Source organism: Diadema setosum, chromosome 13 (assembly GCF_964275005.1).
Source record: "Diadema setosum chromosome 13, eeDiaSeto1, whole genome shotgun sequence".
Classification (NCBI taxonomy): Eukaryota; Metazoa; Echinodermata; class Echinoidea; order Diadematoida; family Diadematidae; genus Diadema; species Diadema setosum.
The window spans coordinates 21111780-21231224 of record NC_092697.1 but is presented as its reverse complement, the minus strand read 5'-3'; the positions used below and the strand labels follow the sequence as shown (position 1 = coordinate 21231224).

The 119445-nt window shown below is 39.1% G+C and overlaps 4 protein-coding genes across 4 annotated transcripts; 3 read left to right on the top strand and 1 right to left on the bottom strand.

Moving 5' to 3' along the window:
- The first annotated feature begins 8340 nt into the window (after nt 1-8340).
- Nucleotides 8341-40007, top strand: LOC140236970 (ceramide glucosyltransferase-like). Its single transcript, XM_072316915.1, has 9 exons — nt 8341-8567; nt 12462-12600; nt 14736-14838; nt 18247-18348; nt 20295-20407; nt 24043-24221; nt 33103-33189; nt 34092-34281; nt 39596-40007. Exons 1-9 carry the CDS (start codon nt 8341-8343, stop codon nt 39755-39757), a joined length of 1302 nt encoding a protein of 433 aa, XP_072173016.1. The 3' UTR covers nt 39758-40007.
- A 17703-nt stretch (nt 40008-57710) lies between these two features.
- LOC140237108 (transmembrane protein 53-like) lies at nt 57711-58936 on the bottom strand. The gene has a single exon (XM_072317047.1). The coding sequence runs from the start codon at nt 58842-58844 to the stop codon at nt 57954-57956; it is 891 nt and encodes a 296-aa protein (XP_072173148.1). The 5' UTR covers nt 58845-58936; the 3' UTR covers nt 57711-57953.
- A 3270-nt stretch (nt 58937-62206) lies between these two features.
- Nucleotides 62207-76942, top strand: LOC140236703 (acidic phospholipase A2 DE-II-like). Its single transcript, XM_072316625.1, has 4 exons — nt 62207-62324; nt 73918-74131; nt 74859-75001; nt 76710-76942. The coding sequence occupies exons 1-4, from the start codon at nt 62261-62263 to the stop codon at nt 76937-76939; spliced, it is 651 nt and encodes a 216-aa protein (XP_072172726.1). The 5' UTR covers nt 62207-62260; the 3' UTR covers nt 76940-76942.
- Nucleotides 76943-83118: 6176 nt separating this feature from the next.
- LOC140236766 (tRNA:m(4)X modification enzyme TRM13 homolog) lies at nt 83119-108617 on the top strand. Its single transcript, XM_072316696.1, has 10 exons — nt 83119-83322; nt 88699-88745; nt 94850-94916; nt 95848-95910; nt 96611-96680; nt 97956-98141; nt 102235-102326; nt 105270-105426; nt 106486-107170; nt 107961-108617. Exons 1-10 carry the CDS (start codon nt 83137-83139, stop codon nt 108142-108144), a joined length of 1737 nt encoding a protein of 578 aa, XP_072172797.1. The 5' UTR covers nt 83119-83136; the 3' UTR covers nt 108145-108617.
- The last annotated feature ends 10828 nt before the right edge of the window (nt 108618-119445 follow it).

The window sequence follows — 119445 nt, the reverse complement described above, 5'->3', positions numbered from 1 at the left end:
ACTTGTCATATTATGCTCCTCTGCCAGAAGGATATGTGTAGCACTGGTTTGGGGATGTCTGTCCATCTGTTGCAGATACATGTATTACAGTATCACAGTTTCAAAAGAACACGCAGATTTTTCCCCTTGGCAGAGGTATGCTACGTGAGGCATTAATTTGCTGATAATAGTTGGGCAAATTTCTAAATTTCTAAATTTCTAAATTGTGGCTAACCATCTTTTTTTTTTTTTTTTTTTTTTTTTTTTTAAGCTTAATATTTCACCCATGAAAGTCCAGTAATTACACATACTGGTGTGCAAGGTGGAAAGAAAGTGTTACATAAAGTGAAAATCAAAGGTTGTGAAGATCAATGTTCTTTGCCCCCTCCCTGCCCCCCCCCCCCCCAAAAAAGCCAAAATTTGGGTATAAATAAATGAAAATCTGATTGCATCACAGGTACGCGTACAGTTAAATGTCAAGTGTCAGTACGTGTCACTTGTAATAGTCATGACCTTGGTCGGCTATAGGAATGGCAAAAGCCGTATCGGTAATACCATTTTGGTTGCAACAATTGGGACTGGATCTTGTGTGCATGAACATGGTCGTGCAAAATGGTGGTATGTGACAGGTTATGGTCACAGTTCACTGTACGGTACTTTAGTTTTCAAGAATGCCAGTTTTGGCTAGAATTTACATGATACTAGTTCATGAAAGGAAGCAGGGCCTCCCTCGTTAGTTGATGAAATGAAAGGAAGATTATAGGTTAATAACCCACGTGTGAGTTTTGCGTGACCTAAGTCTACCTCGATGCTTAAAGTCAATACTAGTACACTGTACATGTACCAAAGAGTATAGAAGCGCACGCAGTAATGCGCTTCTATACTCTTTTGACATGTACAAACTGATTATGGATCACATGCATCGATAAACAGTTGTGATTCATCGTTGTGGCATCCAATCGAGATCAGAGTCCACCTGACGTACATGTTCGTTGAAGCATGGAGCTACGTCCATACAAAGGGGGAGGGGGGGGGGGGGGGGACAACTTTTTGTACGTGTACGCACGCACGCACGTCCGGTGTTCGACAAACGATACCGCTCAAGCAAGTGATATTGATGAATCTATAATTATGATGATTGCAATAACGCAGGGCGGATTAGGCAAAATACAATGTAAATCAGTAGGCCCTACTTGTTGCAAACGCAGATTCTATATTCCTTTCAAAGTTATACAACACACACACACACACACACACACACACACACACACACACACACACACACACACACACAAACACACACACATAAATGTAACTATAATGTTCCCATGTCTACTGGTATTCACTTTCATTCAATAACAAAAACAACCATTTACTTTTGGTATTATACTGCACAATGTAACAAAAAATTTCATTAATATTTTCACTTGAAATAGAAATTAACAATTGAGAAATATCATTTCATTTTTCATTATCAACAGATGGAATGAAAAAAAAAAGTAGTTACCCCCCCCCCAAATAAATGGAAGTATATCTATAGAATAAAATTCATACCTAAGCCAATTTCCCTACAATTACAGCCTTCCTTATAATATACCTTTACAGCTATACTAGTATCATATTCCCTCCATATAACTTCCCTTCCTATAACATCATATCCCTTACAACACTCTTACTGTCCAAAACATCACTTTCCCCTTTGTTATATCCAACCCAATACCAGACAGACATTTGTTATTCTTCTATCCGCCTTAAAGAGGAAATCCACCAAAATAAACTCTTAAAAAGATGAATTACAAAATCGGGAAAAATCTCTACTGAACGTTCCAAAGACAACAAAAATCAGATACAAAATAAGGAACTTGAGATGTGACATTTGACATTCAACATTTCGTGGAAAACATTTCTTGACCAGTCCTTATGAATATTGAAATGAGAGACCCTTACAATTTTTCATGTATGCTATATAAATTCGAATAAAATGCCATGTTTAGCTAGTACAGGTAAAAGCATATTCCCATACCAGAATATACTAGAGTTTGTGGTTTTGTTTTGTGTGTGTTTTTTTTTTATTATTTTGGGTGGTTTTAATGCATGTTTTATATTCATACAGCTGAGATAGGAAATTTTATCATTTCTGTAATACATATGAAATGATTAAGGAATCGTGAGAGTATTCATCGTCAACTTGCTGATATGAACTGAACTGAACTGAACTGATCAGCTCGAATATTCTAAAGACTGGTCAAGAAGTGTTTTCTGAAAAATTTTGAAATTTCAGAATGTTATAACTTCCTTATTTCGTATCCGATTTTGACCCTTTTTTACTCTGTTCTGCGGGGTTTTTCTTTTTATTAGATTGATGTAATGTTGGAGTGGATTTCTTTTTTTAATTCCAAATCCAAACAACCCCAACCCACGTCCATCAGCACAAACATCATACTTATATTGTGCCGAACTCCCTATATCCTCCCTTCCCTCCACAATTCACAATCCAAACCTAAACCTAACCGGGTGCTGTTCGTTATTCCGAAGGTTCGATATTCCGAAGGTTCGTTATTCCGAAGGTTCGTTAATCCGAAACACGCAAATTCCCTATACCTAGAGGTTCGTTAATCCGAAAATAAAAAAGGGTTCGTTAATCCGAACATTTGTGGCGTTATTCCGAAGGTTCGTTATTCCGAAGATTTGTTCATTCGAAAATGAAATTCGGAAAAACGAACCTTCGGAATAACGAATCTTCGGACTGAAGAGCCTTCGGAATAACGAACCTTCGGAATAACGAGCTGTAACCCCATAACCATTAAACTATAATACGCTATACCTATAAGACATACTATACTCTCATAAAATGCTGTTATACACAATACCTGTAAACAAAAGCTATTGGCATCCTGGATGAATTTATTACACAGCACTTTGCAATGTCCAAATGACCAAACAAGAACTTGTACTGGGGGCCCTAGTATTAGTGAGGAGTTAAGACCAAAATGTGTCACCGTTGCTATGATGGGCAGAAGGGTTAAACACAAGAATGCATTGGGGTGTAAAACTAACTTTACGTAACCATTCCCATATCAGTAAGTACAATTCCAGTTTATTTCTATTATGTAAAGATTTTCTTCTTGTTTTCTTCCTCACAATATGTGACTAATATTTTCTTTAATTCTGTCAATGACGATGTCGATTGTGACTTTACCTTGAATAGTCATGACAATATATTCTATTTTAAAGATAACCGGAGAAGTTCCTTCTATATATACCCACGTGTATATTTTAATTACCAATCTGCATTTCTTAGTTCTTCTAGCTCAAAATTCTCAGTTATATCCTGCCAAAATTGTTTAATATTAGCGCAATTCCAACATGAACGTGAATAAGTTGCTGAACTTTGACTATTATTCGAAAGGAGCATAAGTTATCAACAGCGAAACCAAATTTATGTAGAAACTCAATTTTGGAGCAGATTATTAGTCGTCTACTAGTAGCAGTCTATTGAAATCAGCATGATGTCATCAAAGACCTAACCTTGAATTCATACATAATAATAATGATGATGATGATGATAATAATAATAATAATAATAATAATAATAATAATAATAATAATATTAATAATAATAATTATAATAATAATAATAATAATAATAATAATAATAATAATAATAATAATAATTATTATTATTATTATTATTAATATTATTATTATTATTATTATTATTATTATTATTATTATTATTATTATTATTATTATTATTATTATTATTATAATGATAAGGTCTTTTACCCAGGATAACCATTTCAGCGTTGGCACTGCTCTATACCAGAGGGCCCTGCCATTATCATTACCCTAACTATATAGCGTTGCCAGGTACCCATTTTTACACCTGGGTCGAGAAGGACATAATAATGGTGGGTAAAAGCACCTTGTCCAAGGACGTAGCACTGGGCGGGATTCGAACTCGGTCCTCCGATCGGGAGTCGGGAGTCTTATCCATCTTATGCCACAGCGCCCACACTTAACATCGTTCTTTATATATATATATATATATATATATATATATATATATATATATATGTTTATATTATATTTATTTATTTATTGATTGATTGATTGATTGATTGATTGATTGATATTTATTCATTTATTTATTTGGGGGATTCCATGAAGAGTAAGCTTACTATTTTATCATTAAAAAAAGATAGTGTGACGAAACTGCTCCCGCAATTATGATAGAGTGTATTTTCCTCTTTATGTGATACTGTAAATGCAACAACCTGTACAGATACCTAATAAATGGTTGGCTTATAAATGGCGCTTTGCATCCTGTCGAACGTGTCTCGAACTCGTGGGCCTTCTTTCCATGATAGTGTTGATCTCGTGAAGCTTCTTTTTCCTAGTGTCAAACTCGTGGACTGTTTTGCATGGTGTCGGTCTCGTGAGCCTCTATAGTGTCGAACTCATGGGCTGTACGACTGGTGAGCTGTATAACTCGTCGGATGTATGACTCATTGACCTATTTTCAATGTCGAACCGGAGTCGTGGGCCGTATAACTCGCGGGTGTTGGTCTCGTGGGATACCACCAACAAGGTGTATGATACCGAGCTTTTATTGCTATAGCACCCATCTAAAACACAAATCAACAACAACAACAACAACAACAACAAACTTTTCTGTGTCATACATGGTGTAGCCTACGGTGCCACCTACTGGACTTTAATGCACCCTCCTGTCGAATTTTTGTCAGTGATTCCTGATGCCGTAATATTTCGAAATGAAATTCCATTACTTTTTTTCTATGATATTTCGTGTATGTTTTGGTACCAAATTTATGGTAATCGGACATACGGTACGGGTGTCTAATTATTATTAAAACATGTGTCGATGAAATTTCGCTATTTCTATACATGGACTGCACCTTCGTGCAAAATCAGAAACTTTTGCAAATTATGTAAACGCTTTACTTTCTCAAAAAGTGTACAACAAATACTACTCTCTCTCTCTCTCTCTCTCACACACACACACACTCGCAGCCAAAATAGGTTGAAAAAAGCAAAGAGATTCAGAAGAAAGTGGGGAAACAATAAAATACATAAGAAATAAAAATCACAACCTATTATTTTCTAATTCTGAAGAATTGTAAAACGTTTTGTATTGTACCAACAATTGCTATTCCTAGTAAAGCTTTTTCTCCGTGAGGAATATTAAAACAAAGCTATAGATTTGTCTCATAAATTAGCATAAATTAAGTCATTTATGATAAAAGAAAAGGAATTTCGTAAATTCAGCCATCAGGTTCATCATCTACCCTCACGCAAAATTTTGAGCCAATCGGGCGATTCATGGCCGAGATCTTGAGGGGGAGCTTAAGGGGGCATGATTACGTATTAGGGTTATGACACTTGTATAATTTGAAATCTGTAACTGGTGTTATGGATTCCTCATTCTAGAAAACCCTTTCAAAATTGAATTTTCCTTGTTTTTCAGGTTTCCTGGATTAAAATAATTTGCAATATATTACATATTGTACGTGATATCATGCTAATCACATGGTTATGCTGATTAGGCTAATAATAATAATAATATCAATAATAATAAAAAACGTTGTCCAAGGTTGCCAAGATGGCAGCCAAACTATTATATTTACTTCAATACAGTACCCTTCTGTGTTCTGGAACATGAATAAAAAAAAAAAAAAAACACACACACACACACACACACACAAACAAACTTATACTTAACAACTTTTGCGGATCTGAAAAATTTCTATTGGACTAAGCTGCAGTCGAGCCGATCACACGCCCCCGTTCCGCCGTATAGGCCCTATTCATTTCAAGTATACTAATACGCGTAGTACATACTTGGGCTTATCAATATATACGAGTCGCAAAATGGTTAAAGCCGTCTACAACTAAAAAGATTATGAAAGCACTGCAGGCTTGATTTAACCCTAACCAGGCCGTTTTTGTTTTGTTTTGTTTTGTTTTGTTTTTGTTTGCTTGTTTGTTTGTTTGTTTGTTTTTTGTCTTTTTGGTTTGTTTGTTGTTTTTTTTGTTTTTTGTTTTTTTGCTGTCCTGTGGCCGGATTTTTTTTTTTTTTTTTGGGGGGGGGGGGATTGGGATTGAATCACCGCCCCCCCCCCCCATCTCGGCCGTCGGTCCCGCAATCGCCATGAAAACTGGCACATTAGTTACCTGTGGTATAATCTACTAAACTATTAAAAAAATGAACATTCCATTTTTTTTTTTTACATTCTGTCGTGCGTAAAACCAAATGCTCTAAATCATGAAATAAAGCTCCTATATTATAACTAGAATCCTTATTTTTTGGTGTAAATATTCCTTGTAGCATTCCTAACAATGCGCTTGAATTGATCAAAATCTATTTCAAGTTTTCATATTTCCATTTCTCAGTGATGGGATTACAAAATGATTGACAATAAGCTACAATAAAACAAAAGTACAAAACATATACAACCATATCTTATGTTTGAAGAAAAAAAAGACAAACAAACATTACACACAAATATAAATGGTCATTTTCATCTGAGGATATCACAAATAAATGTCAGAAATATGATGGGGCCTACATAAAAGCAAAGATGCTTGTAAAAACTGTAGGTTCCCGAGTTTATAGGCGTGAAATTATACGGAGAACGGACATGTTTATCTCGACCAACTTAAATTGTACCAGTGCAAAATCAGTATTAAAAACGAACTATCGAATCACATGAATACTTTAGTATCGCTTAAACGAGACTGTACATATTTCGCCGTGTTTACACACACACACTCACACAAAAAGTGCTATAACGGTATCGTCAAATAACTTCTTCTTCTTTCTTATGTAATTTATTGTTTCATAAATTTCTTATTTATTTCTTTGTTTTTCAATCTTTTTGTTTTACTTATTTTTCGCAAAATTTGTCACAGAATCTATTTCAAGCATAATTACGCTAAAATTAATTGATTTCAGTCAATGAAAGTGACAATAATCAAAATCGTGATTTTGTATTGACTTTGATTTTGCATTGACTTTGTACACAAAATCACGTTTTTGAGCGATTTTCGGTCTAACGAACATAAAAAAAGTCATGCTGCGTACGTCGTAACGGTATATAATCATACATGTACCTGATTTTCACAAAAATGGTGTCATAAGACGTGCGAGACTTAAAAGAAAAAAAAGTAAGGCGGGGCGGAATGGTCGTGGAAAATTGTCGAGGGGATTGATTCACCCCCCCCCCCCCGGGGAGTAGGGGCGTTATAGGGTTAAACATCTCGAAAAGGGTTCGTTTTTATACGATTCAAAAACTTAACTACTGATTAAAAAATAAAATATTCATAGCCAGCTCTATAATGCGAATTACATTGCAACCCCTTGTCTCTTGGTCTTTTTTTTGTCCTTTTTTTTTGACGCTGCACATATCAAAGAAAGTACATTACATTTACTCGACAAGTTAATACTTCTGCTGTGTACTTAGTACTTTATTATTCCCGCTTGTACAGGTGCCTTACATAATGTTTGCGCCCGAGTACACTGTAGTTGTACTGGTACACGTGTATTACTTTGTGTCTGTTTTGTTGCTACGTATTTGTTTGTTTGTTTGTTTGTTTTTTTCTTGTTTTTGTTTGTTTGTTTGTTTGGTTGGTTGTTGTTGTTATTGTCGTTGTCGTTGTTGTTGTTGTTGTTGTTGTTGTTGTTGATGATGTTGTTGTTGTTGATGTTGTTGTTCTTGTTGGACGAGTGCCCCGCCCCTAAGTGGAGCGATTTTGGTGGTCATAGGTGGTATCGTGCCTCACCACCGTACACGAGGAGCTGTGTACTAACACGTCCGGTATGCGTGATGGGATGAAAAACATCGATTTGGATTACTAGTTGTACCTCGTACACGCTGGTGCATACTTGTGATCATGTGAGCGCGAGCTACCTCACTACCGTGGACTGCTCGCAACCACAACTCGCAACCTGTGCAGTGCTCGCACGCAACGGACTAGCCTCACCCAGAAACAACAGCGCGTAGAGTACGTAGCGGTGTAAACTCTTTACGGACCGACCGGCACGGCGGCGCGGTAGGAGCAGGCTAGCTAGGAGTGAATACACGTAACGTACAACTAACGTTAATTCTTTGGCATGAAGTGAATGCAGATTAGCTACAGTCAATATTGCCTCTCCATCATCCCAAGTCACCTGTAGAATGTATTGTAAAATTACCATTTTCAGGTTGAATAGCATCACCCAAGCATAGTTATAGTCATAGCCTGAAAGGTTACCCACCGTGTGCTACAAATATCCTGGCTGGATTCTTCCGAAGGACTCTGCAGAACGCCTGATTTCATGGTACGGAATATGTCATCGCCATGTTGTTGAGCGGCGATTGTCCCATCAGCAGTAGTGCCAGTGGTAAAATAGGAATTCCAGTTCTTTTGCGGACATCTTCGTCGAAGCTTGCCTTCTACTCACCTACCATTATGGTCTATTTACCGGACATGTCATATTGGTGCTACCTCATCACGGGCTTGGCAATCGTCTTCATGTTCATCGAAATGCTTCTTTTGACATTCCACCTTATCGGCATACTCTATGCGTAAGTACTAAAAGTACACACACTGGGTCACTGTAACTACTAACGTTACAAATATAAACACGACAAATATCTAGACTTAGAGTTTCTAGCCATAAGTTTAATATTGCTTGCTCACAGTAACAGTTAAACCTAATGTCCATAACGATTAATTCTGATACTCAGGAGTCATAGTAAACTTAGCTCTGATGCAGTTCAGTAGTGCAGACAAGGGCCTTTTATTACTATTATTAGCCAAGGCCCCATTTCATAATGGTTGATAAAAAAAAGTTGATATGATGCCATTCCAGCCAGCAAGAGTTGCTATCCAGTACGGTTATTCCTATTCTAATCCTACCTCCTAGTCTATCCTAACATTAGTATTATAGTAACAACATCTTTATGGGGCCCTAACCACAGTAACGACCGTGTCGCTTCGCAACATACAGCCCTGTGTCAATGTGTGATGTAGGCTGACCTAGTGTAAATTACAGTGTAGCGTAGGCAATACTGAATTAGCAAGGCTGATGATCAGATGATGACGCCCAGTAAGTTGAAGACTTACTAGAGCCAGAGGGTCATTAAAAGGATTCAGTCCTGAGCCTGAGGAGTTCTATGTGATAGACTCTAGACTCTATCCACGGGATGGTGAGTTTGTTATGTTGTGTTTCTAGACGGCCTATTTCCATAGACGGATGGTATCTGTCTCTTTACGTGGGCTAATCTGACGTTGGGGCATTTATGGTCAGCTGGATGGGGGGCTGACCATACATTATGTCCCAACGACTAATGTCAGATAAGAAGCCCAACGTGAAGAGAGAGATACCATCAGTCTACTCGAGATCTAAGTATAGTTGAGTGACCTGCACCTCATAGTTAACGTTTATGCATGTTTGAATCACATTTAATCACTGAAATTCTATGAAGTCCCACTCACAAAGGAAATATGCCGAAGATTCCAATAGAACCACAAGTTCACTGATCGATACTGGAAATTTGCAGCTATCGTCCTCCAACGCGAACACTTATGGGATAGTTGTGCGCTAAGGAAGGAGCCCGCAACTCGTCACTCGCACTCCCATAGGCAAAGCACGTAAAAGACGTGTACGGGTGACCGTGATGCTCCCATAGACAGGCACGTAAAAGATGCATACAGGTGACCGTGATTAACATACTAGAGGGTCTATTCCTAACATGAATTCAAGATTTTCACAAAAGATTGTTCGGTTTTCACCACAGTTTGCTTGGTTGTGGTAACCCTGCCAAGTTTTAAGCGTACTGAACACAGTCCCAGGCATAAATTTTTGTTCAGGGCACTTGTAACAATTTTAAGCAGGGTGACGGTATTAGGGCCCCTGACGAGGTGCGGGCACCTCACTAGTAAGATTTCCAGTGATCATTGAACGTAGACTTGAAGCTGTTAACTGATGTTGCCTCGACAGCTTCTGCACAAAGGCTATTCGAAATATTTACTACTCTCTGACTGAAAGAGTATAACCTTTTACTAGTTTGACACTTTCTTTTGTATAACTTAAACTTATGACCATGTGCACTGTAACTGCATTGATAACAAAGAGAACAGCTTAATCAAAGTCTTCCGTATCATGCAAAATCTTGAACTGTATTGAATCATTCTATCTGATCGTTCAAGTCGATACTCTACTAGGGTCAGGGATGGAATCCCCAAATACTTGAGTTTCTCAGAATCTCTCAGATACCAACTTTGTTGCCCTCCCCTGAACTGATTCAAGCTTTTTTTGAATCACTCTTTGTAAGTCTACCTTCGTTCCATACACAAGAGCTGTACATATTCCAAGAGCGGTCTACCAGTGGCTTTATACAGTAGGACAAACACTTCCCTAATCAGATGAGTGAAAGTCCTTTACCAGACCAAGTACTTTATCACCTTTGTAGAGTCTACTTTGTGTACATGAAGAGTAAAATTCAGGTTAGGAGAAAAGTACACCCAAAGATCCCATTCCTCTTTGATAGTCTCAATAACCTCAAAGATTATCATTCTCGTCATTTGAACGCATCTGATATTGATGCCGACGGTTTCTACGACCATGGTGCATGACATGACATATCCGGTGATTGAATTTGAGCTGCCATATCCGGGACCAGACCTCAAAGTCGTGGATGGTATCCTGCAGTTACTGTTTATTCAAAATAAATTGTTTGCGACCAATGGGGTCAATAAGTTACTGAGACCAGTAGTGAGACACCCTAACCCTAACCCTAACCCTAACCATAACCCTAACCCTAGCCAGACAAACAAACAGAAAATAACACCAAAAGAAATGAAAAAGGATAGAAAGGAGTGTGAAACTAAAATCACAACTTCCCAAGAGCAGGAACTGTCTGCTGTAACAAATCAGCATTCTTCCAGAATCTCGGGTAAGGGTAAAGGTGTTTAAAGCGAAGTAGATCTAGTCGTGCTTTGGAAAAGCATTCTGTTTTTCAAATCCACATGTATCTGTTAATTTTGTAGATTATGAGCAGAGTTGTAGAAAAAAAATGCCCAGCTTTGCTTTGATGTGAATTGTATGACAAATCTACATTATACGATTGTTTTTCTTTCAAATGACACAACCAAGAAAATTTGTTTATTTTAATAGGCAGTATTTAGGACTGTTGGAGGAACCAAATTTTACCTGTCATGACTTACAGTATGACCTAAATCTTTATTTAAAAATTCAAATTAAAAATTATGCATTTTGTAAAGCATACATTTGTATTTCGTGTCAAATACCACCACCCTGCCACCACATACAAGATAGTGAATATTAACATCCGCAGCCTAGTTCTAGCATGTTTTGGCTAAGCTAGAGAATTTTCCATTTTCCAGTCCAGTTAGAAACTAGAAAAGCACTCAGAGAGCATCTAGACCTCTACCAAGCAGCTCATTTCCACCCACATGCAGCATTAGATCATCTATGCTTAAGTAAAGTGGTCCTTATTTCCCAGTGATAAAGACCCCATTTCATAAAAGATGTTAGGATGACAACTCTTGCTGGAATGACAACTTCCCATAGCAACAGCCAATCCAGAAGAGTTGCCATCATATCAACTTTTTATGAAATGGGGCCCCTTTCTAGTGTCTCGACCTTAGCTTTCTGCTGTATGTGCCTGGAGTAGGCACTCAGCAGTACATATAAATAAGTGCACCTGAAATATGTGTACAAGCAGCTCAAATTCCCTCCTGTGTGTCCTACTTGCCAATAATTTTAAAGAAACATTCAAAGAATAATAAAAAAAAAATACTGAATCCAGATTGTGATCTGGATAGTTATTAAAAGATAAAAATCTGTTTCTTGTGTCATTGTCACATTTTCCTGTAAATGTCATCCAAATCTGTTCACAAATTTTTCAGTTATTTTGGAAACAGACAAAGAAAATAGCGCTGGCAAAGACGTAACTCCTTGGCAGAGGTAATAATAAAGTGTAAGTTTGATAGAGGGTAGACTAAACTAGATAGTAATGTATCATACAGTAAATGTTACATTGCATGTTACATCCTGTTTATGAACACGTGCTGCAAGAAATTTTTTTTTATGCCAAGTTATTGATGCATTGCTTCCTGTACAAACAAAATTAAATTGTAGCACAATTGTCACGTGTAGAGTATACATAATAGACTACCACATGACCCTGTTGCATGAAAAGATGTAATAAGGCATAACAAAAAGTCAGAAAATCAAACATACACATCTATGTCAGGTATCAGCCAATCAAATTGAGTATTCACAGACTTGTACGTTGTATGTTTGATGTTCTGACTTTAATACGTTGTAGGTTTGATCTTAACTTTTATGCAACAGGGCCTGACGTTTTGTAAGATTGTCTTTGTGTCCCTCCACTACCCAAACAGGGATTTTTCTAATTTATATTTCTTGTCATGCATTCTCTGAAATACAGGAAGCTGTTCATGTTCAGGAAACCGACCAATGTGCTGCGGGATGAGCTGCCAGGAATTTCCATCCTCAAGCCCCTGTGTGGCACTGATGTCAATCTTCCTTCCAATCTCGAAAGCTACTTCCAACTTGATTATCCCAGGGTGGGTGACAAAAGAAACCTTATGCAGTGTACAAATGTATACTTCGTAGACATGATCGGACCCATTTTAGCAGAGACGTAATGTATCAGGGAGTAGTAATTTATCATTTGGACCTCCAGGGCTTTTAGCAACCTGTCCTTCTGGTTTAAACTCTTACTCCTTCTGTGTCATGTTGAAAGCTTATAATGATTGAGGGTGAGACTATCACAGTACACATCTAATACATGTATGGTTGAGGGGTCTAGATACCGCGCACGAAAATTTGAAATGCTCTTATAATAGAAGTTATTCCATAATCGTACCTGAATTTCTCAATGAATATCACGAAAATGCAGAAAAATCACCTCCCAGAATCTCCTGATGATACGATGACGGAGTAGTGCGCTGTCGCCGTTTGTATGTCGGACTTTTTTTTATGCGTTCACCTTCTCGGGGTATGTAAAGATCGCGCAGCTGCCCTATGTAGTTTCATGCGTGAAAGTGTCTGCCCCTCTCTGCGGCTGTAGCGTGCTTCGGCTTTCGTAGAATATTATCAACGATCGATCGACCAAATTACGAATTCTATCGGCTACGATCATACGAACGAGACAAGCGAGACGACACGTCTGGGCTACAACATCCTTAAAAAAAGATTTTAAGCTAAGGTAGGTAAATTATAAGGTAAAAAATTGGAAATTTAGTGAAAAATTTGTTCCAAAAAATTAGAAATTTAGTGAAAAATTTGTTTGAAATCAAAATTTCTTACCTGCTTTCTTCTCATGTTTAGCGGTTGTCAGGTATTTTTATTCCATGGGCGTATCGGCAAATTTTGCGCTTAGTCCTACGCGTAATATTGCTTGTTATAAAATGGGTTCAAGAATGTAGCCAATTGGAAGCGCTGAAATGAGTCACGTGCGCGTGCATTAATTTCTTCAGGCATGCACTCTAAGAAGAGTCTCTCTTCCACCTCCCTGGCCTGACGTACGTCACAATGTTTACACTAGCGGTGCGCACTCAATCAGTTGTTACAAGTGCGTCACGCGCTACTATACGCGCTGTCAATCCTGTAAACAACTTCTAGTTCGGGCCGCGGGCTGCCACAACAGCCGGCGGCCTTTCTTGTGCATAACAGTACGTGGCGTACGTATACTCTTACACGTACGTACAGTACTTATGTGCGGGATTTCCGAGTGCGACGTGCGTAAATGTTTGGGACGAACATCTTCGGACATCTGACTTTTGAGCGAGTGCTACATGTAGCTGACTGGTATTGACCCACAAAGGTACGTGAATAATGCTGTTAGTTTTCGACCCATTTTATAAAACAAATGATGCACAGGATTATTTCGTGGCGTTAGTGAAGGTGCGGCGAGCTCTCGAGTATTGACAACGGTTGCAAACATGCACTCGGCTGCGCCTCGTGCATGTCGCACCATTGTCAATACTCTCGAGCGCGCCGCACCTTCACTAACACACTCTATCCTGTGCATCATTTGTATACTATACGCAGTTACGCTATGCGCGATCATTACGTCCCTGCGCGAGACCTAGTACCCTTACTATACTCTCAGTCTCATCTGCAAAAGACTCATGCTTGAGAAGACTAAAAATGTATCAATACTATAAAAAAGAAAAATAAATCAAATAGCAATATATGATGAGAGCCTGAGTTTATTAATGTTCACAACCCTTGTGTGATGATCTAATTCAACATTTTAGATGTACCGGTAGTCAAAAACAAGATAGATTCCGTTTAAAACAGGAATGTGGTATCCCATTGTGTGATTAAAATGCCATAGTGTGAGGCTTTGGCCCAGGGAGATGATGATCTTTGGTGCAATTGTGGCCTTATGTTGTGAATGAGCTGTAATGAAATGAAATAAAATGAGACTAGATACTATATTAAGTACTCCCCAGCTCAGCATTGAAAGAGAAGGAGTTTTGCTATGATTTTGGTATTTTCCCAGAGTTGCCATCACAGAATATTTACGTACCCTTTTAAAAATCCTGTAGCACATTGCAGTTGCCAGGAATAGATGTAGTATCAACACATTGGGAATGTTCCCCCCCCCAAAAAAAAAAAAAAAAAATCAATCAATATTGTACATGTATGTTGTAATCCATGCTGTTTTTTGTTTTCCTTTTCATGCAAGCAGTATGAACTTCTCATCTGCATCCAAGATGAAGGGGACCCAGCAATAAAAGTTGTGGAGCCACTTATGGAAAAATACCCTCACATTGATGCAAGACTGTTTCTAGGCAAGTGCACACCCTATTTCTGGTCATTTGAAACAGAGTTGTTAGTTTAGAATTAAGTGTACTATTGTAAGCTGACCTACCGTATGTTGAATTTGAACTACAGGTCACCATCTGAGAATGTAGTCAATAGACGAGGTTCCAATGACGTCACAAAGTCATGCTGAGGGGCAAAAATTGCGTAATGGGACCCCTATACGAGTGGGCAAGCGCGTAAGAGTTACATACATGGTGTAACACGTCTCATGATAGGCAGGCGGGTATACGCTATGCGTACAGCGCGCTTGAGCCATACGCGTAATACGCATAAAATTTATTTTTGCCCCTCAGCCAAAGCGTCATTTGACGTCACGGAACCTCGTCTATATGATGCTCTTCCATTATAACGAACATGGTTATAACAAAATTCCGGTTACAACGATATAAAAATCCAGGTCTCAAAATTATCGGCTCTGTGTTTTATTATTCTTTATTTGTTAGGTTATAATGAAATTTCGATGTAACGAAAGAAAACTGCCGGTCCGGAGGACTTCGTTATAACAGGAGTCCACTGTACCTAATGTTTTGCAGAATAGACCAGCTAGAAGTCACTAGCAGAGCATTTTATCTGTTCTTTATATCATACAGGATGTCTCAGTGAGACATTGGGCCGAATGCATAAAACAAGCAATTGCTTGTAAGCAATTGCTTCAAGCACAAGCACAAGCTCGTCTAGTAAAAGGTCTAGCTCAAGCAATTGCTTAAATCCATATGCATAACATTTTGCTTGTGCTTATACCTTTTGCTTGTCTCGCACAAGCAATTGTTTGTGTTTTCAACAAAAGGGACATCACGCCTGTGCGAACACAAGAACAAAGGCAAGTGTGACTGCATGTATTTGAAAGGGCATGTGTGTGCGGAAACATTTCCGTACATAGCAGAAGAGCTATGAAATAACACTCATAAATGCACACACAGACGCACACACACACGTACTGGCTGATTCCCATCACTGCTTATAGAAGCCCAGATCTGCCAGATCGCACGTGGAGAGAGGTCTCCGTACTCTCCACTGAAGTCAGACATCCTACCTGTTTTTCATCACATTTTGCGTGCTAACCACTGGACATTCCTGTTGTTGAAACGAAAAAGTTTCTTACACTACTTAGGAGTAATTTCTTGTAGATTTATACCACTCCTGCACAAGTGTGGTCTTTCTTTTATGAATATGAAAATGGTACGTAAAAGGGAACGTCCCAGTTAAGCAAAAGCTCAAGCTCATTTTACAGAGCTTGGAAAAGTGGTAAGCATTTGCTAGCAAGAACAAGCAAAAGGTATGTTTTATGCATACGTTTTTAAGTAAATGCTTGGTCTCTAAGCAATTGCTTGCGGGCAGCAAGCAATTGCTTTTGCTCGCTAGCAAAAGCTTCTGGTCGCAAGCAATTGCTTGTTTTTATGCATACGGATTCGAGTAAAAGGCTAGCACAAGCAATTGCTAGCGTTTATGCATCCGGCCCAATGATCAATTGACCCAGTTCAGCAGGAAAGCTATGGCCCTTTTAAACCTCTAATTATGAAGAGTGGCTGTAAAGGGATGGTTTAGTATTGATGGAGATGAGGATTGAGCTTTTGAATATTTGTGAGATACCAAGAAACCACTTAAGAATTGATACAGAGCATACCATTCTAAGAGGAATTCAAAGTTTATTAGATGACAATCCATTTTGGAATGGCTGAGACATCCAAAAATTAGTAGAACAAAGTGATCCTAATAAAAAGTGAGTAAAATGTGAGTCCCACCGTTCATTAGTATTGCTCTGTTTTGGATATCTCAGCCATTTCAAAACCAATTTTCATCAAATAAACATTGAATCCCTCTTGGAATTACATGCTCTTTAATACAGTATTTCAAAAGAGGTTTCTCATTATCTCACCAGGAAAGAATTGTGAATCTCAAATTGAAATGCATTCCATGTACAAGCACTGTAATGTTTTTTCATGGACTTACTACGCACATGGACTATGAACGGAGATCTTTCTTTGATCCAACCTGCATCACCGCCACCTGTTTATGTGCATCTTGATGAGTTCATTCAGATGTTTGGACAATGAGGATTGTGTACCGGTAATCATACATCATTACTAACAAAAGAACCATTTGCCTTATTTCGGTTTTATTTCGCTGAGGTGCCTTTTCAGGCTTACTGCCTTTGGAAAATTAACAATGATGGGGAGCAGCAAACCTCAAATCATCACAAATTTTGTATCACAAAATGAGTAATTACTGAAGTGGACGCTTGTGGACACGCATGTAACGTTACTTAATGGTAAGACATACATGTGTACATGTTGTCTACCATTACTGTCCATGTTTACTCTGAAACAATGTGCGAAAAATGGGGAAAATAAGATAACAAATTACAACCATCCTTCTGAAATACTTGCTTTATCTCGAAAAATACCTGCATTTCGCAAATGAAATTAACTGAGCGATGATTTCCCAATGTGTGCTACAACTGCACATGATGCATTTTTCTTGATTTACGAATGTTATTATCTTCTGTGCATGTAGTTTTTAGATACATCAAAGCGCCATCTTATCCAGACTGGCTGTCGGTGACGCACGATGAGATCAAAGCAGGAAAGCATCTTTATAGAATGTTATTATGACGCTTTTGACAGAAACAGGTGTTTGAATTAATTAACGAGCGATGTATGTCCATGTGTAGTAGGTCCATGGTTTTTTACATGGTCACAACCATCGAGTGTAGACAAATTACATGTATAATGTATTTATGGATCTCTGTTTTTCACACTTGATAACTTGTGATCATCGTTAATCACATCATTTATCACCAATAATTCATGTACAATCACCAACAGGGCAGAATACACAAATAAGTCATACGAGTGAACACAAACCTTGTACTGGTTTTGAGTTGGTTTCATACACGTCAACTTACATCGACGGAGTCAAGATCTTTTGTGTTCGTATCATGCAGTTTCACTGCCTGAATGATTTGTTGAGATTTTTTTGTTTGTTTGTTTGTCTGTTTTTTTTTTTTTTTTTTTTTTACAGGGCATATCAGAGACCAACATCTCATTTATTCTGGAGCACTTACATTGTGCAGTGAACACTTTCAAATGCATTTTTTTTTTTCATTGTAATAGAATGATATGTGTAAATTACATTGTGCTCTGTTGATTTATGGCAGGTGAATGAAATTGTTTCCATAATTGGCTCTTTGATAAGACTTACATAGATCTCTTAATGATGAGACAGTAAACACCAGTCTGCAGTAAAAACATGCACATGCTATTCAAGTCTATATATTACTGAGTGTTGGTATACATTGTACTCTGCAAACTTTTTTTTTATACTGTGTTGTCATAGTTTCCTCCTTTACTTGACCTTCTTTTGCCTGCATGTAGGTGGTTCAAAGGTAGGAATCAACCCTAAGGTGAACAATATGCTACCAGGCTACAAAGCATCCAAGTATGACATCATCATGATTAGTGACAGTGGTATTTCAAGTAAGTAAACCTGATATATCTAGGGTGCTGTAATAATGATGTGATCACTGTACCCATGTATGGCTGCCAGGTACGAGATCACTCCAGGATACAATGTGCACAAGGTGTTATCATCATTGATATAATTTGACTGAAGATTGTGGTACATTGTAAGCCTGGACAAGGGGAGGGGGATGTATTTGTACATATGTCCAGTACACCAGGGTCCTGTGTTCCTGTTTTGACATCCTCACACACTAGAACCTGTTGTAGCAATGATTGCAAGTGCCCAGGTAATTGTAAATGCAGTAAGAGGTAGGAACTTCTGGATATACAAATTGTACATGTATCCTGAAGATTTTAGAAGCTTGTAATGTGATCTTTTAAAGCCCAAAGAAAGTTCTGGTAGGCCTGCAAAAGTTGTCAAATTTTGCTCCAAAATGTGAACGTGTGCCTAGGAAATGTGCGGAATAACGCTGTAATAACAAGATATTCGATGGGTAACGACGAAAATGGGAAATATTAACCAAAAACGTTCAGTCTCAGAACTTACCCGAACGGGGTCAGGCTAGACTCGGACTCGGGGATAACTCGGTCTCGCTGTGCTTGGCGGCGGGATGAGTTGTATTGGTTGTCCCTCTGGATTGTACAGCGTTGTACTATGCATATGGGAGCGGCCTGTATAAACTACATTGTATCGTTCTGGCTACTCGCAGTAATGGTCCGAGTTGTTACAACGCGCGCATCAAAAACCTCTTTGGCGCGCATGCAAAATTAGTGTGCGCCTCAAGCACCTCTAAAAGCAATCAAAGACGCTTGATAAACAACAACAAAAACTTCAAAGACCGCGCGTCTCAGCAACTGAGGTGATGTGCGTATTTAGGCTTGAGGACCGCGCGCTGTCCATTTGTTTTGTACAGGATTAGCACGCACTTTCCTGGCTGCTCAACAAGGCCTTGTTTGGTACCCGTAGTATATTTCAGACAATTTACACACAGTTCGTGATCGCCATGTTCATCAGTATACTGATGAACATGGCGATCACGAACTGTGTGTAAATTGTCTGAAATAGGGTCGAGTTTTCCCTGAGACCGAGTTAGTCTGGAGCCTTCTGGAATAAAAGTCGGTCTACCGACTTTTATTATTTTTCTCAAAATACTCCAAAACGACTCATCATTCCGGCAAACCGCGTCAGCCAGGTAAGTTTCTTTGTAGACTCTTTCGATATATTGCAAGCAAATATGAAATGGTGTCAGACGGGTTCTCAGGCCCTTACCAGAACTTAGTTTTCACTTTAATATTATGTATGGAATGTGCACCCGTACTTCACAAGCAAGGAGTATTTAGATAAACATATTATGCTGGCAAATATGCATTGTGGTATGCATTGTGTCCTTTGACAGAATTTTTTTTGGTCATGTTTGTCATGTTTGATTTAAAGCAAGCCAAAATGTTTCAAGCATTTTTATGATAAGCTTAGGCCCCGTTTACAGTGAGTGAAAAGGCTGGGCTCGGCCGTGGCCGAGCCTGGCCTTCATTTCACTGTAAACGCGCAAAAGGCCAGATGCGGTTCCAAAATCAGCCACGCATTTGGCCAAGCTCTGGAGGTACAACTGTAGTCTTGGCAGCTCCTCGTCCGCGGCCGAGCCCGGCCTTTTCTCACTGTAAACGCAAACTGGGCCAAATGCGGTACCAAATTGCGACTGGCACGCTCGCAATAATAGTCGTTTGTTTACCAGCAGAGCGCCACTACGACAAAATATTGAAAGGTTTGAATTAAAAGCCCGGGCCGAGCCCGGCACTGTAAACGGACAAAATTGCAGGGCCGAGTACCGCAATTGAGGCTGGGCTCGGCCGCGGCTCGGCCCAGCCCTGCACTGTAAACGAGGTCTTAGACTGTAGATGATGTACATTGTATTATAGCCTGATATGATGAATGTTTATTCTTTTCAATTTTTGTACATCAGTTTCACCAACCACACTGACTGAAATGGTAACAAGAATGACCCCAAAGGTTGGCATGGTACATGGGCTACCATTTGTTCATGATAGGGCTGGATTTTCACCAACGTTAGACAAGGTAAGGGGGCACAATATGTTCTCACTCATGTCAGGTTGTTCTAGAGATCAGTTAACATTATTTAATTGTGATAGAGAATCATAAAATTATCTAACAACTAACTTTGGGGGATTCTCCTTTCTGCATACTTCATTACTATTTTTTCGAAACAAGGACTTCTTGATGCCCAAGGAGGTTCAAGACATTCTTATTCTGTGCGATCCATGCTGAAGCTGCCACAAAAAAACAAAAAAATTAAAAAATAAAGAATTTGAAGTATTGAAAAAAAAACCTGCAGCTTTCCCACAGATAGGAAGACAATTGATTCATGTATCATTGCATTATAACCAGCCATTCTTGAAGGAAGATGTCTCTGTGATGGTACAGATGGTAATTACTTTTCGTCGTCCCTACTTCGCTGTAAAAGTTGCATGATACATACTGCTGCACACAAGGGGATGCGCAAACAAAATGATGAAATACGAATCAAAATTACTTGACATGTTTTTGCAGTAATCTGAGATACCAATGAATAAAAAAGTATACTTGAAAATTAAAGGCAGCCGGTCGTCGCAGGCGATTCGCAGCTCAGTAGAAAAGCACGACAAGCTGCTCCTCCCGTTATTGTACCCCCGTGCGTACCGAATGCCGAACACGACGCTACGCAGCGCACCAGCGAAAACCTGATGGGGCACGAGCGCGCCGTGCGAGCTGTCCACTGTAATTTCAACATGGACGCCCGAATACCTACCGAATGGGGCCGAATGGGTGCATGCACAAAACCGCACAACAGCCATGCGCATGAAAATCTCTCCCGGTCCGCGACACAAGAAGTAGTGAGAGCTGTCGGGTGTACGTACGTACGTATCTGGCTCCAGTCTCTGTTTATATGCACTATGGTGCCAATTTCAGCAATCTAGGCAATAATATTTAAAAATGTCTGAAAATATTATATAACAATATCATAAATTATTCATATATTACGTTGTTTAATATTTGGTATTTATAAATATGCTTTGATGAAAAAATATTAAAACTCTAAGCTTCATGTATAGCAAGTTGCAATGCATATGGCCATATGGCAGGTTGTTATGATCTCATCGTGCAATGTTGTCTGCTGCGTCAGCTGCATGTGTTATACGTACAGCTTACAGTACGTTGGGCCGGATCGTAACATAACAAAGTTGATAGAAAGTCGTCGGTACCGGTACTAACAGTATGTCAGTATCAATATTGTGTGTGGTATGCGAGTACTGTTTGCAATAAAAAGTGCTGTACTGTTTCGGCTTAGCCTTGGCTTTGGTTTAGTAATGAAACCTCACAATGGAGATCAAACAGCCGTCCAACTCGAGGCAACGTATCTACTTGTTTGACGCTATCGACGAGTGGAGAACGCAGAGAGACGTGTTCTTAGCTGGAGGACAAGTAAGAGACCAGAGGGGGAGGCTTCAGCGTCAGCGTGCCGATGAAAAATTTGCTTTCCACTTGCTGGAGTTGCATGAACAGTTTTGCAGGAATTTTTATTTAGAATGTGCAAATTCGCGTTACGACATGCACGGTGGAATTGTGTTGCCACGGCTTACGCCAATCAAGCAACCCCAGCTGGCCAAGTCAACAACTTCAAGGAATCCAGATCCAGATGATGTGTAAGTAGAAGTCTACACATGAATCAGTGATTGAAGTGGAATGACTTTTTCTAATCTAGTATCAGTAACTTTAGGGCATTTGCGTTTGATCGACAAGTAGGCCTATTTTTCTATGTATAATTCCACGTTCTCATTTATAATAAATGTCAAATTATGATAATGCCGTAATTGAAATGACATTTGCTGGGTCAGTTTAATGTCATTAGTCCCATTAAATGAGAAGTTTTTCATATCAATCATGTTATGCAAATTCCCCAAGAATATGATTTAGGATTTGCAAATAAATTTAAAAAAATGAATAGATCTATCGCAAGCTCCATCATACATGTAGTCTAACCCAATAGATCTGGTAGAACTCTAACGTTTAAACAGGGGAACTAAAGGTTCAAAGATGACAGATCTAACAATAATAGATTCTACTCGAGTAGTTTAGGCCCTACTTCGACTTGAAGGTATGTCGGTTGGTGCACGGCCCCCTTCTATCACGGCCACAGTTACACTGTGCAGTGCAACTGTGGCCGTTGGCCCTGCACGGGCACAGTCGCTTCCCCGTCCTGAATTTACACACGCCAGGGCAAGTATGGTTGGACCTACTACTAATCGACCGCCTGATGTTTATCTGCTTGATAAGAATATTTAACACTGAAATTTACGTAAAAAAAAACTTGACCTACGTGATTGAGAAAATCCAGCTCTATCAAATGCCGTTGTTCCGTTTTCGATTCGAAGTTTCAGTGCAAAAATATCGCCGACGAACTTGCGTGGCCGCGTTTCAGCTCCCCGCGGTACATCGCGTTATTAGGATCGACCGCTGTTTTTGCATTGACAATGCACGCAAACCGAGTTGTATTGAACACCGTGTTGTACGAAGCTTTTTAGAAGCCTTTTAGAAACTTCCATAGACATTACATAGTGCTGTCATTACGATTCGGTGAAAATATTCATTCGAAATTTTGTCCTTGATTAAAACCATTAATGAACAATGAATTATCGCGTTTTCCCACACCATCCTCATCTACATTCAAAGCCAATCCATTTTTATGTGCTTTGCGCGCAGAGAAGTGCGTACTAAGTGTTCAGTGCACGAATTATACGCGGTCGGTTTCAATAAGGGTGGTCGATATGTATATAGTAGGGCTACACAAGACACGTCAAGGTCTCCGACCCAATCGTCCGCGTTCAGAATGGACAACTCGGCGGTAATATCCGCTACCCATGACGATGTGTCATCGTCCATGATGGCCACCCTACCTATATTTAATCTGATCTGACGATTACAGTGTAGTTAACGACTGACGACGATCGACGGTGCGATCAGAGAAGGCGTACACTGTAGTCGCACGAAGTATAGGCAGCTAGCTACTATAGCTCATGCGAACATTGCATCACACAGTACATACAGTATACCATACATTCAATTCACATTACACAAAACGTACTCCCCGCGCTCAGATCAATCAAGCGAGCAAACGAGATACTATAGCGCGATACATTGCTTTAGGGATGTCTTGCGCACACACACATTTCGCTTCGTAGCAACTTCGGAAGCGAGTTTACGTGCTGCCGCCCGCGGCTGAAATATGTCCATGTATCCTCGCGACTGGGTGTCTTTAACAGTATCATTTGTCAGAAGTGATTGCAAAACTGATGAAATCGGACTCCCAGTTTCAAATGCTTTCACAATATTAATCTCAGATTCACATTTTTGCACATATTTCTGAACAGGATTTACTTTCATTCTATATGCTTAAATATCATGTGAAATTCATTTCATTTAATAAGTAAACTAGAAAATATATCTGACATGGTAGCATTCAAAATGAATTTTCAGATTGCTCAGAAACACCTCAATCATCAAAAGCAGTAATGAATCTTTTTCCTTTTTTTTTTTCAGTGAATCCTTTAGACAGACCTATTGCCCCACAAAAATCATGAATAATGATGTGAGCGCATGGGGTCCCATAATGAATTATCACATAATGTACTTATCTAAATTTATGTTTCTTTCAGGTGTATTTTGGTGGTGCTCATGCCAGGATGTATATCACAGCATGTGTGGCTGGAGTGAACTGTGTCTCGGGTATGCTCAATATCATTAGGAAATCAATTCTTGAAGAGGCAGGGGGAATGAGCCAGTTTGCAAAGTACATCTCTGAAGATTACTACATGGGCATTGCTACATTTAAAAGGTGAGTAGTGACTAGATCAGATTCATTTCTTATTTGAATTTACAAGTATTCAACTCTCCAAGAACAGTTTTAGTAATTTCTGGTGCTTTTCACTGACAAAGTAAATCAACAACAAATACATTTTTTTTTTTTAAATATATAAAGCAAAATGAGCTAATGAGACTAATTCAGTAGATGATTTGTTGTGGAACAAAATATAATGAGTGGGTCCTGTGCTCCAGGATGATCACTATTGACAGAAGAGAGAAGTGGCACATGTGGGTCATAATGTCAAAACTTTAAAGTACACATTGTTTGCTAGAAATGTTCTCAATGTCTTGATGCCCTATATGCTTGTGTGTAATCGGTTAACCAAGGTCACTTCTGTGATTTTTCTTGTTTCTTTGAACTCATAATGTGCTTTTGCTTGAAAGACAAATTGCTCGCAGATGTGCATAGCACTAATGCACATGTGGCTACAATGTGATTTTGACACATTATACAGGACATGTCTCGGAAAGGGTTTATGCTATTTGCAGCTACCCATTATGGGATTAGGCAAAAAATGTGGGGAATAGGTTTAATACCCTTCATTGAAATTTCAGCACAAAAAGTAGGTAAGAATTCAAGACTGAATTTCATGTGTTCCATGTGTGACAGCCTTGGACAGGATCATATGTCAAAAAGTCTCGAGCAAACGTTGAGTTGCTTAGCTGAGTTGTTGTCTTATCGGTTGCTGTAGTGCATGTGTATTGACCAGAAATAGCACAATATGCCTTTTGCTTCAAATACTTTTTCTCACCAGATAAAAAATTGATTATTGTATGTGCACAACAGGTGCCAAAAGTTGCCTGAAATCATATTCCCATTTCTGACATTATTGAAAATAGTAGAATCATAGTTTCAAAACAGTATATATTTTGTCAACATTCTAGCTTTCTATCCAGTTTGACCTGGTGTTGTGATGAAGAAGGGGTTTGATGCTCTAGGAAGAGATTGTATAAATGCTAAGTGCAAGTTGTAAATGAACTAATTCTGTTTTTTGCCATTGTTTGGCACTTGAGTTATTGACATTTATGGACTGCCATGTATTGGTTTTGTTTGCTTTTAGGGCCCCCCCCCCCAAAAAAAAAACAAAAAAAAAACACCAAACAAAAAAAAAAAACCGCAAAACAAAACAAAACAAAAAAAAAACCCACCCAAAAACCCACTAATTTGCTTGATATTGGTCACATTGGTCTACTAGAACATCTGATTAAGAAATAAAAGTATTAGTGAATTCATCATGATCATGAGCATATTTAATTTATTAAAGGTCTTTGTGAGTGTAATAAAATTTGAAGGAACATTGTCTCTGAAGAGACTACATGTTGTATGTAAGTATGCGTACCTTTCCTGTATCCTGTAGCTTTGATGCTCTTTCAGTTATCCCATGGTTTAAAAAAAAAATGTGACCTACATAAATAGTATGAATTGATGTAGAGAAATACTGAACATTTCTGTTCTAATGTAGAATTATATTTCTTCCAAGTAGTTTAGCATACAAATACCATAGTGACTGGTCACGAGTGCAGTGATACAAATGAATATTAAAAGCCATTTGAGACATTCACTAATCACTGTGGGGTTAAAGAACATCTGCACGTATTTTGTGTGCCCAGAATTGTGGTAATATACCAAGCATGCAAGGAGTAGGGAAGGTGTGGATGCTACAATTTCACACGAGGTATAGACAGAGGTGCTCTATTCAATAAGGCGAAGCCAAATTAAATTGAGTGTCTCACCTTTCGTTGAATGTGAAGTCTTGTTCCATTGCACAGTTAAAGGCCATAGATTCTTTGTTTTCTACATCTCAGACGTTAATGAGTGTGGTCCACACTGATTCTTGAATATAGTACAGCATTGGCAAACCATTTTCCATGAAAGGTGAATAGTTGGTTGTACATTTAGTGCCGTTCTCACTGCAAAAATTTCTAAATTTGGGTTGTGATCAGGGTCTCATCTTTTTGATACAGCATTTTCACAAAAAGATTACACAAATTTTTTAGGGTCCCGATTATATGCAAAGAGCTGACCTGCACATGTACATGAATAGTATGCTTAACATGTTATTTCTGTTCAACCCAGGTAACAATTACAAAATTTGAGTCACAATCCTGATCGCAACCCAAAATGTTATTTTGAATGCAACGAGAACAGTACTACTGTATCATGGCACAGCAGCCATACACAAATTTAGCAATCGGTTGAAATTGTTGGCAATGAATATGTGATTGAGTACACAGCAAGTGTGTCTGATTTTGTTACAATATCAGAGGAATGCGATGGTACAAAACTGTAAGTTGACCACGAGCCTTTATCATGGGAGTAAATATGCATGGGTGATGTCAGAGTGCAATATCCAAAACTTGAAAGACAAAAATTGCATGCTCAACATCAACAACATGCAGTGGTACTTCTAACTGCATGTCACATCATGAGTTTTTTTAGGTGCTGAATAAGACCCCGTTTACAGTGCGGGGCCGGGCTCGGCCGCGGCTCGGCCGTGGCCGAGTCCGGCCTCAATTGCGCGGCCGAGCCTCGCAATTTTGTCCGTTTACACTGCTGGGCTCGGCCGCGCTTTTGATTCAAACCTTTCAATATTTTGTCGTAGTGGCGCTCTGCTTGTAAACAAACGCAATTTGGTATTGTCTGGTGTTCAGACCCTTTGCCAAATGAATTCCGTGGCGACGAAGTCGCCGTTCGGGCAAAGGCCTTTGCCGAAGGAAAAAATCCTTTGCAGGACAAAACCACCTTAAACTATACTAGTTTTCGACGTTGAGGGGGATAATATCCTGAATAGCGAAAGATACAGGCAGAGGGTTTGGAAGCCAGACTAAAATTGGCCGCGCAATTGGCCGCGCATTTGGCCCAGTTTGCGTTTACACCAAGAAGAGGCAGCGCTCGGCCGCGGCTCGGCCGCGGCCGAGACCACCTCCAGAGCGAGGCCAAATGCGAGGCCAATTTTGGCCTCGCATTTGGCCTTTTGCGCGTTTACACTGAAGCGGGGCTGGGCTCGGCCGCGGCCGAGCCTCGCACTGTAAACGGGGTCAATCATTTGCTATTGCCTAACTGTCTTCTTGCTGATAGCTAATGTAGAATAAGTCATTCACGTTCAGTTGCAGAATAATGCAATGTGCCTGTTAGTTTAACAATTGGCCATTTTGCATTTGCCACGTTCATGCTTGGTATGTGGTTTGTATAAAAAAAAAAATCAAAAGCTTCAGAATAAAGGAATTGACTCAGTCTTTTAAAGCAGTGACTCTGAAATAAGATACATGCGATGATAGTTGTGCCTATCAGAAGTGTTGAATGACTGATCTTTTCCACATGATGACTTGAGCCACATATGCTTTCATCTTCCCTGCATACCTTGTCACAGAGCTGAATGAGGGCTTTCTAGATGTTTTATCCATTTTTTCATATTTCACTTTGTATAAGAGTATAAGCTGTGAAAGCCTGTCTAGGTAAGATTGATCATGGCATTAAAAATCTCGCAAGGAAACGTATGGTGATGTATAAAATTCTGACACATGCCACACGTGTGAATAGAAACACTTCAGAAGACAGAATGACAGAAAATGCAATTTCAAACTTGAAATTAAAGCTGCATCTTGCTCTTCAAGGCTTGAGAAAAACTTTCTGCCACTTTCCAATGATGTTTGATTATAACAAGTCTAGGATCAATCAAAGTTTAGCACCAGCTATTTTTTTTTTTTTTTTTTGTCACTGTGTTTGTAGGTGAGGAAAGGGAAACATATTGTGTGCCACTGTGTACTCATGCAAAAGTGTAAATTTTATGGATTTCAATGATAGTGTTGGTACTACGTAGTCAAAATGTCATGAATGGTCTGATACAAAGGTTTGATCACTGCATCTTAAATACCAGCCTTGGTCCTCATCAGACTTTATAAGATGTGTTCATAAAGTTACAAAAACAGGATGAACTTGTTCTTGGCCAGTAGGCATTCATTTGTAAAGAATCATTACTTACAAGAGTACTGCTTAAAAAATCTCAACCAGCCGAAAACTTTAGGACTCCAGAGACTCCTTCAAGCTACATGTAGATAAGTTTTTTTTTTTTTTTTTTTTTTTTTCCATTTCATTAAAAGTTGCTATGATAGCAACTCTTGCTGGAATGGCAACAGTCATGGTAACCACAAGAATTAAGCTTCCTGATTGGCTGTTGCCATGGGAAGTTGCCATTCCAGCAAAAGTTAATTTTTAGCTCACCTGAGCCAAAGGCTCAAGTGAGCTATTGCAATCGCTCTTTGTCCAGCGTCCGTCGTGCGTAAACTTTTTACATTTTCGTCTTCTTGAAAACCCCAAGACCGATTTTCACCAAACATGGCAGGTAGCATCCCTAGGGGGTTAGGATCTCAATTTGTTGAAATGGGCACCATGCCCCACCCAGAGGGCCACAAGGGGGCCCCAAACCCCCTCCCCCCCAAATTAAGGAATCTTTAAAAATCTTCTTCTCTAGAACCAGAAGTGATAGAGCTAAGTTAATACTATGAGTTAGTACATTAATGACTGTAGTTCAAAGTTTGTTCATGGCAGATCCAGGGGTGCCCCCCTTGGGGCGGGGGGGGGGGGGGGGGTTGGGGATGTTCAAATGGGGTCTAAATTATACATTTTCATCTTCTTCTTGAAAAAATCTTCTCTAGAACCAGAAGTGATAGAGCTAAGTTAATACTATGAGTTAGTACATTAATGACTGTAGTTCAAAGTTTGTTCATAGCAGATCCAGGCGTGCCCTCCTTGGGGTGGGGGGGGGGGGGGTTGGGGATGTCCAAATGGGGCGTAAATTGTACATTTTCATCTTCTTCTTGAAAAAATCTTCTTCTCTAGAACCAGAAGTGATAGAGCTAAGTCAATACTATGAGTTAGTACATTAATGACTGTAGTTCAAAGTTTGTTCATAGCAGATCCAGGCGTGCCCTCCTTGGGGCGGGTGGGGGGGGGGGGGTTGGGGGATGTCCAAATGGGGCCTAAATTGTACATTTTCATCTTCTTCTTGAAAAAATCTTCTTCTCTAGAACCAGAAGTGATAGAGCTAAGTTAATACTATGAGTTAGTACATTAATGACTGTAGTTCAAAGTTTGTTCATAGCAGATCCAGGCGTGCCCTCCTTGGGGCAGGGGGGGGGGGTTGGGGGATGTCCAAATGGGGCGTAAATTGTACATTTTCATCTTCTGCTTGAAAAAATCTTCTTCTCTAGAACCAGAAGTGATAGAGTTAAGTCAATACTATGAGTTAGTACATTAATGACTGTAGTTCAAAGTTTGTTCATAGCAGATCCAGGCGTGCCCTCCTTGGGGCGGGGGTTGGGGGATGTCCGAATGGGGCGTAAATTGTACATTTTCATCTTCTTCTTGAAAACCCCATGATGGTTTTTCACCAAACTTGGCAGGTAGCATCACTGGGAGGTTAGGATCTCAATTTGTTAAAATGGGCACCATACCCCACCCAGGAGGCCCCCAGGGGGCCCAAACACCCCAAAATTAAGGTATCTTTAAAAATCTTCTCTAGAACCAGAAGTGATAGAGCTGAGTTAATACTTTGAGTTAGTACATTGATTACTGTAGTTTCAAGTTTGTTCATGGCAGAATCATGAGTGCCCCCTTTAGGACCTAGGGGAGAGGGTGAGGAGGGTTCCTAATGGGGCCTAAATTGTACACTTTCATCTTCTTCTTGAGAACCCCATGACCCATTTTCACTAAACTTTTCAGGTAGCATCCCTAGGGGTGTAGGATCTCAATCTGTTCAAATGGGCACCGTGTCCCACCTGAAGGGCCCCAAGGACCAAAACCTCCTAAAATTAAGGAATCTTGATCTTCTCTAGAATCGGAAGTGATAGAGCTAAGTTAATACTATGAGTTAGTACATTAATGACTGTAGTTTTAAGTTTGTTTGATAGCAGATCCAGAGGTGCCCCCCCCCCCCTTGCGTGGGGAGGTCCAAATTGGGGCCTAAATTGTACATTTTCATCTTCTTCTTTAAAACCTCATGAAGGATTTTCACCAAACTTGCAGGTAGCATCCCTAGGGGGTTAGGATCTCAATTTGTTAAAATGGGCACCATGCTCCTGCCCCCCCCCCCCCATCCTCCCAAATTAAGGAATCTTTAAAAAAAAAACAAGTGTTCTTCTCTAGAACCAGAAATGATAGAGCTAAAATTGATACTATGAGTGGGGGGGTCCGAATTTGGGCCCTAATTGTACATGTTCATCTTCTACTTGAGAATGCCTGGTCAAATTATGGTAGAGCTTTGTGTAATTTAGATTAGTCACTGCGTGAAGGGTGAACTTCGGATACTCGGGTGAGCGCTAGACCCGCGGGTCTCGTGTTGGTGTATTGCGATCGTTCTTTGTCCGGCGTCCGGGGTGCATAAACTTTTTACATTTTCATCTTCTTGAGAACCCATGACAGATTTTCACCAAACTTGGCAGTCAGCATCCCTAGAGGAATAGGATCTCAATTTGTTCAAATGGGCACCATGCCCCACCTGGGGGGGGGGGGGGGGGGGCCAAATCCCCCAAATTGAGGAAACTTAAAAAATCTTCTTCTCTAGAACCAAAAGTGATAAAGCTAAGTTAATACTATGAGTGAGTACATTGATGACTGCAGTTTCAGTTTTGTTCATGGCAGAAGTAGGGGTGCCCCCCTTAGGACCCAGAGGAGGGGGTAGGCTTGGGTCCATATGGGGCCTAAATTGTACATTTTCATCTTCTTGAAAACCGATGACAAATTTTCACCAAACAATCTTTCGATTTTCTCTAGAACCAGAAGTTATTGAGCTAAGTTAAAGGGATAGTACAGTATTGATGGACATGAGAATCAGGCTTTTAACTTTTTACGAGATACCAAGAAAGCACTTATGAAATAGTACAGAGCATACCATTTTAAGAGGAATTCAAAGTTTATTTGATGAAAATCAGGGTTTAGAATGACTGAAACATCCAAAAACAAAGTAAAACAAAGCGATCGTAATAAAACGTGGGTCCCACACTTTATTATAATTGCTCTGTTTTGGATATCTCAGCCGTTTCAAAACCAATTTTCATCAAATAAACGTTGAATTCCTCATGGAATTACATGCTCTTTCATATTTCATAAGAGGTTTCTCATCATCTCACCAAAAAATGTTAGAAACCTGAAATTATGTCTCAACCAAAACTGTACGATCCCTTTAATACACTGAGTCAGAATATTGATGACTGTTGTTTCAAGTTTGTTCAAGGCAGAATCAGGGGTGCCCCCCCCCCCCTTGGGACCCAGGGGAGTGGGGTGGGATGCATCCAAATTGGGACTTATAAATTGTACATGTTCATATTCTTCTTGAAAACAGCTTGATGAATTTCCGCCAAACTTGGCAGGTAGCATGCCAGGGGGTTAAGATCTCAATTTGTGCAACAGGGCACCATGCTCCTCTTGGGGGCCCTTAGGGGCCCAAGCCCCCCCCCCCCCCACAGTAAGGAATATTTACAATTCTCTAGAACCAAAAGTGATAAAGCAAAGTTACTATGAGTTTGTACATTGATGACTGTAGTTTCTTAGGGGGAGGGGGGATCCAAATGTGGACGTAGATTATACATTTTCATCTTCTTGCTGAAAACAACATAATGGATTTTCACCAAACTTGGCAAGTAGCATTACTAGGGGGATATGATCTCAAAATGTTTGATTGGGCACCATGCTTTCCTTGGGGCCCCAGGGGCCCAAACCTCCTAAATTAAGGAATATTGATATAATATTGACTGGCCCTGAGGGAGGTACCAGAAAATATTGCCCAAACTGAAAGCATATTGCCCGAGTCGAAGACGAGGGCAATATGTTTTCAGTGAGGGCAATATTTATATGGTACCTCCCGAAAGAAAGGCCAGTCAATATCATAATTATTACGTATCCCCCTAGGTAAATTAAGAAAATATGTAAATACGGCTATACACTATATATGATACAGATCAAGCCACATTTGACTACCTGTAGACCATCAACATGTTGAATAATTGCAAAATTGTTCATCAATGTATATCATCCAACTCCAACTTCAAAGATACATGTAGTTGTGACAGGCAAACTTCAAACTTCTGAACGTTCTTACACTTTATTTTCACTTCTCTTTTAAAAGTTTGAGAGTTGTAAAACTGATGGTCACTGTGCAATTACTGATCACAAATGGACTAGTCATTGCCTAGTGCTGCTGTAAGTAGTCGACCTTGTATGAGTTGATTTATCAGCGTTCTTCTGCGGTGCGTGTAACTGACACCCTGGACGTCCTGGATGTTTTCTTTTCGTGGTCGATCGGTGGGGAGAGAGATTCCACTCTCTCTCTTCCCACCTCCCCAAACCGGAAGATTGCACTGTTTGCACATACTGTTACTGTTACGCACACATTGTTTTGTGTACGGTGTGTGTAACCGACACGCAGCAACGTCGCGAACCCGGCAGAGGCGAACGAATATTGCTTGCTGACCTTTTAACCCTGCAAAATATTAACTGCTGACCTTTAACCCTGCAAAATATCAACCGGAATTGCCTCGCAAAACTCCCTCGTATAGGTAATAATCAGTAATATTCTTCTCTAGAATCAGAAGTGATAGAGTCTTTTTCTTTCCAAACTGCATAGTCCAGCATTCCATAAAGTACAGTGTACATACTGAGCACATGAGCAGATATTATTTTTATGAGTGTGATGGAATATGCAAATGGACACCATACCCCCAGCTCTCAAAGTTGGGACCTAGGTCCATACTTTTACTAATAAATGAAAATGTTGTGCAAGATATTTTAGCAAGATTAACTTCATATGGCATCCTTTTAGCATTCTCTTCTGTGTGTCTGTTTTTTTGTTCCTCAGTGGATATGTACAGAGATTGAGCCCCTTCCCTGCAATGCAAAATTCAGGCAGCTCATCCCTGAAGTCATTCAGGAAAAGAATGGTCAGGTATGGTTGTATGTGTGATTGTAGACAGTTACAATATTGAGACTTTCTGTGTATTATGTCAATCAGGCGAAAAAATGCAAATTCTACTGGAAAAACAAATGTTTTTTACCTTTTCTCGTCTCTGCCTTAGTGTTGTTGGGCTGACACGTAGAAAGGAATGTTAATCATTCATAAATTTCATAACTTAATGGCTGTATTTCAAATATAAACACTCAGAGGATTGATACCAGATGTCATTGTACATGTATCTGTCAATTGTACAGTTATATCATTCTGATTAGGTCTATCATTATTGTCATTACTTGTAGCAATACAGCAGCAGTAGTATTAGTAGTAATAGTAGTAGTGGTAGTAGTAGTAGTAGTAGTAGTAGTAGTAGTAGTAGTAGTAGTAGTAGTAGTAGTAGTAGTAGTAGTAGTAGTAGTAGTAATAATAATAGTAGTAATTTTGTACATGTATTAGAGGTAGTAGTGGTATCATCACCATCAGAAAAATAAATCATCAATTTTTATGATAGTCATAGAAAATAAGAAATATGTGTAATGAATCAACACACATTCATATAAGGGCTTCAAAGATGTCTGTAACCATGTATGAAGATGACACTAGGTTTCCTTATGAAAAACAGATGGTTAAGCCAGTTGTTGTAAGTTTATTTCTTTTTTATACAACATTTCCTAAGTGGGTTAGGGGTTGTGATGGGTTTTAGGTTTAGTTTGATGTCAGTATTGGGATTAGGGTTAGGGTTATGTTTGTGGATGGAATTTATGTTTGGTTTAAGGTGCAGGTATTTCATGGGAACAATTGTCGCTGGAGCAAATGTCATGGAATCCTTGGTGTCAGATGGATATTTCATTTAGTATGGTACTAGTAATATTTGCCATATTTCCTTATAATGGCAGGTGGACTATGGTGCGCATATCTACTGTTCCAACTACCCTCATCCTAGAACCCCTTACTGAGTGCCTCGTCTTGGGTGTGGCTGCCTCCTGGGCAGCCTCCTATCTTTTCAACTGGGATCCCATCATCTTCTTCATATGCCATATACTGCAGTGGTTTGCTCTAGACTACATGCAACTCAAAGTCCTCCAGGTATGTGCTATATGTACTGACACAACATTGATGGTGCAGGCTTATGATCACAGGCTCTGTTAAGTCATTTGAATGAGATTGTGAAACCGTGATACAAATGTAAGTCTTTCATATTTCAGGTTTGAAACTTAGCATACTACATACATGTAAATATCCTGGCCTTTTACATCAGTTGTAAATTTTGATTTTGTTTTCGCCATCCCATAGGAGTAGAGATATACTGGTATTGCCTGCTGATAAATGTCAATGTCAGTGGGATAATGTGTCATGCTCTTTCTCATGTTTGCATGTTTAGAATCCCTTTGACAGGCCTTGAAGTGTATCTGCACCCTGAAGGTTATTTTTCTGACATTGTAGGTTGTTGTACTGGTAATATCCCTATCAAATATAAGAGTGCAAAGTTACTCACATACAGAGATATAGCAATACATAAAGAGAAATAGAGCAATCTCTAAAATGCCAAAAATTACATGCGCCTTGATCTAAGAGTAGTCGCCTGGCGTTATCGACTGCATTTGATTGCATAGTTCGATAATTTTTTGTACGATCAGTGTACTACGATACTAGTGCTCTCAAAACACACAAACGCACGCCAATGTTCACGTACAGTACGCAGCTGGGTTGATGCTGCCGCGCCACGCCGCCGCGCCAGGCCACCAGGCGCGGCAGCATCAGCCGCGGCAGCATCAACTCATGCGGATGCATATCCGACTCGAGAGAGAACCAGCGTGCGAGAGGCCGGTGCAACCGTGCGGCATATTGACCGATTCTGTGACGCGCTATGTGTATTTTTGGCATGGGCAGCGCCATTACTGCGGTGTATCATCCGACCCCCCCCCCCCCTCCTCTCTCCCCACCCCTCTCACGCGCGCAGAATGAAAAACTGATGCATGGTTGTTTTAGCCAATGGGCATCTCGTACTGAGTGCGCGAATGCTTGCTTAGTGCGCGAACCTTTGTTACAAGTGCGCGATAAACATGTTGCCCGTGGGGTGGGGGAGAGCAGGGGAGGTCGGCTGAGACACCGCAATTTGAGCTCATGGCTGCGCCCAGTGCCATAAAATGTCTGCTGCCCTCAACGAACCCGAATCGGTCAATAGTATAGCATGCGTGCAGTGGACCGGCCCAGCGTCTATGCACAGACTCCCGAAGCTGTAACAGTTAGTCCCGTAGTACTACCTAGTAACTGTGCACTCTCAAAATAAAATTGCAAGATGCTCCGATGATGGAGAATATGATTCTGAACACAGTCCCGGGCATAAATTTTGATTCAGTGCGCTTGTAACAATTTTAAACAGGGTGGCGGTATTCGAGACCCTGGCGAGGTGCGGGTACCTCACTTACTGTTAGACGTCTGACGTTTAGTAACTAACATTGTTAGAGTCTATACACAGCCCAGTCGCTATTGCACAGCGTCTGGTCGGGCTAACGTTATAATAGGGGTCTGACGTTAGACACCCAGGGCCCTGTTTTATCAAGATAAAGTTAGCGTTGATTGTGAAATCAACGCTAACTTTATCCAATTTGAAGTCTGCTATAACTTTAAATCAACTGCAAGTTTCCGTTTTACGAAGAGACTTAATAGTCGATTATAGTTATAGCTCATCACCATGACTTAATTATTGATTTAGTCAAAACTAAAAACACGGGACGAGGCTGGTTTCCGGTACTGTCTGCTTAAAAACAAAACAATACATTAAGCAAAACAAACAACAAAAACATGATTGTTTGCCATGGCCACGGATTCGTAGTCTGCTAGTGCGACGCAGTATTAGCGCTATACAACCGCTGAATTAGAAGTATTAAGTTTTGCAACAAAACCGCAAAATACGCCGTTTTGCGTTGTATTGAAATAAGTAGGTCGATAGATCTAGGACATCCCGAGCTCAACGAAAATCTGCGTACGCGTGTACCGTAAAGATTCCGCACATACGTAGGATTACTTGAAGTCTTAATTCAATAGGCTGAAGTCTTGTGTGTTTACGTGTAGGATTATGGAAACTTGTGAGAGTGTGGTGATTACAGTAGCTTGTTTCTACCTCTACATACGGCGCAGATCGGCTTTGTAAAGAATAGATCGCAAGTCTACATCATCAACATGTCGAAATTCTAGAATGCAGTACGCCACTACGTGTTACGGGAAGTACAAACGACTCGCTGAATGTTATCTATAACCAGTTGGGCCTAACGTTAAGCTGGATCTCAAGTTACTGTCGTACTCGGTGCTATATAGAATTAAACTCTTTATTTTCTGTATATGCCTACTAAACTCTTAATTAGTATCTATTGCCGAACTAGCTCTACGTAGGCCTACGCACGTCAGAAATCACTGGTTTCCTCGCATATGGGTTCTTTACTTTGGCAAGATATGCATTACACACAGACGCGGTTCCAGTTCCAGTATTGTATACTCGGTTACTAGTACTTGCTTGCTGGCGATAGCTTGATTGGCGGGCGGACGGTGTGCCGAGGCGCCGGGCGCGCAGGCTGGGATTGCGACTGCTGTCGAGGGTGTTTGTGTGCAGCAGTCGCGTAAGCAATGCGTGCCGATCGTGAATTTCATGCAAGGAAAAGAAAGAAACGCAACAAAATGTTAGAGAAAGGTTAGCATTTGAACAGACAAACATTTGTGACAAGACCCCAGCTAGACTAGGAAAGTGTGACAGTCATCTTTCTTCTGTAAATTGCCTTACAATTGAGTCTACCTAGACTGTTTCTACTTAAAGTTGATATTTATCACCTGTTAAGTTAATCATAGATTTTGAGAAAACTTATGTGTTGATTTTTTAGGAAGTTGGAGTTGATGTCAACTCTGGGTGTCTTGATAGGACGGACTTCAAGTGGATTTGGAAGTTAATCATAGATTAAGTGGACTTAGAGTTGATTTGAGAGGTTAATCATAGATTATTTTGACTTAACGTTAAATTTATCTTTTGATAAAACAGGGCCCAGATCTAATCATTGATAGGTCTAGTACCTAGGCCTAACCCTGTTACTTAACTAAGTACCAGGTACTAGATCTACTAGACCTCTAGACCACACAACAGAGTATACATCTTAGAGTTAGACCTAACGTTAGATCTTCACGGGTTAGTGACAGTTAGTGTTTCTGACTACTCTAGTAACCATTCTAGTGACCATCTCTTTTCAGTGACAGTGCCAATTTCACTTCATCATAAGTTACATCAAAGATAGTACGATCTTTGGTTACGGCTGCCTACCTCAGTAACTTACTATTGAGTCTACTCACAAGACAAACGGGCTTGATGAAAACTGAGGGAATAGCATGCAAATTCAGCCTGATTCTGGTGTTCTGATGATGATATTCTGTACAGTCCAATGTCGACGATGTGTGAAGGTGGAATGGCTGTCGAAAGTCAGCTGGCTTGTTCTTCACACAACCTTGTGTTCGGGTTTACAAGCCGGTGTTCTGGCAAAGTGGTGGAACGCAGATAATAGGCATCTTTAACGTAATTCAAGAGTCGATCGAGTCGTGATCACCAAACGCTAAGCTCCTCGTGGGAGGGCCAGCCAGGCTGGGCTCCGCTGCCACGATGCTGTCTAGTTAGTAGTTTGGTACATACTAGTCATGTCACGCTATCCGGGCATTGGAAAGACACAGTCCCACGTACGTGTACGCGTGTCCACCCAGGCGATACCGATAGACGGTATTCGATATGCTGCGTGCAGACGGAGGCAAACGAAGAAAACATGCACACACAAAAGGTCGATGCGCGGCAGCTATTTTCATTTTTGGTTACTAATGCAGCGCGCATTAGTGCATGCTTCTTTATTAAAATTAATATTTAACAATTTTGGGCATTTTTTGTGATGAGATATAATGTTCTCTAGGGTCCTTAAAGGGGATGGCTAGTAACTGATCAGTGGGAATCAGTGGGAATGGTAGGGATTGATTGTTACAATCCTTGTGGGATTCATTTAAGAGTACATTATGTATCTATTGTTGTCTGAAAATTATTTGCTTCAGAATGGTCTCATATTCAAGTAATGTGCAGTTTAATGTTTCCAGGTTAGCATGCCTGTACAGTGACTGGGCAATTAAACTGCACATTACTTGAATATGAGACCATTCTGAAGCAAATAATTTTCACACAACAATAGATATAAAATTATAATGTACTCCTCAATGAATCCCACAAGGATTGGAACAATCATCCCCCACCATTCCCACTGATTCCCACTGTTTCCCACAGATCAGTTAATTACTAGCAATCCCCTTTAAGACATGCTCTCACACATCTCAAAAATAAATTTCAGGGTGCAGATGCACTTTAAAAGATTTTATTGTTGGGTATATCAGTACTGTGCTAATGATTAAAAGTTAATTGCACTCTATACTGAATGGAATAAATTGTACATTAAGTGAAGAAAGGAAACTGAGCCAAGATTTCATGAGAGATGTCCTTACACATATAATACACAAACTACGCTCCTGTCCTGTGCCCAAATTTTTGTGGCCAGCTCATGGCCCTGCTTTATTCTTAGTTGCTACTGATGGTAAGATTGACATTTATTCATGTTTGACTCTTTTCTGGATGAATGTAGCATCCACAGCAGCATTTTGAAAACAATACACCAACTACCTCTTAAAGGTCCTGTTGACCTTTGGGAGCAGAGATTTAAACAATGTTCAAGATATCACTTTTGATGCATATATATATGTAGGTCAGTTGTATCACAAAACATCCTACCATAAGATTTTTTTTGCAATAAAGCTTAAAATATAAGGAGGTATCTCTATTTTTCCCATTAAACCATAACTGTAGACAGTTTAGTCTGGAAACATTTTTAGTATAACTATTGTTCACATTTTGTATATTTAACAATACTTAACATCGATTATACTGGTTGAAATTTTTACATTGGTAGGTTGTTTCTATTCGTAACTTACGTTTTAGAACTATTTTGAAGCACTAATGCTGGGTTTTTGTTTCATCTGCAAATGGTAAATTATGCCTTTAATCATTATTTCCCTCCCCTTTCAATTCTCTTTCACCTTTACTCTTTTTTTCTTTTTTTTTTGTGTGTGTGTATGTCTCCTTTCACTCCATTGGTTTATCTCGCTTTCTTTCTTTTACTCATACAGATGTTATAATGTGTGCCATAATTTCATTTCAGTTTTCTATGAACAGTATTGTGTATGTTTTTTATTTACTCTAATAATTCAATTGTTCAAATTGCAATGAGTTGTATACTGTAAAAGTCGAGATGAATAAATGATTTAAAGTAAGATATCCTATTACAATGTGGAATCAAGCAGAGTCAATGTTTGTATTTCAATTTCTAATGTTCAGAGAGGGCCGCTCAACTTCACCAAAGTGGATTATGCACTTGCATGGCTGTATCGTGAGGTCATGACGATATTCTACTTCTGGGAAGGTGCCTTTAGTCATAATGTCACATGGCGGACTGGCACATATCGACTGCGATGGGGAGGTTATCTTGAAGAGTGCTGACAGGAGCATTGTCATGTCTGTAGACTACATCAAGTGTTAGGTTGCAGTGGGACACTATGCTGGTGGGTCTTTGTGAAGAATACTAGTCTGATCTGTTTCAGTAAGCCCTTGACATTTTTCAGTGAGGTTTTTCTAAAATCAGGAGTAATGCATGTTTGTTATCAATATTCATTGTTTTGCCTATGTACATTTTGTGTCGTGTCAAAACGGCCATTTTGTTCTTACTGGCAATACAGGGTTTTTTATGTTTAGCAGGATAATGTGTAGACTACTGTTTTGTCTATTTTGACTATTGTCAAAGCCAAATAACAAAATTTAGTATTTTGTTGTTGTTGTTGTTGTTGTTGTTCAGGGATTGCAATATGTTGTCAACTCTTTACCATAGGCTGAGTGGATGCTTTCCAAAAGGGGATTTTCAATTTTTGTTTGTGAATGCATCTGCTTTTCAAAGTAATTTAAACATCAAAATCCATCTCTAAGGTTTCAAACATACTTTTTCTTGATAAAGTATGACAATTATGCACAACTCTGTGAACTCATAAACTGCAAATCATGTATGCATATAGAGAAAAGGAATATTACACTCCCCTCTGAACTGCTCACCTGACGATGTGTTGTGACATTCCACCCATATGAATTTCATGTTCAAAGGATGAAGAGTTGAAGTGCCATGTTTGAATCATCAACTTCAATTACAAAGAAACAAGAATTAATTGGAAGTGGCCACTGTGATCTTTCTGTGGTCTTCATATTATTGATGATATTGAAGGGAATTTTTCACACTGTTTAGATCCACCGACGTGCTGTTAATGACAACTTGCATCCTCTGTTTAGTGATATATATTTCTAGAAAGAGGACTTTTGGGTATCCACTATGTGTAGACTCTGAAGAGATGACTCCTCTGCTGGGCATCTTAATTTAGGGCAATGACCATCACTTGTCTTCAGCTGTGTATCAGTCAATACATGCCACATGTTGGCTTCTTTCTTCCCAGTGATCTCTTCTACACAACTTCAGCCTCTTCTGGTAAGTGGTTGAACAAACTTGCTTGAGTGTAATACTTTGTGAATCTTGTCAAGCATCATTACCCGGTAAAATGTTGTGGAGAGAATGCTGTTTGTTTTAAGTCAGAAGAGTATTGTATGGGAGGACTATGTTCTTAACAAGCCTGCCTATCTCTAAGAATGTGAAGCATTTAGTTGGCACATCTAGGAAAGTGCAAGTGATGGAAACTTTATGTTAAAGGTTTTGCTATATACATGGGTATTAATGTATTACTGTGAAGTGAAGTACACGATTGATGCTCAAAGAAAAACTTAATGCAAGAAAGATGGAGAATAAACCATTGCAATATCTCCTTCATGAAAATAACACATGATATTTAGAGTATATTCCATTTGCAAGAGATCCCACTTTTTGTTCTTATGGGGTCTTTTTTCCTCACCATTGAAATATTTAATAGAAAATACTCTGCATAACCTCAGTGTTGTACATCTGTCAGAAATGTCCACACTCAACATCCAGATACAATCACCATCCTGTGTAGTTGTGATTACATGTCACTTGTTATAGTCATTATGATTTACCTTCCATATTTACAAATGTATATCTTGATTAAGGTACTGGTATTAAAATTTTACTGTAAAGATTTTGTTTATGTGTGTACAAATGAGTACACGGGTCCAGGACCAAAAGATATCTTACCATATCACTGGTCATCCAGCTGTAATCAAAGAGATATTTTTATGGAAGATGTCTGCTTTGTCATTTGAATCATCACTTCTCTCTGAACAAAACCATTGATTAAAAAAATGTTGACATTATCCTGGAAAGATTGAAATAGACCTTCATTCTTTCTAAGCAAACCTTTTAAGCTCACCTGAGCCAAAGGCTCAAGTGAGCTGTTGCTATCGTTCATCATCTGCCGTCCGCCTGGTGTTGTGTGTAAACATTTTACATTTACAGCTTCTTGAAAACCCCATGACAGATTTTCACCAAACTTGACAGTAGCAACCCTAAGGTGATGTGATCTCCATTTGTTTAAATAGGCACAATGTATCCACCCCCTCCCCACCCCACCCGGGGCCCCAAGGGGGTCCTAATGCCCCAAATTGAGGAATCTTTATAAATCTTCTTCTCTAGAACTGGAATTGAAAGAGCTAGTTTATGCTAAATACATATCAAAGTGAGTGTACTTTCAAGTTTGTGTATGACAGAACCAGGGCTCGCCCCCTTGGAGCCAGTACCAAATTACGGGCCAATTTTCACACTTCCATCTTCACTTTAAAGATATATGGTCAAATTTTCACATAAATTTGGCAGGTGATAGAATATGTATTTGGTCATACGGTTTCCTCAAAACCCCAAATTTGAGAATAATGATACAAAAGAATGATGTGAGTGTTCTACCAAGTTTTTTATGGCATATCCAGGGGTGGCCCCCTAGGGGCTGGGACCAAATTTGAGGTCATTTTTCTTATTTTGATATTTTTTTTGAAAACACATGGTCAGATTTTTTCAAAATTGGTAGTTATTATCGCCAGTGTGATAGAATATACAAGTAGACACCATGCCCTCCCAAATGCCCCGAAAGCCCCCCACCAACACACACAAGTTTGCTATGTTCTTCTTTATAGTTAATAGTCTGCAAAAATGTGTGGAAGGTGAACTTTACTCAGATGAGCGCTAGACCCCCTTGGTCTCTTTTGTTGTCTTGCCAAAGCTCATATTCACTGCTTTCATGTTTTATGAACAACATAATTTGTGGTATTTAGTAATAGATTTTGCATATTTATACAATGTTGTTTTTTTCTCACTGGAAAACAGATTTTGAATTCTGTTGTTTAAAGAATGATATTACCTGAAGAGGTCAGTTGAACGTTGTAACTTATAAATACATGCTCATTGTCAAAAATGTGTATATAAATGAGTAAGACCAATGGGTTATTTATCTTGAGTTTTATGATGAATGTAAATTTTTAATAATGACAGTTTTGCTGCACATGTTTTGTATAACTCTTATTTGCCTGATATACTCCCCTAGTGCTAGCTATGTTGACATGATAAAGTGTTCTTGATAAGTATAAAGGAGGATTAGTTGTTCCTTGTGTCATTGAAATGCAGTAATTGTGATGGGTTTATTCTTTTAAATGAATGTGTACCTAATAGGAGATATAATGGGACTGATTTAACATGCTTGGAGAGATACATTTAGCACTTTACCTACTCTCTCAGTATTTGAACTATTTGTGCATTTATTATGTGGACACAAAAAGTTATCTGGGACGGGTTATTTTTTTGGATGGCATTTCAAGACTTTGTTGTCATTCTGCTGCATTGATGCAATGTGCAAAATTTATGTATGATGTGTACAGTGCACTCCCAGTATAATGAGCACCGTTATAACGAAATTCCAGTTAAGGCCGAAATGGTATCCTCTCTTTGTTTATTTATTGTTTGTTTATTTGGTTATAACGAAATGTTGATATAATGAAAAAATACCAGTCCCGAGGACTTTGTTGTAATGGGAGTCCACTGTACTCGCATGGCTATGTACTATGTGACTCTCAGACCAATGTCCTTGCTTCTTAGTTTAAAGTCATAATTTTTTTACTCAGATTTGAATGCTGAGTCCGAGTAGCATGTATCATTGTTAGGAAAAAGGCATAAAGCAAGCCTTCATTTCTTATCTGTGCTTGCTGTTCATCCCACAATTGTTAATGCTCATTTGGGAAATACTCAAACTTTTTGCTGATGATAGAGGATGTTCAACCAGTTTTTATTTGCAATACATATTTGACAGCTGGGTTTTGAAAAAGGTGTAATCCATATGTGTTTAGTGCAAGTCTTTGGGAAGTATTAGAAGGAGGGGTTGGGCCTCCGACAAGAGAGTAGCAGTATAAGTTGGAGTCTTGTGTATTGTTTTTTTAAGGTGTATTCTAGATTTCACCACTCAGCCTTTGGTGACAGTGTGTATTATAATGAGACTATGACCAATGACACAGGTATATCATGACTGGATGTGGCAAGTTCTAATGTTTCTTTCTGTGATCAACTTTGACATGAAGTCTGCTTTAACCCAGATTTATGATTGTCAAAATAACATCTGCAGTTTTCTGTGGGTTACTTCATGTATAGAGAACATGACCAAACATTCAAATTTAAATCATTAAGTGTCTGTGTACATACTGATGTGAAACTGCGCAAATCTGCAAACGCTAGCAACCCATCCTATAAGTCGGGTTGTAATGTTCAGTGTAGCACTGTTTTCCTTGGGAATGTTACTGATTAAGCATTATTTCCAGAGTGTAGTATTTACAATGCCTCACATTATTCAAGAAAAGGCTGTTGACCTTAATGTGCTTTGTTTGACAATTGGCACACATGCTGCAACTGGAGTGCTTTCTTTGCTAATTGGCACAAATGTTCTGACACTAATTGTTGATTAATATTAACAAATCCCCCTAATCTCTATTGTGCCACTATGGTCTTCCTGTTTGATGATTTGCACATTACTGCACCTGACTGGGCTTGCTGATGCTGATGAAGAGCTTGGCAAATTAAGCCAGGGTAAATGCTTAGGCATGCAATGTATAAAGGGTTACATTACTTTTGCAATTTCAAATGAGGTTTTTGTTTACAGTACAACTTTCCCAAACGTCATGGCAGATGTTCTTCAAGGAAATATTAACCATACAAATCACCACTGATATCTGCAGCTTATAACTCCAAATGGTTGCACCTGCCATTTGTATGGTCTTAACCATGTATCACTATTCCCCCTTGGTGACTGCATGATAGCCTTCCTGTCTGAGTAGAAATTGGAGAGAACATTGCCTACAATGTACCTGTTAAATTGTTAGCTGCTTAGTAAAGTACTAATTGGGATGATTGCACAATTCTATTGATGTAAGCTTTTAGTGCTCTTTGTTTGTTTTTTTTCAAGTATACATTGTGACCTGGTTGTCTTTCCTTGTTTTGGCACAAGTGTGAAGCGTAAAGAATTTGCGAAAGCAGAAGTACTTTTCTGTTGTTTCCAATAAGTCTTTATTCACGAGCTGATGAAAGAAACATCTGATTGAAATTTGTTAAGTAGATTTTTGATGAAGTTGTAAAAAAGACTGATGACATTGTGTAGTTGTTACTTGATGGCTTGTGGATTTATTTCTTGAGTGAGACATACATTTGCAGATTTTGAGAATTTGTGGAATAATTGATCTTGGTCTGATGTACTGTATATGCCAAATATTTTTGCGAGGTTTTTATTTTCACGAATTTTGCAAGTTAGACTGTGCTATTTGCAAATTCAAAAACACACAAAAATATGAACTCTCTTCCCAACATGAATGTAATGTGCATGATTACATTTCTCTGTTCAGCACTGCACTCCACAATTGTGAATTTAACCACTTGTGAAATTGTTGGGGAGTCCTGATTCGCAAAAAAAGTTAGACTCACTCACTAAATATTTGGCATTACAGTATTTGGTATGATGATGAAGATTAACATTATATTATCGTAATTATTGTAATCATGATTATCATATTGTTGTTCATATTATTATTACTACTACTACGCTACTACCACTACTACTACTACTTCTACTTCAACTACTACTGGTATCCATAGTACTTGTCGTATAGTCCTTGCTGTCATTGGTTTTTTGTTAGTTTGTTTGTTTTGTTTGAAATTATGCTCAGCAAAGGCTAGAGCGATCAGATTTTGTTATCATTTTGTAAGCAGTAACACTGGGAAAGATTGTAATGTTTTTGGTTTTATTGTGTGTTTGTTGTTACTTTTTTATGTCTCTTCCACTTATTCAGCTTAGCCCTTTGGGAACAAATACCATAATTTATAATCTTTTGATCAGTGTCAAGTGAAACTTACCATAGGTGAATGCTGCCATCTATGGTATGCCAAGGAAAATGCTTTAGATGGCACATCTTTCCCCAACTCCTTCATGTATATGCATCTATCTAACCTGCAGTCAGCTACATACGAATGTTTATGTGACAGTGGTACATGGTTGTTGCCTTGGGAGGTTGAGTGGTTAGATGGAGGTATTAAACTGAAAACTGTTCTTGTGAGTGTTTCTTTTGACCCTAATAACACTGTATCTGTTTTTATTACGCATTCACCACGAAGTGTGGCCAGAGATATGTTTTTGGGTTGTCTGTCCGTCTTTCCAAATTAATTTTGTGGACAGCATAGTTTGAGGCATCCTAATATAACTTAGCATATGTATGTTTGAGTGACAAAGTTGTGCCTATCAAGTATGGGGGGGGGGGGGGGGGGGGCGGCACATGCTCATGGTCAAAGTTCAAGGTCAAATTCTGAAAATTCAATATTTCCACCATATCTATATAATATGTAATGCCTGAAGTTATTTTCTTGAAACTTAGTGTAGAGAGGAATTACCACATAAAGATTTTGTAGGAAAAGTTTCCGGCCATGGGGTCAAAGCTCAGAGGTCAAATGAAAATGCTAAGATTTAACTTAATTCCTCCATATCGGAAATAGCTCAAGGTATTTTCATTGCAACTTAGTACTGCCTGACAGTGATTCTCTTGGGAATATTGGGGTCATGGGGTCAATGCTAAAATTCACTATTTAGTGCTGAAATTACACTCTCTCTCCATACCTTAGAAATTATTCAATGCATAAAACAGAATCAAACTAGGTATCATTCGAGTTACTGCACAATGATTCTGTGGGGAAAACTTTGGGTCACGAGGTCAAAAGTCAAGTGGACATGTTCATATTTTTGGAATCTTTTCCATAAAAAAAAAAGCTCAAAATGTTGTAATGAAAACTGGATGTTACTATATACTGATTATTTGAAAAATTTTGGGTTATAAGGTCAAAGGGCTATTATCAAAGGTCAAGTGAAAATGCTCACATTTTCAAATATTAGCTCTTTTAAACAAGTGAGCCACCTGTCCAAATGAAACCTAGTCAAAGGAAAGTAAAACAACACATTTGTGACAAACTTGTCATTTCAATTTTTTTTTTCCATTCATGTGAAACTGTCATCTCGCATTGTCAAGACATCTAGACCTGTTGGGTAGAACAATGCTATATGGTGGAGGCATACCAGTCGCCATAGCAACATTTCTAATTCATCTCTTTTTTTTAGGTTTAATAGGTACAGTCGCTTTACTCTACTGTGTGTAAAGCATTGGTACATATGAGATACTAAACCCAAAACCTACCCAGTAGTACAGTGCACTCCCGTTATAACAAACATGGTTATAACAAAACATTTTCCTCCCTATTTTTTGTAGTGTTTATTTGTTCGATTAAAACGAAATTTTGATATAACAAAGGAAAACTGCCGGTCCCAAGGACTTCGTTATAATGAGAGTCCACTGTATGTTTTCAGTACATAATACCCAGTACCATGCCTTCATACTAGTATTCTGTCGACACACATTGTTAGAATGTTACACAACATTTACTTTACATGACAAAGTAAGTGATCTATCAGACAGAGAAATGATACTGACATGGAACTGATCGCTGTACTGCTGTCTTAAACCTTGCTGTGGTAATCTGTATTATGGTAAATAAACTAAAATTATACAGTTGTTACTATTGCACTGTTGTATTTCATAATGGAGGATGAGGTAGATAATTGAGCATTGGTAAAATGAGCCTCTTTCCGGCTTTTATTGAGTGCATGGTACATGTGCTACCCTAAGCACCATTGGAGACCAAATTAATGAAGACCTTCCCTGCTCTGGTCTGAATTGTTTGTGAGCACTCTCACAAGAAAAGCCTACAATTCCTGAAGTCAGTAGGGATTTTATGTTGGATGTAGCTCTGGTATAGAAGAAAGTCTCACATGATAGCTCATTTGGCAATGCAGTTTGCCCTGCATTGGTATTATCTTTCAAGTATTTTCAGTTTAGTAAGATTCATAAAATATTTCTTTATAAACTTTCACCTTGAAAGAGTGAGCCTGAAAGAGAAAGAGAGATTGACTGTGTACATGTTTGTAGATAATAACTGCAAAATGGCGGGAAAGAGCCCCCCACTCGTGAAAAGTTGTAAAACTGAAGGCTGTTGTTTGACCTGGGTAAGTGGTGAATTACAAGACACTGCTTCAAAGGACACAATTTCCATGCCTTTCTTCAAGAGCATAGAAATCAGATTTGATGGATAGTGGGTTTTTCAGATAATATTTCCCTGTTACGCTTGTATACATTGTAGCTTGCATAAAGTGTACACTCAATTCGAGTCTCAAGTGCATGCTGGGACAGTTAAAGCCAAAACATAGTTCTGGTTAGCCTGCAAAATTGTCAAATTTTGCCCCAAAATGTACATGTATGCCTAAGAAATGTGTGGAATAATGCTGTAATGACAAGATATTCGTTGGGTAATGACGAAAATGCGAAATATTACTGTATACGCCGAATATTTCGCGAGGTTTTTATTTTCGCGAATTTCGCGAGTCGGGTGCTATTCGCGAAATTAAAGTCATGCAAAAATATTGACTCTGATCCCGACGTGAATGTGACGTAAGCGTGTACACTTCTCCGTTCAGTACAGGACTCCACGATTGCGAATTTAACCACTCGCGAAATCGTCGGGAATTCCTGATTCGCGAAAATTTAGACTCGTGAAATATATGGCATATACAGTAACCAAAAATGTTTGCATCTCAGAACTTCCCTGATCAGGGTAAGGCTAACTCGGACTCGGGGACAACTCGGCCTCGTTTTGACGGCGGGGCCGAGTTGTCCCTTTGGATTATACAGTGTTGTACTATGGAAGCGCTTCTCGTTCTGGCTGGTTGCAGTTATGGGCCGAGTTGAAACAACACGCGCATCAAAGAACCTCTTTGGCGCGCGTGCAGAATTAATGTGTGCCTATCAAGCGCCTATGTATAGAATACAATGTATGGCGATCACGAACTGCGTATAAATTGTCAGAAATAGGGCCGAGTTGTCCCTGAGACCGAGTTAACCTGGATCCTTCTGGAATAAAAGTCAGTATACCGACTTTAACTTTTGATCTCAAAATACTCCAAAACAACTCATCATCCCGGCAAATCGCGTCAGCCAGGTAAGTTTCTTGTATAGACTCTTTCGATATATTACAAGCAAATATGAAATGGTGCCAGACGGGTTCTCAAAACCTTACCAAAACTGTGTTTTCACTTTAAGTTTTATTTGAAAGCTGCAGTGTAATCATCAGATGTCATGGATTCATGTTGATAGAAGTGAGTACCAGTAGCTAGCTGGCTGTTCATGAGTTATGACATGAGTCCATGTCATAAAGTGGGATTTGTGTTTTACAGCACTGGCATGCTGTCGAAAGAGGGAGCAATGGAAATATGAGAGCTTTTTAATATAAATCTAGCTATTTATGGTGTGTACATATATCCAGATATGTACAGTTGAATTGCTTATATAAATTGGACAATACATGTACACTAAACTGCAATGCATTGACATGATGTTGTAAAATATGAGGCTGTGAGAATTCTGGTGGACTCATTTTTCATAATCTTCACCTAACTTAGGCATGGTAATTTTTACCGTATGTGCATGCATTTTACAATGGTTAAACGGGTTTCCAGGTGAAGTTTGTTTTTGCAGTTTTGTATCAATGATGTTTTGTTAGGTTGTCAAGTGCAGAGGTGAGCAAATGTGTGTAAGACATTCTGTATGTTGTGTAGAATGTGTGTATAGTACAATATTGTGCTGACACACATTTATTTTTTGAATTCCATGTAATATATGGTATATATATTGAGAACTTTATCATGAATATATTGCTATCAAATGTGTTCAATTCATATGAAGCTCACCTTTTTATTACTGGCATATGAATTTGACTCATGGAAGGAAATATACTATGTTGGTTTGTTTTTTTGTACATACTGGTTCCTTGTCTGTTATTGCCATGTCAGAGAATTGTACAACTGAAACAGAAGAAAAGGGAAGAAGAGGAAGAAGAGGGAACGAAGTCACAATAGATGTGATACCCCTGAAATACACACAGTACTTGTACACGTGTAGTTTACACTATATAAATTATTCAAGACATGGTGTGTGTATGTGTGTGTGTGTGTATATATATATAAACAATATATATATATACACACACACATTTGGGGCAAATTATTTGTATAGGGCCCCATTTTCTCTCTCTCTCCTTTCGTTCTTTAAAACAACATAATTATAAACAATGCATCTGTTTATGAAAGGCAAGATTTTGTGAGTTGCTGATTTTTTGGATAGAAGTTTTGAAAAAAAAAAAGTTTATGCTGTACAGTACAGTAGTTATATTGAGAGAAATGAAAAAAAATTGAAAGCTTTTAGTTATGTCATCAAATTGACTAATATTACCAAATGGGACATTACTACTTTTACATCATGAATTTACCTTGTTACATAGATACACATTATACATACCTGTTAGAAAAACAAACAAACCCTATTACGATTCTGAATGCATTTTGACATATTCAAGAGTTCAACTACACTAGGATGTAAGATATGACACTGTAGACCTATGTGTAAACTTAGACAGACAGGAACATGTGATATTCTTTACAAGGGTGTGTCCCTTGCTGCCTTGCATGTATTTCTGTAAATGCTTCACAAAAAAAAAAAAAAATGCAGCTATGCTACCAACATAATATACACATGCACAAGCACAATCAAAAGTTCAGCTCCACTAGGACATAAGAGATCACGACACAGTAGGCCTATGTGTAAACTTGTTTTTCATGTCCATGTGAAAAAGCTCACTGTAAAGATATTTTTGCGGCATAGAATTTTCATAAATTGGAGCCGACCACCTTTCTCATGGCATGAAATTCTTGTGAATTGCCACTGGTATTCAATGCTTATATGTAGTGTAGACAAGAACTTTGGCAGGCATTTAATTTCGTGAATCTTGGGTCTCGCAAAATTTGTTAAATTAAAAAGCATGCGGGCATTTCTGGTTTCACAGTAATGCTTCAAATGCACATTAAAATACCCTCCACAATTTCTCTACCTGTCATACATCCCAACATAATGACAAGGAAGGGTGTGACAGTATGCTTCTAATCACATGTACTGTAAAAGTGGAAACTGTTGTAGGGTGGATATTTTGTAGTACGACAAGAAACTGCCATGAAAATACAAGCAACTGAACTATTTACTTGCTGTATGCAATATAATATAATTATTACCTATGTGAGGTAGTTTTGCGGGGAAATTGTAGTTGGTATTTTGATCGGTCGTCGAGGTCAGCGGGCGATATTAGTGGGTATCACCCTACATCCGGGTCTCGCCATTCACTTTACATGTAAACATTCCGGTCAATCACAAAGTGGAGACATTCACAAATCCGCGGGACCCCCTTGAGGGGGATACCTGTATTGCATGAAGTAAAGTCATATTTCCGGAGTCTTCAACTAGGAAAAATGAGATTCTACAACTTGGAAAAATGAGATTCTACAGTACTAGTAAAGGCAATTAATGTCCCCCTGATATTGCCCAATCCATATTATTACTATCAAATGCCCTGTCACGCATTCCAGGCTTGTTGCATGTTGAGATTTCCTAGTACAGTGGATAATTTTATGCGGGCAGACAAGGATTTGAGTGACTTATGCATGCGTTTTACCAGCTGGACACATGCTACTAATATGTTTTACTTGCATGTTTTCCGTGCGACCTGCTTGTCAGGTGTGCATGGGTGGTGTGTAAGAGCTTTGAGACCGATCCGTCTTTAGTTACGGGCAGCATACGGGCAGCATACGGGCACTGCAATGTACCTGCATGGGAGTTGCCTGCAAGGTGCAGTTGCTACCAGCCTCCTACCGGTGTTCTGCATGGACCTCTGCGGGCAATCCCCCTCTACTCACCCGGAACAAGTTTTGAGCATTCTCAAGGGCCCCATCACACCCTTCCGGGCAAGCGTTGTTTGTGACTTGCGGTGAACAATTTTTAGTGCCTGGAGGCCCCTGCAGATAGCCCACACCTGACAGTACCTAGCAGGTATCTTGCCTTTAGTTGTCTGGGGGGCACATGCAAGTCAGATTTACCCAGCCAAGGTTTTAGCATGCTCAAAACTTGTTCCAGGCGAGTTGCTTGGGATTGCCTGCAGAGGTCCATGCAGAACCCCAGTACAACTGTACGAAGCCCGCGACTTCCCCAAGTCACAGGCAGTTAACCCTCTTGAAGTACAGTAGGTACAATGTATGTACTGTAGGTTGTCCATGGATCTGTGCCTATGCGCAGGAAATGTATGTCATCTGCGGGTGTTTTATGAGTATAATATGGGTGTTTTACTGGTAAGGAATGATGTTGATACTGCCAATATCCATGTAGCTGGTCAATTTTGTGGGCATGGAATGAGCTATGAGCAAATTGTGTGCATGCAGAGGGTCAGTTACTGTAAAACGAGGTGAATAGGGACAATTTTAATGTTCTCATGATTGTCATTTTTTTCATGCAGCCCAAAGACTGAATCTCATGTGGGGAATTTATGTCCACCTAAAGTACCTTTAATTTGGTATTACGAAAAAAATATACTAGGGGAAAAATCATGTTTTTTAATAAAATGGCGCTGTCCCTGTTGACCCCAAATTTGGGGTCAACAGGGACAACACTAGTTTTGGTCCAATAAAAAGCTGTTTAAAGGCAATTTTTCTAATCCATACAATAGATTGGATTTAGGGAACACCTAAAGAGTTTAAAGATAATATACAAATATTTCAGAGCAATCCATTCCATTGTTAAATTAATCTTCTAAAAAAATTGCAACAGCCAAACAAAACGAGCTGACATACAAAAATGTGACCCATCAGGTCAAAGGTTAAGAGTGAAAAGTAAGTCCAAACTTTACTAATCCATTGAATTGCACTCAAATATTAACCAAGTTCTTCTCCCAGTGGCAAATCATGATCTACAATGTTATACATACACTGTAGATTCAGAGATACTAAACTCTAATTATGTTGGGTTATTTTGGGAGTTCTTACAGTAATTGTAATCTGGCACCTGAAGTATGGGTCTGACCAAAACAGATGTGTTAATGGCATTAAAACATGCAGAAGACAGAGAAAGGGGTCATGAAATACAAGTGCAAAAGTCCTAGCCTGTCTTAGGCAGTGAAAAAAAAAAATTCCGAGAGGTTGGGTGGGGGTGGGGTTCCCAGACCTTTCCCTCTTTAGGTGGAGTCAAAAAAGCAAAGTTCACTCTCGTCTATGAATACAAAAATGAAGCCACATACATAATATGTATCCCAAGGTCTTATTGCTCTCTTGTCAAGAGATTAAGAATAAAAATTCACACTTTTGTAAATAGCTGGACATAACAAACATTTCAGGGCAATTTATGACATGATAATTAATCATACAGAAAGTTTAAAGGGCCAATCAAACAACACCTTGGTGTCCCTATTCACCCTAGTCAAACTGATTTTTTGCCCAAGAGAAGAAAAAACATGTCCTAATTCCTGTTGGAATAATTATTTCAAATTCTAAGGTGTGGTGTAGGACCTAGGAGGCTAGGTTCATGCACATTTTCAGTGAATTTCATTAATCAATGGCCACAGGAGCAGAAAAGTTTTGACCACCCTGACTTTTTGTGATATTTTTGAAAACTTTTTATTTGGACCCTTAAAGAATGTTTTTTCAAATGAGGTGGACCACTTTCTGGACACTGTTGGATGGTCCTTCCATCCTGTGATAAAAATAGGAAAAAAAGTTCAAGCAAATATGAAACATGCAGATTAAAAAAACTTTTCTCGATTTTGTCCAGGCTATTCACCTCGCCGTCCCTGTTCACCCCCATTTTACAGTACTGCCTTTCTTCTGGTTATGTAGTCGAGGGTTGGCTGGGGGCAAGGTGATAATGCCATTCTGTGAGGTCCTCTGCCACATGAAAAGTCCTTCACAGGGATTCCTTCACAGGGATTCCTTCACCGAGTTGTCAGCCCTCATTCGCCACCCATGCGCCCAACACACAGGTCATAAGGAATACACGCAAGTAGAACGTAAGTAGCACGTGTCCAGCAGGTAAGACGCATGCAAAACTTACCCAAATCCTTTTCCATCCACATAAATTATCCTGCATGCTGGAAAATCCGTACAAGAAGCCCATGTAGCTTGCCCAGAAAAGTGTGACAGGGCCTAAACTTTGCTGTGAGTAAATAGGACTTGCGTGTTCACCTTCGGGCAACTACAATAACTAGCCATCAGCCATTTGCTGGTGCGAAAATGGAGATTGTCTCGATACCTTCAGAAAACCAAGTTCTCAGCACAGGTTTAATTCACTTTAACTAGAAAATAATAATTCACTCTGTAAAAATTGTCTTGACTCTTCCATAATTGACTCAAAATATGTGCAGGTACTTTCTCACAATTGCACACTTTCACAATTTCAGGTCAATCTTCACTCAGTATCAAAATAAAAAAGAAACAGAACTAGATTTCTACAAGCATGCCATCTCTTTTCAACTTTTAGGAAAACAGCATTTTATTGTAACAGGCTTCAAAATTAATGTGCAACACTCATCAAATGGATTACAATGTACATTGTATGTAAGTGGAGAATCTTTTCGTATACAATGTACCATACAATAGTTGTACATTGAAGTACACATTGAAGTACCCAAAGCAATGCAACAATGTTCTACACTGTACAATTATGCATCACTTACAATGTACAGTACCCTGGTTTCATTAAGATTGTACATTTGTACCACCCTTTGTCAACTCATATTAGGCTATCATAATACAGCTGCAGCACTTTTGAAGCACTGATGACACACACATACATGTATGTGGTCAGTTTTATAATATCCATCATAACAGCAGTAATAACAAACACGTAATGATAACTCCAGTCAACAACGTTTTCCAGCAATAGGTTTACGTGGTCCAAATGAACAGCAGCGATATTGTATACCAATTATTATGCTCTATGTATGCTTTCTGATTTTAAGAAAGCATAACATTGTGATGTTACAGCAATTGAGATCCTTTGAAGAATGTATGGCAATGAAACATCCTTATCATCATTATACTGTTGAAAGAAAGCCTAAATACAGATTATGTAAAGTGAGATTAAGGAGTGATGAGGTTTCTACTACTTTTGACCTCAAAGGACATCAACTGGAAGTATACTGTACATGCAAACTGCACATGGCAACCCCAGGGCTGCCAACACTGGAAACTAGCTGAGAGTGAGACTCCCATAGGCCAATGCTATAATTTAGGAGTCAAAATGAGTGAGATCAATAGAAATACAGCATGCAAATGAAATAAAGTTTAAGAGTGAGAAAGGACCAAAATGCGTGAGAGTTGGCAGCCCTGCAACCCTCATACAGCATACTGTAAAAGTGGATATTTTCGCGCGACTAATTTTTCGCGCATGGCCAGACAAAAAGAATTTCGCATGTTTTTAATTCCGCAGAATCAAGACATCAACCACTGGAACATACAGCATGCAAAAATATTTGCGTGCTTTTATTTTCGCGCTTGGTTCTGGTTGCGCGAAATGCGCGAAAATTTCCACTTTTACAGTTACCTGAGATGTCTTTTCATGATGAATCAGGTGAATTTAAATATGACATTGATTGTCACTTGAAGTCATACTTATGAATATGACATACTGGAACAGTATTCCTTTTCAGTCCTTACATCATGTAAACAGTAACAATCATGAGCATACAAATGTATCCAATACAGAAAATCTGACCTGTAAGTGAACATAACCGGAAACTTGCAAACCTTTGCATAGTGGAAATCACTGTACAATTGTATACAACTTGACACTGTAATGTGTATACACAGAAATGGACACAAGAAATATTGTACAAATAGTCTTCTCTTTTTCTGTCTTGAATATACAGCAAAGGATTGTGGTCAAATTTGCAATCACAGAATATCTCCACAAGTATAGTACAGCAAAAACAAATCTGCCCTCAACAGCTTCCTAAGAATACACAACAAAACCCATGGATCCGAGTGTTAACACGTTATGTACTGTACGAACTGAAATTTTCGCGGTGGTTTTATTTTCGCGAATTTCGCGAATTGCCTTCGAACCGCGAAAATAACAACGCGTGAATAACTAAGTTCAGTTAGACCCTCGCAACCGTGAAATTAACAAGACGCGAAGATGTCCTTCAAGTAGCAATTCGCGAAAATATCTGTACGCGAAAATTTCAGCTCGTACAGTACATTGTACACCATGATACCTAATTTGGGTCATGAATCCATCCATTGTGTGTGGTACTGCAATGTTATTTTCTTCAACACATTTTAAGATTAAATTAAAGTAAACATACATGGCATGAAAAAGGAAAAGCAGTCTATTTCTTTTGTGTTTCAAGAGTGAAATATTCAAGGAAATCACAGAAGAGAATAGATTAGATAATCATGAGATTCATATTATGTAATTTAAGCAGTACAGGAATGCTATCTCATTGAAATGCAGTGTAAAGCACAGACATGCAGTATGGCTTAGAAAAGCATATGGCTTATTTCTTTTATCAGTGGTAGCAATGTGAATTCATGTTTTCATTCTTCACTAGTAAAATGATACTAAATTGCCAAAAATACTGTAACAGTTCATCTGCATTTGACTTTCCTACATAAAGATGTAAAATTCCAATTACATTTGTACATGTTGTACTCAAAAAGTTTGGGTGACAATCAATTAACGCTATAACACACAGTGTACTGTACCATTGTATGTACACAGTTGAGGTCATGGGTTAAAGCATGCTTTGTAATTCTACTGGCTTACCACAGTCTTGTGCATACAGTTTAATTAGCCTGTTTCAGTTTCAGAAGATTTGGTGAATACAAATTAAACAACATGAAGTTATAATTTTGGCTTACAAGATGAAAGAAAAATCAATGTTACATAAATGGATAATAATATACTAATCAAATGTTTAAAAAAATCTATACCTTATAAACACATTTGGGGGATTTTGAGGAGGGGTGCATACACTTGTACAATGTCAGCACGGTTGATTGCTTGATGGGAGTCAGTTGTACCAGTAAGATTTTGGAAACAACAGCACACTGTTTCTACAGTATCTTACATTGTAGTTTGGTACACTTGACAAAAAGATAGCACAGCTGAATTGTTATAAAACATTGAAGAGGGTGTCAGCATTTGATAAACTCATAATCAACAATGAATGATTCTGGGCAATTCCGCAGTTAGGTGGACATGACATGGATAAAAGAAATGTGCCTCTTTATCTTACCCTTTAATCTAGGTATCAACTAATGCCATGGATGTTCACCAATCATTAGGGTCTTTCAAATTCAGTAGATTTTATTTTTCGTATTCATTGATTTTGTGAGATCTAAAACCATCATTTAAAATGTACATGTGGGACTGGGGACGCTGAAATTCACTTAAATGCAAATTACAGTGGGTTCCTTTGAAATTTTTTCCTCAAAGTTTTGCTAAAGGGTAAAAGATGAATACATTTAAATACTCCAGAAGTCATGTGACATTTTGTCAATTACAAAAGGGTGAAATGACCTGCGGAATTACTCCGGACAAATGTAACGTTACTAACCGTAACGTTACTAACCATGCTTTTGGGGGTCTAGCTAAAAAATTATCGGTCGAACTGCTAAAAAAATTTGCATGAACATTTGCCATGATGCAATAATTGAAATTAATGCAACACTTTGTCTGAAGTAACTTGAATTTTTGCACACTTTTTGTTACAAGACATTGATTTTTTTGTCATGTCCTTTTTTCGTAACGTTACTAACCAGCCCTTCAAGTTGCTATAGCAATTCTAATATTTCTTGGATTGTGTTCATTCTTTTCTGTATCATAAACCTGGGAAGGATGAACATGTTTTTGACTTAATTTTGACTTGAAGTGAATAAATGGTAATTTAGCGGTAAAAACAAATATCTAAATTTGTTCAAATGTAACGTTACTAACCGCGGAATTGCCCTTCTGCTTCAAGCAAAACAATAATGATGATAAACAGTACTTACAGAGTGCAATACAGTAGAGTACATACACATGTAGGCCTACACAGTTTTCCAGTGCTATCTACATGTAGGGGCATACATTGTAAGGCTCATAATGGGAAAGACACTGCAGGGCTTGCCCTGATTAATTCAGAACAGAATCAAATTCACATTGAAAAACAGCATCATATATTTACATGATTTACAACAATTACATGTGTCTGTAAATCTTACTCGTTACCAAGCTCCAAGTGCTCTAATCCTGCTAAAATCAAATCCAAGCAGGCATCGACATACTCGTCATGGTGATTAGCCAGATGTTGAAGATGATCAGAGTCTTCCCAATAGGCCTCCCTTACATCTATACCTTGCTCTCTGCGCTGCCTCACAATCTCCTGTATGTCTGCACATGATGCAATACAGTCCTTCTTGGAGTAGATAAAGAGCTGGGGACATTCCATTTTGTCACTAGCAATGGCTGTGAGGAAGGAATCCATGAGCCTGTTTGCCTCCCAGTAGCTAGGTAGGACAATGTGCTTCACCATCAGCCATGCCCAGTAGGGAACAGTCATGACATATGAAACTGGCCAGGAACGTGAAGCACTACTTGGAGAGAAGAGAGACAATGCCCTAAAACCAGACAAGAATGTTGGCCGACATGGAGCACTGTCGAAGATGACACCACCAATTTTTAATGCTGCAAACTGGCCAGGATCACGCCCATTCAGAATTTCGGTGACTGCACGGTAAATGTATGTTCCTCCATTGCTGAACAGATGAAAGAAGATGGGATTTTCCTCCAATCCCAAATCAAAAAATGCTTCAAGTACTTTCTCTGCAATGCTGTGCACTCCTCCCAGCTTCCCATCAAACAGGTATTCACCTGGTAGAACATATCGGATGGTGACATATCCTTCAGACATGTAAATGGCACTGTATTTGGCAAGTTCCTTGTCATCGGCATTATACCAACCAAGGAGAAAGACAACCGGCTCCTTCTCTAGCCCCCCTTCAGTCAGTTCAACCTCAGCACAAGCTGCTGCAGCTTCACAACTTCGAGGAGACCCAACATTTGAAAATTTGGTTGGGAATGTTACATGGTACTCGAGTTCATCAGCCATATCTTTTCTGTCTTTATTTGTATTTTTGAAGTGTTATTCTAGTTGGTTATTCCAAGTCCTGGTTCCAAGTAAACAGTTTCTGTACTGCTTGCATGCAAATTGCGTCTTAGAGGGTCCACTGACATACTTTGTAGATTTCTAGTAGTAGTCTAGCACCTATCACTCGCAGCTTTCCTGTTACAGATGAGAAACTTCAGCAGCAGGGGAATTACATGTAGGCCCTCAGAGCCCCTACAATACATCTACACTGACTACAGCAAGTCTGAAAACTCCATTAATAGGCAGCACCAGCCATGGCACGCGGCACGGAGCGCTCCACTGTCTGCACTGTTCACGTTCAGGCTGACCACAGTACGAATACGTACAATTCACAGCAATTCACAACACTACAGACTTGCAGCAGCATCGACGACTATTCATACTCTTGGCACCGGTTCCTGAGAGAAAACACAGCACAGGGGATGACGGAGACCTCGCTCACTCAGTACGATAAGCCAGTCACTCATTCAGCTCAGTAGATGTAACGTTAGAAACCAAACCGAATCACATGCTGCCGGTGCCGGCCCCATCACCGCACCAGTCCACCACGCCTTCTCGTGTGTAGATGGTTGCTTCGCGGCTTGGCACAATCTCGTTGCTGAAGCGCGTTGGAGCATTCAAAAAGATATTCGATAACGTAACAAACCGACATAGGTGTGGATTTATGGGCAGAGGCTTCAAGGCTAACAGTTTATTTTTCTTTCGGGTGGCAAGTGATCTAATGAGATGAAGATTTACACGATCATACCAACGTGATATGTACTTCCGAAGCCGGTCGTTCACAATCACGCGTTTCTAACGACGCTAAATGTGTCTTATGACTTGTCTTTGCGTAGGCCTAGTTGTATAAATTGCCTGGTGGGTCTCGACTTCTTGATGGGGAGCTAGCTGGACATGATCGATGAGACGTCGTCGGCGGGTCCTTTCGAAGCTAATGAAGTTAAGAATCCCAAATACAGCGTTGAAATTGGCATATCATGTTGTCCACACGGAGTTATACAGACTTCTCTAGACTCTAGGCCCTTGTATATTCCATGTAGCGGTGAATACACTGCGAGCTCCTAAGTGGCAAGTTCCGCAGCGTCCGGCCGGTACGCTTGTTTTTGCGGTACGCGTATGTGCTACACATATTGTGCAGTGCAAGTGCATGTAAAATGTACTAGTATGCACTTCGGACTCGAGCCGATTGAGGGCAGCAAACACATTGTAACACAGCCTCTCAGTGGAAAAAAAAAAAAAAAAAATAAATAAATAAATCGATCATTCAAATACTAGTAGCCAAAATATTTCTCTCATAATGTATCTGTTTAAAAATAAGTCTACTCCGAATCAAAATCTTGGAACTCTTAAAAATTGAGTAGGGACAACCTGCCTTTACCTTTTTTTTTGTTTTCTTGACGCTGTGTATGTGTGTGTGTGTGTGCTTTACACTGCTTTGGGAATATTTGCAATATCATTTTGGAACCTAACATGATGACATGCATGGATAAGAGAGGTTATTATATTCTTTGGAATTTCGGATTATTGAAATAGATTTATGTGTAAACAGTTTGATGATTTTAAAGAAATATACAATTTTTGGATTTAGGACACACAATAAGACGCCCACTAAATAAAAAAAAAAATACGATACATTATAATTGTCGAGCTGATAAACACGGAAAAGAATAACTATTAGCGGTCAAAGCTGTGAAGTTATATTTTACGAACAAAAGTGGGAGACTTTACACAATCAGTCAAAATAATCAATTATAATTCGAAAGACTGTTTAATTTTTCACTGGAATCATGGTCAATAGCGCTCCTGGCAACTAAAATGAGACATTTTCCCGCCAACGACGTGGAAATACACGTAATTGATGAATTTCGACGAATAGTACGATGTTGTGCTACTTCGCTTGTCATAAACGGTATTTTCCATTATGTATTCCATCAATTCCATCAATTCATCTCATTTTTTCATTTATGATTACACTGAATCAAAATTAAAATTGGTGGAAATGGAGGAGACGTGTTTTTTTTTTTTTTTTTAACAGAGTGGGGCTGTCTCTCCGTCCCTCTCAGTCCTGCTCTTCCCCCCCCCCCTCTCTCTCTCTCTCTCTCCCTCTTTTTGTCTGCCTTTCTCTCTTTTCTTTACATTTTTGCTTGCAAGGGATCCTCTTCGGCGATCTGATATCCGTAATACATATACATATTATTATTGTGGGAAGCTGATAGGGGCAGAAGCAGTCAATTAACTACCAATGTGTGCGTGTGTGTGTGTGTGTGTGTGTGTGTGTGTGTGTGTGTGTGTGTGTGTGGTTGTGTGTGTATTGAAAGGTTGGGGGAGGAGAGTTGACGTGTGCAAAGGAGGAAAAAGAGAGGACGAAGGGGATTGGACAAAAATAATTATAGAATACCGGGCTAGGAGGGGCAGCTACGGAGAGCTGCAAAGCTATATCAAGTTTTGATTTCTACTTCTGTGAAAAACAAAGTTACATAGAAAGGAAAAAATAACTTTTGTTACCTTTGTCCATACATTGCGTGACTTTGTAGAACAGCACCAGTTTCTACTTTTTATTTGAATGGTAATGAATGAATACTACTGAAAAAAAAATAAATCAGCGTCCGTTCGTGGGTTAGTGATGCCCAATGGCACTGATCTTCCAGGTCAAGGAGATCAGGTATATGCCTATATACCTATTATTGGCCCATACACATGCAGGCTTACGACCTACAGTATTTACCTTTTTGGACTCCATGCCAACATAGTGCTGCAAAGTGTCACGTATTTCTGTCACTTTTTGTACTCTCACAATAACATTGGAATCTTGCGTACGTTTTTTAAATGGGGGGGGGGGGGGGAAGCACCTCTCTCTGTATAGCTGCTCCTCTCTTTAGGGGTAGCACATGTCCCCCTCTCGTATGTTGCGGGTCCACCTTTTTTGTTCTCTCCTAAAACACTTATTGTATTGCGCACCTAATAAGCATGTGTACGTGGTTTGTAAACGGATGAGTTAAAGCGTATATCTATTCACTTATCAGTGAGCCTATTATATAATGAATTGTGGGTGGCATAGATTGAAACCACAACCAACAACATAAACCAGATGTATATATAGATCGCTCAAGTTGCCTCTGAGGGAAGGCTTATTGTTTCCGCGCGTGTAAAATACCGTCACATGACATCAGACTGTAGCCACATAATGCGCCCTTGATGGATATAGAGTTTTAAGCCTTGTAACCAATGCCCAGAACCCGTGCAAGCTGAAGTCAAGCAATAGGCTGTATTGCAACTACCAAACCCCCACAGGAAGTGGACTTCCAAAATCATCTTGTGTGACACACGAGTTGATTCAAATAAAGACGAAGAAGTGCTCAACAGGAGTCAATGTCGTCATGAACATTATTAGCACTTTTGAATTCGTGGCTTCACTTCTGTTGTTGTCAGCGAATGGAAAATGTATGTATAACAACGACCTAGATAGGTTTGCTTCCATTTTGAGCATCGCACGCCAGGGCAGCATACTCGATCGACAAGCAATATTGGTGGTCAAATCCGCCCTATTTGTTTGTTGTTTATTAGGTCTATAATGTGCTTGGGCTTTGAGTCCACCGTTACAATGCATTTATTTCTTAATATCAGTTTACCTTAAGATGGAATACTGTGTATTTTTTATTGCCGTTTAGGCCTATTGCTTGTATAGCTCTACGTTATATCTATCTTGTTTATTTTGTCTGTGCGTTTTTATTGAGTTTTATTCATCTGTTTCTCCTTGTATATATAATTCGTTCATTCCGAACACCGCATGTATTACAGATATAAAGCAAATCGTATATAGTCCATGTGTTGGTTAACAATATCATTGCACACCGTTTTTGTCTGTAAATCGCTTGACAAAGAGTAAGGTGTAGGAAAATTTGTTGGTGTAGGCCTAAATACAGAATGAAAGTTCCGGAAGAACTTTTTTGTTTGTGTGCAGGGCCAGGGCGCGCTTGCTAGCAGCGGAAGTCCTTAAAATTATGTACAAAAAGACTCCGCCATAGTTGCCATTGATCCGATTCAATTGGAAGTCCCCGATCAATAGTAACTTCGCTGGTTGATTTTAAATCCATGTTATAAGAAATAGATGATGAAAATTGAGCGAAATACGGGACAAACAGGCGTCTTCCTTTGATCCATCATCACCGCCGCGGCCTGATTATGTTTGGACAATGACTAACTTCTCTTCTCTTTGATGACGACTGCGTAGTCGTGCGTCGTCACTGACAAAAGAACCGATTCCCCTATATCGGTCTTATTTGGCTGCAGAGAGATGTCTTTTCAGACTCATGCCTTTGACTAAGCACCAAAGATAAGGAGCAGTAAACCACAATAAACATAACAAATTTGTTGTTACAAAATTGGCAATAATACTAACATGACTAAAGTGTAGACTATCCATGTGGACACGCATGTAACGAGACGTTATAGGGCCTACATGTCGTCTACCGTTACGGCTGTCCGTATTTATTCTGACACAATGTGCCACAATGGGAAAATTATAGAGTACATGATATTACACTCAACCAAAATATTGCTTTCTTTTGTGACGCGTATGCATTTCGCAAATTAATTTGTTTGAGCGATGATTCCCCAATGCACTGTACAACTGCACACGCATTTTCTTGATTTAAGTAAGTTATCATCATCATCAATTGAAAATTAAAAATTGAAATTAAGATTGCTCAAAGAACGGTCTTGTTTTTATCCAGTCTGGTTGCTGGTACATGGTTATGGTAATGTATAAGGCGTTTTCACATCAGCCCGATAAAAATCCAAGCTTGAGATATTTTTCGCGATCGAAAATTAGCGCGCTATTTCATTTCCTATTCACATCAGCCCGAAGAGAATTAGCCCGATTTTTTTTTTTTTTTTTTTTGAGCTAATTCGACAGCTGAGCAAACAGTGTCGGGTATACCAGTAGAGCGCGCACTTCCGGGTCACACACGCTAGGCATGATGGGATGCATCGCGCTAACTTTTTGAGGCGATTTCACATTATCAAAAAGCGCGCTAGTTCGCAAGTTATCCCGCTATTTCAGAAATTTCCCGAGTTGGACTCGAGAAATTTTTTCGATCAGAGCAATAAATTAGCGCGCCAATTTGTATTCACATTATCAAATAGCGCGCTATTTCGTGATCGGGTTAATTTCGGCTGATGTGAAAACTCCTAATAGGCGTTTTCACATCAGACCGATGTTTCGAAATAGCGCGCTATTTTCTGACTTGGGAAATTTTCCCGATAGCGAAATAGCGCGCTATTTGATAATGTGAACACAAATTAACGCGCTAGTTGTATCGCTCTGATCGAGAAAATTTCTCGAGTCCAACTCGGGAAATTTCTGAAATAGCGGGATAGTAGCGCGCTATCTGATAATGTGAAAACGACTCGAGAAATTAGCGCGATGAATCCCATCATGCCTAGCGTGTGTGACCCGATCGACCGAGGCAAACTGCACGCAAATCATGAGGAATTTTTGAGAGGGCACACACGACTGATGCTGTTTGCACATACTCAGCTGTCGAATTAGCTATTTAAAAATTTGTAATTATTCGGGCTACCCCCTCTTCGGGCTGATGTGAATAAGAAATGAAATAGCGCTCTAATTCGCAATCGCGGAAAATATTTCGAGCTTGGATTTTTATCGGGCTGATGTGAAAACGCCTAATGAGATCAAAGCAGAAAAGCATGTCTAAAATGTTATTGTGATGATTCTGACAGAAACAGGTGCACGAATTCATTAACGAGTAGTGAATGTCCATGTGTAGTAGGTCCATTATTAAAGGGACTATCTCCACTATATTGTAAGATGAAATAATGCAAACTTGGTGTTACTTGATTGACAAGTTCTCAGAAAAGACTGGAATAGAATTCGGGCATGCGTACAGATGTAATTTAATCTGTTTGTACTATTAAGAGACAAGTAAGAACACAAGTCCCTGAAAATGCATGCTCAAATCGAATGCTCGAAGATACACTTCACCGTGTACAACAGCACGTAACGGTGGCGAATTTGAATGCTCTATACTTACAGCCCATTATGTCGTAAAGGCATGCGTAGGGCATTCGGTTCTGTCCATGTACAGATGCTGTGGAGCGTCCTCATCTGGGGGTGTTTCATCAACGTTAGTCAGCGCTGACAAGTTGTCAGCGCTGACAATCACCATAGTAACAGTCAGTGACCAGAGCATCTCATCCAATCAAAACCAAGGATTTTGCTGAAATTTTCAGCCAATTGTCAGCGCTGACAACAAAATCCTTGGTTTTGATTGGCTGAGATGCGGTGGTCACTGACTGTTACTATAGTGATTGTCAGCGCTGACAAACGTTGATGAAACACCCCCAGGTATTTAAAGTCCCTCATCCACTTCGTCATAGACCGGGGGCCCAGGAGGTTTATTCAACCGAAAAGCGGACAAGCAACTGACCTCATAGGACGTTTACATGGACCCTGGACATCACAAAAATGCATTGCTGCCGGGTCTCATCGTTGGCCTTCCCGCCAAAATCACGCAATGTATGACGTCACTTCCGGTTGGCCCTTTTCCCAAATTTTTGAGACAGTTTGAGTTGAATGATCATTATTAATATGTCAGTTTCGGCTTCTAAGAGTGTCCTAGATATATTTTATTTGGTATCCAACTATTTTGGAGTATGTATTTACCATCTATTTGCCCATTTTCTATGTGGTGATGCTCCTGATGGTGAATATATTCATGGCAATCATTGTCGACGTCGCTGTTTTAGAGAAAATGACACCTAGATTTTGATCACTTTCTAAAAGATAGTTGTTAATACTCTCTATAAATATCTCAATCTTGTCTAACGGTTGTAAAAATCTATATCCAGCCCTTCTTGTGATTTGAGATAAGTCTAGTCTGTTCAAACATTAAAAAGTATAACCCTTCCACCATTTAGGGTAGCGCCCTCTGTGATCTGAACCTTTGCAACACAAAAACTAAACTTTGAAAATAATGTTCGTAATGCGCACAAAAAAATTGTACATCTCGTCAGAATATTATAATGTTCTTCACTTAAACCTTCTAGATAATTTATGGAAGAGAGTACAGGAACTAGGCAATATCTTAGTCTTGTACATGGGCAAACAGTATTTGCATCATTACGACCAAGAGTCAAACTAAATTCGCAATATTTCGGGACACAACCTTTAGAATGTCTTCGTCATCACTGACGTTTCCATCACTCTCATCGCTTTCACCACTCTCATCGCTTTGCTCACTCCATGTCCCTTCGGATTCCTCATCGTCTCGGTTTGCATTATCTGAAGGACTGAACGATGAGCCTTCGAGAGATGAGGGGACTGCACTTCCTTGGTACCAGTCTGGCTCAAAGTGCTTCTGGGTAGATTTCCACCCATAGTCTACAAGACTGCCGTGCTGGCTCTCTTCCACATTCTGGGGACATACTGTGCTCTTCGGATGTGATTTTTAAGTGTTGTGGCACAGAGAGGAAGAGAATTAGTAAATAGCAGATGATCTTATTCAGTCTTGCAAGGGGCAGTACCTTTGTCATGTCCACTGCTCATTCGCTTGAAGACATTGTATAATATCTGGCATTATTTATGTCCGATGTTGCAAAGCCATACAGTGGGCAGATGAAGAATGTGGCAGCTCGAGTATCTACTTCCTCGTTTGAGAGAGACTGGAAAGATTTGATGTGTGTTGCACTATTTTCCATCTTTTGATAAGGTTTTACTTTCTCTTTCCTGGAGAAACGTGAAGTGAAATCGCAACCTGTCGGGGAGACCAATATGTGCGTCGGTAATGTCAGGTTGCTTCTCTTCGAGAACTGCTGCAATTTTTGAGACATCAACTTACCTTTTGTTTTTGCCCGAACCAAAGTCTATAATTATTTTTCCTTCATCCGACCTGGCACAGTACAGCAAGATGATGAAGACGTCTGTGTCACTGGACCTAACGAAAATAATGCCCTCTTATTTGCATATTAGCTTCTACATGATGGCCTTGCAAGACTTAGTGTCTCGGCATATCTGCTAACAGTTGGTCGTTGCTATTCCTCAGTTCTACACAGCTTGCGCCATGAGAAACACACCACATTTTCTATCCAATAACCTGTCCATACTGGGGCTTCCTCCATTCCTACATGATATATCTTACAAACTGTTCCTTGACTGAAGAACTCTCGAGTAAATCCTTGCCTCTATAGCGCTGAACCTGATCTGTCCCAGTAATGAAGAATTCATTTGAAATAGAACATTGTAGGTTTCGATCAGGAACGTCTCTGGCTCCTTCAGCTGCGTGCACTCTGTGTACTGTTGTTTTAGATCTCTGCGTTTTCTGAGGCAAAGTTTAAAATTTTGATTCTGGGAACTGACTTCAGGAACCTGGAACTGTCAGCTGCACATTCATCTTGAAACTCAGTCCGTCTTTTCTACCCTTGTTCAAGCGTTGTTAGGAGAAATTGCCTCGTTGTCTCACTGGCCACGTTCCTCGATGAGATGTTGATGAGCTCAGAAGGACCATCATAGACAAAGTGGTTGTATGTGTTTTTGCCTTTTCCATCGCGGTCACATTCATATCGTGTGCCGAGTTCGGTCATATTCACCCTCAATGCCATTACAAAAAAAAAAAAAAAAAAGAATAATTATAAGGTTGTCCATACTCTTATCTATTGAGATACCAAAATTAATAATTTAGTACACTCTAAGATGATCATACAGACATGTTATTGATGATGCTTCTATGGAATCTGTCTCAAAATTTAGAGAAAATGGCCAAATGCCACAAAAAGAACATGTTGGTGTTTGTTTTTTTTTACGTTGCAAATTTGATTTGATCAAGATCAAGTGACCATATTTCCAGCATGCTGTTAAATTTGCAACGGTGCCATTGAGGGTGAATATGAACACGGCACACCATACAACTTCGCCGCAATTGAAAAGGCATTACTCTCTAGATTTCTTGAATCATCAGATGAGGCGGTTAGATATGTTGCAACTATGTGATATCTGCCAACGAGAACAGCAGGGAAAGGTCTCAAGACGTAGAGGAAGACGCTGCACTGGGTGAACTTTGTGCGAAATACGAGAGCTTCTTCAAAGACAAGTGAGACAACGAGGCAATTTCTCCTAACAACACTCGAACGAGGGCAGAAAAGACGGACTGAGTTTCAAGATGAATGTGCAGCTGCCAGTTCCAGGTTTCTGAAGCCAGTTCCCAGAATCAAAATGTTAAACTTTGTTTCAGAAAACGCAAAGAGGTCTAAAACAGCAGTAAAAAAAGAGTACACGCAACTGAGGGAGCCAGAGACTTTTTCGGACGTATGCTAGCTGTTGCAGCTGAATCAAGTGATACAATCGATCTTAAGCACATTCTTAGCTACCCTCTCTAGCTCTTTAGCTGGCCCATCAAGTAATGGGGACACCCCTGAAGACTGAGAAAGCAGCTTTGACAAGGCTGCTTAAATGGACTGTACAGTACTGGTTGAGGTGATAATTCAGGTTTATAACATTCCTAAGTGAGAAAATGAGGAACCTTTTATGAAAAATGAAAGAGCATGTAATTTTAAAAAGGATTCAATGTTTATTTGATGAAAATTGGTTCTCAAATGGCTGAGATATCCAAAAAAAAAAAAGTGATAATAAAAGGCGACAGGCCACGACTTTTTATTAGGATCTCTTTGTTTCACCTTGTTTTTGGATATCTCACCCATTTCAAACCCGAGTTTCATCAAGCTGTCAAGTAAACCTTTGATTCCCCTTTGGATTGCATGCTCTTTGCCATCTCACAGAGTGGTTTCTGAATCTCTCGCAAAAGGGCTCATACAGTTTTGGTTGAGACCTAACTTCAGGTTTTTCATATTCTTGCGTGAGATAATGAGAGTCCTCTTATGAAATATGAAAGAGCATGTAATTCCAAGAGGAATTCAACGTTTATTTGATGAAAATTGGTCATGAAATTACTGAGATACCTAAAACAGAGTAATACTAACAAATTGTGGGACCCACATAATATTATGATTGCTTTTTTACTTTGTTTTTGGATGTCCCAGCTATTCTAAAACCGATTTTCATCAAACAAACTTTCAATTCCTCTTAGAATGGCATGCTCTGTACTATTTTATAAGTGATTTCTTGGCATCTCGCAAAAGGTTAAAAGCCAAATCCTCAGCTCCACCAATACTGTACCACCCTTTAAAAGCTAAATCCTCACCTCAACCAGAACTGTATAGTCTCTTTAAACGGCAAAACGAAGAAACAAATTTTCCTGTGATCTCAGCAAGAATGATTGACGGAGGCATCATCATTCATGAGACAATATTCTACAACACAGCAGTTCAACATAAATGGCCAACGGTCTCTTGAAGAGACTTTGCTCATGTCGCGGAGAGGAAATTCACTTGGTACTAGACAAAATATACCAATCCCCCTCCATCAAAGATCCTGAGGGAAACCTGCAATTTTCTACCTCACATGAGTTCTTCATTGCTGGGCCAGATCAGGTTCAGCGCCATAGAGGCAAGGATTTACTCAAGAGTTCTACATTCAAGGAACAGTTCGCATTTCGCAAGATATATCGGAATGGAGGAAGCCCCAGTATGGACAGGTTATTGGATAGAAAATGTGGTGTGCTTCTCATGACACAAGCTGTGTAGAACTGAGGAATGCCAACAACCAACTGTAAGCAGATATGCCGAGACACTAGCAAAGCCATCATGAAGAAGCTAACATGCAAATAAGAGGGCATTATCTTCGTGAGGTCCAGTGACACAGACGTCTTCATCATCTTGCTGTACTGTGCCAGGTCGGATGAAGGAAAAATAATTGTAGACTTTGGTTCGGGCAATAACAGAAGGTAAGTTGATGTCTCAAAAATTGCAGCAGTCCTCGAAGAGAGGCAACCTGACATTAGCGATGCACAATGGTCTCTCTGACAGGTTGCGATTTCACTTCACGTTTCTGCAGGAAGGGGAAAGTAAAACCCTATCAAAAGATGGAAAAAAGTGCAACACACATCAAATCTTTTCAGTCTCTCTCAAACGAGGAAGTAGATATTCGAGCTGCCACATTCTTCATCTGCCCACTGTATGGCTTTGCAACGTTGGACATAAATGATGCCAGATATTATACAATGTCTTCAAGCGAATGAGCAGTGGAGGTGACAAAGGTACTGCCCCTTGCAAGACTGAATAAAATCATCTGCTATTTACTAATTCTCTTCCTCTCTGTGCCACAACACTTAAAAATCACATCCGAAGAGCACAGAATGTCGCCAGAATGTGGAAGAGAGCCAGCACGACAGTCTTGTAGACTATGGGTGGAAATCTACTTAGAAGCACTTTGAGCCAGACTAGTGCCAAGGAAGTGCAGTCCCCGCATCTCTCGAAGGCTCATCGTTCAGTCCTTCAGATAATGCAAACCGAGACGATGAGGAATCCGAAGGGACATGGAGTGAGCAAAGCGATGAGAATGATGAAAGCGATGAGAGTGATGGAAGCGTCAGTGATGACGAAGACATTCTAAAGGACCCCTGTGAAAACCAGCTTTTAGCTGACCAGGGCAATCCATCCCATGAGTGGAGAATGAATAAATAAATAAATAAATAAATAAATTCTAAAGGTTGTGTCCCGAAATATTGCGAATTTAGTTTGACTCTTGGTCATAATGATGCAAATACTGTTTCCCATGTAACAGATTTAGATATTGCCTACTTCCTGTACTCTCTTCCATAAATTATATAGAAGCTTTAAGTGAAGAACATCATAATACTCTGACGAGATATACAATTTTTTGTGCGCATTATACGAACATTAATCTCCAACATGTGTGCAATAATGCTTTGTTTCAAAGTTTAGTTTTTGTGTTGCAGAGGTTCGGACCACAGAGGGCGCTACCCTAAATGGTGCAAGGGTTATACTTTTTAATGTTTGAACAGACTAGACTTATCTCAAATCACAAGAAGGGCTGGATATAGATTTTTATAACCGTTAGACAAGATTGAGATATTTATAGAGAGTATTAACAACTATCTTCTCGAAAGTGATCAAAATCTAGGTGTCATTTTCTCTAAAAGTGCGACGTCGACAATGATTGCCATGATTACATTCACCCTCAGGAGCATCACCACATAGAAAATGGGCAAATAGATGGTAAATACATACTCCAAAATAGTTGGATACCAAATAAAATATATCTAGGATACTCTTAGAAGCCGAAACTGACATCTTGATAATGATCCTTCAACTCAAACTGTCTCAAAAATTTGGGAAAAGGGCCAACCGGAAATGACGTCATACATTGCGTGATTTTGGCGGGAAGGCCAACGATGAGACCCGGCAGCAATGCATTTTTGTGGTGTCCAGGGTCCATGTAAACTTCCTATGAGGTCAGTTGCTTGTCCGCTTTTCGGTTGAATAAACCTCCTGGGCCCCCGGTCTATCATCCCTCTCTCTCTCTCTCTCAACGGTCCTTGTCCATGTGTTCTTGGATCTCCCCTTCTTCCTCCTCCCCCGGCCTCCTCTCTTTTGGAGTCCAGTAGAGTGATGCCTTGGCAATGCTGCCCTGTTCTCTCCTTAGCACATGACCAATCCATCTTCAACGCCCTCTTTGGATAATTGTGTCCATGTATTCGTCCAACTGGCATCTGTCATGCAGCTCTTCATTTGATATTGTATTTGGCTAGAGTATGCTATGAATTCTCCTCAGTTCCTTTCTTCAATTTGAAGGACAGAAATTGTAAATTCTTTGATCAAATTGCGAAAATGACTGACTGTATACGAAGTTGAGTGACGATATTCAACGTACAGATTTCTTTTTCTTTTTTTATCAAAATGAATGGAAATTTTGAAATTGAACGCAAAACAAAACTATGTCATTACACTCAGAACTGCTAATCTATAAACGGTAAATTGGCACCTCGTCTACACCCACCCTGTCCACTATCCACCTAGTCTAATGCCATCTCGTCTAAACCTACTTCGTCTACTACCAACTCGTCTACCAACCATTTTGTCTATATGCCAATTAGTCTAATTGTCATTTCGTCTACTAGCCATTTTATCTAATGTCCAATTTGTCTAAGTCACATTTCGTCTAACACCCATTATGTCTATTGACCATTTCGTCTAGTAATCATAAGGTCTATGAATACAATAGTCTACAGCTCATTTTGTCTAATACCCAATTGGTCTACAACTCATTGTCTAATAGTCAATTAGTCTAATAACCAGTCAGTCTACTGCCAACTAGTCTACTGCCAACTGGTCTACTCCCAACTCGTCTACTCCCAATTGGTCTACACCCAATTGGTCTACTCCCAACTCGTCTACTCCCAATTGGTCTACTCCCTACTCGTCTACACCCAAGTGGTCTACTCCCAACTCGTCTACTCCCAACTAGTCTACACCGAACTTGTCTACTGCCAACTCGTCTACTCCCAACTCGTCTACTCCCAATTGGTCTACACCCAACTCGTCTACTGCCAACCCATATCTACTGCCAACTAGTCTACTCCCAACTGGTCTACTACTAGTTATATATATATATATATATATATATATTTTTTTTTTTTTGTTATTTAAGTTTACTTCATCCATTTTCTTTTTTCCCAATTAAATAGGTTGAACACTCTTGGTGCCCCATTTGGTTTAAATTGTTATGTTCTAATTATGACAATTTTTTAGGAAAAAAAGATAATGTATATCAGAAGCAATCATGCAGCATTTATATGTCCAAACTTCAACACTCCATCCATTCAACTTTGATACACAATCATAAGAATGGTAAAAATGAAAAGGAACACTTTATAAGTACATTATCAGTATTTTTTATTGTCTGGCACGTACTGATGTATGTAAACGGTTAAATGCACCAAAAAAGGTTGAAACATATACACAAAAATATGATTCATGCCAATATATAGCTACTACTAAGATGAATAATTTACTTGCCTTACTTATTTAGGGTTGGAGTTGGGAGTAGACCAATTGGGAGTAGACCAATTGGGAGTAGACGAGTTGGGAGTACACCAGTTGGGAGTAGACCAGTTGGTAGTAGACCAGTTAGGAGTAGACCAATTGGGAGTAGACCAATTGGGAGTAGACCAATTGGGAGTAGACCAATTGGGAGTAGACCAATTGGGAGTAGACCAATTGGGAGTAGACCAATAATTGGGAGTAGACGAGTTGGGAGTAGACCAGTTGGTAGTAGACCAGTTGGAAGTTGACGAGTTGGGAGTAGACCAGATGGGTATAGACCATATTGGGTATGGACAAACTAAGGGTTGGACGATATGATAACTAGACAAAGTGAATGTAGACTGAATGACTTGTAGATGAGGTGGGAGTAGACTAACTAGTAGTAGACAAAATAGATATTAGACGACATGGCAAATAGACATTGTGAGTGTAGACGATTTGGCTATTAGATCAATTGTTTTGTAGACGAAATGCTCCTTAGACGAGTTGGGTATTAGACAATACGGGTAGTGGGCAAAGTGACTATTAGACAATATGGGTACTGGACAAAACGAGTTGTAGACCAAATGGGTATTAGACTAATCGGTAATAGACGATATGCCAGTAGACCAATTGGAAAATAGACATAGTGGCTGTAGACGAGGTTACTATAAACCCTATAAACAGAGCTGAATTCTCTATAGATGTGTAGACCGCAGTTCTTAACATGTGAAGTAAACTCGTGGTTTGTTCGGAGCAAATGATGTCCCCAATTTATTATTGTCTTTATTGCAGACACATCACTTTCAGGACTATGTTCAATGCATATTAATGTCTTCGGGTGTTTTTATTCTTTTACAATGATGCTTTTTAGTCTTCCAAACAAAGAAGTCAGTGAATTTGAAAAGATAATGTGACTGTTTTATTCGTTGGTGTTAACTGAAAAAGGGCATTTTTGCTCTGAATAGAGAAGTCACATGGATAAGGCACCAAGACGGAGAAGGTAAAAAAAAAAATGTTCCTGTATGTATAATTGAATCAGACTTTTTTAATGAAAATTTATATTCTTTTCTTTCAGCCGCAGGGCTACATATAGGGGGCGTGAAGCCAGAATATAATGATGGTCGACGAGAAGCAGAAGTTTCTCATGATTTGAGCCTTGTCGTCAACCTCGACAATATGATGAGCTGTACTAGTAATCGGACGTTTTGGGAGACATTTCGTGACTTCGCCTTCTACGGATGCTACTGTGGTGTCGGCGGCTGGGGCACGCCCGTGGATGGCGTTGACAGGCACGTTCATCTCCACCTTGACCCCGCCTATACATAAAACACATTTTATATTGATATGTTTTTATCTTTTTGGATAAAATGGGCAATGCATGCAGTCTTCATACTTCAGCTCTGGCGAGAGTCTCTGTAAGAGAGCACATATTATACCTTTAAAGAGAAAGATTATCAAATACTATACTGTACAACAGCAGGCATGTTGGTTTATAACTTTACTGAGATATGCATCTGTGATGCACTTATTATACGTTTCATGTAATCCTTACATAATGACGTTTGCCAGAATTTGTACCACCTTCACAACAACAAAGTGTTCAATTAAGAATACTGATAGGCAATATCAATGTGAAAAAATATGACGTATTCGATGCCAAACAATGAAGTGGATTCTTCCCCAAGTGTAAATTCACAGGCTATTCTGGTCGCCTGATATACGATCTTCACAAGTACATTTTTTTTTTAACATGAATTCCGTGAAAACGAGTGGGGAAAAGAATTAAGTGTCTAACCATATAACTAGAAAAAGGAATTATGGTCGTGTGCACATAGGCCTGCATAGTTTCATGTGATTTGCCATCTAGTTCAGTAGTCAAATGATTTTTCTACATTCAATAAACGTGATAAAATTCATATTTTATCACAGTATACTAGTGTCTACTTTCACTGTTTCTCATTCAAACCCTAATCCTAGCTCTCAACTTACCTTTACAATACATATTATGACATGCAGGTGCTGTCAGCAACATGACCGTTGCTACGCCGAGACGCATTTCTTTGAAGGGGGCAGTTGCTATCTGAGCATCATTTCATATGTGATTCCCTACAAATTTCAGCTACACCACTGCGGGACAGCAAATGCCTCTGTAACTTGTGGTAGGAAGATGACTGTTTTTGTTTCATATACTTGCTGAGATGCTTTCCTAAGTTGACTTTAAGTCTTATTGGTTATCGTTTCCGCAATACATGTATCTTTAATCGTTTTGTATGCTGCCAGTTGTGGAAGACTCTCGTTATAACTTAAGCTGGTATCTCACTGAGCGGCGAACGTTTGCGAACGTAGCGAATTTGAGATTCGCCAACTTTTCTGACGAATGTTTGCGAAAAATCAAGGTTCGCTTCTGCCATTAGCGACAGTTAGCGACTTTTAGCGATGTTTAGCGACAATTAGCAACACTTGAGCGAACGTTTGCGAAAGTGTTTGCGAAACACAGATGGCGACTATTAGCGAATGTTAGCAAATGTTAGCGACAATTTTGCAAAATAATGTTAGCGACAGTTTTGCAAATGTTAGCGACAGTTTTGCAAATATTAGCAACTGTTTGCAAATCCTTTGCGACAATTTTGCGAATGTTCTTGGACCTAGAAAAGTACCAGGCGATTATGTATAGTCAGACCCATAAAACGAACGTAAAACCTTCCACTGAATTCAGATCTCTTGTGACAACCGTTCAAGATGGATTTCCAGTATATGGAAATAAATTTCTGCCAAGAAGAGGCTCAAGGTGTTGCTATCCTTGAAGAGCTGCTTTGTCAGACTGCTGCTACAGCTATTGTGCAGCATAAGAGAAATAAAATAAAGAAAAACAAGAAAGGAAGAAGAAAAGAAAGACTGTTTGGGTCAGAGAGTGGTTGCAGAGGACAGACTTGCAGCAATTACATGATGGAGATGTCAAGAGCTTCAAGAACTTTCTTAGAGTGGAACCATGCCTGTTTCAGAAGCTTTTATATAGGAACCATATGGTTACTTGTTCGCTAGCAGTGGCGAATCAAATAAAAATGTTAGCGACGCCGTATTACGACCGTTTGCGAATTCTTACGAGTGTTTTGCGAATGTTTGCAACTGTTAGCGAAAATACAAATTCGCAAAGGTTCGCAAAGAAATTTTAAACATGTTCAAAATTTCTTTGCGACAAGAAAAACTGTTTGCGACAATAAAAACCGTTTGCGAACTTTCTTGCGACTGTTAACGAACCTTTTGCAACCCTTTACGAACCCTGGCGAAATCCCAAATTCGCTACGTTCGCAAACGTTCGCCGCTCAGTGAGATACCCCCTTTAGCGATAGTTTGAATAACACAAGAGGAGCAAGATAACTTCAACCATAATGGCACAGCAGATTGCAGTATCGGCTCATATCACGTTAATTGCCCTTTGTATCATGATATCAACATAAATGACTATTGTCATCATCTCCTTTCTTCTGTTGATATGGGGTCATCCCACAAGACCGACACCCACGAGTCATACGGCCCACGAGTTCGACATTGAAAGGAGGTCCATGAGTTACTAGTATACAGCTCACGAGTCATACAGCCCATGAGTTCGACAGTAGGTAAAAACAGCCCACGAGTTCGACAGATACAACACGGTCTCGTGGGCCTTGTTAGCTATAGTGTCGAACTCATGGGCTGTATGACTGTGATGAACTGTATAACTCATGGGCTGTATGACTCGTGAGCTCTATGACTCGTGGGTGTCGGTCTCGTGACGTGCACCCGTTGACATAGCTTTAAAAAAAGGCAAATATTTCAGACGCCTTGTCGCTCCTAACGATTCTGTGTTATATCCAATTTATTGTTCAGCAAAACTTGACGACTACAAGTGGTACAAACTCCTGCCACAGTGTGCGGTTGACATCTGCAACTGCGACCGTCAGATAGCCATATGTCTCACGCAGAACACCTTCCACGAACAGTATCGCTTCTACGATCGACTCAAGTGTTTCAATGTGGAGAGCAATGTCAGCGATTCGATTTTTGAGCGAGAGATTGATCACGATGCCTCTTTTCAAGTTGAAGAAGAGCTCCCATGATGACAACGTGCATGGAGATTGGTTATTTATACACTAGGAACTATGACGTTGTGCAAATGAAATGATGTAGTAGTAGTAGTAGTAGTAGTAGGAGTAGTAGAAGTAGAAATAATGAGAATAATAATAACAACAATGATAATCATAATGATAATAGTAATAATAATATTAATAATAATAATAATAATAATAATAATAATAATAATAATAATAATAATAATAATAATAATAATAACAATAGTAATAAACAACTTGAAAAATATCAATAGCGCCATCGCCGTTTCATGTTACTCTCAAGTCAAACATTCCTTTGCCAGCTATTCAAGCATCTTATATAACTCAATCAGGCGAATGTTTTCTTCTCTCTAAACAGCAAGCAGCAAACAAGTTCCAGAGCAGAGTTTTGTGTCAACAGGCTTATGTAATACCCACTGTTATGATATTTGTTTCACAATGTCTAAGTCAAATAGTGTGAATAATATGAATAATGAAATTGCTGTTATGTCTGCTCATGCACCAGACAAAGAGGATGTACCCGTACATGCCACAAATAGCGAAGAAGGTAATAACCCTGATATAATTGCTTTTTTGAACTCACAAGCTCACGAACTGATACTTGATTCTGATGTAAACGACACCAGTCCTCAAATGCCACCTACAGAATACCATATTGAAGACGACATACGTGTAATTTCATTATCTCATTCGAATCCAAACCAATTTTTCATTTTACACTTTAACATTAGGAGTATAAACAAAAACTTTGATCAATTCAATATGTTCGTGAATCAAGTTAAGTTTGACAGTAAAGTTATCGTAATCAGTGAAACCTGGTTAAAGGAAACGCCCCCTTCTTTGCTTTTTACCATTGATGGTTTCACACTATATTGACTAACAACAAGGCAGGTAAAAAAGGCGGCGGAATTAGGCTGTACGTCACTCAGAATGACTTGATAGCTGTACATGTTATTTGTGTCTTACTGATCATAACATTGTGATAGTTTTAATGCAACAATAGTTTATAGTGTATACCAAAGTAAGTTTTATATGCAAATCATGTTTTACTCCGGAAACGAATGATAGCTCAGTCACAGTACAAAATGGTTCACATTTTAGCATAGTTTTTTTTTTTTCTTTTCTTTTTACGAGTATCACATAGGCATACCCCGCTTTTCTTATTTGGTACCATTAAATCGCCTGGTCTTATCCATCCGTTCTCCGTTTCTTTTTCACAAACACTGATAACTCGGGGCTTACAGCCAAACAAGCTAGCTTTCATGTGGTCCCGTCATACTTCTCTTTGTTCAACCCCATTTCGATTTTGACCAGTTATCATTACAATTGCTGTGTTATTACCATTTATATTGTTTGTTTTCTGCACATTGTTTATAAGGTAAAAGAACCTGTATTATTATTTCTGTTGTAATATTAATAAATGAAAAGTATGGAAATAAATGAATTGAATTGAATTGAAGTCCTTGCAAGCCAAACAGACTAGCTATAAAATGTGTTCATAATTATCCGTTTTGTATAGCACACATTATATTCCACATACTAAGAATCTTGCTATAGGATTGGTAATGACAGTAATGACAGTCAAGAGCTGATCACGTGATAAAGCGTAGTTTTGCCCATCACATCACCTGAGAAGAAAAGTTCGTTACACTATGATGATACTAGTAGTCCCTTTTATTTCGCTGATCTCTTCAGCCATACAGTCCTAATGCGAGATGAATACTTGCGAAATAAAAGTGCGTTGCACTGTGGACTATCACTTAAAGGGGCATAGTCCTGGTAGTGTAGAGGGCGCTGTTGATGATACTGCCGATCGGAGCAAATTCGTTGTTTTGTCATCTACGCGCATACGCCTAAAGTAAACTATAGTAGCAAAGATACGTAGTCTAAGCCCTAAGGATACCTAAAAGACAGCTAAAACGGTTTCAGGTGTGGAATAAAATGGGAATATCTAGGACCATAGATGTGGAATATAAAGCAAATAACCAACTTTTAGTTTCAGGCAATGAGAGTTTCAGGGAATGTCAGTGTATGTTTGTTTATTCGCGTGTGCGGGAAGCGGAGATCCTTTCAGCTCCAAACCAATAATATAGAAAATCTAGAAGCTATGTTAAATGTGCAATACTCAAAGCATGCAGGGAGAGCATATTTTCGAGCAAAAACGAGGCAATAGTCCCTGAATCTGACAGGGGGTACGTGGACAAGAGGTCGTTATGAATTGAAGAGGATAATATGTACAAATCATTCAGGACGAACAAACTTCTCTATACATACAATGTAGGCAACCTTCATTGAGAAAATCGCATGACTCGGGAAGTGATTTTTATGAACCTTGTCTTATCTCCAGAAACCACATTTTATTTTGTTATGAATGAACAAATACAATTCCTGACAATGAATTCACATAGGCCTTAAGCCTTTCTTCGCTTTTGTTCGTGGTTTTTACGTGTTTATCGTTTTCATATAAGTGTTTGTTTGTGACTGTACTTATCTGCCCATATACCTTCGCAGTCACACTTAGGGGTCCAAAAAAGAAAAAAAAAATAGTCCTCCTTGTTGCATTACAGACAACATGGTGCACAACTTGTATAACATTATGTATGCATTTATTAATAGGTAAGGATGACTCAAGAATAAATTGCTTTGCTGTTGTGATATAAAAAGAAGACATTGTACTATACAAATATACTTTGCCTTGAGAGTTTCTGGTGCTATTGGCAGAGTTGACTCCAAAATGATACTATTTGCTTTGTGCCAAAATGGGACTATTCACCAAGCTGACTACAAAACGATACCATGCATGTCGGAGTCACATCTGCACATAGCTTTGATCAGAAACTCGAAATTATGTACATTATTTGTTTAGAATGGGAAATCTAGGCGAGAAATTGTGTGGTGGAGGCGATGTTGTGGAGTGATCAGAGACGATACGAAGCAGCGCGCCATGTCAAAATTTCCGATGATGTCACAATTGCTTTGTTACACAACGATCAATGCAGTGCACCATGTCAGAGTTGCTTTGTGATGTCACAATCGCTTTGTACGGTCAGACTGGTAAAAGATCGAGAAGTTTGGGCCATTGGTACGCGCGCAAGAAAGAGCGCCGGTCCGATGGCTAGTGATTGTGACTTAACAATGGACATCTGTACATGACAATGGCCTCGCGCTTCGCAGACATCGCCCGCAAACAGATCGAGAAGTTTCGCGGGAGGTTTTGCGGGAAGTATGCGGTCACACTGGCAAAACTTCGAGATCTTAAAGATCGCGATCTTAAACTTCTCGATCTTTTGCCAGTCTGACCGTGCCTATAGAGTGAACGTACGAAGCAGTGCGCGATGTCCAGTCAGAATTGCTTTGTTGTTGTTGTTGTCACAATTGCTTTGTTGCATTTCACAATGTGACCTTACGAAGCAGCGCGCGATGTCAGAATTGCTTTGTGATTGTGATACCATTTCACAAATACATGTACATTTGTAAATTTTCAGTACTCAGTAGTACTAGTGGAGTGTCAAACAGGCCGACATTCTGAAATACATAGGCCTATGCATATATACGCGTATGCCTAAGAAATGTGTAGAATAACGCTGTAATAACAACATATTCGTTGAGTAATTACGAAATTGAGAAATATTAAAGGGTGTGTACAGTTCTGGTGAGGGCGAGGATTTAGCTTTTAACGTTTTGCGATGTATTCAGAAACCACTCTATGAGATGTGAAAGAGCATGCAAATCTAAGGGGTATCAAAAGTTTATTTGATGAAAATTGGTTTTGAAATGGCTGAGATATCCAAAAACAAGGTGAAACAAAGAGATCCTAATAAAAGGCTTGGCCTGTCGCCTTTTATTGTTATCACTTTTTGGGGGAATATCTCAGCCATTTGAAAACCAATTTCCATCAAATAAACGTTGAATCCTTCTTGAAATTACATGCTCTTTCATATTTCATACGAGGTTTCTCATTATCTCACTTAGGAATGTTCAAAACATGAATCCCCACCTCAACCAGTACTGTGCAGTCCCTTTAACCGAAAAAGTTCGCCGGAGTCGCAATCTCAGACCTTTACCCGATCGGGGTCAGGCTAACTCGGACTCGCGGGGACAACTCGGCCTCGCTTTGACAGCCTGGCCGATTATACTTAACCCCAATCAGAAGCCTTTTTTAATCAATAATACCATAACTATGAGACTCTTAGGAATATGAAGTAACAACCCATCATGTGGCCTAGCATCAATAATAATGATAATGATAATGATAATAATAATGATAATAATGACAATAATAATGATAATAATAATAATAATAATAATATGAAATATTTATTAAGCGCCAATATGTTTCAAAGCGCTTTACATAGTCAAAACAAACAAACATCTATATAATGTAAATCAGCTTATAATACAATAATCTAATGTATACATAATCATCAGTTCTGTTCTAAAAATAAATGGGTTTTAAGTTTCTTTTTGAAGATGTCAACGGAGGTGGAGGACTGAATATGAATAGGGAGGTTGTTCCAAAGAAGGGGAGCACAAACGGAGAAAGAGCGGTCAGCATAACGGTTGTGGGAGCGAGGGCCAAGTTTGAGCCGATCTGTAGATGATGATCCGAGGTCCATGCGTCATCAGTAGTCTTTGGGTCCGAGACATGAAAACCCCATTCTAAATACCAGAAAATCTATAGAAGGAAATTCTTCAAATCACATTTTTTGTCCCACTTCTCCCCACTCTCCCCCGGCACGTTTGGAGGCACCTCAACCTTTCCTGCAAGTTTCATCCAAATCCGTTCACAACTTTTTGAGTTATTTTGCACACGGACAAACAAACCAACAAACCAACAAACAAACAAACCAACAAACAAACAAACGGTAATTAAAACATAACCCCCTCCCTTGGCAGAGGTAATAACATGTAAAAGGTGAAATTGTGTTTCTATCAAAGTCAAGAGCTGATGATACGTATAACGAGTGAATGGGTAAATGGCAGCGGGGGGGGGGGGGTGTTTCACAAAGCCGTTCTTAAAGTTAAGAAGGACTTAAGTGCGACTGGTGATCAGTTCTTGCGTGCTATACTTATCAGAATCCATAGAGCTGTATTTACAGCACAAGAATTGATCACCAGTCGCACTTAAGTCTTTCTAAACTTTAAGAACGGCTCTGTGAAACACCCCCGCTCCCATGAAATCTCAGCAGAGCAGTCACTCTGAATCTCAGTCTTCTAGTTCGCCCTCTAACGGTTAGTGGTGGCGAGGAGAACTAGGTACGAACCATAGAGCTGTATTTACATGGTACGAACATAGAGCTATACGTATAATAGAGCTCTATCAAAGAGATTATACCTATAGAGTAAGTAGTCGCCATACGCGTGCGTACAAATAGTGCGTCCAAAATTGAAGAGGGAGCGCACACTCAGCTCCTGGCACTGGATCTACGTTCAAGTCATATCTTCTCATATCATATCTGGAATTATATGTTATTCTTCATTACACATTTTCATTCTCAGAATCACAATGGGTTAATTGTTTAAATATTAGTTTCTACGATGATATCATATCATTTTGAACCATTTGGTAGAGTCAAGACGTTTTTGTTGTTCGCAAAATAAATAGTGGGAACTTGGATGTAGACTAGACAGTACTTGAGCATTATGACGTTTGTTTCGCGTACATTCCCACTCACGCCATAAAATCAAACAACATCAGCACCATTGTGACGCTTAAACATGACCATTGTGACGTCACAATAAAACAACGCAAGGTCACTGCGCCGAATATTCAAGTCGATCGAGCGCATTAAGTGCGCTGCCACCTGATTGTACAGGATCCGACGGCGTGCAATGGCGGCTCTCACAACGCAAAATGGCAGCTCCCTCGCGCGGCTGCCTCGGCTGCCTCCCCACTGGACTACGCCCTCTTGTGGTATAATCTCTTTGAGCTCTATGGGTACGAACAACTGAGGGGAGATCAGTGGTACGAACCCGATTGAGGGCGTGCAATCAAGAAGCTTCAAGCTCTTTGGTGCAATATCAGCCTGCGTTTTGCTTTCTTTCGTCGGCCGGATCCGGGCACGCCGACGTACAGACGTGTTACACCACCCGCGCCGCCCGGCTGGCCCCGCCGCCGCCGGCCGGCGGCCTTCCTTTCATGAATATCGTGCATGCAGAAGCAGAGTTAACAGAACGCATGTACTATGTCCTCGGTAAAGTCCAGCCCGCCACACAACGAGAAAATGGCTGAGTGTGAGAAACGCAAGTGTAACTTTTTTGTTACGAAAAGGAAGCGTTTTTGCAGACTGATGCCAGCAAAAGGAGAGAATTTTTGTGGCGAGCACCTCAACCACGAAAAGGCAGCTGGTGACAGCATTCAAAACAACAAGGTAGGTTGCAACTTAACTGCGACCAGCCCCAACACGCAGTGTTGGATGTAACTGTGTACACGGAGCGTCCCGGGGTTAGTTCCAACTCAGCATCTGGGGATGGGAAGCCCCTTTAGTAACACTAACTGTTAGGCCACAGTTGCACAGGGGGTGTTTCACAAAGAAATAAATGCGTAAATCCCTGCGTAAATCCCGAAGTCCTCCCATAATTTTACGCAGGACTTTGAATCCTGTTTCTGTTCACAAAGCTCTAAATTTATTAATTTTGCGTAAGGCCCACCACATTCCAAAATGGAAAGTTCAAAAACATAATCAACTCCTAATATTCATTAATTTCTTCCACTTTATCTTATCCTGAGTGAGATGGCAGTATTTTTAACAAACTAGAGAATCACTAGTTTGGTAGAGCCTCAGAGGGTCTAACGTTACTCCTACACTATTCACTGAACAATGATTCAAATTAAAAATGAAGAGTTTGTTCGCAAAAACCGATAAGTCCATTTTTGAAGATTTTGAAGTACGGTCTCTGTCATAAAGTACAAAATTATACCTTTAAATGATGTACAATGTAGGTCTATTGGTCACTACATATAGAAAATCTAAAAGGTACATTTTTGAAGTTATGGTCAAAAGAAGCAAGAATTTTCATATTATTCTCTTTATTTTTCTTGACCTTTAATCACAAGTATCTCCATTTGGCAAATATGGACTTATCGGTTTTTGCGAACAAACTCTTCAAATAGTCATACTAAAATAGATCCCTACCTACTGATAGTTTGAACTGTTAAACCAAAATTTTAGCTCATATAGAGCTAGAAATCCTATAGAATCTACATGTAACTGGACTTTGGAAATGAATTATATTTCTACCAGGGACCAATGCTATTTGCTATGCATTTTTACACCACTGCAACACAAACTAACTTTTGTGTAGCAGTTTTCTTACATAGAAGTGTACAGGATATCACTGAAGATATTTTTCATCAGCTGAAATTGCTAATCAAATTTGAGTTTGAAAATTATTCCCTGTCTACCAATCCTTTCTTGCCTGTGTTATCTTCTTAGCTGCTTTTAATACCCATGACTATTAATGCATGCAAATATCATGCATTCGCAACAAATTACACTGAGGAAAACCTGACAAATTAGTTAGACCTATACTTGTTAGAAATTATACCTCTTGTGTACAGGACGAGGCTGTGTCTGTCTAACTGGTTAGACCGATAAATTTGTCTCTTCGATAGCCTAATTGTTAACTGTACGGTCTGTAATATGGTCGACTTTATTAGCGACCGCATACATACAGTTAACAAGAGGCTACCGGACAAGAGGCAGATTTATTGGTCTACCTCTACACATGACTGCCAATGAAATTAACCAAGTTTCCATTTCTACGGTACCAGTTACATCTTAGTTGTATTCTTAATGAATGCACTTTTTTTTTCCTGGAAGCATAAAACAAAACAAAATGAAACGAAACAAACCCACCCAGCATTTTGTGTCAGTTAGAGGAAACGGTTAGCCAATAGACGCATCACCTCTACCTCGCATCAAAGGCTACAGTATTTCACGTTACACAGAAAACATTAGAGGTCTAGTAGTTTCTATGCCTAATCTTGATTGATGCATGATGCAGTTCCCAAACACATTCCAAAATGCATAAATTTAAATTCATAAATATTTACTTCCCAATTCAACTGGGGGGCCCAGCAATTGGACTTTAATATTCGACCAATTGGCAGCCATTAGCCATGATTTAGTATGGTTCTAACTACGACATGCAGTCTAGGGCAATTATGCACTTAGTTTTCTTCAAAATCATAAAGATGTGCACTACGCCCCTAGCTTGATTAATAACACAGTGCACAGACTCTACACTAGGCATAGCCATAGTCATACTAGTATAGAGTTTATATGTAGACATTGTCTAATGTAGTAATGAGCAGACTCTACAATACAAGTACAACAGAGTTCTTCTTCTTCTTCTTCTGGTTAAGTCTGCCTCCTTCAATAGCCTGAAGATTCTTGCAGACTGGTGCTATTTACATTATAATACAATTTATTTACAGATATTTACAAGCACATAGAAAATTTGATGAAAAAAACTAGCCACTGTGATCAACTGTTAGACGGTTTCGAAATGATCCCACAGATGGCGCAGAAACAATGTCTGACGACAGGGAATTCCAGTTCCTTACAGTTCATAATATTCAGTCCCTTCGGCCTTGGATGAATCATCTCTTTTGCTCTTAGTACATAATTTCAAGGACCTACCTATGAATAACAGACTAGCTACACTCACTTCTGTAGTTTAGACCACCCCTAACTATACACAGCCCAGTCGCTGTACATGGTACGTCGCGACAGGGCTGTACGCGCGCGACCACCAATCACTAGGAGAGGCGACGTAATCGTACACGATAGCTTTGACTTTTGATACTTACGATCATTTTTGTCACCTCAAACTCATCGAGTATACTCTTCAATATTTACTCTACATCTGATGCTATATATATTCAAATGTACGTAATGAAACTTACCGAAATTGATCATCATATCCAGCATGTCCACACCGTACACAATCTTTCACGCCAGGCCAAGCTCAGATATCGGGTGGTCACGTGATGTGAATGCCCTTTCAAGCAGCGTACGCACGGTTACTAGTATAAGGTATACAGCTATAAACTGTACTGGGTTATTGTGTCGCAGACGCCAAGGTTTGTTCGACACTTTCAACGCACACGCGCTCGCTCTGGAGCACATCCGGTCACGCATGCGCATAAGTCAAGGCGCCATTTTGAATCCTGCAACGACGAAGCCCGGCGGTCAGGAATTGCGCCAGAAAGTGTCATTTATTTGTTCCACGGACTTATCGCAAGTGGTCTCCATGGACCCAGTGTGGCGAACTATTCTTCTGTAGCATTTAACGTGAGTAAAGTATTCTGTTTAAAGGAGAAAAGTATACATGTTCCTAAGTTTTGTAGTTGTGTTGAGGTTCCTCACTTCGAGGCTGCATGCCGTGCGTGTCAGACGCTGTTTTCGCATAGCGTAACAGTGTCTGGTCGGGCTAGACCACCCCTAGCTAGTTGGAAAAAAAACAACTTATCTTCGTGTGCAACAAGCTAGCAAGAGTCCTCTTCTACCAACGTCCACCGTTCATTGTGCAATGCAGAGAATGCAGAGATCATATCAGTGCAGCTGCAGCGCGAGCAACCGCATCCATCCTAACTTTCACACAGTCCAATATAAACATGTGGGACTGGATTAAAGATGCCTCATGCACAAAACATCTCTTATATCAAAATAATCATCAAACGAGCCGCTATTCATGTACAAAAGAAAAATAATATGAGTTAGTAAATGAGCACTTTGAATAACAAATGATTACAGTAATGCCATATGAATCGTAGCTGCAGGAAATCAAAGCAATTTCCTTTCCAGAAATTACTTAGAAATAATCAGCAGACAACATACAGCTAATTTGCATATTTTTGGCTCGTACATTACTATTGAAATCGAATAAGTCGGTCTTAGCCTAAGATTGACTTTGTGAAACAGACTTAAAAAGTCACACTTAGACTAAGATTGACTAGCGCTAAGTCTGACTTACTAAGTGCGACCTTTGTGAAACAGGCCCCTGGCACAGCTAGTAAGTCTAACAAGTTACACAGCTGTGCAATGCAATGTATGGACGGAGCGCCCGGCCGCGATCCGGGGTTAGAGCACAAGCAGCCACCGAACGATCCACGTCAGTGCCGATCTCGACGGAAGCGACGGCTGTCATTTTCTGTATCGTTTATACTACGGTTAGCTGTACGTGACTGGACTCTGGCTCAGATGCATTCGAGACAGTATATTCGGGGTTCCAGACCATGCACAGTCACTCCTTACGACCTTAGTTAAACTCTAGACACTTAGGCCCGAATTCACGAAGGTCGTTCAAACTTAGTTAGACCATGGCATGGTACAAAATTTGTACCATGTCATTAGCATTTGTGATCAAATCAAAGCTCTAAGCTCTTTATACTTTCATAACAACAATCAATTCTTGGGCAAGTAGAATTGGAACGACAAGTTCGATGAAGAGTCTATTTGATGTCATCTGCTGTCCTAAGTACAGTATACACAGCCCAGTCGCTGTAAAAACGCCATGCTCCGCAAGACATGATCTGTTAATGCTAGCTACTGCACTGGTGTCCAAAATTGCTGAACCTTATTTGCATGCTCGATGGCAGAGCATATCATATACCAGTTGATGTCATGCAATGAACAGTTAGATACCATTTGGGTAGCGAGATTTTTTTGTTTTGTTATCTCTACCAAGGAGATTATTACTCTGTGTGTTTGTGTGCAAAATAACTCAGATTGTGAACAGGATGTGGATGACACTTAAAAGATTGAGAATGACATAAGGAAGAGATGATTAAATTTTGGTAGTTATCCAGGAATTTTTATGAATTTTTGAAGGACTCTTTATATTTTGGCAGGAAGGGTCAATTCAATGAACATGGGAGTTCAAGCTGTGCATATTTGAGGTTTGCACTACGCGCACTGAAGTGCGTGCTCTGCTCAGGCAAGGCGTTGCATAACTATACACAGCCCAGTCGCTGTATAAATAGCGACAGGCACGGCATCTGGTCATGCTAGGTGCCGCACAGCTGGGCACTGGAAGCTTATGACGTTAACAAAAGGCTTCAATATTTCATATCATTCATTTTATTTTATTTCATTGTCCATAAAATGGAAAATCTTCATGAATCAAATGGCATGTGTTACACATAAGAGAGCACACACTCCAAAATGAAACACAACAGATAACAAAACGACACATCTTTCATTAATTCATTATTATTATATAACACAGAAATTTATACACCCAATAACAAAAAATACATTCATGACATAAAATATTGCACAGGACCTGTTTCTTCCAAACCCACATACTGTACATAGACCTATAGAAAATGAAAAACCATATCCAACTATATAATTACCTTTATACCTATATGCTTACAAATGTATTAAATGATATTTATGATTATGTTTAAAAAATGTAAAGACTTGGATATTGGTCATTTTCAATATGCATGTATGAGTGGAAATCACTGATCTCTATGGAAGAACAAGATCAGTGGTAGATATGAGTTGCTTGGCAGAGGTCTGCGCTCTTACAGTTTTAGAGAGCTTCTCTAGTTTCTATGTTTCATGAAGATAGACATTTGCAGGTAGTTTGTTATTGTATTAGTACAATATTATTAGCAGTATTTCTATCTATTTATTAAATTGTCATTGACATTATGAATATATTTGTACTGAATGTAGTAAAAGTTGTGTGACATCCATCCATTCATTCATAATATTTCTTCAATTTTTCAGGATCTGTCGTGCTTGAAGAGAATACCATGTCCCTACGACCCCCATCAGTAAGTTTTTGACTGCCTTTGTAGTAGGGTTGTATTCAGTCAGCAGCCATTAGATGCCACAAATTAAATGTGCATGCAACTGGACATCCGTGTTAATGGAATGTTACCACATACAGTCAAACCTGTTCATTGCAGCCGACCAAGGGAAATGACAAAAATGGCCACCATAGACAGATGGCCACTATAGATGGATCGGTGGCCATTTGAATATCAACTCTTGCGTTGGATAAGAGCATAAGTACTGCATATTAATCTTTGGGGGAAAAAAAGTAAATAAGTTTGCATGAGCAGCTACAATATGGGGTTTTTTTTTTCTTCTGGGGGTACAATTTGCTTCATTTAAATGTTCTTTTTGCCTACATTGTTTTGTTAAAAAAGTCAAGCCTGAAAATCTGGTTCGTACCCGTTTTGCATGAATGGGGTTCATGAGCGAGTTCGAGGGGATAGATTATGTGCAAAGCTGACATAAATAACAAACAATACCCAGCCAAGTATCCTGTTGTCCTTTATATTCAAAGATTCAAAGGGATTTCAATCACTAATTTGAGGACATTTTGGTAAAATTCTAAGATGTTATTAGGAGCTCTCTTTGCCTTTGTAGCATCTATTCACAATGACATTACTGAAGCCTAGATCTAGTCAAGTGAGCGGCAAGACGGCTTTTCATGGCAAAGAGCTGTGTTTGTCAATCATGTCTGTGTGATTGTGACTGAGCTAGGACTCGGGAGAATTCTGGCAATGAACGTAAAACCAATGTATTCATGGCCTATTTAAAAGTACTGTTTGCTGTTGGGAACAGTGATTTAAGAAATGTTTGAGTTTATATCACATTTTATGCATATAATTATGTGTAGGTCAGTTGTATCACAAAACATCCTACCATATAAAAATTTTGCAATAATGCTTAAGGTATAAGGAAATATCACTATTTCTGTGCCTCCACCACAAAGTGTCGCTGGAGGCATTATGTTTTCATGTGGTCCGTCCATCCTTCCGTCTGTCCGTCTGTAATCAATTTTGTGTACAGCATAACTAAAAAAACGTTCGAGGTGTCCTAATGAAACTAGTCATGTATACCAACGTATGAGTTGGTGAAGCCTATCAACTTTTGGGTGCACATGCTTGAGGTCAAAGGTCAAGGTCAAATGCTCAAAATTTCACTATTTCCCCCATATCTATGCAATGCTTGAAGGTATTTTCTTTAAACTGAGTGTATACAGGTACTACCTGATAAAGATTTCAGGCTATGAGGTCAAAGGTCAAGTGAATATGTTAAAATCCCCCTTTTGTTCCATATCTCGGAAAAGGTTCAAGGTATCTTCATGGAACTTGGCACATATGCATGTACTGACTGGCAGTGATTATCTTTACAATTTTGAGATCGTGGGGTCAAAAGTCAAGGGTCAAAGGCCAAGATCAACTCCTCAAAATTTCATTATTTTCCACATAATGTAACTATGCAATGCCTGTATAGATTTTCTTGAAACTTAGTGTGTCCATGTATTACCCAGTAGAGATTTACTGGGAAAAGGTTTTGCCAAAAGGACAAAAGTCAAGAGGTCAAAGTTCAAGTTCAAATGCTTAATTTCAGTTTTTCCTCCATATCTCAGAAGTGGCCAAGGTGTCATCATGAAGCATTATATTTATGCATGCACTGCAAGACAGTGATTCTCTTGGGAATTTCAGGGTCATAGGGTCAAGGGTCAAAGGCCAGGGTAAAATGTTAAGATTTTACTATATTATAATTACACTTTTTCTCCGTATCTTGGAAATTACTCAATGCATAAACTTACATGTATAAAAGGGTCAAAAGTCAAATAAAAATCTTCAAATCCCCAAATACCTGCTCTCATATAGACAATATTATAGCCGTTCATCCAATTTAACCTAGTTTAGTTCAAGGAAAGTGGACAATCAGCGCATTCGTCACAATGAACATATCATTTTTAGATTTTACCAATTATGTGAAACTGTCGTCACACATTGTCAAGATGTAGACCTATTGGGAGAGCCATGCATTATGGTGGAGGCATACCAGTCGCCATAGCGACACTTCTAGTTCTCACTAAGCCACAACTGTAGACGGTTTAGTTTAGAAACAATTTTATTATAACTTTTCTTCACATTTTTTATATCTAACAATACCATTGATTGTACTGATTAACTTTTTATGCCTCCACCGTGAAGTGGTGACGGAGGCATTATGTTTTCGGGTTGTCTGTCCGTCCGTACGTACGTCCGTTCGCATTTGTTTACACGATAACTTGAGTAATGTTGACTGGAATTTTACCAAACTTGGTCCAAGTATAAAGTATGATGGGGCAATTACTTGATTAGATTTTGGGTGAAATCGGCTGAAGGCCAAGGTCAAAGGTCAAGGTCAAATCATGAAATCCAGTCTTACTGGATCAAGCAAATTTCACCAAACTTTGTCCAAGGATGATGTACAATGGGACAATTACTTGATGAGTTTTTGAGTGAAATCGGACAGGGATCAAAGGTCAAAGATCAAGGTCAAATCCTAAAATTTATCTGTTTACGTGATAACTCAAAACTGGATGAAGCAACTTTCACCAAACTTGGTCCAAGGATGAAGTATGATTGGGCAATTAGTTGAGTAGTTTTTTAGTGAAATTGGCAAGAGGTCAAAGGTCAAATGGTCAAGGTCAAATGCTAAAAATGTTGCTATTTCCCCCATATCTATGCAATGCCCAAAGGTATTTTCTTGAAACTTAGTGTAGACATGTACTACTGCGTAAAGATTCTCTAGAGAGAGTTTCATGTCATAAGGTCAAAGGTCAAAAGGTCAAAGGTCAGGTGAAAATGTTACAATTTCACTTTTCTCGCAAATGGTTCAATGTATCTTCATGGAACTTGATACACACGCATACACTGACTGGTAGGGATTATCTAGAGAAGTTAGGGGTCATGGATCAATAGTCAGGGGTCAAAGGTTAAGGTCAACTCCTTAAAATTTCACTATTTATTTCATACTGTAATTACACTTTTTCTTCATACCTTGAAAATTACTCGGTGCCTAAATTACATATACTTTGGGTTGGTCAAAAGTCGAGTAAAAATCCTCAATTCCCCAAATACATTTACCTGCACTCTTAGACAATTATAGCAAATCCCAGTTCAAGGAAAGTGAACATTCAAGACAGAATTTCTGACAAACCTGTCATTTCAATATTTTGCCAGCTATGTGAAATTGTCATCACACATTGTGAAGACATTGTACTATACACTTATTTGGAGAATCATGCATTATGGCAGAGGCATACCAGTCGCCATAGCGACATTTCTAGTTTTACACTGGTTGTTTAGGTCCTTCACTCACATTTTAGAACTATTCTGACGCACTAAAGCTGGGTTTTTGTTTCGTCTACAAATGGTTAATAATGCCTTTAATGGTTGAGCAAAAATATTATTGCTGCTATGCGCAGTTATATATTCACCATGGGATAGAATGAGTAGCTGCTGGCCGTGTTAGGCAGGTGACAGCTTTATAAGGGGTCTATAATACAGCGATTTTGAACAGGGGATTTTTCAGTGGCCACTATAAGCAGGTGGCTGCTAAGGCAGGTTTGACTGTACTTTCTGTATGGATCTCAAAGATTGTATGTCTTCAATGTTTTAAATACTTCTGTCATAGAATACATGTATTTCATATTAACTGGTCAGATACCATTTGAGGAAATTACCGCATCCAAGCCAGGAACTCTCCTTGCTCTCACACCCTCTGGTGGATGTCCAGCATATTTAATTTGTGGCATGAGTGTGATTGATATAGGTTTTAGGACTATGGATTGCACACCTTAAATTTTGGCCATTAGTCTCCTGGGTCCTTCTCATCATGTGAAAGTATGGTAATTTATTACAAAATACTATTTTTCTTTATGGTGAAATTTCTGTATTCAGTCATACATGCCAAGTACCCCATGGGACTGTCCAGTCTTTGCTTGTGGCAGTCTTTCCATTTTATGTGTCTTTTGTAAATTTCATGCAGTTTAGTAAAATATAGATACTGGTGCTGTTAGTTGAGTTGGTATTTACTATTATGACTGCAGTACAGAACTACAGTACTACCCGTTGTATTAAACAAATGCACAGTTGGCTTTATTTGCAGCAGTTTAATGTATAATATTGCACCATTCTGAAAGATTAAAATTTGGCAACATCACACATTCTTTCTGCAGGTTACAGATGAAAAACATGAGTAGAAGACATTGCAAATGGTAGCTTGGAGCAGCAAGCATTGAGTTTAGTTTATTTTACATTGATCAAAAGCCAGCTTTCAGCTGAACAGCTGTTTTATAGCAACACAGTATTTTACAGTTGAATAACAGAGAATATACACAGAAAAATTACAAACATAAATAATCATATACAATTAACAACATCCACTGAACAAGTGACATTGGTTTATTGCCACTTGGTCTAATATCAGGTGGTCTACTTCTTAGTTCGTCTAACACCACTACAGCCCTAAACTCATTTGGTCTACTTTAAGTTTCGTCTAATGCCTGTTTGGTCTAATCATCACTTGGTCCAATGCCCAATTTGGCCAATTATCTTTTCGTCTAATGACTAGATGGTCTAATTGCAATTTTGTCTCCTAGGATTTTTCCCATTTTGTCTAATAAACTGTGGCTACTAGACAAAATGAGCATACCTGGCAGCCCATCTGGAAGTAGACCAACTGGTAATGAGGCTTAGTGGCAATTGAACTAAATGGTAATCAGACGAACTGGTTGTAGATGAAATGGGATTAGACCACGTGGGTTGAGACTAAATGGCTATTAGACAAAGTGGGAGTAGACCAAGTGATAGATCACTGTCACATTAATGACAGTGTGCATAGACAGTCAAGTGTGTGACAAGACAAAAATGTGCAAGCATATTACTATTTGACATTATAACTTTAGTAGTGTGTCCCACAGCAGAGTAGCATGTTTATAATGGGTTACAATGTACAGTTCGACCTTGATTATCCGGCCTCCTTTCATCCGGAAATCTCTATTATCCGGACGCGTTCACGCAGTGAAGGACTTTTTTTTTTCATCCAAAAATTGAGAAAAAAATAATGACTTTAAACTCAATTAAAATTTCTACAAAACTCACACGATTTACCCACAATATTCCCGACAGAACTAACGTAAATTCACACCACATTATCATCGTAAAAGTAAGCAGTCATGATCTATCGGGAGTACAATTTTGCGCAGGCTAGCATAGATTACACCACCGTTGTGGGGTACGCTGCCAAGCTGCCAGTGCACTGGGACGGCAGCTTGGATGGCAGCAATATACATTAACATTGTGTCTCCCATATCCGGCCAATTCGCTTATCTGGATGAGCGCCCGTCCCGACATGGCCGGATAATCGAGGTCGAACTGTACCTTACTTTCCACCTTTGCCACCATGTACTGGAAATGATATTCAGCTCCTGAATCTGCTTAGCAAATACATTAGAAGCAATGTGACATTCACCTATAGAAAATAGGAGACCATGAATGGTTAAGAAAAGAATATGAGTAAATGGTGCATACTTATCTTGTGCAAATATCAAATAAAACTGTGAATTCATTGCTACTTTGCTGTATTTTTTTCATTTATTTATTTTTTTTTATTGTGGGATAAAGCTCTGCTCTCAGAATTGTATGAAACCTCTTTTCCAGTATCGGATATCGGGTAATCTGTCTTGTAATACATGTTGGGAACGGTTGTTGTGTCACTTTAATGTTCTATCAGCCTGCCACTTGAGAGTAGTCAAAGTGCATTCCTTTTGTGTGACATGTCTGGCCAAGAAATAATAATAATAATAATAATTGATATGATTTATATAGCGCCAAATCCACTCTGCAGAGTGCTCTAGGCGCGGAAGGAAGAGAAAGTGAAGGAGATAAAAGACATAAAAATATCAAGTACATATAATGAAATATAATATAAAATTACAATGTTAAATGTGATAGAATTAGTTGAACTGCAGTCACAGAGAGTTGATATCTGTCTTTAATGATGTAAGCACTGGATGTTTACATTTGAATGAATTTTGCAAGCTTATGAATCATTTAATGATTTTACTGTTTATTCCATGAAGCACTGTTGCCACAAAACATTTGGACAAGCACCTCAAAGTCTGCAATTCAAGACCTAAAGAGCAACCTGTAAGTTTGATAGTGTGATAAATTCAAGGAATAATTTATGTGTTTCAGTCACAAATGTTTTGTTTCTCTGCATCATGGATGCCAGAGCTTGTTCATCAGGTCGTTTTATCTCTTTGTTCGTTCATTTGTCAATCTTTCATTAATCTGCTTGTCTCTCCACATCAAGATTGTCTAATGAATGCAAACAAAAAAGGAACAATGACCAGAAATATAAGTAGTATGACTTAAAATGAGCCAAAAAAAAGAAAAGAAAAAAAAAAGATGGGATTACATCAGGCTTCAACTGGAGACTTACGGATTGCTAGACTTTAGAGGTCTAGCGAATTTAAAGGCTTCAAGGACGAACAACATGCTAGGACTTTCCATAGTTCAATCAGTAAGAGCACTGGTCCAACAATCTTCAAGTCCCAATGGAATCCAATTTTCTCTCCTCATTTTCATTCAAATTTCATATCTTGTCAGTTTCCCTAATTGTGTGCAAGTTCCTATCCTCATATACACAAAAGCTGCATCACTTTGGTAATCCCTTACATTATATTCCCAATATGATTTTTACCCTGTAGGTTTATGTCAGGTTCATTTTGCTTCTGAACACACAAGGGCTGGGACCAAATAGACGGCCAGTTTTCGTGTTTTGATCTTCTGTTTTAAAATACATGGTGACATTTTCTACGCACTTAGCAGATCTGTATTTACTCAAGTTTGCTGTGTTCTTCTCAGGTAAAGTCTAGATAGGAGTGCATGAAGGGTGAACTTTAGATACTCAGATGAGCACTGGACCCACTGGGTATGATGTTTTGTTTTTCTACCATTCATGAAAGCATGCATACTGACTGTGATACAGTCACTTGACTCAAGTATTAAACTGTCTACCATGTGTAAGCATGAGTAGGTACCTAAGTTTGATCAGGATTCTCTTCTTCCTCCTCAGGACTACTTTGTGAAAGGTATCAATGCTGGAACTGCTGATGACATGCAGGATGATATTGAAGCAGTAAGACATCAAAGCAGTAAATTTCAGTTGTCATTGTTGTATAGCATTATCCAGCATATGTGTACTGACCATTTCCTCAAAGTTCTGCAAGTCCAGGAAATAATTGGAATTAATTTTCAGGAAGAAGAAAACAGTAACCTAAATATATTTGTATCAAGTCTAGTCTCCATCATTGGAAGAAATAACTGTGCATTGTAATTGATACAAGTGAAGTTGTCCCAGTCTGACCAGGCAGTTTTAATTTCTCTGGGAATTATAGCAGTATGATGAGTTACAGTGTGTGCAATAGACTGCAGTAACCTAATATGCACTAGACTTATCACAAGGACTATATTAGACTTCAAACCCTAGTCATGTATTGACAGAAAGAGAAAGACGAGTGAAAATTTGTGTAGTTATGACTACTACCATATTAAGAGAAGCTTTTTTTTTTAATTTGTCAATATCATATGAAATCAAAGATAAAAAGTATGTACCATTTGTCATTCAAGTGTGCAAACATGCTGTAATGTATCATGTATGTTTCAGTGCATATGTATGATGTCTTCTTTCTGCCTTACTTTACATCAAGAGTTCTCAAACTGAAAAGTGTATTGTTTCTAAAGACCATTATGTTGTATTATTAAAAAAAAAAAGAAAGAAAAGAGGTCACATATGAACAAAGTACATTCATATTGCATTGTACTTTTAATGCTGCCAGCTTCATCTTGCATCTTTCTCTGTGGGAGAGCTGAGGGACATCATAGCTAAAGTCGAACAAGTCTTTGCAGGTAAATTTTCTTAGATTAATGCAATATTTGAATTAGCACTCTAATATGACCCATAGATCCTGAATTTATGATGATGAGCATCATGTTTATACAGTGGTATGTTCAATTCACAGTAATCATTATGTTGCGGTATGCCTACGCATTGAGTTTATAAATTCAGGGCTGCACACTAGCCCATTCTTTCTACTGGTTCGACCTGTCTGTCGGACCAGTTTTTCCATTTTGTTACTGGTCCATTTCTGAAAAAGTTACTGGTCTAACAGTGATTTTTACTGGTCCTGGACCATCGGAGCAGTGCCAGTGTGCAGCATTGGTTTATTGTGTGGCTCCGCCCAATGAATGGAAGGTGCTTGTAACTCCTTGATTCAGGGCAAGGATGGCTAGTTTCTGTATTATCACAACTGATATCATTGTCTCCCTTTATCACTGTGGATGAAAGTATTTTGAAAGCACCTAGACACAACAAGTAATGATGTACAAGATGAAGACAGTTGTTGCCCTCCCCCCCCCCCAAAAAAAGGTATATATATATATATATATATATATATGATATATATATATATATATATAAATAATAAAAATAATTATACCAAATTAACAGGCTCCATTTTTTTTCCCGATGAAATGCCATTTTGCCCAATATTAGCACATGCCTTAAATGTTTTTCACTGCTCAGTAAAAGCTTGATATACTTAAAGTTAGTATGAGTGACAAAGCTGTATGCAAAATGCCTGTGATACTTTCTTTTCATGTAACGCAAGAGGAATTGTAGTACATGTATTTACACTCTTGCTATATCTGTATGGAGAGAGAGAAAAAAAAAAGATTTAAAAGATGAGTCTAACCAGTGCATAGATTGATCGTTAAGGGCTACACATGCAATCATGTGTAGACTTTGCTTTATAAAGGACAATACTTTTAGGTTGCATATTTGGCTATCCTAACCTTGTGTTCTTCCAAAACTAAACTAGATTGCCTGAATTCACAATGTAGTTTAAATCTTGCCCCATTTATGTACATATGCCAATTTGAAATTAGCCTTTCTTTCTTTTGAACTGCAGTGAAATGAGTAAGATCAGCTTATTTTACAGTTTTCTTTGTTTTAGAATATGTGACTTGCAAGAGAGCAATGTGGTTACAGGTCACACATACACTTGTACGTATATAGAAGATGACGGTTAGGAAGAAAGACACCAGCTGATTTATATAATTGCATAGTTTTTTACTAGATAAACAGAAATCTCATTGTACACTTGTACATGTATTTACCACCAGATCACGTTCCTCCCATTGAGATGAAAGTTCTTCACCATGACATCATGAGAGCAGAGTTAAACAAGGAAGAGAATGGTATCTCAGCTCGCAAGCATCTTGTCCAGTTAGATTCTCTCCTGGGTCACATGCAGAGAGTTGGACTCCTTGACCCAGACTTATGCTTCATCGAATTTGGAGCTGGGAGAGGTATTTCATGACATTTATTGTATATATGATTTGGGCCCCTTACAGGACTACGAAATCATAAGAGATATCACAGTACAGGTGCAGCTACATTTGTAACAGAAAATTGCGGATGTTAGAAGTCCTACAATGTAAGGGACAGGAGATTGCCTGCATCTGGGAGTTCTTGTAAGCAATGTTCAAAGGCTGTCTTAGAAGCTATGATCAGGAAGGGGGTACAGGTTGACCACTTGAAGTTTATCATAGGCAAGAAACATTGGGCGGTTCTTACGCTTGCAGGTCGGCTTCTCTGTATGATACATGAGCATCTCTTTCATATGTCTTGACATGTAAATTTTAGCTCAGTGCCTTTGAGTACACTTAATTCCAAAGCTTTTGATGTGTGTAGATGTTTAATGGAGTTGCAATATGACTTAATCCTTGCAATTTTATTAAATTGTGCATGATCAGAACAGACAAAACTGTTGATGAGGAGAGTATTGTCATACGGGAGCAGATGATGGGTGTAGGCAAGGTGTTGCACTCGAGACGTCTATCATTCTAACATTGTAGATATGAGGAACATAACAAACATATATGCACTAAAATACAACACAGAATTCAAGTCTATGGAGATCAAAAAGTACAAAGATATCAAATAATTCCAATTTACAGGTTGATGACAAGTCAAACTGCAAATCACTTGTTGATACAGGTACAAAAGTTATCACATGCAAAAGGTTAAAAATATCCGGAAAAAAAAAAATGTTGACTCGGGAGGGAATAAATAACCCGGCCACAGCTAATAATAATAATAATGATAATCACATGTCTTACATAACACATACTCGTAGAAATAGTGCCTGTGCATTTTGTAATTTCTAGAATATTGCAAAAGTAGGGGAAATAGAAAGAGATGAAGGAAAAGAAAGAAAGAAAAAAAAGAGTGTAGGTCTGAATCAGAGCTATGAAGTTAATTACCTGTAAACAAATGAGTTTTCAAAGATGTTTGAATTGTTCAACAGAGCCAAGTAGCCTGACAATTTGCAGCAGATTATTCCACAAGTCAGACACAGCTGACTGAAATGAAACACAGCCATCTCAACATTCAAATATTGTGTCTTTGCATGAGATGTCATTAATTTCACTTCTGATAATCTGACAAGAATACTGCTAATGAGGTATTGTCTTACCAGTCCTCTATTAAAGGATACTGAATTAGGTGTGAAGAAATTAATATTTTATGTTTGATTCTTTTTTGTTGTTCACAAAACAACAAAACAATGAGTAATTACAGCATTCAGTTTTATGAATAAAATTTTGTTTTAGGTCTTTTCATTTCTTTTTTGATCAATTTCAGAGAATGTTAAACTGTACTAAATCATACGATGGTACAATATGACCAATATATATACAAATATACTTGTATTTGGTTTTGCTTTTTCTGTAGCTCACCTGAGCCAAAGGCTCAAGTGAGCTATTGCGATGTCATTGTCAAGCATTGCATTGTGCTTAAGCTTTTAAATTTTCAGCTTCTTCGAGAGACTTAAGAATGGATTTTCTCCAGACTTATCAGATGGTTCAAGTGGAGTGGGCAGAGCCCAGAAATTAAGGAATCTTAAAACGCTTCCTCTCTAAAACCACAAGTAATAGAGCTAGTTAGTGCTTTGAATAAGTACATTGATAATGGCATATCTGGGGAGTAACCCCCTTGGGGTGGGGGGAGGGGAGGTAATTGAAACCCAAATTTGTACCTTTTGGTCTTCTTGAAAAAGCATTGTATATTTTTACCAAACATGGCATGTGTTATCACTAGAGTGATAGAATAGTATGTATTTGTACAAATGGGCAATATTTCCCCATTTGGGGGCCCTACAGGGGCGCAATGCCCAGTGGGGGAACAAACCCACCAGATTATTAAGGTGGTGGTTGTTGTTGTTGTTGTTGTTGTTTGTTACAAATCTTCTGTCATCCTCAAGCTAAGTTCATGCTATGAGTAAATAGGTTGTTGACTGTGATTCCAAGCTTGTTCATGACAGATCAGTTACTGTGTACGCCAAATATTTTGCAAGGTTTTTAGCTCACCTGAGCCAAAGGCTCAAATGAGCTATTGCGATCGCCCTTCGTCCGGCGTCTGTCGTCCGTCGTGCGTAAACTTTTTACATTTTCATCTTCTTCTTGAGAACCCCAAGACCGATTTTCATCAAACTTGTCAGGTAGCATCCCTAGGGGGTTAGGAACTCAATTTGTTAAAATGGGCACCATGCCCCACCCGGGGTCCCCCAGAGGGGCCCAAACCCCCCAAAATTAAGGAATCTGTAAAAATCTTCTTCTCTAGAACCAGAAGTGATAGAGCTAAGTTAATACTATGAGTTAGTACATTGATGAATGTAGTTAATCAAGTTTGTTCATGGCAGAATCAGGGGTGCCCCCCTTGGGACCCAGGGGAGGGGGGTGGGGAGGGGTCCTAATGGGGCCTAAATTGTACATTTTCATCTTCTTCTTGAGAACCCCATGACCCATTTCACCAAACTTGGCAGGTAGCATCCCTAGGGGTTAGGATCTCAATTTGTTAAAATGGACACCATGCCCCACCAGGGGTCCCCCAGAGGGGCCCAAACCCCATCCCCCCCCCCCCAAAAAAAAAAAAAAATTAAGGAATCTGTAAAAATCTTCTTCTCTAGAACCAGAAGTGATAGAGCTAAGTTAATACTATGAGTTAGTACATTGATGAATGTAGTTAATCAAGTTTGTTCATGGCAGAATCAGGGGTGCCCCCCTTGGGACCCAGGGGAGGGGGATGGGGAGGGGTCCTAATGGGGCCTAAATTGTACATTTTCATCTTCTTCTTGAGAACCCCATGACCCATTTCACCAAATCTCAATTTGTTAAAATGGGCACCATGCCCCACCAGGGGGCCCCTAGGGGGCCCATACCCCCCCCCCCCAAAATGAAGGAATCTTTAAAAATCTTCTCTAGAATCAGAAGTTATAGAGCTAAGATAATACTATGAGTGAGTACACTGTAGTTTCAAGTTTGTTCATAGCAGATCCAGGGGTGCCCCTCTTGGGGGCGGGTGGGGGGGGGGGGTTTGGGAAGGTCCAAATGGGGGCCTGAATTATGCATTTTCATCTTCTTCCTGAAAACCTCATGATGGATTTTTCGTTTTGGCAGGTAGCATCCCTAGCAGCGTCAGAATCTCAATTTATCAAAATGGGCACCATGCCCCACCCTGAGGGCCCCAGGGGACCCCATCCCCCCAAATTAAGGAATCTTCAAAAATTTGGGCCCTTATTGTACATTTTCATCTTCTACTTGAGAATGCCTGGTCAAATTTTAGTAGAGCTGTGAATAATTTAGATTAGTGACTGCGTGAAAGGTGAACTTGCGATACTCAGGTGAGCGCTAGACCCGCGGGTCTCGTGTTATAATCACAAATTTGTAAATCGAAAACTATTCTCGAATGTAAAAACACACGAAAATGTGGACTCTGATTCGGACATAAAAGCGATATGCATGCATTTCTCCATTCAGTACTGTACTCCACAATCATGAATTTAACCACTCATGACATTGTTGGGAAGTCCAGATTCGCAAAAATTTGGACTCGCTAAATATATGGCATATGCATGTATACAGTAATGGGGGGATAAGGGTCCAATTTTTCACATCTTCATCTTCTTCTTGAAAATGTATTGTCAGATTTTCACCAAACTTGGCAGTTATTATGACGAGGGTGCACTGTTAGAACACCGTTGTGTATTAATGGACACCATTCCCCTCTTGTAAATTAGAGCTTCTACCCAAAGTCAATGAGACTATATACAAACTTCTAACATTTCTATTATTTGCAAATCATGTAAAAGATAATTATAGTGAACATCAAAACTTTAGAATTAGGTAGATCTGAAAGAGCTGTGAAGGGCCATTTTGTTGATGTGTGCATTAATTATCTTTACATCATTTTTACCAAACGCAAGTAGCAGTTTCTGAAGATGCTTAGAAATTACTGTGCTTCACATTGCATTTGCCATGATATAATTTGGTGATGGATATTCTTGATTTTTAATGAACCAAATCCACTTACTGCACAAACCATACTTTGCAATTTTGACAGGTAGATTGTCACAGTGGGTACAACAGGCGTTGGAAGAGAATGCAAGTTCAGCCAAGTTTTTGCTGGTGGAAAGAGCTGCTGTCAGACACAAGGTTAGTTAGCAATCAGAAGACGTCTGTCTGAAGGACACAAACAGCTGTAAATTTGTTTTGCTGTAAGGAGAAGTATTTGAAATGTTCCCATCAATTTAAACACACTTGAACCAAAGTTAACAGCACTAGTTTGAAGTTGTGCTACAGGTCTTCCCTGTTGTAATTCCATACCTGCTTTCATTTACATAATCACATTTTCCTTGTCATATCTGTGGTGGTTGTTTTTTTTTTTTCATTGTTTCACAAAGTTAAAGTTAAAATTGAATTAGAATTGAAATCTGTTTTGTTAGTTTGTTGGCAAATTGCATAAGTTGACACAAATGAAAAGTGTATAACTTTTAGCTCACCCGAACTTTTGGCTGAAGGGAGCTAAAAGGTATTGCAATCATTTATCATCTGACGACGATGATGATGATGATGATGATGATAAAAATAATGATTATAATAATGATAATAATAATAATAATAATAATAATAATAATCATAATCATAATAATGATAATAATAATAATGATGATAATAATAATAATAATAATAATAATAATAATAATAATAATAATAATAATAATAACAATAATAGTTATAATATTAATAATAACAATAACAACTAGAAAAGCACTCTGAGAGCGCAGACCTCTGCCAAGAATGCAGCTCATTTCCACCACTGATCTTGTTCTTCCATAGAGATATCAGTGATTTCCACCCATACGTACTAATATAGCATTGTGTGTGTTGAAAGTCGCCAGATTTCCCAATTTAGAAGCCTTTCTTACGTCATAAACCCTCAGCTGCACGGCGCGCCTCGCCCTAGCGGAAGCTAGAGCACGCACTTTAGTGCGCGCATGCAAACCTCAAATACGCGCAGCCTGATCTCCAAAGTTCATTGACCCTACCTGCCAAAATATCAAAAATCCTTCTTAAATTCCCCCCAAATTCTTGGATCACTACCAAAAGTTAATTGTTTGTTACTTGTGTCATTCTCAACCTTTCCTGCATGTTTCATTCCAATCCATTAACTACTTTTTGAGTTATTTTGCACAGGGACGAATAAACAAACAAACGAACAAACGGTAACGAAAACATAACCTCCTCCCTTGGCGGAGGTAATAATAATAATTATATAATAATGTCCTATTTATTCAGGTTAGCCTCTTCAATGTTGACACTGCTCTACCAGAGGGCCCTGCCATTATTACCCCAGCATTGCCAAGTACCCATTTATACACCTGAGTCGGGAGGGTGAAAACATCTTGTCCAAGGACATAAGCACTGGGCAGGAATCGAACTGGGGTCCTCAGATTGGGAGTCAGGAGTCGTATCCACTACATCATAGCACTAATGTCATGTATTATTACATTTTTAGCTTCTTCTTGAAAACCACATTATGGATTTTCACCAAACTTTGCAGGCAGCATCCCGAGGGTTATGGGGTCTTACTATAATTTGTTCAAATGGGCACAATGCTCTTTAGGCCCAGGGAAGGGGGAGGAACCAAAGTGGGGTCCAATTTTTACATTTTCAGCTTCTTGAAAGTCCATAACAGACTTTCATGAAACTTGGCAGGTAGCGTAGGATTTTTATTTTTTTTTATGCCTCCGCAACGAAGTGGCCGGAGGCATTATGTTTTCGGGTCGTCCGTCCGTCCGTCCGTACGTCCGTCCGTACGTCCGTCTGTCCCGTTTTGTTTTTGTCGATATCTCAAGAGCCGTGTGATGGTTTTACATCAAACTTGGTATGAGGGTATATCCTTGGGGGATAATACTTTGTGTGGATTTTAGGGTCACAGGGTCAAAGGTCAAAGGTCACAGGTTATTTTGTGAAAAAAAAAATTTGAAATTTCATGTTTTTCTCCATATCTCGCAAATGGTTCAAGGTGTCTTCATGGAACTTAGTATATATGCTTGTACCGATGGGCAGTGATTATCTAGGGAAGTTGGGGTCATGGGTCAAAGGTCAGGGGGTCAAAGGTCAAGGTCAACTCCTCAAAATATCACTACTTTCCTTAAAATGCAATATGCCTGAAGGTTTTTTTTTTTTTAAAGGTATTAGCCCACATTTGTAAACCTGCAGCAATTGGTCTCATAGTTAGCATGGAGTTTGGGTATGATTGCAGTAACACCTGTGCAAAATTTCGTTCCAATTAGTCCATTACTTTCATAAAAATAAATGAAAATGCACCGTAATCCGTATGCATGCGTATAACGCTCGCTAGCTCCGGTCCACGTACGTGTTACATGTACAATGTACGTAGCTATAGGCCGCACTCGTAATTCGATTTTGGGTCGGGTTGACCCGGTTTGAAAATTGATTTTAAAACGATGATTTTTCTCTCTTTTATCGAATGGTATAGACAAAGAGCGACAGGTGAGGTATCTTACTGTTATAACTTGTACTTGAAGTCATATTGGACCTGTTTTATGCATTTTAATATTTTGCCAATTGTGTGAAACTGTCATCACACATTGTCAAGACATTGTACTATAGACCTATTAGGAGAACCATGCATTATGGTGGAGGCATATCAGTAGCCGTAGCGATATATCTACATGTAGTTAATCCATGCAATTGGCACCATGCATCCAAATTAGAGAATCTTTCGAAAATCTCCCTTTGCGTAAAGCCAGAAATGCTTTAAATATATACATAAGTGAATTTCTGCTTATTGTGGATCCTGGGCTGGCCTCCTTTGGATGGGATCAAACTGGGGGCCAGTTCTTTCCACTCTCCTCATTTCTTCTCTCTCCAGTCTCTACCAGGACTATTTGCATGGTGAAACAGCAAACCTCTCCTCGTTTTGTTCTCACCACGATGCTATCAAAGATCGTATAATCAGCTAAGTTCCTACAGAATGTAAGATATTCAATTAATAATGGAGAACAAGGTGAGTCAATCCCCCATATGTCATAGTATTACATGTATTTGATTTTCCTTAATCCAATGCAGAGAGATGTTTTCTACCAGCGTGGAGCTGAAGGACCCACCTACCAGCGCATTAATATGGACATTGAGAATTTGTGCCTTGAGAAAGTTCCAGCCATTTGCAGTGATCCATCTACCCCAATAGTAGCCTATACCAAGCATCTATGTGGAGCAGCAACTGGTAATGATGTTCATGTATCAGTGTGTAGTGATGTTCACATCCTATTTGTGACAGATGTCATGTCCATCCATTGGTCAATTTCTACTTGATGGTTTCTTGTTGCAATGGGCATCTGAAAATGATGTACAACAATATTGGGAATCCTGTTTTATGTTTGCATGACCATTAAAGAATCAAACAGAAATGACTGAATGATAAAGTCAAAACATTACTGAGTGAAGCTCAAAAGGCAAATTATCAGATTACATGCAATTATCCAATTTGCTCTCTGACTAGCCATAACACAATTCTAATTACTATAAAACCTGAAATGTTCGCGTGCATTTTGATTTCTTGAATTTCACGAGAGCCAAGATTGGCAAAATTAAAATGCAGGCAAAAGTTCTGGTCTACGCTATATGCATTGAATGCCAGTGCCAATTCATGAAAATTCTATACTGTGAAAAAGGTTGTCAGCTCCTATTCGCAAAAATTTAATGCTGCAAAAATATTTTGCTTACAGTAGTGTTATAATATAATTATAATAATGAAGATATAAAGTCAAAGTCAATTTTTGAGTGAAGACTTATGGCAGCTGTTGCAGTCACATTGTGACATGCATCTATCATGCATTGTGCAAAGTCTGTCGTCTTGCCATTCATAAACATTCTACGGCTTCCTATTCTTCTTTAAAACCCAGTATCAGACTGAACCAGGGTTGATTTGACTCATTCATTGGAGCAGGGGATATGGAGTTGTTCAAATTGTACATGTGGTCGTGCCTCACAGGAACCCAGGGGTGTGAATTTGAACCATCTGCTCTAGATGTAGAAGGAGCACAATGGATTTCAATTACACTTAGGCACTGTATGAGGCACAGAATATGAGATATACAGTGTTCATGACAGTGGCAGCTGTGGCTACAGTGGGCACCATCCATGGGTAGCTAAGATGGGGACCAATGGTTAAAGTTAGCATTTAAATCTTCTGCATTTTAAATGCCTAATCCAATTTTTACCCAACTTTCATAAATTTTGACCCAACTTTCATAAATTTTGTGTGTTATGGTTGTACATGCAGATCTGGCTTTGAGGTGCATCATGGAAACTCTCACTTTGAGTAATGGAGGTGCTCTAGCAAGGAGTAATGGTGAAGCAAGGGCTCCCTCAGCTGGGAATGCAGAGCCAGCTGTTGCTGGAGACCCTGCCTATGAAACTACCAGGGGATGCAAGACAGATGATGTGATCACAGCACATCCGCTCTCTGCCCATCGCATCAAGGGTGTCGTCATGGCAATGTGCTGCCACCATCGTTGTTCTTGGAAGTCGTATGTCGGAAGGGAATTTCTGACTAGAGTTGGAATATCATCAAGGGATTTCATGGCCATAGTGCGTATGAGTAGCTGGGCAACTTGTGGCTCAAGAGACGCCAAGGACGAAGCTGGTGTAGGTTCTGGCCAAACAGAAAACAACTTGACAAAGTCTGGAGGTGATAAACTTTCTGGTGTGAGTGAAGCTCATGAAACCAAAGTGAGTCAGTCATATATGGAAGGAGAGAGACAATCTACCTTAATGGAAGGCAAAGGAACTGAACCAGGAAATTTAATAAAGAGAGAAGGTAGAGATGAGATGGTTCAAAATAACCTTGAGACTGATGGTGGTAGGAGTAGTCATGGTGATGAACTCTTTCTGCAAGGCAGGGATCAAGGCAAGTCATCTGAGGAAGAAGCCAGTGAACATCCTGTGGAGCAACAGTCCATTGTAAGGTACATGAATTCTCATGAAGTGATCATGGTGTAAAAAGATGTTGGATGTCACCCATTGATTGTTTCATTCCACTAAAAGGGAATGAAGACAGTGTGTTGTACATGATAGTTTCCATATTTGAGATGGGAGCAAAATCACTTGCTATTTACAGATTCACTGACTGACTGCCTACACTGAAGTATCTTTTGTTCTGTACCAAGTGATTCGTCAATTCTATTTACAGATCAAAATCCTAAAAACATCATCACATGATATGAGAACTAAATGAAGTTTTTAAGCTATTTTGTCCAGAGCTTTTCACTTACAGGATTTGTTGACTGATTCTCATTTTGTTTGGTCAAAATTTAGTGGAAGGCTCCTTCCTGCAAGAATATCTACCTTACTTTGTGTTTGTATCATTCTCTCAATATTTTTTCAGTATTTCATTTTTTTTTTTGGAAAGAAAAATGTGTATGACTGACTTGAAAACAAACAAAATAATCATTTAGTATATCTGTTTGGTGCAGAGTAGTTGTCAGGCATGTACCTAGTATGTGTTGGTGTCTCTTGTCTGACAAAAATCTGTTCCATAAGGCTGGGGCTGGCTACAAACTCAAAACAGGCCACTCCATAGGCATTCCAGCCAAAGTATTTGGCACACCATACTTGTCGTGTAGATACACCTTAATTTCTCTCTGGTTTATATCTATTTTGTGTCCATTCAAAGAGAAGTGATATTGTGCATATGTTATTCTGTGTCTGATATTGCTAAATGTTTATTGTACGTCTCCCTTGTCTTTTTCCATCCAGTACCCTTGGTCTCTCAGTCCCTGATCGCGAGATGATTGGATTTAAGTGCAAGCGAGTCTTGGACATGGGTCGACTACTCTACCTCAGGAACCATAGACTTAACACTGAACTGGTGTACTATGTAGAAAGAAGTATAACTCCAGAGAATGCCCTACTTGTAGCAACATGGGCTTCGGACAAATGAATCTAGTCTCATCAAAGTATTTTGTGATGGAGTTTTAATACAACATTGCTGAAGTAAACCTTGCATAAGTTGATTAATTGCCTAGTCAAAGATCTTTCAAGTCCTCTTCTTTTTATACTCTGTTGATTTTAATCCCTCATAAGTCAGTAATTTTCTCTAAGTTGAAGCTATTTCTTCAGTCTGAATAGATTTGACTTGGGCAAGGTTGACTCTCTATTGTACTATAAAGTGACAAGAAAGTAAACTGACCTGGTGAGATCATAGGGTCACACCAGGGTTGATATTGATGTCATGATAAGTTCTTGTAGAATGTGACTGATTCCATTCATTTAGTGTGATTAAGGTTTTTAAATTTTCCAAATGCCTTTATTTTCAGACATTCTACTATGACTCGTGAAGTGATACGCATATTTGTGTGTGTAAGAAGAAAAAACTACTCAATACAGTCAATAAAACTTTTTTTTTTCCAATTATATTCTGAAGGAAATTTTCCTTGTAAATCCTAAAGTGGTCAAATTGCACATGTCAGCATGATTGATTGTTGCCATCTGCTTTGAAATCCGTGCAGTTTGTTTCCCAGATTGGCTATGAAATGATGACTGACATATTTATGTAAATTATGCATCATGTCATAATGGGCACAAGGGAAACTCAGCAAACACAAGCATATATGTCAAGCAACTTAATGTAAAAGCATGAACAATTTGAGAGAAAGAAAAAAAGAATCACTGAGAATCTGAACAATGTTGGGCAAGGACCAAGGAATAGATAGCTTGTTCAAATCTAGTCATAACCAGAGGGCTTTGGTGAGAATGGCAAGTTTTGGACCACTCTGTTTTGCAAATGAAATATCTTGCCTTTAGGATCAGGGGGTTGTATGAAGTATGTTGTTCGTTACATATCATAAATTGGACTGTGAAAACAGATCTATAAGAAAAAAAAAAGATGTGATTTTCATTTTCACCCAGTAATTTCTTTTTCTAAAAAAAATCAAATATACACGTATATATATGTTCTTTGCGTAACTTTGATCAAATTTGCTCTTCAGTTTATTTATTTAACTCTTTTTAGTTGGTTGTTTTTTGGTCCTCAACCTAACTCAAGAGAAAAGTGTTGGTTAACTTTAAAGGTATTGTTTACCATTGGGAGAAGTGATGTAAAAATGTTCAGGTTATCACATTTGATGCATGTGTGTTGTATCACAAAACATCCTACCTTATAAAATTGCATAGTAAAGCCTAAAGTATAAGGAGATATCACTATTTTTCTCAATAAACCATAACTGTAGATGGTTATTAAAGAAGCAATTATGATAACTTGTTCACATTTTGTGTTTTTAACAATACTTGATTGTACTGATTAATTTTTTTTTTTTTTTTTTTTTTTTTTTTTTTTACATTGGTTGTTTCTATCCCAGACTCACATAGGCTAGAGGTGAGTTTTTGTTTCATCTGCAAATGGTAAACAATGCCTTTAAGAGAGAGGGGAAAAAAAAAGAAGAGTAGTAAACTGTGATGTTAGGACCATGGAGGTGATGAGCACTGAGGATATGATTATAACAACTAGGATGACTTTTGGCATGAGTTGTTGTCATCATACAGAGGACTTCCTTCAGGTATTTTAGAGTAGAGGTCAGTGATGAAGATCACCTGAGGAGTGTGAGTAGAATGCTTTCATGTATTGCTCACCTGTGACTCACCCACATCAGTTTGTTGAGTGCCACATTAAAGAGAGTGGAAGGAGCACACCAGGGTTAGACCAATAATGTCATGCTTCAAAGCATCGCTAGATCTGATGAGTTTGTAGATACCTTTTTAAGTATTTAACACATTCTTCCATTCCAAATCATTGTGGTAGTCTTAGGGTGATGACATACACTGTAGATACAGATGATGACCAGCAGAGTAGACAAAGCTGCGATTTTGCAATCCAACATACAGGCATAATCTGTACTTTGTGCAAAGACTGTGCTCCTTTCACTATATGTACTGTATAAGGGAACTGAGATACACCATTAATAATCAAATTGATGAAACTAAAAAAAAAGTACAGGGTGTATTATAAATCTTTGCCTACCTCAATGAATATAGAACCATAAAAGAAATTTACCTAGAAAGATGCATGACTATAAGGATCAGAATAGAATGCATTTATTCCCAATTCCTTTTGCTCATAAAAGAGGAAAAATCAGTCTTACTGCCTGAAGTGCAATAGCACCCCATACATTCATATGATAAAATCATACAGATGGAATGTTTCATTAAACGGAACATGAAATCAGAAAGCTCCGTAGAATATTGAAATTTCTCATTACATGTACTATGTTTTAGCCATATTCTTATGCCTCCACTACGAAGTGTTGTCGAAGGCAGTATATTTTTGAGTTGTTCGTCCCCCGGGTTCTTCCGTCCGTCTGTCCTTCCATCTGTAACTGATTTTGTGGACAGTGTAAGAACTGGTAAGAACTGAGGTATCCGAATGAAACATATATCTGTATGAGTGGACAAAGTTGTACCTAGCAACTTTTGGGTGCACACTCTCAAGGTCAAAGATCAAGGTAAAATTCTTAAAATTTCACTATTTTCACCATATCTTTGCAATGCCTGACAATATTTTCATAAAACTTAATGTATACATATATAACCATGCAAAGACTCTAGAGAAAATGCTGGGACATGTGGTCATGAAAATGCTAAAATTTCAATTTTTCCCCATATTTTGGAAATGGCTAAAGTTATATTCATGAAACTTATTATATATGCATGAACTGCCTGACAGTGTTCCCTGGAGAAAATTTTTGGGTCATGGGGTGAAAGGTCAAGGGTAAAAGGTGAAAATCCAAAAATTTGCTATTTCGTGTTGGAATGACACTATTTTCTCTGTATCTTGAAAATTACTCCATGCATACACTTACTAATTAATTAATTACTCATTAATCTAGGTATACATGTACTACTTAGTACTGCACAATCGTTCTGTAAGGAAAGATTTGGGCCATATGGGGTCAAAGGTCAAGTGAAAATGCACAAATAATTGCTCTCTGAAACAATCTAGCTATCCAAATTAAATTTGATTCTAGGAATCTATATATAAACACTGACACATGTTCGATTGTACCATCAAACTTTTTCAAGCATGTCATTTCGATTTTTTACCAGTTGTGAAACTGTCGTCTCACACTGTCAAGATGTCCTACTGACATATGGGAGAATAATGTCATATGGAAGAGGCATACCAGTCGCAATGACAGCATTGCTTGTTGTGGATTTTTTGTGAACACAAAGTGGAAATAAATTCAAATTATTAATCAATCAATGTGCTTTGCATCATGTTATTCAGAGCTGTGATATACTAGAATTAGAAGTGATGGCTATAGAATGTGAGAGGGTGAAGTTGCTCAGACATCAACCATAACTATTGTTAGATATTATTGTGAGAGATATATGACATCAGGTATGATTTCATTGAATCTTCTTGCATTCTGCACAATATATGTACTCTATACTGAATTCACCTTTGTCTGCTGGTCCTCAACTGACCACCGCACATGTCTTCTGAGATACATTGTTAATGTACTGCATGAACATGTACACTTAACGTTAGGTGAAGGGAAAGTGGTTTTAAACTACCTCGATGAAAATACTGAACCCCAGCCAAATCAGTGATTTAAGTCAGATGACTACAAAAATAGTTATGCTTGCCAGTGGTGTGTGATAAACATAGTTGTAAAAGTGTAATGACATTATCAGTTGAATAGGAAGACAGTCAAGGAAAAAAAAAACTGCAACAAAATAAAACAAAAACAGACCTGTACAAAACATTCAAACGCTTATACGTGAAGTGTCATTTATGCCGTTTTGCTTCCTTATACTACGGAGAGATAACGAGATGCTGCGAGTAACAGAGAATACCAATATTTTTTTTTTCGTAAAATTTTGTCTGGTTGAAGTGTAAAAATGACTTGGCCCGTAGCACGAACAAGTCCGAGAGGGGACTATCTTAGCGCTTCCCCCTCACCCTGGGGTAGAAATAATAGTCACGTTGATCCGTGAAAGCGGTTGGTGCAGCCGCCATTCCTCCCCACCAAAATCCACTTCATCCCCGAGTGGTTTGAAAACAAAGACATGTAAGGATGATCAACGACTTCCTGTGTGTCTGTGATCTAATCCTACTACCATATTTGTATGCCTGTGGAGACGAATTGCAAGGTCAAAGTCAGATAATGTCAGTACAAGAATGCATGAGTCAGCGAAAATCATGCCCTGTTAATATTTGAGTCAAGTTTATATACGCACATGAGGGAAAAAAGGACCATTCATTTAGTCAGTCGAATCTCTAGAATTTCTTAGTTCTTGTCTATATATGCAAAAGGGTTACTGGATACAGTGTATACATTGTGTCAGGTTCTATCACTGAAGTTTGTTTAATTTTTTTTTTTTTTTTTTTTGGGGGGGTGTTTTGTTTTGTTTGTTGTTGTTTTCGGGTTTGTTTTTTTCTTGCAGGACATTTGTCATAAGACCTGGAAGACACGTGCATGCATCTACAAATTTCCACATTACGGTAGGATACTTTCGTAAAAGTGGAAATTCAAAGAATATTACAACTTGGCACACATTACGCCATGCTGTGTTTAGAATCTTGGAAATGACAAAATGTAAGACTTTTGCTCATTCCACAACGGGGAATGCAACAAGAACAAAGAGAAATTTTCAAACGATGTCTATATACGAGAGTGAAAGCACTTCGGATGAATTCAGGAAAATTTGGCGATGTTTTAACTGACGTAATAAAATGGACCAATCTAACAGCAGGAGACGACGCGTCATAGCAAAAACAAATATAATAAGTGCAGTCATTGGTTCTGGAGAAGAGGTTAAATTACTTCGAATCAGGCTAATTGAGATATTCTTCGAAGAAAAGGTGGCACAGAACGCTACTATACCAGTGCCTGGCTTATTAACCATCACTGTAAATGCATATTATATGTTTTTAGACGGCAAGGGCCATCGCATTTTCGAGTTTGAAAAGCCCGCCTATATAACAATGGTGAATACGAATGAACAGCAAACAACCCGGCTGAATGCATAACTCAACAGCAAGACCAAGCGAATGCTGACAATGACTTTGACCAATTAAAGTGTTCGGGGCGGGCAAGGTTCATGGGAGACATGGAATTTTACCTTTTATTTGATAGATTGCCGTTACAGTTGATATATTCAAGCAGATAATTCAAATGACATGGAACCGTAAGATTCACTTTGTATTGGTATGGCATTTATCCCGGCTAAATATCAATACAATGCTCACCTAGGAAAACAGGTACACCTTCGAATCCGTGCATTGCTTATAGGACATAGTCTGCTTTTGTTTACTGAGCGCGATTCAGTGATGTCACAAATATCAGGCATGTTCGGTGAGTTTTGTTAGGTTTTCGAAATCAAAAGGATAATGGCATTCTTCTCGCTTTCTGTTGCACAAATATTTTCCGTGAGGTCGGTAATAATAATAACAAACCTTTTTTTTTTCATCCAATTTAATAGATTTGTAGTTCAATTTCGTCCCGGTAAATCTGGAATATGCCAATCCTGGTTTCAAATTCGTCTTTTGTCGATCATTTTCGACAAAATTCTATTCAATTTAGTCATTTTCACACATTCTCATCATTTACAATTCAAATTTGTTCGTCACACTCACTGCGCACATAACGGCAAAAGCGATTTTGTCTTTTAGCGATCATTTTTCAAATTTTCCTTCAAATTCATCTATTATCTTTTTGTTGTTGTGATTTCTTGGTTATTTCATTTTTTCTGCAACCGTTCACTTTTCCCACATTTAAGAATCCATACACACGTGTACCCCACCCCCACACAAAAAGAACACAAATACAGACACACACACCCACATGGCATACGACCGTAGGCCCTACATTTTATTTCATGTTATATCTTAAAGTATTCAGGTGGAGGAGACCATTATCGATAATTAAATGTATTAACGGCCTTTGAGACGGCAAGGTTTTTGATGTCCACTATGATTTGCTATTTCTCTGTTATGCTATTCTGCAAAATTTATAACAGTAGAAGAAGGAAGCGTATCAGGCAACGGCGTAAATCCGTCCTGAGGAGTGGGGGGGGGGGGGATGGTCACCATCACCACGATTACAAGCCCACCGGACCGGCGCAGCCTTGGGGAGGGGGGGGGGGGGAGGGGGAGAGAAGCTTGGTGCCCCCCCCCCCCCCCCCACACACACACACTTTATACAGGGATCGGATGTCCCACTCTTTTGCATGAAATATAATGTGGGAGGAAAGTGGCAACAAAAATATGAAGACGAAGTTTTTGTTGCCTTTTTTTTTTTTTTCCTTATCAGATAACTTTCGGCGGAAAATCAGACCTTAAAAGTATGAAAACATTTTTTTTTTATATATATATATATAATATGTGAGAGGGAGCGGAACGACCGAACGGGGGGAGGTTGTGTATGGGGGGTGGTAGCCTTCTCCCACACGAGGAATATTTTGCATTTTCAACCCTGAAAATCAGCGATCTGGTGCACACTTTTGTTAAAAAAAAATGTGTTTTCTTTTCTTTAAAAAAACAATAAGAAAATGAAATATTCACAATATATTATTGAATGACTAAATCGTGGTATTTCAGCTCTTGCTCCGCATGTGCGACATCACTATGAAGGCCTACTAAATAGTGGGGCCTATCACCGGCGTAGACAGGATTTGATCTAAGGAGGAGCGGTTATGTGAGGGAGCGAAGCAAGCGAGGGGGGGGGGGGGAAGGGTATGGTATAGGGGGGAAAATTTTGACATTTTACAGTCCAAAAACTGCCATTTGTAGCTATATTCTTCGCTTTGGAAATTAAGGGAGGGGCACACCGGGCGCAACTGCTGTCAATCACTGGCAGCAACATCAGGAGAATGGCATAGCGATTAGATGCGAGCGAGCTTGAAAATTTTGACATTTACAGTCTAAAAACTGCCGTTTGTAGCTATACTTTTTCGCTTTGGAAATTAAGGGGGACCGCACCGGGCGCAACTGCTGTCAATCACTGGCAGCAACATCAGGAGAATGGCATAGCGGTTAAATACGAGTGAGCGGAGCGAGCGAGCTTCAAAATTTTGACATTTTACAGTCCAAAGTCTGCCGTTTGTGGCTGTATTTTTTTTTTTCGCTTTGGAAATTAAGGGGGGCACACCGGGCGCAACTGCCGGCAATTACTGGCAGCAACATCAGGAGAATGGCATAACGATTAAATGCGAGCGAGCGGAGCGAGTGAGCTTGAAAATTTTGATAATTTACAGTCCCCAAAACTGTCCTTTGTGGCTGTAATTTTTCGCTTTGGAAATTAACGGCGCACCGGGCGAAAATTGCTGGCAATTACTGGCAGCAACATCAGGAGAATGGCATAATGATTAAATGCGAGCGAGCGAAGCGAGTGATCTTAAAATTTGTGACATTTTACTGTCCCAAAAACTGTCGTTTGTAGCTATATTTTTCGCTTTGGAAATTAAGGGGGGCGCACCGGGCGATAACTGCTGGCAATTATTGGCAGCAAAATCAATAGAATAGAATAATGATCAAATGCGAGCGAGCGAGGCGAGCGAGCTTCAAAATTTTGACATTTTACAGTCCAAAGACTGCCGTTTGTCGCTGTGTTTTTTTTTTTTTTTTTTTCGCTTTGGAAATTAAGGGGGGCACACCGGGAGCAACTGCCGGCAATTACTGGCAGCAACATCAGGAGAATGGAATAATGATTTAATGCGAGCGAGCGAAGCGAGTGAGCTTGAAAATTTTGATATTTTACAGTCCCCAAAACTGTCCTTTATGGCTGTATATATATATATATATATATATATGTATATATATATATATATACATATATATATTTTTTTTTTTTTTTTTTTTTTTTGCTTTGGAAATTAAGGGGCGCACCGGGCGCAACTGCTGTCAGTCAGTGGCAGCAACATTAGGAGAACGGCATAGTAGCGGTTAAATGCGAGCGAGCGGAGCGAGCGAGCTTTAAAATGTTTACATTTTACACTAAAAAAACTGCCGTTTGTAGCTATATTTTTCGCTTTTGTTTGTCCCACTTTTATGGGGGAACCATCCCCCCCCCCATCGACGCCTCTGCATAATGAGGGTGCTTTTGTTAAGTGAAAGATCTGCTACACACCTTTTGATAAATTAGGGAAATATACGTCAATGTCTAAAGTGTACAAAGTTTATCGAAAGGGATCCTGTATAGCGCAACTTTTGCATGTTTATGATTGCAATGCAACGATCTGGTGCATAGTTCTGGCGATATTTGGACAATTTTCCATTTAGAAAGTTCGAGATTTGTCCTCATCTCGGGAATTGCTTGGGGATAAATGATTTGTCTGCTTAAACACTTCCGTAGGGGTGGGGCAAATGCCCCTTTGCCCCCCCCCCCCATAGACTCGACGCCAATGATCTTCCCTGGGTATGCCCATAGATGTATCCTGACTGAGTCATCAGTCACTGTCGTTTCTCAGGAATGATTCAGGAAATGGAGGGGGTTCAATTATGGCTATATAGTTTTTGTTATTGTTTTTTTTGTTGTTGTTTCTTTTCGTACATATTTTGCAGATTGTCCCCAGTTACTCGCGTCATAGCATGTACTATTTGACGTTGTCAACGTCTGAGCCACACCTTACAGTGCATGTCGATTTTACTTTCTTTGCGAGCGAGCGAAGCGAGCGTGCGCTTGAGAAAATTATACATTTTCCTACAAGATAGAATACTGTTCAGCTCTGTTACCTGTCTGAAGGCCGGCGTACAAACGTCATGCAATATGCCAAAATTGATACAATCACATTTCTTCTTCCTCCATTTTTTTCCTCAAAATTCAGGGGGGGGGGGGGGGAATGATTGTACAGGCCATTCCCCCCTCCTCCATTTCAGGGGGGGGGGGGGATATATCCCCCCCCCCATCCCCCCGGGATTTACGCCCATGGTATCAGGGCAATTACCCCCAGAGGTCAATTACCTCCCGGCTAAATACTGGTTAGTGGTAAGGTTAGAGAAAAGATTAGAGTTAGGGTTAGGTTTAGGTTTAGAGTTTGGGTTAGGGTAACGATTAGGTTCAGGATCAGGATTAGGGTTAGGGGCAGGGGAATGGTCCGGGGTAATTGCCCAGGAGGTAATTGCCCTAGACCAAAAGGAAGATACCCCCCATCATCAATTATGTTCACAGTGGAACTCGCATTTTATATGGACACTTGAATGACAAGTCTGTATTCGATCCGAAAAAAAAAAAATATGTATAGATAGTTCGCTTTATTGCGAAGGTGAACGCCGAGGAATCATGCCTGGGAATAAGTTAGTTTTTCTTTCACTGAAGGACACCGGGATTTTGTACATATATTACCTTTTCTTGTTTCACCCAGTTGATGTAATTACTGTAGCTATTCCACTACCAGTGGACCGAATACAGAAGAGACATTAGGACTCTATATAAAACATGTATGTACGATGCACGCCTTCTGCTACTCCCGCCGATTCCCTCTCTTTCGGGTTTTTTTTTTCCCCTCTTTACTACATGTAGTATTTTAGAAAATGAAAGACCAAGCGTCACGGGAAAAAAAAAATACCACTAAACATAAAATCATAGTAAACTAGAAATGTCGCTATGGCGACTGGTATGCCTCCGCATAATGCATGGTTCTCCTAATATGTCTATAGTACAATGTCTTGACAATGTGTGAAGACAGTTTCACATAATACCTGTCGGCAATAAATGACAGGTTTGTCACAAAATAATGTGTTGAATGTACACTTTCCTTGAACTAGGTTTAATTGGATGAATGGCTATATTGTCTAAGACTGCGGGTATTTGGGGATTCGATGATTTTTATTTGACCTTTGACCCTTTCATAAGTTTAAGCAAGAAGTGAAATTTAGCCCTTTCACTTGACCTTTGACCTTTTGACCTTTGATCCTATGGTAAGGTACTTCCAAGAGAATCTCTATTGGGTAATATTTGCATACACTAAGTTCCATTAAGAAAAATCCTGCAGGCATTGCATAGATAAGAGGAAAACAGTGAGATAGAGGAGTTGACCTTGATCTTTGACCCCCTGAACTTTGACCCATGACCCCTACAATCCCTACATAATCACTGCCAGTCAGTGCATGCATATGTACTAAGTTCCATGAAGATACTTTGAACAATTTGTGAGATATGGAGAAATAAAGTGAAATTTGAACTTTTTCACTTGACCTTTGACCTTTGACTTCCCGACACGAAACTTTCTCTGGAAAATCTTTATTTGGTAGTTCATGTATACACTAAGTTTCAAGAAAATACCTTCAGGTATTGCATAGATATGGGGGGGGGGGGGGAAATAGTGAAATGTTGTGTATTTGACCTTTGACCTTGAGCATGTGTGCCCAAAAGTTGATAGGCACAACTTCGCCTACTCATACATATTATACATGCCAAGTCTCATTAGGATACCTCAAACGGTTTTTTAGTTACGTTGTCCACAAAATTCATTACGGACGGACGGACGGACCACCCGAAAACAAAATGCCTCCGTCGACACTGTCGTGGCGAAGGCATAAAAATATCATGTTTTAAATGCCACTCCCAGTTATCAACAGTTTTCACTCGTGCTGGTACATGTATAGTTACGGTGACATGGATTGTGGAGTAGTTTAGCCACGCATAAAATTTACGCTACCTTTCACAGTTTTAGCTGCATGGGACATATCATTAGTTGCCTGTGGCAATTTTACCCTTGGCATTGTAGCTCTTTTATTTTTTTTTTTTACCTCGATATTTTCACACAAAACTTCGTTTACTACCACTTGACCACGTCGATTCTTATTTCCATTGTTGCATATGCACCTAATTATTGATAGAAAACTAAATGGACAAAATGTCCTTTGATTTTTCACTCATCGTTTTGTTGTTGTTGGTTTTTTTTTTTCCAGTTCCACTCTGAGGCAAGACAGCAAACAACGGAAAAAAATGTAATCAAGTGGACTGTGTTAGTGATATGAACTAGCATTATCAATCACCATGCATGTTTCAGTCCTAATGTCTATCAGTTGCGTTGTCGGGATATTGTCCCAATGCTTATGAGCTAATGATGTCCAGAATTTGCTTACGAAACCCTGATAGTGTGTTTTAATATTGACTGATCAATACATAATAATGAAGTTACTAGTGATTTAATATCCTTGGACTAAATGTGAATGTTTTATTTTGATGTTCACCTGTCGGGTACGAATTTTGTAGTTTGAAAAGTGTGTATTTTCCATCTT

Excerpts from the sequence above, each read along its gene's own strand:
- LOC140236703 (XM_072316625.1), top strand. The coding sequence starts at position 62,261 with ATGAACATTATTAGCACTTTTGAATTCGTGGCTTCACTTCTGTTGTTG. Across the intron at positions 62,325-73,917 it reads GTTGTCAGCGAATGGAAAAT|CCGCAGGGCTACATATAGGG; the intron begins GTATGTATAACA and ends CTTTTCTTTCAG. Across the intron at positions 74,132-74,858 it reads CCCGTGGATGGCGTTGACAG|GTGCTGTCAGCAACATGACC; the intron begins GCACGTTCATCT and ends TATGACATGCAG.
- LOC140236766 (XM_072316696.1), top strand. The coding sequence starts at position 83,137 with ATGTCCTCGGTAAAGTCCAGCCCGCCACACAACGAGAAAATGGCTGAG. Across the intron at positions 95,911-96,610 it reads TGCAGGATGATATTGAAGCA|CTTCATCTTGCATCTTTCTC; the intron begins GTAAGACATCAA and ends TAATGCTGCCAG. Across the intron at positions 102,327-105,269 it reads GAGCTGCTGTCAGACACAAG|AGAGATGTTTTCTACCAGCG; the intron begins GTTAGTTAGCAA and ends AATCCAATGCAG.
- LOC140237108 (XM_072317047.1), bottom strand. The coding sequence starts at position 58,844 with ATGGCTGATGAACTCGAGTACCATGTAACATTCCCAACCAAATTTTCA.
- LOC140236970 (XM_072316915.1), top strand. The coding sequence starts at position 8,341 with ATGTTGTTGAGCGGCGATTGTCCCATCAGCAGTAGTGCCAGTGGTAAA. Across the intron at positions 20,408-24,042 it reads TTTCACCAACGTTAGACAAG|GTGTATTTTGGTGGTGCTCA; the intron begins GTAAGGGGGCAC and ends TGTTTCTTTCAG. Across the intron at positions 33,190-34,091 it reads TTCAGGAAAAGAATGGTCAG|GTGGACTATGGTGCGCATAT; the intron begins GTATGGTTGTAT and ends TTATAATGGCAG.